We start from the raw sequence: 128139 nt of genomic DNA on the forward strand, positions 1-128139 counted from the left end.
TAAGAAAAACTTAAAACTTTAGCTACAATCTTCAAATAGTAATGATGAAATTGAAAGAAAATTAATAACTTTGTGACATTAGTATTAACCTAAAGTTTTTCTTAATCTTATTCAAGCATTGCCCGTTTAGGACTTAAATAAACCTTTACTAGGTGTCACGGTTAATAATAATGTCACAAAATTATTAATTTTATTTTTTTTATTTCTTATTTTTTTAAAATTAGTTATATGCTCCTTTTTTTCAATTAATATCTTGAAATAATTTTAAATGAAAAATGTTTAATTTCCTAGGAATTAGGAAAAATATTAATCAAAATGATGAAAAAAGTATAGTTAAAATACAACACATCAATTTGGTCAACAAATTACTGCATTCCACATATTTTCTTTAGCTAAAATTACCAAACTAACTTACTGAATTTGAAATGTTTAATAAAATTAGTTATCAAATTGATTAATAAATATAAAATGACATAATATATATATATATATATATATATATATATATATATATATATATATATTATAAAAAAAATACAATTTTAAGTTTTCTAATTACTTTTTAATTCTTATTGTTCTTATTTTTTTCATTAAAAATTAATAAATGATATAAATAAGAAGCTTTGAACTAGTTTGTAAATTAGTTAAAAGCTTATAAGTTAACTTATCTAAAAGTTTATAAGCTATAAGTCAATAACTGTTGAGTAAGATTTCACTAAATATTGAGAATAAAAATAAAACAAATAGTTAAATGAAATTATTTACGTAGTATATACCTAGTAAATAGATTACACCACTCCTCCCTTAAAACTTTTTATATATATATTTTTTAAAATTAATCAGTATAAAATTATATAAAATTAATTTTGTATGTTGCTATTATAATAATAGTTAAGATTAATTAGTATAAAATTAGTTGTGTTTGTTATTATTATCATTTAATATAAAAATTAGTTTTAATTTTATGTGTAAAAATAGTAATTTATTTTAAAAATTATTATTTATTAAAAGTTAGACATTTAAATAATTAAAAAATATTTTTTTTCCAACCGCCTTTATAAAATTTCTAAATCGGTCACTGGTATCTGAATTGTTTTAAAGAGTAAACCTCTTACACTTTCTTTGATTCTCACCATGGATAAAAAAAATTACACCAAAAGTTGGCAGCCTAGTGATTAGCAAAATTCCTTTACCTCCACTTTGACTTGACTAAACTTCATGTGGGTGAAAAATATTTCAACCTTTTTTGCTGCATTCAATACACTTAACTTTGGCTGCACCCAACACTCTCCAAAGGATGATCTCATGTACATCACAAACCTTATTCAAGTAATAATTAAGATAAATCAGTTAACTCTGCCAACCCCTTGAGCTTTTTGTCTATCTACTAGAGTCGTCCTATCCCAAATGCCAATGGAATTGTTGCTAGCCACATGAGTTTTCAACTGCTAAGAACTTGCACATTCCCATGTCCTTGCATTTCAAACAAGACATGGAATTTAATATGTAAGAATTAATAGCAGATGTGTTCAATGAAAAAGTATACTTTTATATAAGAAAAAATAAAATAAATCGTAGCTCTACAATCATACATAAGTACTAACTAAGAAGTATTAACTATTGAGACCACACTTTAATTTTTAGTTATTTTACAAAATCTAGAATGTAGATTCCACTGTTGTACAAACTCTAGAATCTAGATGCTATACAAGGCACGGTCTAAAATTTTTATTTTTTTTAATTCTCTGGTTTAATAAAAAAATATTCTTGCTTAATTTAAAATTCGAGCAAAACATAAATAAAATCTGAAAGAAAATTATTTTTAACAAGAATCTAAAATTTGACTTGACTTATACATTTCACAACTAGTTTGAATAAATTTTATTTAAATGGCTAAAAATAATATTTTTAATGTGTTTTTATTTTTATTTTAAAAAAAACATATTATGTTCAAAAGTATAAAAATATTTCCATTTTATAAAAAATTATATAAACATAAAAGTTTAGCTAAATAAAGTATAAATTAAATTTTTGTAATGAATTATAATTTCAAAAGTATAATTAAGTCTTTTTTCCTCATTTTGGTTGATTTTCTCTTTTAGCTCCTAAAAAAACATTGACTGATTTAGTTTCTCATAATTTTTTTTCACATTTTTAGATTCTGCAATTGATTTGGACGTTGAGTGATTGGCATTCCCGTGACTCATCACATAGATGACTTAGTTTATTAGAATCGACATAGTATTATTTAAAAAAAAAAATTTGGCGATTTGACAATGACCAAAAAGGTAAATTATGAAATTGGACTCTCTTTTTATCATGACTTATATATTTATTCACTCATAAAGTTTGATCCATCTTAGTTCTTATAAAAAATTATTTGTGTTTTTAGTCTCTCACATCAACTTAATAATTAATAAATTATTACTTTTACATGATTTATATTATTATTTGACACTTATTATTTAGTCAGGATTGAAATTGTAGGACTTGCGTGCTCTAAATTTTGAACTCAAATTAAATGTGAGCTTTTTTAACTCAGTTTGATGAAACATATGTCATAATCGAGCTCATGTTGAGCTAGCCTAGTTAGGTTCAATGAGGTTGCCTGTTATTTTTTCTAATTTTGTTATGAATAAAACTAAAATAACTTTTCATATTAAGAATAATTGCATTATTGTTTGTCTTTTCATTCTTTTTCTAAATGTAATAATAAATAACATAATTATATATATATATATATATATTATTTAGGTTTAATTATATTTTTACTCCTAAAATTTAGAGTAAATTTATTTGTCTCCCAAATTGACCAAAAAAAAATTGTTTCTCATATTTAAAAAAATAAGTTTTTATTCCTTAGAGTCTAACAATGTTAACGAAAGTGGTGAAAAGTTGTGACATGATGATATGAATGAACATTCGACAGATATTCACTACTCAGCGCCAAGTCACCACTTATGTAAAATGTCATTTGGTTTTAAGGATTGAAAATATATGTTTTGAAATTTGAGGACTAAAATATTTTTTTTTTCAATTTGAGGGACCAAAAGAAGTTTTACCCTAAATTTTAAAACTAAGAACATAATTAAACCTTTTGTTTATTACACTAAAATAAATTTTGACAATGAAAATAATTATCATAAGATTATCTTGAAAGAAACAATGAGAGGTAGTTAATTAGACTTCTCAAGCATCCTTAAGAGTTGAAATCAATTTGATTTGATTAAGATAGGCTTTTTTTTGTTAGTTGGAGAAAATAAAATAGTAAAAACCTAGAAAGAAAAAAAAAAAGGTTACACGCTAAGGATTGTCAAAGAGGTTGGATTGCTAATCTTTCGATAAGAGATCTCACATATCTTGAGTTATCAAAGCATAATAAATTTTGTGGATTTTTTTATGATTGTTAAATAATAAAATAAATTATGTGAAAATAATAATTAATTAACTATTAAGTTTAATTAACAACTTAAGTCAATAAGAAAGACTAAAGCGATTAACGATTTTTTTTTGAAATCGTGATAATTAAAATGAAGGTCTATTTCATAATTTACCTTCTTGGCTGGCTATGAAACTGACATAACTTTTTTTCTTAAGAAAATATCATGCCATTTAATTATCTTACTAGCCATGTTTTTAAAAATTTTGTCAAAAAAAATAAAATCTTTTTAAACATAGTTGAATAGTTGAATCGCGGTTGAATAGTTGAACCGATTTTATTTCTTATAATATTATATAATATATTAAGCAATCAAATAATTTGAAATTATAAAAAATTAGGATTAAAAAATGATAAGTTAATAAGTTAATATAAATGACTAAATTATGTTTTATAAGATAAAAATTAATAATAGTTCACAAAAAAAATAATATTTAATGTGAAATATTTAAATGCATTTTTATTTATCTTAAAAATATTTTAGATTAATTTTTTTAAAAGAAACCGGTTGAAATTTGCATCAATTTTTATCAATTTTGAGTTAATTCAAATCGTTCCAATGATTCTCACTAGTTATGAAATGTTCCAACACATGATTTCTTCTTGGATTGTTTGAACCGATACGGTTCGATTTGCAAAATAATACTTATTAGATTATAATAATTCATGTGACAAGTCGCATAAATGTGAAGGTAGATGTTAGTTTATTGTTTAATGTTTTAAGTTAAATACAAAAACTAAAATCGTGCATGAAAATTTTATGAAAAGCAAAGATCGGTAAAAAAAAATTTTAGAGATCAAAAGCAATAATAAAAAAATCAGGAATGAAAAATATTTTTTGATAAAAAAATAACTTAATTAATCTTTACCTGTAACTTTTGATTTGATGATAACTAATTAGTAATACATAAATAGAATATTTATACTTAAAAGATAAACGGTCTCTTAATTAAAGTATGAAGTTTAATTTTTGACTTATATATGGCGTTTGAAAATATTTCTTTATCTTAAAATAGATCAATCTAGTGGGAGAAAATTAGTTGGGTATAAAAATTCTGAGATATCTTTTAGTTAAAAAATATTATATAAATTTTATCTTTTTAACATATAAAATAATTTCATATTACTTAAAAAAAACTTACGTGCATAAAATTTAACTAGATAAAGTATAAGGTAACTTCTATATTGAAAAATAATTTCTAAATATTGTAAATAATATTTATACTAACTTGTATCCCAAATTCATAATTAAATAGTATTAATTAAATAATTAGCATTCAACAGGAGACATATTCTTCTTATCTAAGATGTGATACATGTATAATATTAGATTTTTTTTATCTATTTTTCTTTATCATTATGACTTATAATAAATAAATAATATACAAGAGTGAGATAAAAATAAAATATAATAAATTATGACTTATATTGTTGTACAAAGTGGAGTTGTGATGCTATAATAAATTATAGTTCCTAATTTGAATCTATATCTATTAGTTTCACAGTGATTAAGACAATAAACACATTTTTCCGCTTATGGTCACAAGTTTCAACTCCGATAGGACCACCTCATTAGAATTAAACAATTGAAACCCTTTAAGTTTGTTTTCTTACTCATACACCACCTCTGAATTTTTCAGCTTAATAAATAAAAAAGATGGACCAATAATGGAATTCTTTGGCACTTTAGGGTATGCATCCCACCATTTCATGCATGAGTGGCCACCAAATCATCAATTGATCACTCACTCTCTACACTCTGGGCAAAACAAGGCACCAAATTTGCTGATCAGAGAGGCAAATACAAAGAAACTCTTGCTCATTTCACTACTTTATTGAGGACAATTCCTGTTAATTAAATATCAACCCAGTCATTTAGGGCATCTTGGTGGTTAGATTAGGATAGTTATTTTATTCGATTTTGTTGTAATCAATTATTTTATATATTAATAAGATATGATTTCTTATCTCATTGCTTATCCTAAAGAAGTTTTTTTAGGAGCTCACCTAAAGAAGTTATTCTTATATGATATGTGGCTTTACAAACAAATATACATATATAAAATAACAAAGTATATATAATAAAAAAATATTTAAATAATAATTATAAATTAAAATTTTATATAGTTTAAAGAAAAGTAGTTACATAAATTTAAAAAATGTGTAATTTAGTTAAAATTATATATTTTTATAATTTGTAAAAATTAAAATTTAAACTAAAGTCATTTTAATTTAAGAAAATTATATGTAACTTAAATGAAAGAGTAATTTTGTCATTTGATCACATTTTATATTTTATCTTATCATTATATGATTGGTATCATATGTGAGATAAGTGAATAATACAATATTATTATTCCCTTTCTTCTTAAATATATGATTTCTTTTTCAATTTCGTTTGTCTTTTTCTATAAGATTATTTTCAAGTTATTTTTTATATTAATTATTTTTTGACTCAAATATCCTTGATTATTTTATAATAAATTTTATGTATTAAAATATAAATTTTATGTATTAATTAATTAGGTGAGAAATCAATTAAGTGAAAGAGAGAAATCACGAGCCCAAAAATTTTAAGAATAATTTTGGTAAATTAATATAAATTATTAATAAATTTAATATTACTAATTTATATTAATTAATTTTCTTTAAAATGTGAATTAGTCATAACAGTGTTATATATTAAAAGAGAAAGAACAAATTTAGATTGTTATCTGGTGCCTGAATTAAATATCAGTTTTTAGGCTCCATTTGATAAATCACTTATCATAATTGGGTCAGGTTGAGCTAACCTGGTTGGGTTTAGACTACTAGGGTGATTTTTTCTGCATCCATACAAGTTTCTTCTACACCCAACAAGTGTAATGAAAAGATAAAATTGCCTTTAGCTTAAAAATCAAATACATCATCCCTCCCCGGCACCACTCACTCACACCTCGTTTCCTCCTTCGTTGCAACACCATTGACGCTCGTTCCCTTCCCTGTTGCACTGTGACATCTGTTCGTGCATTTTTCCATTCCATTTTCGTATCCCCGCTGTGAGTATCCCCTTTATGTGTTTGTTAGTTTTTGACAATCCGGATGCAAATAGGTCATCATGTTATTGGTCCAAGTATAATTAGGACTCAGATCCCTCAAACAAGTAAGGTTTAAGTTTTGAGTTTTATAATAGAAAAATATGATTAAAAAGAGAAATTCATTAAAATTGACTAGACAAGTTTCTTTGAGGAAATTAGTTACTAATAAAATTAAATAGATATTCCGCGGTCTACATTAATAACATGATTATAAAAAAATATAAAATATAAAACAATTTCACTGTTTCTTAAATAAAATTTTAAAAATAAGAAACAAATAAAGTAAAATAAAATGAATTTTTCATAATTAAAAGTGAATAAAAATATTTTTTTCAAACCAAATAGTTTCTTAAAAAAAAGTGTGATAAGTCTGTACAATTAAAGTGAGTAACACTTCTAATTTCAATAATTAGCACAAGTACTTTTGATAAAATTTATGCGAGAAGTGAGTAGGCTGCATTTTTTGTCTAAGGAAAGCTTACCCACAAAATATTAATTGATGGTAATTTCGCCACTCTAATAATCATTGACAGCCCTATTCGTTGTCCTAACCTAGGCAATCCAGCTATCCCATTAGCATTGGGTGTTTTCAATTAAGAATATCTTTGATGATATTTTCTATAAATATTTATATAAAAAAATTATTATAATTTAGAATTATTTAAATAATTAAAATTATTTTTTACATAAACTAAAATCATTTAAATTTTTCAAAAAGTTGATTTTAAATTATACATAAAATTACTTGTAAAAATAACTATATTTATCTATGGAAAAATTATTTTATTTTATCTCGTCTTTTCTTCAATAAATATTTATAAAAATATCTAAACAGAACCTCAATTAACTTATGCACTTTTGAAAATATTCACGATTCCACACAACGATGCAGTATTTGGGTGGGATTTTACAGTCAAAAGGTCAATTTGGTACAGATAGATATGCCACCATAATGCGTGTTAGCCAACAATTGTTAGCCATGACATGGTAAATGGTAATAATTCTCGTGATGCTTCTTTAATTCCACAGTTCTTTCTTTGTCGATATATTGAACAAATTTTGTAGAGTTTTAACTTGTGTGCTTTGTTTTTCCTTTCTTTTTTTAAGTAGGGATATCTTTTAATATATGCTCTTTAATTGAATATGTGATAAACAGTTTAATCCCAGATTTGCGTGTATATATGAATTGATATAACCTTTTATATGACTTCTAATATTTCAAAAAATATAATTAATTTTAAATTTTATTGTATATATATATTTTATTTTATTTTATCGAAAATTTTACTGTTGATTTTCAAATTAATTCTTATTATTGAACTTTATCAAATAACAACAACAATGAAAAGATATAACCTTTTCTACGAACTCTAATATTTTGAAAGATATAATTGATTTTAGATTTTGCTGCATATATATTTCATTTCATCATAAATACTACCATTGAATACGAAAAGTTATAAACCTTTTATATGAATTCTAATATTTTGAAAGATATAATTAATATTAGGCTTTGTTTGCACATATATTCTCTTCAATCACAAATTTCACCATTAATAGTTTAATTAACGATTATTATTCAACAGTATCAAATAACACCAACAAACATGGGTAGCCCCATAGTGAACAGCGTGGCTGGTGATGACGGTGGTTCAAGACCGGGCGACGGAGGGTGGGAGGCGGGGCGACGGGGGGTTCGCATGGGGAGACGGAGGAGGAGGAGGTGTAGGGGGCAGAGGTCGCAAGGGAGGGCGGTTTGGAGGTCTAGCACAAATTATTCATTTAAATAAAAAAAATTGTTAGCTTAGCAATTAACTATTTAAGTAATTTGCCTATCAGTTCACTGTAACTCATGCCTGGAAATCTCGGTCCCCATAATGTGAAACATTAATATAGTCACATTTTGTCACCGATCAACCATACAATCTAATTAGCACTTTGTTAAATTCTCAGCCCCTTTAATAAAAGGAGCTAAAAGTAGGAAAAAAACCCGTTAATAGTGTACACAAAGATAACTAGAATGACAAGTACAGAATATGATTTTTTTTTTTTAAAAAAAAAGAAGACAAAATTCATTTGTAAAACCATATGATTACATTGCCATTGATATGAACTCCTTCAGAGTTTAATCCATCAAAATCCCACATTCCCATCACAAAACAACTAGTCCTGCTTATTGCGAGCAGCCCTTGCACGATGTCTCAGTTCAGCTCTTTTCCACCTCACAATCAAGTAACATAAGGAGAAGAGTGTATTGATCTGCACATAGAGAAAGATACTTCAAGTCAATATTCGATGTAAAAATAATACTAGCACTGAAAAGGTTATGTGTAAGAAAATACTAACCAAGATTATCATAGAAATGACAAGAAGAGGTCCAGACCAAAGAACTGACATAAATAGTCCACTCGGATCAAAGTAGTTCTGACTAGAGAAACTTTTCCAGTTTTTTCCCAAAAATCTGTTCAGCCTCTCAGCAAGATATACACCAGCCACTGCAGCAAAACAATTTGTAGGTAAGACAAGCTTCAAGAATTGTTTAATAGAGATAAAGCAACAACCAAGCTTTTTCCCACTAGAGAGATTGAATAACAAGCCTTGTTATAACCCACCAAGGGTCCTAAAATATTGCTACTAACTTTCCAGCACATTGACCTTGAATGTATTGAGCTTGAATATTCAATTTAATGGATTAAAAAGGTACTTCATATCACCACCAAATCAGTGGCTAAGACGATCCATCATCAAATTTCTCATTAAAAAAGAAACCTTGACATTAATGAAATGGATAAATTTGCAATCATGTGAGCTCTTCACTAAAGTATATGTGCTTCCAAGGTGCTAATATGACTGGATTTTGACAATTTTAGGTATTGTTTGCGATTATAAATACATGACAAGAAAAACATTTTATAAAGATGAAGCCCAAAGCTAAACAGAATATAGAATAGCATTCCTCTCAATTTCACAAAATTTTTGCTTGGCATTTCACCCCAGGCCAGAAAACCAAGGCAAGGCACTAACTTTATTATCATGAAGGATTGAAAAAATGTAACAAATTCAAAACAGGAATAAAGCTAGCAGCATCAAAAGCAATAGAGCAGTTTTAAATAAGCCTATATAGTCGATTAAAAAATTCATTCAATAAAATAAATATGGAATGCCACATACATGTCAAAAGGAACAAGAACATTTGAAAGTTAGTCTTCTTCCTAGAGATGATAGTTACAAGCAGCAACACAACATGGAATCCTAGTAATGCCATTAGCCAAGGTTCCTGAAACAGAGTGAAAAGAAAAATTAGTAAATCAAAACAGTGTCAATCGTAAGAAAGTTCAGGAAAAGAAAAATGATAAAGACTGAACAGTCTGAGAACAGAAAACACTGAATGTCATGTTTCAAAAACAGTATTTTCTATCCACATCTTATATGCATCGTACACTAAATAGTAGTGTATAGATTGGAAATCTCATGATATTGCTGCCAAGAACAAACATGAATATTCTTCCATTGATCCTTTTCCATTAAATTAACAAGTCATCATATTGTTTATAAGCTTTGATAGCATTATTCAAATTATTCAAACACTACCATCATGTAAAATTAGTAAATTAGACAGTGATACCAGCATGAGAGCATGACAACAACCATAATAAAGCAGAGAAATCACTTTTTGATTTGAAATTCGTGTTCATATGAAAAATCCTTGGATCTTCCTATCATGCTTTCAAAAGACTTCCATCCATCCAGTAGATCTTTCTTTTAATTCAGATTTTGGTAGGAAATAAACAATGAATAAATGAATTGGTTTGATTCAATCTAACGTGCACAGACAAATTGAAAAATAACAAAATTGATGGCACTCTCACATAAAGAATCTAGTGTAACACCAACAATGGATTGCAAATCCAACACATACATAGGTTGATGGGAAGTGTTAATAAATGGTGACTCGCTGCTTGATGGAAGGAACCGTCTAGCTCTGGACTTGGGTAGACCAGAACCTACAAGATAATCCTCCTAGTTGTAAAAGGAAACTCACACCCCAATATTGCAGTGAAGGTCCCTACAACCTCTTAAAATGCAGAATATAATAAACAGATGTAGTAACTAAACCAGCATACACGAGTTTATAAGTGCTTATGATTCAATGCATTATGATAATCATGTTGTCAATCATAAATTAAAAGCCCACAAATCCACAATTCACAGCCCATCAACAAAGAACAGCAACATAGAACTTGAATTGAAAACAAGTCCACAAAGAACAGAGATAAAGATAATCAAAATTGGAGGGCTACCTTCCAGTCAATGGCATAGAAAAAACCAATAAAGTTATCGTAAGCAGGGCGGAAGCCAGCACGAAGATCCGAAGAGAGCTTCTGAACAAGATCAGCCATAAGGTCCATGTGCTCCTCCATAGCAGATTTCAGCTCCTCCATTGTAACAGAGAAACCCCACAGAAATTTTCGTGTAACAAAATGTACTAGATTCAACTACCTGCGGGCAATGTTATGAAAACCGACCCAGTCAAGGCACTGAGTCAATGGGTCAGTGGTCGAACCAAAGGATCAATAGTTGAACCGATTGACCCATTATATATTAAAAAAAATTATACAGCTAACATAATTTGAAATAACAAATAAAGTTCATAACAACACAAGTCCATAACTACTAACTTAACTTCTAAATTCCAAACATTAACAATCAAAGAAATGGAAGAATTAACAACATACTAACTGCAAACATGAACAATCAAAATTACAACTTTCATTGAGAGAAAAATAAAATAAAATGGATCCAGCTAATTACGAAATTCAAGAAGAAGCATTTCAATTATGAGTACTATAGAGGATAAGCCGAAGCCAATTCGTAAGAAAACAAGATATAAGTCAGTAACAAAAATCCTCCCCTTAAATTAAAATACAGAGAAGAACAAAGCATAACATCTGCTTGTGGTCAAATTCAAGCAGGAAAAAAGATCAGTACCAAATTGTGTGTTGTTACCGGCGAGATTCAGGTCTAGGGCTCGCGCTTCTGTTGTGAATTGAATTAACGAACAAGGATGAAAGGAAATGTGAAGAACCCAGAAAGAAGTGAAACGCGCAAGGTCTCAGTTAAGTGCGAGTAAAACACTAAAAATGTACCCTTTGGGGCCCCTACGACGTCGTTTTTTATTCAGTATCTAAAATAAAATAAATTCATATATTTATATTCTATGTGAACCTGAACAAATTTAGCCAAAACATAACAATGAGAATAAAGTAAAAATAAAATTAAAAAATATCGCATAAAAATTAATTGTTCGCATTATAGATATAGTTTGTAAGAAATACATTAGAATATATAGTCTTACTATTTGAATTATTTTCATTTTAAAATATATTTCATAAACTATTTTTGATGAATATTTTTTCGATAATATTTTAATGAATATTTTAGTATGTATATTTTTATATATATTTATATCTTACATAAATTTCGTCATAATTAATTTTTATTTAATAATATGGATGCATATGAAAGTTCACAATTCACATGTTCAATAGGTGTAATTATATTATTAAATTTATAAAATATAATAAATACATTGTATTTCACAAATATTATATTTATTAATTATACTATGTTTATTCGATGTTATATTTAAAAATATAATAAATCTGTAATATATATATATATATATATATATATATATATATATATATATATATATATATAATTTCATATGAAAAGTCATGTATTTTAAAATATATATTATATTTTATAAATTATATGATAGTATTCAATAAATACAACAAATAAAATTATTTACTAATTATGTACATACATTAAATACTTTTATATCATAAATTAAAATTTTCTTCATAAAAACAATCTTATTTATATACCTATTATTTTTGTTTTTATTATTAGAAGTAAGGTATCTTTTACTAATTATATAAATAGTACATCAATAACATTATATATATATATATATATATATATATATATATATATATATATAAATATTTTCATATCATAAATTAAAAATCTCATTCATAAAAATAATTAGAAGTCATAAAATAATATATATATATATATATATATATATATATATATATACATAAATATTATATATTTTTTCTATTAAAAGTAAGGTATTTCAAGAACTAGACGTCATAAAAGTTAAGACTAACGGTAGGAAATCAAATTTTTATTAACATGAATTCAACTATCTACTAATTATACTAGATCGTGTTAATATGCCTATTATCTTTCTCATATAATTGTATTTTGTTTTACAGTAAGTTGAAAAAAGGCAGAGTTAAATAAAATCAACATTTTATCTCAATTTAATAGGGATACGTCAGTGTAACATGTGAAAGCCACTATGACTTCTTTTAAGAGTCAAATCAACAAAAACGTTATTATTATGTAACACCAATTAGCTTGTAAATTTAAATGAACGATGAACTGTTGTTCAAGTTTTTTTTTTTAAACAAGTTTCGATCACAAAACTAACTTGGCTATAAAAAAATTATTTATATAATAATTTGTAACAATATTTTTGTGTGTTTATTTCTCTATTACACCTTATTTATTACATTTTATAATAATAGAGATATAAACACAAAAATCAATGTTATCCAAACTGTTATAATACAAATTTTGTTAAAAAAAACTGTTATATAAATAATTGTACATACTATATATATTACATCTCATAAAAAAACTTGAACAAACGTTTTTTCAGTTTCCTACATTTTCAATGTGTGTACCACTTCCACATATTCCATTGCAAAAGAATTGGCTTGCAACGAAAATCTTTTGCTTTGATCCGAAATTTGAGTCAATCATTCTCCCACCTTCAAAACCAGCTGATAAACGTATATAACCAAATCAACATTATTAAATACTCAAGAAAAATTACAAGAGAAAAACTGTAAAAATGTGTATTTAAACAAAAATGGAGTTTTATTTTCATACATGGTTAATGTAGAGATTTTTACACTATCAACTAATAAAAAATCATCTTAATTATAAATTTTAAAGTAATTAATAAAAAAACAACCATGTTACTATATTTGTCCATATAATCTAAATGAGCAAAACTATTCATGAATTATTTGAGCTTAATTTGTTAAATGTTGGATCAAATTTTTTTATTTAATTAAATAAGCAAATTCAAATTTAATATTAACCTCGATTATTTAAAATAAATTAAACTCAAGCTCTCTAAGCTTGATGATAATAGCTAACGTCTAGTGGATAGCTCAGTTATATATATGAATCAAGTTTTAGTCATTTTTTTCACATACTAAACTTAAATTTGTAGTGCTCCATCATCTCATTTTAATTAAATATATGAAAATAATTATTGCATGAAAAGAGTGGGAGATTCACGATGACGGTTTAACAGTATTGCAACTCATCAAATGTATCGCTTTCATAATAATTTACTCTTATGTTCTGTTTAAACTTTAAGACTTGAGTGAAAGAAATTATCCAAAAATTTTGTCACACTCACACATGAAAATACCTCTTTATAAATGCATCAAACAGTTTCAACCAAAGCCCGTTGCAACCTCCCTTTGTTCTTCTTCCTTTCTTCGTTGGCTCGTTCAAAGGACGTACTGCATGGTGTTAACAGAGACAGACAACGATGTCCATTAATGATAGCAACATAAATTGACTCCTCCATCAAATGATATTTATAATGTGCAAGAAAATTATTTATACACTACGCAGAAGAAAATATTACATAATTACAATATATTTTAAAATATGAAAATAATTTTTAATCTATAAGTAATCATAGTATTAATTGAATAAATGGATCAATAATAACAAAAGTCATTTACGTAAAAATCCCTCCCCAAATGGTGCTTCCATTTTTTATTGCACATAACTTTCCTTGTGCATGCATCAAAACCTGTATTACGATTTCAAGAAAGTCAAATATTCAATTAGTAAACTCCAAATATTGACTCTTATTGTATGAGTATTTCAAAATCCTATAAATATAAAATATTAAAAAAATGATTTTTTATCTTCATTTAATAATAATTTTAATTTATCTATTTATATAACCTATTTTATCTTAACCAAAAAAATAAGATAACCTATTATTATATTATAAATATTATATTACAAAAGAATATCTAAATTCCAAATCCGAAATTTCACCACTATTTCAACCTTTACAAAGTAAGGAAAGTTCTTGAAAAAATCAGAAAAAAATATCTTCTAGTTCCAGTTCTGTAAATTAAAGAATATTACCTGCAACTTTGTGGTACGCTCCAAGTAAGATTTGATTGTTTCTTCTCAATTTCAGGCAATGCCATATACTTCTTCCAATCCTCAAGCAAAATTTTAAGATCATTGACTTTGTTGTCTATGCCAACACAACAATTGGCATGCATTGTTGAGACCTTGTTGAGGTCCTTGCTAGGCTCACAAAACCCTCCAAAATAGCTAGTGCTAAGGAACCTAATCTTCAGCTTCATTTGGGAAATTAAAGGGTTCAATTTAATCTTGTTGAACACAGCCTGCTCACCAAACCCTGGGTACTCTTTGCTAGAGTTGAACCAGAACTTGTTAAGCCAAATAGTTCTGTTATTCGATTTAATATATTTAAACCCTCCATTTGGATAGTTGTTTATGTCAGAGGAATTGCCATTGAAAGCATCACAAGCTATTTGGAAATCTGCATCTTCGTAAAATTGTTTGAAGGGATCTCTAAGCCACATTATATCAGTATCCTACAAAGGAAAACAAAACAAAAAAAACCCTTTAACTCGTTGTATTGTGTGGTTGAGTGTGTGCATTGTAAAGATCTTAAAAAGTTTTTTTTTTTTTTGTTTGCAAAACAAATACATGTATAATTTTACATGTATACCGTGAACACAAAGTTATATCCCATCTCAAGGACAGAAGTAAGGAATTCAGTTCTTCTCCACATCATGCGTAGGTATGTTGGGGACATGAAAAATACTTCACCGGTGAAATTGGAACCTTTAGTTTCAACTTGGTAACAATGCTTGTGCATAGCAAGGCAATAAGCATTTGTCTTTTGGTCCCAAGTTATTACCACCAAGTGATTCAAAAGCCATTGTGTCTCATTCCCTAGGCGAAAACTCTCAAGAAAGAGGTCAAATATGGAACCTGGCTTTGCCCATGCATCGTTTAAAGTTGTGATTATCACTGTCTTATTATCCTTCATAGACGCGGTTCTAAGAACACTCTCTAGCTTTGATTCATAACCAGCCTGAGATGCATAAAGCCAAGACTACATCAAACACTTGGTAACCCAATTAAGTTCACATTTCACAGAACAAATTTTCATAAGACAAGTGAAAAGATAAGCTCAACAACTAGTCTAACATGCTTGCCAAAAAGATAAAATAATCCAATCCCTTCATTATTGATCATGGCATTCACAAAAGAATAATATCTCCAAAGGGAAACTGCATCCCTTTATTCCTTTCCCACTTATGCATCAATAATATCAGAAATTAAAGGGAAGTAAAATTTTGATTTAGCCAATTAAATAACATAATTAACTAAGGTACATTTTCCACTATAAGAAAAACCTAAGATACATTTATTCTCACATAAATGCTAATAATTCAAAAAGCTTAAATGCAATGGAGAATCAAACATATACTTATAATCGATCAAGTAGACAAATTTGTTGTCGCTATCTTAAATCACGAAACCAGAAGGTCAATGTCAAAGGTTGAAGTTTGTGAATGTTTGTTAATTAATAAATGATTTTCTTCAATGTGTTATTCCGAATTGATTAGCAGTCCCACGTGAGATGAATTTCTTTCTTGAGTATCTTGAAAGCTTATATAAGAAAACTCAAGTAAGGCTTTAAGATCTATCCCATTTATCTTATATAGCTTCATCGTTTTCCTAGAGAAAAATTCAAAGAAAAAAATATAGTTTTTCCTATGAGGTCTTTTTAGTGTTTGTTATCAGATTGTTAATATATATATATATATATATATATATATATATATATATATATATATATATATATATATATATATATATATTCTCATTGTATTTTAAAGAGAGGTCTTGTAATCTCTTTCAGTTAGTGAAAATCTCTTTTATTCTTATAATAATATGCGGTTTTCCTCTCTTTGAGGGTTTTCCATGTTGATACTCAAATACCCAATAATGGTATTAGAGCCCACTTGGTCAATATAGTCAATATTTTGGTGTATAGTATTGTTTCAGTATACAGTGCTATCCACGGTGTGGATATTGTTCACGATAACTCTGCACATGTACAGACTAACTTTTCTTTTTTGGTGGCGTCCAGATTAACTTGTTCTAATATTATATGTACAGTTGAAAAATTATTTGGTGGTAAAGGAAGGTGGAAGCTAAGGCATAGTATTAAGAATGGCAAAGGATAGGGAATTAGCAATGGCAACGAGTATAATACTATACTATTTGCTCTAATACTTGCTCTGGGCTCGTTTCAGTTACACGGGTATTTATATTATCCTATCCATTGTGAGTATTTTCTTGTGGGTACTCAGAAAATTTAGGTAGAATTGTTATCACTAAAAATAATATATATGATAAAAATAAACAATTTCATTCTTGACTTTTCAACTAACTCACCACGAGAGTTTGCTTATGACTTCCTTAGGACTGTAATAGGACTTGCTTAACTGTCTTTTCAACTAACTACGGACTACGAGAGTTTACTTAATTCGTAGAATCTTTTAAAACTATCTTAATTATCTGATTGTGACCTGCTTTCCAAAACCAAAACAAGATAACTCAAAGGCTTGATCATAAAGATTTGACTTTTTAAACAAGTTTTCCACTAAAAAATTTCCTTTGAAAGGGGATGAGAATTCACAATTCTCATGAAGGAATTTTGTTCTTATAAATAAGACAAAAGGTATTTTATTGAAAATTATAAAAATGTCATTTCATTTTTTATTTGGTTGCTTACTTTAAAAAAAAAAAAAACTATTCTTTCAAAAGAAAGATTGTTTTTTATGCGTTCCAGTTTTCTATAAACCGAAATCATATTAAATATATAAAAATATATCTTTTTATCCATTTTTATTTTAAAGATTTTTTGAAAAATAAACTAGGTTAAATTCATAAAAACAATATAATGTTTTATAACAATTAAAAAAAGTGTATCATTAAATGACAAAGATTAAGCACACGTTAAAATTCGATAATCTATTATCAATATTTAAGAAAAATAAACTTGCTTTGCGCAACGAGTATAATCCTATAGTATTTGGAATTAGACTAGAATCTTTTAAGAAAGATTGTAGGTTCAAATACTATGGATGAAATAAAAAACGTGACTAAAATAAGAAATATCATAATATACCAAGGTGACTTAAAAAATACCGATAACAAGTGAAAAGAAAAAACAAAAAGAATGAAACAGCGAGCGATCCACTCACCAAACAAATATTATAAATCAATTACGTGCGAGAAGATTAAGTATATATAGCTAAAGAGACTAATTAATATTCACAATCAATATATGAAATTATGAATCATGTTAAACGAGACTTACATTTAGTATCCGTTTAACTGTCTCTTAAACAAAATTACCTAAATAAATATATAGGAAAAAAAATAGCATAACAACGTAACTGCATAAGCATTAAAAAAGCATGGTTCTTTAGTTCAAGTATATGGCATGGAGAATAATCCAAATTGACCCACAAAACCAAAAAGCTTGATCAACCCAAACCAGTAGGCAAGCTTTAACAGCAAGAGCATAACAAAAAACATCAAAACACAAAATTAAAAAATTCAACTTTTTAGTTAGTTTGCAAGAAAAATAAGCATCAAATTAAGGCCAAAACTCCAAAATTCATTCCTTTCATTCTCCTCTATCTACACCACCAATAATTCCAATTGCAAAAGGCAACTTGGCACACACTCACGAATGAATATATATATATATATATATATATATATATATATATATATATATATATATATATATATATATATATATATATATATATATATAGAGAGAGAGAGAGAGAGAGAGAGAGAGAGAGAGAGACTCACCTTTATTGACTGAGCACTGAAGTAATGTGAGAAGGTATGAAATTCAATGGAAGAGGCAGAGTTAGAGAGAAACATCCACAACACAGCAAGCCCTGCAATGGACATGGTTACTTGCATCACCCTTCTCACCAAAAGCTGGTGGTTACCGAAACTCCATGCCTTGATGCCACCGTCGCCGCTGCCACCGGAATTCTCCACCGTATAGGTGTTCTTCTTCATTGTTTCAAGAGCTCAATTGGGGATGCAAAAAATGGTCTCTCTTTGACTATTCTTAAAGAACGTTGCTTCTACTTTGTTTTCTTCTTCAACAAAACAGCAACTATAGTAGTACTACTTTTTAAGATACGTTATTGTTTGACTACATTCACAATAACCAACTCTTCATCATTTATTACTTTTTATATATCTTTCAAGTATATATTATAAATCAACCTTTTTATGAAGGTAAACTAATACAATTTATATTATTTCACACATACCATTAATTGTTGTGTCTTGCATAATAATAAAAGAAATCTTCGACATATATAAAACTTTCTTTGTGATTAATGAGCTACTCGTTTTATATTAAATAAGTCGGTTATTTACGACAACAAAAAAATAAGTCGGTTGTTTGTTTAATCTTCTATACAATAAAAGAAGGAAATTTGAACACACTTATTTTTTCCATCCAAGTTAGAAACACTTTATAGACATTTTTTTTAGTTATTCTAATTTTTTTAACAGCATAGTTCAATTTTATTAGAGTGTAATTGAGAGTGTGTTTATAACATTACTCTTGTATGAATTTAACGTAAGATGTGAATCTCAATTAAGATTGCCTTAAAAAAACGAATACTCGAGTTTGGTTTAAATGCAAGGACATCCTGGACGTGAGAATTTGCCTGTTCTTGGTGAAGTTGAATACTTGATTTTTTTCCGCCAAAAAAAAAGGGCAACAATAACATTGTTTGCATTGGGATGACTCTAGTAGAAAATTTAATGCTTGTAGAAAACAAGAACATCTCAATTAAAAAAAGTGTCCCCATAAGACATGTTTTAAATGGATGTAGAAAATTTAAGGATGAGATAAAAAGAAAATTTTACTATGAGATCATGTAATTTGTGAAAGTTTATAATAAATTATTTTTTTATTTGTACTGAAAAAAATTTCTAAATCCGTCATTGCTCTCAAAGTGTCTAATATCATAAAGGGTCTTTGGTTAAAGAATTGAAAAATAAAATATTTTAGTCAAAATCATATAAAAATGTATTTTTTTTATTCCAATATAAAAATATTTTTTTAAAAAAATTCTTAAATAATGACACTGATCATAAAAAATCTCTCAAAGTTTACCTTGTTTAAATCCTCATAAAAGCAGTTATATCCAACCACAAATAGTTATTAGCTAACCACTCTTAATTAACACAAGATACTAAATCATACGGTTAGGCAGGAAAAAGTTATTACTTTGTCTTGCATTTATACTTACGAACAATTCACGCAAAAAAAATTCCGGTCAACTTTTAACATCTCACATATGATGTATGATTTACTCCCTTCATTCTTATTTATAAGAATCAAAGTTAAAATTATGTTTATTTATTTTTATAAAATTTAATCTATAATATTTCTTGTATTGATTATTTTTATATTAGAAATACTTATAATTTAAAGAAGAAAAAATATATTAACAAACAATAAAAAAGAAAGAACTATTAATTACAAGAATGGTTTTAAAAAATATATAAATTTAAGATAAATTTATTGCTATGAATTAAATTAAATATTTTTCTTAATCTTATGAATTAGGCAATTCTATGTTATATATAGTAATGGATAAAATATTTTTTTTAATAATTGATCTTATAATAATAAATAAATATAAAATGTAAAACACACCGTATATATGTTAATCCTGGATAGGCAATCACAACTTAATAATCAACAAGTGATTGGTCAAAATGTCATTTGCAACCCTTAAGTATATGTTCAGGAATTAAATCTTGAGTGTCAAAATGTCAAATTTGAATGACATTTTTTTCATTACTAACAAAAGGAAATGCTCATAAAAAAACATATTAAAAAAAGTTAAAAACAAAATTAAAAATGACTCTAGTAGAGAAAAAGCTCAAGGGTCTGGCAGAGCTGAATGATCGATTTCTCTTTAAATTACATGAATGCCTTTTTATGAGTTTTGTGATGGACATGAGATCATCCTTTGGAGAGGGTTTCGTGCAACCAAAGTTCAGTGGATTATTGCAGAAGAAAAAGAGATAAAATTAATATATTTTTTCCCACGTGAAGTTTATTCAAGCAAGAAGCACGTCAAAGAATTTTGCCAATCACTAGGCCGCGATTGCATACTTTTGATGTGCAACCTATATATAAGTATAACCTATTTACTATATATTAAAATCACTGGCATGGGAGTAGGTCATGCACTCTTTTAAAAAATATAAAGCATGTGCTCTTTAATACAATTATACACGTCACTGTGATGCACTTTTGTTAGCAATGTCAACCAAAACTCTAAAGAAATAATTCTCTCACACACAAACAATAATGAGATTAAACAAATGTGTAAAATGATTTTTCTTTTCTTATTAATCAATAATAAGATTACATCTGTTTGCTGATAAAAAAAAGGATTACATATGTTTAATTATATAATAATAAACCATAAACCTAAGATACAGTATTAACAAATCATCATTGTATCAGATCGAAAGGGCACCCTGCACTCCCAACCCATGTCGTCATCGTAACCTTCATTCTGTTGTGCTCTACTTCACTATATGCTTTAGTATCTGCGTGCCCATAACATATGAGTCATGCATACTAAATGTTTTTTTTTTAATTTCTCGACAAAAAGAATCTCCTAGAGGTTCCCTTGCTTAAATCTTGATAAAAGTTGTTAGCCATTAACTTATCATGGTCTTATCTACTTGTAACTATTAGCAAACCACTCTTAACACAAGCTAAATAATAAGGTTTTGACAACGGCTTATTTGAATTTCAAGTACTATAAGGTTATGTGATAGCTGTGTTAGTCACTACCAAAACATTATATTTTCCTTAAACTTATATAAGGAATAAATTAGGTCATACTTCTTGAAGACAGAAATCACTTATAATCTTATTAAGAAAATAAAAAAGGATATATGTATTGAAAGCAAAATAGAAAGTAATAAAGGAAATTCAGATTAATAAAAACATCGAGGTTTAATGATAAATTTTATCACTCAACTTTTATTATTTTATAAATTTTATCATTTAAATTTTATTTTTACAAATTTTATCACCTAAGTTTTTAATTTTTATGTATTTTATCATCATGACGAATTTTTTTACCAAATTAGGTAATTTTGTAAAACTATGTATCAAACTAAGTAGTTTTGAAAACTATTTAATAAAAATAGATAATTTTAACTTTTGATATTGATTGTAGTTATATCCAATATAAAAAAATGACTTTTTATATTAGTTATACTCACAATTGATGTACAAAAATATCAAAAAGTGACTTTTTATATTATTATGTTATGAAGGTGATGATAAAATATACAAAAATAAAAAAATTGGATAATAAAATTTACAAAATGTTAAAAGTTAAATGATAAAATTCCTAGAAAAAAACTTAAGTGATAAATTCTACAAATTTATGAATGTTGATGGTAAAATTCACAAAAATAAAACTTGAATAACAAAATCTGTAAAATAAGAAAAATTTAATGGTAAAATTTACAATTAAGCAAAACACCAATCCAATTCATATGGTAATCTTTGATATAAATCTTTGATATTATGTTAGATTAAAAAAAAAAGCATAGAACTTGCATGCATATGTGTCCATACGAATTTAGATGACCATCTAACATACAATTAATAAAACAGAATCACAATCGTAATCCCTAAGCAATGTTATCAACCGATTACCTATCTCAAATAGATTCATATTAACCAACTCTAATCTAATTTCACTTCAATCATAAAAAAACAACCCACAACCATGAAAAATGAATTCACAAATGAAGAAGAGAGGAAATATGCATACAAAATTTAAAATTTAGGTCAAACCTTAATCACATTGATTAAAGCCTTTAGCCCTCCATGGACATCGACATTGAAGAAGGATTAAAGAAGAACACTTACAGGGAGAGGAAACTTGAAGAATGAATAGAGAAATTTATATTCTCAAAGGGTGTGTCTAGCTATCTCCATTACATGACTCCTTATTTATATATACGTGTAATGGATCGGAGAGCAAATCCTAATAAAATATCTTAATGAAATCCTAGTAAACTTTTAAACAAATCTTAATAAAATCCTAAGATAAAATAAGGTAAAATCTTAAAATCCTAATGAGATAAAGTAGCTTCAAATCCCGAGTTCTGAGAACTTGAACAAACTTTTCTCCGTCCCCTGCATTTCAATGTGTGTGTCGCTTCTATTCTACATATTTCTTTTATGTTGCAAAGAATTAGTTTGGCAACGTAATTTTTTTGTCATCTGAAATTTGAGTGAATCATACTCCAACCTTCAAAATCAATTGAAAAACGCTATCAAATCAACATAAAATATACCCCTTTAGCAAAATTTAAAAAACATGATAAAAACATATAATGTAAATTAACAGATGAAGCTATCACGTCTTTTCATAGTAAAATCAAATACAAATTTAGACAATACAAAAAAAAAAAAAAAGCAAAGAAGACTATGCTACCTATAACAAACAATTCAACAAGAACGTAAAAACTAAGACTGTTTTGAGAAAACAATATAATTTTTTTTTGGAAGGAAAATATATATATATATATATATATATATATAGGATCTGTACAAGGAGTACAGACATGAGCAAAACAAACCTTCCAGGTGCTATAACTATGAAGCACTATCTTACACAGTAAAAACGTATATGGTATGTGCTAATTTATTAAATGTCATCTTTTTAATTTGTTACCTAAAGAGTATTGTTTATTTGTACTAGCAATTATTGTTTATACCATTTTCTGTATGCAATTTTACAAAACAAGAGATAAAGTAAAAATAAAGTGATACTTTAATAATTATTAGTAAAATTAAAAATAAAATAAAACACAACATTTTCTAATAATAAAAAAAATGCTTATGTTCAATGCTTTTCAAAAGAATCATATAATTGCAGGCAATTTAACATACCTCTTTATACATGCATCAAACAGTTACAACCAAATTAAAGCCCGTCAACCTCCCTTTAATTATTCTGATTCCTTTGTTTGGCACGTTCAAAGGAAGTCCAGAATGATGTCAACAATGTGGAACATTATAAAAACAGATATAAAGAATAATTCATGACATTATATATACTTTTGTACGAGAATTGCCACTTATAGATTCATAGATCAAATTCAAATTCATGATCCATATATAAAAGTCAACTCAGAAGAAAATATTACTTAATCATAATATATTTTAAAATATTTATATAATTTTGGCTCTATAAAATTGTTGAATTTATTGAATAAATGAAACAATAATTATTGTAAAGTCATTTACATTACCTGCAAAGTTGTGGTACACTCCAAGAAGGATGTGACTGTTTTTTCTCATTTTCAGACAATGCCATGTACTTCTTCCAATCCTCAAGCAAAATTTTAAGATAATTGAATTTGTTTTCTATACCAACACAACAATTGGCATGCATTGTTGAGACCTTGTTGAAGTCCTACGCACGCTCACAAAACCCTCCAAAATAACTATTAGTGCTAAGAAACCTAATATTCAGCTTCATATTGGAAATTAATGGATGCATTTTGATGTTGTTGAACACATCCTGCTCATTCCACCCCGGGTAGGCTTTGCCAGAGTTGAACCAGAACTTATAGAACCAAATAGTTCGGTTATTTGATTGCACATATTTAAACCCTCCATTTGGAAAGTAGTTTAAGTCTGAAGAATTACCATTGAAAGAATCACTATCTATTTGGAAATCTGCATCTTTGTAAAATTGTTTGAAGCTTAAATTTGAGTCTAAGCCACATTATATCAGTATCCTGCAAAGGAAAAAAAAAAAAACAAAAAACCCCTTAAATTTGAGTTTTCAACTTTTAATCCAAAGCCTTGTTTGGGTAAAAAAAATTAAAAGCAACAAGGTATATAAAATCATTTAACTTGTACAATAAACTGATTTTAACTTGTGTAAGTTAATTTTTTAACTTATAAGAGAAACTTATGTAATTTTTTTTTCTTTATTTTTTTTCTATAAATACTAATCGAGACTTAAACATAATTTTGATTATCCTATTTTATTAAATTCGTAATTTTGCTTTCCTATATATTTCAGAACAGACAATTTGGTTCTTATTTTAAAAATTTTACAATTTTATTCTCATCCTCAAATTAATCAAACATGATCTCATGTTGTCTTGTGTGGTTGAGTGCATGTCTATATTTGAAATATTCACAGTATCTCAATCAAGATTGCTTTTAAAAAAAGAAGATGAGTTACGAAGAAAAAAAATCTAAGTCTTAATTTGTTTGATGCAATTAAGGACGACATCCTGGACGTGGGAATTTGCAAGTTGTTTGGGAAGTTAAAAACTTGTTAGATGTAAGCTTGGTTTGGATTAAAAGCATATGGTTTGAGTCTCATCTATTTACTTATTAAATCTTTTTAAGAGTCTGACTTATATAAAAATCTGACTTACTTTACAAGTTTGTTTTAAGTAGTTAGTTTGTAATAATTTAGCATTAAGATAAAAGTAAAAATATGTATTTGAGATTTTATAAAAATCAAATTTAATTTATTCATATAATATAAACATATTTTTAAGGTTTAACATAATATTTATGATCTTATTTAAAAATATATTTTGAAATAAAACATTTAAATATGACATGAATTTATTTTTAAATAAACTTAATTATAAATTCTAACTTGACTTGTAGATTAATATTTAAAAAGACAAATAGATATAATATTTTAATAAATTATAAAAAATTTAATATAATAATAATAACAAGAATAATTATTTATAAAAAAATTAAATATATTAATCTATTAGGCTTAAAAGATTTTTTGAATGACTTATAGTCTGATTTGATATGTTTAACTAAATAGGTTTTTTTAAAATTCTTAATCTGACTTATTTTTGGAAAAGGTTTGGCCTAGATCTAATATAGGCTAGATCATAAACCCATATTAAGCAATCGGATCTATTTTCACTTCTACTGTAAAGGAGTTGATAGAGCTAAATGAAATTATCTTAAATTGCATTAATATTGCGAGTTCGTGAGGCTTGTGAATTGTGATGGACATAAAATCGTCTTTTGGATGGTGTTGGGTGCAACCAAAGTTAAGTATAGTGAATAAGCAAAAAAGTTGAAATATTAGCAAACCACTCTTAACACAAGCTAGCTAAATCATAGGGTGTGTAGACAATGGCTCATTTGACTTCCAAGTAATAATGCATGTAAAAGATTAGGCAGAAGAAGTTATTATCTCGTACGTCTTGCAATATTTATACTCTTATGTATGAAAAATTCCACGCAATAAAATTTTCTAGTCAACTTTTAATATTTAATATGATTTATTTTTTAACAGTACATTTAATAAGTGTAAAACACGCCGTATGTCAATCCTGTATCGTCAATCACATATTAATATTATAAAAAAAAAATAGAATAGCATTATAAACAGATTGTAATAATATTAAAACTGCTTAAAATAAGAAGCTCTAATAAAAAATTATGTTTCATACAGATTTATAAGTATATTCGAAAGTTAATAGTGGCATAACGTTCTATAAAAATGAAAAACGAAAAGTTATAATATATTAAAAAGTTACTATATTAATAGTTTTGAAAAATACTAATAAAATGACAAAGGCACATATCTAAAAAAAAAGTACTAGCAACATATAAATGTATACAGGTTTGTTTAATTAAATTATATTTTTTTGGTGAAAAAGGAAACATAAAAAAATTATCAGTAATGGATAACTATTTTTTATATAGAAGTTATTGAAAAAAAATACTATAACAACCAATAATTATATAAAAAAAAACAGGTAATATATTTTGAAAGTATTGCACTTGTCATTTCATTAATTGTTGTTATAAGTATATGAGAGTTACAATGAATTTGGGAGAAAAAAAACACTTCATATGATTGGTTCTAATATGAATCAGAGGATTTTTTTTTTCATAAGCTTTTCATACGTTATTTTTATAAGTTACTAGTTACCTTAGAAAAAAACTTTATGGAAATGAATTAGTAGGCTATAATGGACTAGTATATAATACTACTATGATTTATGGTGGTCATCTATATAATAACCGTTAGATTTATCATTGGGATATTGAAAGGTGTATAGATGAATCCCAATCCACGTATGAAGCATAATTGCATGAAAACAGACTCAAAAGCAACTATTTTTTGCTTCTGTGATGCGTGCTGATGGGAATGATGATGAGAATCCAAAAACATGCTATTATTCGGAACCTTTTGTACCAGTTATTAATAATTAAAATTAATTTTTACAGCATATAAGTATTTTACGTATTTGTCCCTTTCATTGAACAAGAATGCCATTGATATGTTTTTATCGATTAGGGTCCCGGTTGTGGTGTGGTCACAACTCACAAGGCCAAACTCAGTGGCTTCATTGTGCATGCACACACATTGTGAATCCCCCATTGTTAGATTGAACGAAACCAAGTCCACATTGTTATATTTACCTCATCTCAAAGGAACAAATGAGAATTCAAACCTATGATTTATCGAATGTAAGATTCTGTCTTGTTTCACTCCATCAATCCCTTGAGATTATGTTCATTTCCATTTAGTGGTACTCGACTTTTTTCTTTGATGGATCGTTGTAATTTTATTATTTATTTCCTTTGGATAAATTATTCTCATTTCTTGAATTTCATTTTTCTTACACAAATAGTTTTTCTTTTTTAAATTTACATAGCTTATCAAGGGAATTTGAGAACACAAACAAAGAAAATTTCAGTTTCTTTCATTATATAATTTGACATGTTTATGGAAAATTTATATAAACTGTAAATTAAAAAAAAATGGGAAGATTAAAATAAATACATAAGAAATTAATGACACAGCCCTTCAGTATAGTTTTGACTAAAAGAAGTAAAAAATCGAACTTTGACTAAAACAGCCATTGAAATTCACTATTGCAAGTTTTGTGTCAGAATCCCTACAACCTTGAACAAACTTTTCTCTGTTTCCTGCATTTTAATGTGTGTACCGTTTCTATTCTACAAATTTCTTAATTTTCTTTTGCAAACTAATCGGTTTGGCAACGCAAATCTTTTTCTGTGATCCAAAATTTGAGTCAATCATTCTCCAACCTTCAAAACCAATTGAAAAACGCAACAAATCAGCATAAAGACTCCTTACGCAAAATTTGAAAAAATGATAAAACGTCTAATGTACAACTAATTATACTATAAATTAAAAGACAAGAATCAGTCTCCTCACTTATCCTCTGTTAAATTAATAGGTAGGTTTTTAAACTATTTGAAAAATTTTAACTAGATAGGTTTTTAAATTAAAAAAAAAAGTGTAATTGATTTCTTGTTATTTCTTCTTTTTTTTTTTTACAAATATTGGTGAGCTACGTACACATGATTGGTTCCTATTTGTTTGTAATCAGAAAGATACTAACAAAAAGAAAACCTAAATTAACAAACGAAGCTGTCACAACTTTTCATAGTAAAAGCAAATTAAAATTTAAACCATAAAAAAAAAAAAGCAAAGAAGACTATGCTACTTATAACAAACTACAAATCAACATGTTGATTTGTTTGTAATCAGAAATATCTAATTTAAAAATATTTTTTATAAATATATTTTTAGGCAAGAACATAAAATCAAGAGATTGTTTTGATAAAAAATATTTTTTGTTTTTACTAATTTATGAAAATTCCATATTTTTTTTATTTCTTGCCTAAAAATTATTGTTTGTATGTACAAGAAATTATTGTTTATACCATTTTCTGTATAAAATTTTATAAAACAAGAAATAAAGTCAAAGAAAAGTGATACTTTAATTTAATAAAGTAAAAAAATAAAGTGATACTCTAATAATAAAAAAAATATAATGTTTATGTTTAATGCTTTTCAAAAGAATCATAAAACTGCAGACAACTTTACATACCTGTTGTTATATGCATCAAACAGTAGCAACCAAATTAAAGCCCGTCACAACCTCCATTTAAGTAATTTGCTTCTTTTTTTTTTTTTTGCCTCGTTTAAAGGACGTCCTGCATGATGTCAACCACTACTAGAAAATAAGGTTTTAACATCGGTTATTTAAGACTTTCAACATCGGTTATTAATTGATGTTGAAAGTACCGATGTGGAAAGTAGTATCATTAACATCGATTTTTCAAAACCGATGTTAACTAATAAATACAACATCGGTTATTTAAATAAGCGATGTTATATGATACGAATTATGAAAAAAAAAATTATAAATCTATAAATTAACATCGGTTTTTTAAAAAACTGATGTTGTAAGTGACATTTAACATCGGTTTTTTAAAAAACTGATGTTGTAAGTGATATTTAACATCGGTTATTTAAAAAACTGATGTTGTAAGTGACATTTAACATCGGTTTTTTAAAAACTAATGTTGTAAGTGATATTTAACATCGGTTATTTAAATAGGCGATGTTATATGATATGAATTATGAAGAAAAAAAAGTTATAAATCTATAAATCAACATCGATTTTTAAAAAACTGATGTTGTTAGTGACATGTAACATCGGTTTTTAAAATAACCGATGTTAAATGTGATATTTGACATCGGTTTTTAAAAAACTGATGTTGTAGGTGACATTTCACATCGGTTTTTAAAAAAACTGATGTGAAATGTTACTTACAACATCAGTTTTTTTAAAAACCGATGTTAAAAAATGTTGAGGTAAGTGACATTTAACATCAGTTTTTAAAAAAACTGATGTTGTAAGTAACATTTCACATCAGTTTTTTTAAAGACCGATGTTGTTTTAGAAATTTATTTTTAACATGATGTCTGTTTTTTCAATAAATCCCAAAAATAACTTGCAAATTTTAAAATCAGACCACACAACATATAATTTTCATTCTGTTTTGAAACAGTTTTTACCAGAAAATTCAATAAGAAATTTACTAATTACTATGAATTTAAAACATATTTAATGTTGAGACATGAAAGCAAGAATCAAATAAATAACTGAATGAACACCTACATAAGACAATTTTGTGTATGATAAAAAAAAAGAGTAAGATTAAGTATAACAAGCGCTCAGAAGATATGAAAACAATTTATTCTAAATTATATCAAAAAAAATGTCTTACTTCTTTCTCTTTTCGGATATATATATATATATATATATATATATATATATATATATATATATATATATATATACACACACGCACACACACAACTTCTATTACCTCTCAGAAGATCACAGAACTGAAGTAACAACAATCCATAATGAAAAATACAATGGACTAAAATCGCACAATCCATAATGAAAAATACAATGGACTAAAATATTGGAGAAATCTCTTTATTGATACACTACGAGTAGATACAAATGAATTCAACATCCCATCTAATTCATCAAAATCTCAAGGCTTTAAGTTTTCAGGAGTCTCCCACTTATATTAATGAAGACTTCTTACTTATATTTGCTAAGCTTTTGCTTTTCCTATTTTAGGAGCAAAGTTATTAGTTAGATAGCATTTTTCACTATGAATACCTATGTTACCATTTTCGTTTTTCTTATTACAAGCAAGGTGAAACGAAGATCAAAATCAAACCATATTGAAAGAAACAAAGAGAAATGAAACACTTTAATTAAGTGGGGGCACAAGAGGCTTAGCTAAGAAAGAAAGATTGAGATGGGGATGTTAGTACGTAGTGGGCACGTGTAGGCCCTTAACCATGTGAGGTGCTACAATCATCTTATCATGTTGGTCGCATTTAGGTGAGTCTGGCCGTGTCATGTACCTCTACTTAGTGTTGTTGCTATACATATTTCCTTTCTAGAGTGAGACCATTGTATTGCTATATTTCCTTTCTAGAGTGAGACCATTGTATTGCTACATTACCCTCCGTACTTACTCTTGCTAATTCTTCCTTTCCAGACAAGATCTTTGCATTATCCCTTTTTACGGTAATGGTCCATCACCCTCTGATCAATGCCATCCTTATTGACTCAAAAACAAATTGAAATATTATAACACTTATACACCACCCACCTCGAGCAAATTTAGGTGGGATCTAACAAAACTTACCTATTCTTTTTTGTTTTAGTTATATTATGGAAAAACCTAATAAAATTTGTAACTTTTTTTAAAATTTTGAGCGAGAACAAAATTTGCATACAATAGTTTAGACATTTTTTCTATACTTTTATTAGTATTAGAGAAGATATTTCCGTAGTATCGATTAAAGAAAAGATGATAAAAATTCAATTGAGTAACTTTGTACACATACAAAGAATGCCTATGGAAACATCATTGAGAAAAACAAATGGTATATTTTTTAGTCATGAAGAAAAGGAAAGAGATTAAAAAATACATTAATTGGAAAATTGTTTCGAAAAATCTCATACTAAATACTAATATTTTTTAGAGTTGGTCTTTAACCAAGTTTTTTTTTTTTACATCTTGTTTTTAACTAAGTTGAATAGTATTGTATGATTCCTATAACAGACATCACACGTTGAAATAAGACTTTTGTTATCGTTTTAGTAGTATATATATCATCCTTGCATTGCATAATAAAGTTAAATTAAAAATAATTACTAATAACTTTTTTATGAGATACAGGGTAACTAGGAGAGATTAAAATCCAGGAGGTAAAACAACAACTGGTTTGTCAGCTAACAGGTGTAGACTTATAAAATTAGAATCACTTACAAAATCTGGGACTGAATCTGAGAAGATAGACTGAACTTTGTCAAGTTATCAGCAGCTAGGTTGGCTTTTCTTCTAACACGAGAATGAGATGTCTATTTTCTTCACGAGAGGATAAGCTGAATGCAAAGAGGGACAAGTGTGGAAAATCAAAATGACAAGAACTTGAGAATCTGATTCAGCAATAATATTTCAAAATCAAATAAATAATAATACAATATATGTTATAAGAGGTAATAGAAGTAACAACAGAGCATGAAATAAAAGCAAAAATAAATCTGCTATGTTCTTTCGTGAAAAAAAAAAAAAACCATGAAAGCAGAAAGGAAGCTATGAAGTCTGAACGCATAAACAGAAACGCACCTCGAACAGACGCCGGAAACTTTGTTGAAGGATGTGGAGGGAACGTCGGTCGAGGAGGGCGAGTCTCCCCGTGAGTGGCGACGGTGATGGCTGAGCGGCGATTGGGAAGGGAACTGAGTAGAGTGAGCAAGAGACAGAAAACGTGTGAGGCGTGAGCGAGAGAGTGAGAGATTAGTTTAATATTTCAATGAAAAGTAAAAGCGTCAATTAATAATAATAAAATGAATGGTAAAACGAAAATCATATTATGAAACCGAAGATTTTATAAAAATTTTAAGAATTATTCAATATTTATACAATAAATTAAATAACAATCTATATAACTACAAAAAATATAACAATTTATACAACACTCTTTTTTTCTTTTTTATCTCTTTCCATTATATACTTATCTCATTTTACATTTTTCTTTCTTCCGTTCCTGTCTCTCTTTCTTTTGTATAAATTATTTTATATATTTGTTGTAATAATTCAATTTCCCGTGGTGGAACGAGATATCAATTTCCCCTACTGCTAATCTTGGCTGGAGTCTCAACGGAGGGTTTTCTCAGATGGCAAAAAATAGCCTGCAGCCAAAATTATTAGGTTGTTAAAAAAGAAGAAAGAAGGAAGTCCGTAGAAAAAAAATCAATAATCTTATTCACCAAGAAAAAATGAGGATGAAATATGAATTTAGGTATAAAGCATTTACTTTTAATTGGATTAATTATGTTTTTAATTCCTAAATTTTTTAAGAATTTTATTTTTAGTTCTTAAATAAATTTCTGTAACAGAGACTAAAAAGTAAAAAAGTTAAAAAAAAACTATTTAAAGATAAAGGTGAAATTTATAAATAGAAAACATAATTAACCCACTTTTAATTAATCACTATCACTGCCATCTTACATTTATTCTCAAATGTACTAATTGAACCAACCTGAATTAGAAGTGAGTGAGTGCGGAAATCAAATGTGTCTGTGTCCTTCGAAGTTCCAAGTAATATTAATATAAAATAATTTAATATAATTATTTATTTAATTAATATAAAAAAAAAGATTAGGAGAAGCGTGAAGGCAGGTAGAAGAAGAGAGGTATTTTTTTAATTAATATAAAATAATTTAATATAATTATTTATTTATTTTTGCTTCCTTTTACGTTCATTCAAACAAGTAATATTAATATTTCCACTTATTTTTCTTTTTTTCTATTTGCCTAAACAACACTTTTTTCGACTATATTTATCTTTACTTTTTATTTGTTTTCTTTCATTCCTTTTAATTTTTTTCTCTTTATTAATCTAAAAAATTGGTAAACCACATTTGCACAGTAAAATCTATGTTGTAAAAATTAAATTAGAATGTTCTTAATTTTCCTTTTCTTAAAAAAAATTGTCCTCACCAAAGTCATGAAATCCCTTGCAACCTCATTTTTTTTTGTTTAATTCCAATTTGAAGTCGTGAGTTTATCCATGATTTATTTCTTTCTTTTTCGCATTTTTCTTACCTTTTATTAGTAAATAAATATTTTATCCTTAATATTAAAATAATCATATTAAATAAATTAAATAAATTTTTATTTTAATAATACTTTTTTCAAAAAAGAAAGAAATCCCTACATATTCTACGACCTCTATTTCAAACATATTAAAAAAAAAAAAACTAAAAAGTCACCGGCCCAACGACTTCTAAAAAAATCAAATTTCATAATAAAGTCAAAGAAATTTGGACCAACAATGTTTTTTTTCATCTACAAGATCCAAATCCAAAATCTTACTTTAACTCACTACTATTTGGACCAACAATTTATCGATATACAACTTAATATTTGATTTATTTTTCTATAATCAAAGTTTTTAAATAAAAATTAAAAAAAAATCAGGAATACATGGATACTTATGTTTTTTTTTATATATCTAATCAATATCTCTTATTTATCTCTTCATATCTCAAATCTCATTACCTATAACATTTATACTTTTTTTTTTACTTTTCTTTCTCTCTCACTAGGTATTGTTAGCATATTAGGTATATATTTAAATAATTAAAAAAAAAGTTTATATTAACATCGGTTTTTGGAAAACCGATGTTAACGTATGATACGTTAACATCGGTTTTTTAAAAACCGATGTTAACGTATATGCATTAACATCGGTTTTTTAAAAACCGATGTTAACATCATTAGTTAACATCGGTTTTTTAAAAACCGATGTTAACGTGTATGCATTAACATCGGTTTTCTAAAAAACCGATGTTAACATATTATACGTTAACATCGGTTTTTGAAAAACCGATGTTAACATCATTAGTTAACATCGGTTTTCCAAAAACCGATGTTAACGTGTATGCATTAACATTGGTTTTTTGGAAAACCGATGTTAAGAAGGATACTTTATTTACAAATATGCCACTACGTTTAACTTAACATCGATTTTGTATAAAACCGATGTTAATAAGCCGATGTTAAAACTACTTTTTATAGTAGTGAACAAAAAAAAAAAGTTAGAACAAGTATTTTTTTTATAACTTAATTAAATGCTCTACTAATTAAAATATTAATTAAAAAATTACTATTATTGTATCACGTGAATGAGTTAATGATCAAAGTTTTTGAATTAACGGTCAACTCTCCAAAAATAACTTAAAATAAGAAGAATAAATATTTTTATTTTTATATTTATAAGTGTGATTTGTATGTAACTTCATCTTATCCCAACATTCTTATATAAATTTTGATTACGATTCTTATCAGTCTTAATTTTCATTGACTACAATATCTTGAAGAATCGCATTCTAGAAAACAAATCCGCTATCTATAAAGTTTAACTTCTATGCAATGTTTATATATAATTGTTAACAGGCATGATTGCATGAATTATAAAATAATTATTGTAAAGCCATTTAAATTACCTGCAAAGTTGTGGTACGCTCCAAGAAGGATGTGACTGTTTTTTCTCATTTTCAGACAATGCCATGTACTTGTTCCAATCCTCAAGCAAAAGTTTAATATCGTTGACTTTGTTTTCTAAACCAACACAACAATTGGCATGCATTGTTGAGACCTTGTTGAAGTCTTCTGCACGCTCACAAAACCCTCCAAAATAACTAGTGCTAAGGAGCCTCATCTTTAGCTTCATTCTAGAAACTAAGGGGTGCATTAATTTTGATATTGTTGAGCACAGACTTCTCATGCAACCCCGGGTAAACATTCCTAGACTTGAACCAGAACTTATAGAACCAAATAGTTCGCTTATTTGATTTCACATACTTAAACCCTCCATTTGGAAAGTTGTTTAAGTCAGAGGAATTGCCATTGAAAACATCACAAGCTATTTGGAAATCTGTATCCTTGTAAAATATTTTGAAGGGATCTCTAAGCCACATGTTATCAGTATCCTACAAAGAAAAACAACTTTTAATCCAAAGCCTTCTTTGGATAAACATGTATAGTCAGGAGGAGAAGGAAATAAAAAGAAAAGAAAAATTAAACAAGGGAAGATAATTTAACTTGTTCAATAAATTGATTTTAACTTATGCGTGAACTAATTTTAACTTATAGAAGAAATATATTTCTATTTTCTCCTTCTATTAATGGAAAAGATTATCCAAACATGAGCTCTTTGTACTTGTCTTGTGTGTATGGGTTTAAATATTGTGGTTACCGTCGTGTTTCGGTGAGATTGCGAACAATTGCGCATGCGGGAAAATACAGTAATAATTACGATTGTGTTCATTTGTCTTTTGGTCCTAAGTTATTGTACTACTAAAAATATTCTATTTTACGACACACATTCTATGTCGGTCTTATATAACCTGACGTAGTAGTACACAAGGTGATATTTACGTAAATATATAAGTTTTTTATGTGATGCATTTCGTATACAATGACGTTTCATTTGCCACCAAGTGATTTAAAGCTCTCAAGAAAGAGGTCAAACATGGAACCTGGTTCTGCCCATGCTTCATTTAAAATTGTGATTATCACTGTCTTATCCTTCATAGATGTGTTTCTAAGAACACTCTCTAGCTTTGGATCATAATCAGCTTGATGCATAGAGCCAAGACTACATTTGGTAACCCAATCTCAAATTTCATTTAAGAATTTACGAGGCATAATTTTTTTTCTTAATTAAAGAATATTATGTAGTAACTATGAAAAGAAGATTTGAATTCAATATTTGACTATAGTTTCCGCTTAGAAAACAAATAGCCTAAATCAAATAGCATGATTATGGAGAATCAAGATTAGAATCCCGTTGAAAGAGACACATGTATGTTTATCTAAATAAGTCTCGAACAAAATTATGCAAAAAAGAAAATAGCATAACAACGTAAACTCCACCATAAGCATTAAAAAAGCATTATGGTTCTTTAATTTGCAAGTATGGCATGGAGAATGATCCAAATTGGCCCACAAGCAAAATGTTTGATCAACTGAAACAGAAGGCAATTAAGCCTGAACAGCAAGATCATAAAAAAGCATCAAAACCCAAAATTCAAAAAATTCAACTTTTTTTATTGTTTTGCATGAAAAATAAGCATCAAAGGCCAAAACCCCAAAATTCACTTCTTTCGTTCTCCTCTATTTTCACCACCAAGAATTCCAATTGCAAAAGGCAACTTGGCACACACTCACACAAACAAACAAATATATATATATATATATATATATATATATATATATATATATATATATATATATATATAAACAGAGAGTGACTCAGCATTGAAGTAATATGAGGAGGTGGGGAATTCAAAGGAAGAGATAGAGTTATAGAGAAACAACCACAACACAGCAAGCCCGGCAAGAAACATGGTTACTTGCATAACACTTCTCACCCAAAAGTGGCTACCAGAACTCCATGCCTTAATGCCGTCGCCAGCGGCGCCCCGCCGGAGGTATCCTTCATTGTTTTGATCGAAGAGCTGAATTGGAGTGGCAGAAATAGTACTACGTATTATAAGTGTGCGACGAAAAAGAGATATTTGTAAGGGAGGAATGAGAGTGATCACGTTGCAAAAGGAAATATATTAATTACTAATATTTTTGTTTTCTTTTATGAACTAATATTAATTAGAGTGTAAAAGTTTTACATTACTATCAATTAAACTAGAATCATTTTCCGTATAAACTTTCATGAAGAATGTAAGAGTTTACTAGCTAGGCATATATTCTCCATCTCACTGTAATTATTTCAAAAGGTAATAATTTGTACTCCAGTGAGATTACAGTGATATAAATAAAATAAATAATCGAATGTCTAGGGTTGGTGGATATAGTACTAGCTGTTAATTAGGATAATTTTGTAAGTTGCAAAAGATAATGAATCAAATGAAAAAAAAAACTAAATACAGGGCCGGACAAAGGATTAGAGATTGTGTGCTTAACATTTCTCTTATATTTTTTTTTATTATTACCCTTCTCTTATATGAATTTGACTATTAATCATAATTATTTATATACGAATGTAGAGTGGAGATTTTTTTTCTTATTATTCATAAAATATACCTTTTTTCATTAAATACTACCTTTTTTATTATTTCTTTTCTTATATAATAAGCTTAACTATTGACGGGGTTTTGTTTGGTAGAAGAGATTAGTTCTCTAAGACATTGCAAACTACGGTTGGAATTTCTGTTAAGAGATATGTTAATATTAAATGTCCATCAATATAATACTGTAAAAATTCTTAAAGGGTTTTCTAGACTATTAATGATAGGAAACAATAGGATCTTGAAATCTATGGTTCTCACAAACAATCAATAAACAACCATAGATAATGGTGTATACCTTTCTCCATAGGAAGACTTGTACCCTTCTTCATAGGAATTCTTTTCGGTGCACTTTGATTTCCTTGAAAGAGAAGAGAAATAAGATTTCACTTCTTTAGACCTTTCTTTTCTGTCTCTCTCCGTTCGTGATGGCTATGAGTGAGAGATAACACTTTTCTGGTCAGGAAGGGAACCTTATTTCACGTTAGTGGGTATTAAGCCCCTTTTATAACCACTACTCCCATCAAGTAGCAGATAATTCTAGAATCTTCTCCTATTAAATCCAATTACAATTTAGTCTTTAATCGTTAATTATTTACTTATTAGTCCCTACATAAGTCACATGCCTCTCACATGAGACATTAATTCTTACATTCTTCCACTTGGCTCATGTGACATTAATAAACATTATGGACTAAATAAATAAATAGATTAACTAACATAATGCGCATTAAAAATTGACTAAATTGTTCTATACATTGGGTACATCATAATTTCATGATTAAGAATAGGAACCAATTCGAGTCATGACAGTTGTACATCATCTAATCGACATAGTCCCTTTCATGTACTACAAATTAATCTTCTCCTTAATATGACCATTAGTTAGGAGTACATAATTGGTCCAACATAATGTCTTCATTCAAGACAAAACCTGTTAACATTACTCTAACACAAACATGCATGCAAACATAGAGAACAGGTAATCAGAAACATATCATAATTGAGCTCAGAGTGTCAGCAAAATTACATAAGGTAAATTACACTTAATGATCATCAATAACAATAATGCTCATACTTTCAACATGTTCTATAATGTCTTAGATAATAATCCCTTATTCAAAGGGTCAACTATCATAAGGTTTGTGCTAATATGTTCTATTGACACTCTTTGTTTCTAAACTTCTTCCTTCACAACAAAGTACCTCAATTTCATATGCTTAGCACCCTTAGAGTATTTTTCGTTCTTACAAAAAATATTACTACAGAGTTATCACAATACATTTTCAGCGGCCTAGCAATACTGTCGACAATTCCAAGCCCTGAAATAAAGTTCCGCGGCCAATTAGCCTGAATTGTAGCTTCAAAACATACTACAAATTCAGCTCTCAGATGCAACAACAACTGATGCATACAAAATTGCTTTCATTTGTTTTCGTTCCATATCATTTCTAGGACATTGTGCGAGACTAACTCTGTCTTATTTCTAAATTAGAATAGGCGATGTTAAACACCTTTCCATCTTGAATCTCTCTAGCACTTTATCGATATATATACTTTCTTAGATAAGCCTAACAATCCTTGTGATCTATTATGGAATATTTCTATCCCTATCACATAGCTTACCTCACCCATATCTTTTACTTCAAAGTTTCTAGAGAGAAATTTCTTAGTCCCATGAAGAAGACTAAGATCGTTAGCTGCAAGCAAGATATCATCAATATACAAAATTAGAAACTTCAGATACATACATCGATAAACAATATTTTCCTTACATCTAAAGGAAATAATGGTATCATTAAACCTCAAATACCATTGGCGGGAAGCTTGCTTTAAGGCTGTATATTGATTTCTTTAGTATGCACACCATGTGTTCATTTCCTTTAACTGAGAACCCCATTGGTTGGTCCATACAAACATTCTCCTCTAAATCTCCATTCAGAAAGTTGGTTTTCACATCTATTTGATGTAGCTCCAAGTCATAATGGACTAATGTCATGATAATCCTGAAAGAATCCTTTCGTGAGACCAGTAAAATGTCTCTTTATAATCAATGTCATTTTTCTAAGTAAATTCCTTAGCAACAAGTCCAGCCTTGTAACGTTCAAGGTTGCCATGAGAGTCACTTTTAGTCTTGAAGACCCACTTACAACCAACTCTCTTACAACCCTTTGGTAATTCTACAAGGTCCTAAACACCATTATGTTCCATGAAATTTATCTCTTCTTTCATGGCATTTAACCACTTCTCAGAATTATCACAACTTATAGCTTGTGAAAACGAAACTGGATCATTATCATTAATGCTTAAGTTTGTTTTTGTTTCATGTAAGTATACCACATAGTTATTCGAAATAGCTGATCTTTTTTCTCTTTGAGACCTCCTTAATGCTACTTCTTGTGGTTCTTCTACAATGGATTCATTATGTATCATGGGCTCATCATTGTGTTGTACTTCTTCATTATTGTTTGTAGCAATAACTGAAGTAGTAATCACCTTACTGCTAGAGACAAAAGCTAAAGGGACTTGCACTCTAACTTCTTTAATTTCCACTTCTCGTGAAACTGTACTCCCACTGATTTCACCATTTTCAATTAACCTTGAATTTCCAATTTTGACAATTCGCATACTATGATTAGGACAATAAAACATATACCCCTTTGATTTTTTTGGATAACCAATGAAATATCCACTAATTGTTCTTGCATCCAATTTTCTTTCTTGCAGATTGTAAATTCTTATTTCTGCCTGGCAACCCCAAACATGCAGGTGCCTTATACTAGGTGTCCTATTTGTCCACAGTTCAAAAGATGTCTTTGGAACTGCCTTACTAGGAACCCTATTCAACAAATACATGGCAGTTTTCAAGGCATACATCTACAAAGATACGGGTAAAGTCTAATTGATTAACATACTCCTAATCATATCCATTAAAGTTCTATTACGCCTTTCTGATACACCATTTTGTTGTGGTGTACCGGACATTATGTATTGTGCACAAATGCCACGTTTCTGAAGAAGCTTAGCAAATAGACCTAGGTGTTGTCCAGTTTCATCATATCTTCCGTAATACTCACCACCTCTATCATATCTAATAATTTTCACATTTATGTCTAATTGTCTTTTTTACTTCATTGTAGTAAATTTCTAACGCATCCATTGCCTAAGAAATCTCGGGCAGTAAGTAGACATAACCGTAACGTGAATAATCATCAATAATGGTGATAAAATATCCTTCATTTCTGAAAGAACTAACATCAAAAGGTCTACAAATATCAGTATGCACAATTTCAAGAAGCTGAGTGCTTCTTGTAGCTCTTTTCTTTGTATGTTTTGCTTATTTTTCTCTTAATACAACCCACAAATATTTAAATCCATAAAATCTAGATAAGGAAGAATTTCATTCTTTATTAATCTTTCCATCCTTTCTCTAGAAATGTGACCTAAATGTTTATGCCACAAGAAAGCAGATCGTTCATTCACTAAACTACGTTTAGTGCCAACATTATGATGCAGAGTTAAAACAGTTTCAGCATACAAACTGTCTATTTCCAATTTATATAAACCATCACAAGAATACCAGTACCAATGAGATGATTATACTTAAATAAATTGAAACATCCATTACCAAAATTAAAAGAGTATACAGTAACATCAAGTTTAGATAATGAAACTAAATTCCTAGATAAACTAGGTACATAAGGAGTTTCCAATAAATCTAAACAATGTGTCAAGTTTTAAACAATAAGTCTCAACTGTTTCCACTGGAGCTTTCACTTCATTCCCCATGAAAAACGAACTTCTCATCTGGACTTATGGTTTGGATGGTAAGGAATCTCTGCATAATGTTAGAAACATAAGTCATACATCCAGAATTAATCCATCATGTATCATGGAAAACTTCAGTTAAGTTTGATTCAAAACATACATGAGCATTAAGCTCACTTTTCTTTTCGAACCAAGACTAGCACCTTAGGTAATCCTTCTGGAAATGTTCGGATTTCCTACAAAATTGACAATTATTTCCCTTTGATACCTTCCTTTGGATTTGCAAAGAGTCGTCATTGTTCTTTAATGACCCTTTGCCTTTATCATGCTTCTTCATAAATTTCTTTTCAAGCTCCTTGATTTCCTTGGTGGCTTACATAATGAACCGAGTGACTTTCTTGATTCTTAAGCCTCATTTCTTCCTAAACTAACATACTGTGCAATTCATACACATTCCATTTATCTTTCATGGTATTATAGTTCATTTAGAACGGGCCAAACTCAGACGGTAGTGAGTTTAGAATAAACTGAACAAGAAAGTTTTCATTCACAGTCATTATATTCCCAAGGTCTTAAGTCTTGCTACAATGTTTGTCATCTCAATGACATGTTCGTACATAGTACGTGAACCATCAAACTTCATGATGGCCAATGTACTCATTAATGTCCCAACAACAGACTTATCAGCTGTTTGAGAATACTCTCCCACTAGTCTCATAAACTTTTTAGCACTTTCAATTTTAGGGAGAGTTGTCTTAATACTATCTGCAACAGTCATTCTCATCAACATTAGGCTGAGTCTGTTAGATCTTTCCCAAGTTTTATAATAAATTTTCTCTTCATTGCTACTAACATCAATAATAGTAACAAACTTCTCTTCCAACATAGTAAGATCATGATCCAAAACACTATGGTGAAATTGGACTTGCTCATTTCTGTCAGAGAAGTTAAGCCCATTAAAATTGGTATAGATGATGCATAAGAATCCAATGAATTCAAAACATGTATTACATAATAAAATTCACATAAGTGTTTTGAGACATAAAATACATGTCATACATATGATTCATTCAGATAACAGATAATGTATATTGATTTTCTCCTTTGGGTGATACACCAACATACAACATACAAACATAATGATGCTAATAAAATTTTAACATTATTTGGCAATTAAATATGCACCAATTAGTAGTATCTATTTCCTTTGGGTATATAAATAAAACTAATGATACACACAAATCGCCTACAATTATATTCATTAATTATAAGAACAACTAATCAACCTTTGGGCGATCCATAAATGCCTTATAACAATGAATTTCAATTACCCATAAACCAATAATCATATAATTTAGCATCCATTATTCTATGAGTAATTGGAATAATCATTAAGTTGGAATTAAATAACCTTACAAATTTGGCCACTTTGGTGACTAACAAATTTAACATACATTTAATTCCAACAAAATATTATTGAAATAATCATTAATTTAGAATTAAATAACCTTACAAATTTGGCCACTTTGGTGACTAACAAATTCAACGTACATTTAATTCCAACCAAATATATATGGCCTGTACATACTTATTGCTATTAACAATTCATAGTCATTCTATTAATTTCGTTCCAGGTCATAAAATAATATTTGTATTTATTTATGTTTTTGCATTCAAACACGTTCAAGCAAATATGTAGCATATACATATATTTACTGCTACCAATAATTTTAAAGCATTCACGTTAATTTAATTATAAGATATAAACTTCAATCCTTCAATTACGTTTAATAATAATTTCCAGAAGAAGAAAAAACACAAGTGGGACTGGAAATAGCAAAATGGGTTGCAAATAGCAATATCCAAAATTTCTAGTTCCCCTACAAGGAAAGTACGTGTAGCAGCGGCTTTTCAATTGGAATTGAAAGAAAGGTACATCAGCCACACAACTTTACAAAATCAATTCACAGCATAGCGCGTCATTCTTTCTCCATAATTTAATATATAAATAACGTTAATGGAAAGACAACTTTCTCCATTAGAAATAAAATTGGCAGCATAAGCTTTCTCTTTGAAGTTTTGTATAATATTTCTTTCATACAAAATTTCATACTTTGTAGCGGAAAAACATAATTAATGTCAAAAACACACTATCCAAACATGTACTTTAATTGAAAATACATGTAATAGAAATTAAAATTCCTAAATTTCGTAATTAGGTTTGATGCATAATTTGAAGAAATTAAATTATCCCTAAATTTCATAATTAGGCTTCATGCATAATTGGGAGAAATTAAATCATTCTTGGAGAATCATAAATTTCATAACACATGCTCTGATACCACATGTAAAAATTCTTAAGGGGTTTCCTGGACTACTATCAATGATAGGAAACAACAGGATCTTGAAACCTATGGTTCTCACAAACAATCAATAAACAACAATAGATAATGGTGTGTACCTTTCTCCATAGGAAGACTTGTACCTTTCTCCATAGAAATTCTTTCCGGTGCACTTTGATTTCCTTGAAAGATGAGAGAAATAAGATTTCACTTCCTTAGGCCTTTCTTTTCTATCTCTCTCCGTTCATGATGGCTACTATGAGTGAGAGAGAACACTTTTCTGGTCAGGAATGGGACCTTATTTCACGTTAGTGGGTATTAAGCCCCTTTTATAATCATTATTCCCATCAAGTAGTAGTTAGTTCTAGAAACTTCTCTTATTAAACCCAATTACAATTTAACCCTTAATCATTAATTATTTACTTATTAGTCCCTACATAAATCACATACCTCTCACATGAGACATTAATTCTTACAAATACTTCAATCAAGATTACCTTAAAAAAAGAATACTGGTGAAAAAAAATCTATATCTCTGAGTCTTGGTTTAAATGCAAGGATGTTGTGGATGTGGGAATTAATTAGCAAGTTCTTAGCGAAGATGAAAATTCGTTTGATCAGCAACAATATATGGCGTTGGCATTGGGACAACTCAGTAGAGGAAAAGCTAGCTCTCAAGGGGTTGGCATAGCTAAATGATCGATTTATCTTTAATTACATGAATGAGAATAACTGTGATATTACTATTAGTCTTAATTACATGATGAGGTTTGTGATGGACATGAGATCATCCTTGGAGAGCGTTGAACGCAACCAATGTTAAGTGTATTATTATCAGGAGTGTAACTTAGATAGTTAAAGATATATCAAGTTATTATAAATTCGTTATACGTGATTTTGATTTGAGCGGATTAAAATATAAAAAAAGTTGAGTGTATTTTTTTTTTACAGCAACAAGATTACTCATTAAAAAAAAAGTTAAGAGTATTATTAAATGCAGCAAAAAAAGTTGAAATTAATATTTTTACTTACATGAAGTTTAGTCGAGCATAAGAGGAGGTAAAGGAGCTTTGTCATTCACTAGGCTGCAATTGCATAATTTTGGAGTTTTTGTGTAACCTATTTACTAGTATATACTAAAATCATTTTCTCATTATATATTAGCAAACTACTCTTAACACAAGCTAATTAAATTCTGTTAAAAAAAAATTTAAAAACACAAGCTAATTACATAGTGCATAAATCGATCATAGAGTGTGGACAATAGCTCATTTAACTTAAGTAATAAATGCGAAACTTTAGGCAGTAGAATTATTATCTCGTCTTGCATTTATAATTATGAACAACTCGTACGCAACATATTTTTCTGGCCAACTTAATATCTAATAGCACCTATAATACATAATGTTTACACTTTATACATCTAATAATTTTATAATATTTAAGTATTTAAATAAAAATTCACTTCAATATTAAGATTGTTAAAATAAATATTTAAATTAATTATGTGGGTCCTATGATAATTAAAAATATGTTATTTATGATATAATATTATTAAGAAAATGGGTTTATATAAGTGAGAAAAAAGGTTAAACAATTTATATAAACATTTCATTCCAGATGTTTTTATATGAACTTTGATCTATTTTTAACAGATAATTTTATAATAAATTAAAGGTTAAATTACTCATTTAGTTTCTATAATTTCACAATTCGTATTTTTTAGTTTCTATAATTTGGAAGTGATTTTTTTAGTTCATATACTTTACATTTTAATTCTCTTTTAATCCTTATAGTTTAAAATTGATATTTTTAGTCCTTATAGCTTGTATTTTAATTTTTTTTTAGTTTCTATAATTTGAAAATGATCTTTTTAGTTCCTATAATTTGTATTTTAATTATATTTTAGTCCTTATTACAAAAATATATATATATAAAAATAATTAGTTACAAATTAGTTATAAATTATTAATTATTTTTTATTATAAAATTATCTTGTGATAAATTAATTACGAATTACTTACTAATATTATTGTAGTTAATTGTAATTGTCAATATTATTCATATTTTGATGGTAAGGACTAACAAGAAATTAAAATATAAAATATAGGGACTAAAAAAATCACTTTCAAAACTATAGGGATTAAAAGAAAATTAAAATATAAATTATAAGGACTAAAAAAATTACTTTCAAAAAGAAAATTAAAATGTAAACGATAAGGACTAAAAAAATTACTTTAAAATTATAAAAACTAAAAAATACATGAAATTATAAGGATAAAAAATAATTAAGCCTAAATTAAATAAATGTAAACGGGCTCCGTGTGAATCCTGTATTCTCAAGAACAAGTTCATATTATAAAACCAAAATTAAAATAGCGTTATAAAAAGATTGTAGTAATATTAAAACAGCTTAAAATAAGAAATACTAGCTAATAAGTTAGCATTATATATATAAAAAATCTATAATGGGCCGTGGCTTCGTTGATGACTTGATGTGCATCTGGATACTCACCCTTTCTATATTAAGTAGTGGGTTACCCGTAGATAGGCACATGTCGTTCCGCTTTACTTGGCCTTTTTTTTAAATACTAAAATTGTACTTAGATTAAAAAAGTAAAATATGTCAAAAAAATATAAAAGATTATAAGAAAAAATATAAAAAAAATCATTTGTATTTTTTTAAAATTACTTTTTGGTGAATAAAAAAAGTTTGATCCTATCCATTACTAAAAAAAATAGATATCTTCATTTTTACTTTTTAATTTATCCTGTCGTTCTTTTTCTCTTTTCAATTTCCAAAATTCTCATTTTATTATTTTTTTTAAACAACAATATAGGATAATTGGAGTCAAATAATTATACCAACAATTTATTTATTAAAAAATAAATAAAAATAACTTATAAATTTTCATAATTTTATTCTCTCCTACTATAATTTAATAAATGAATAATATGTGCACAAATTATATTTTTATTTAGTCATAAAATTATCATATATGATAAATTTATTAATTTTTATAATAATTATTTTATAAATTATACTAAAAAATTTGTATGATCAATTAATAATACAAAAACTTTTACTGAAATCAGACTTTTAAATTAACTTTTATATAAAAAAATTTATACTACTAAGATTGTTATATCTATTATTATATTTTGTCTTTGGGTTTTGATAAGGATGTCATTAGGTACTAGATCTAGTGCTATTTGAAGGTCTCAGCAATATATACTTTTTTATATATTTATATACTCTTTTAAAATGAATGAAAATGACTTATAAACTTTAATAATTTTATCCTCTAATTTAATAAATGAATAATATGTGCACAAATCATATTGTTATTTAATCACAAAATTATCATATATGATAAATTTATTATTTTTTAAAATAATTATTTTATACGTTATATTGAAATTTTTTTATGATTGATTAACTTTCATATAAAATTTCTTATGCTACTAAAACTTTTGTATCTATTATTATATTTAAGGAGGTCATTATTTGATATTAGAAGGTCCGATGATATTAGAAGGTTTGAGCAAATTATACTCTTTTATATATTTATATAGTCTTTTAAATTGGTGTGTTTGCTAGCCTACACTTTTATATATTTACTATATAGATTAAATTATAACAAATATTTATTTTTATAATAATTATTTTATAAGTTAAATTGAAAAAAAAAATTATGATTGATTAACTTTCATATAAATTTTTTTATACTACTAAGACTGATGTATTTATATTTGAGGAGGTCATATCGTGGTGTTAGAAGGTCATGTAATATTAATTAGAAGGTCTCAGCAAATTATACTTTTCTATATATTTATGTTTTTTAATGTTTTTGCTAGTCTACTTTTTTATATATTTATTATATAGATTAAATTATAGAAAATATTTTTAATGATGAGAAATCACTTCAAATAAATTGTAATACCATTAACACAAAGAATTAAAAAAACTAAAAATAACTTTTAAAATTTTTGAAGGACTAATAAAAACAAATTATTTTTTGAAGGATATAAGTTAAATTGAAAATAAAATTATGATTGATTAAATTTCATATAAAATATCTTATACTACAAAAACTCATGTATTTATATCTAAGGAGATTATCCCGTGATATTAGAAGGTTCCGCAGTAGTATTAGAAAGTCTCAACAAACTATATTCTTTTATATATTTATATACTCTCTTGAACTGGTATTTTTGCTAGCCTATTCTTTTATATATTCAATATATATATATATATATATATATATAAAATATTTTTAATAATGAGAAATCACTTTCAAATAAATTGTGATATCATTAACACAAAGAATTTATATAAAATTATTTTTAATGATGAGAAATCATTTCAAATAAATTGTGATACCATTAACACAAAGAATAAGATAAACTAAAAATAACTTATAAAAAATTTGTAGGACTAATAAAAATAAATTATTTTTTGAAGGAATAAAAAAATAATTATCAAATTTTAAAAAATTGCTTACTACTAAACTTTATAGGAAAAGAAAATATTTATACTAAAGCAAACAAACTATGCATTAAGGGTGTGTTCCTTTATTGAAAAAAGAGTATAAATGAAAGAAAAATTAGCAATAAAATAACATGGGACTTATGCACTCTAAAAATTAAATATTGTTTATTAAATACTATATGTTTTAAAAAAATATGATATTGTTTATATTTTAAAAAATAAATTATATGTTAAAATGAAGTTAAATTATATAAAATTGATCAAATTTTTTGTCACTACAATATGAATTTTTTGTTTTACTCTGGGAAGCAGAAAGAACATGCTATGCCAGTATGTCTCGTTCTTCGTTTTAACTTTCATTCTAATCTTCTCACTGTTTTCACGTCTTCTTTTGGGTGTCGACACAGTGTAACTGAAAAGACAAAAAAAAAAAAAAAAAAAAAAACCAAAAAAATAGCATGTGTCAACAAAAGAAAGTCTATTTTGGTCACTATTCTTTTAGTAGTATCTATAGATGTATTATGTCGCTCTATTTCATTGTGAATCTGTCATTGTTGGATTGAAAAAAATTAGGTCCACATTTTCTTAACTTCAATCTCGTTTCATTTAGTTCTCTTCGATGCTTATTTCCATTTTTATGAGAATGTAAATCCGTGAAAGGATTTTGTGAATTACGTTCTGATTATTTTTTTATTTTAAAAAATCACATGAATGTGAAATCAACAAATCTTTTTTTCTTTTTTGTTCTTCTAATTTTCTTTGTTCTTCCGGATGTTTTGTACTAGTGAAGTACTACATGTGAATGAAACATCTTACGCCTATAAATAAAGAGCATGTTTAGATACCAGTTAAAAATTCATTCAACGGAAAAAAAAAAAAAAAAACGTTTTCTTAAGCATAAATATAGAAGTAACATGAGTGTTGCTTTTGAAAAAACGAGTTTGTTATGAGAACGGAGTCATCTATTAAGTAGAAGTAACAAAGTGTTTGTGCCTTACGACACTAGCACAAACTCGTGTTATTAGTATTGGTTGATTAGATTTCAAAATGAAATGTTATTTTTAAACAATTCATTCAATAATTTGTACAATAATTTTTTGTGTGTGTCTATTTCTCGTGTATAGCATTTATTAATAACATAATGATGAAAAGAGATAGACACAAAAAATTGATTAATATTGTGTGAATTGATGAATGAATTATTGTACATATTGATATAACACACCTCATGTTAAAAATAGTCAGCATTTGGTTGTGGACGAGTTCTCTCTTGATGGAAAAATGTAATCTTATTATTTATTTACTTTGGATAAATTATTCTCATTTCTTGAATTTGATTTTTCTTACACCGATATTTTTTTCATTTTTAAATTTACAGAGCTTAACAAGGGAATCTGAGGGGGGGGATAAAGAAATTTTCAGTTTTTCAAGATAGAATTTTACAGCTCAAGGAAAATTCATATAAACTGTCAATTATAAAAATGCAAAGATTAAAGTAAATACGTAAGAAATGGCAGCATTATAGTTTTGGCCATCATCACAAGAAGTAAGGAATCGAACTTTGACTAAAGAAGCCATTGAAAAAATTCACAGTTACAATGTGTCAGAATTGTTACTCCTTGAACAAACTTTTCTCTGTTTCCTGCATTTTAATGTGTACCGTTTCTGTTCTACACATTTCTTTTCTGATGCAAAAGAATTGATTTGGCAACCTAAATCTTTTGCTGTGATCCGAAATTTGAGGCAATCATTCTCCAACCTTCAAAACCAATTGAAAAATGTAACCAAATCAGCATAAAGACTCCTTAAGCAAAATTTGAAAAAATGATAAAACGTATAACATACTACTTATACTATAAATTGAATGACAAGCATCAATTTCCTCACTTATCCACTGTATAATAAAGGTTAAAGCATAAAGCAAGTTTTTAAACTATTTGAAAAAATTTAACTAGGTCCTTAAACTAAAAAGAATTAAGTCCATGGGGTTCTAAGGTTGGCCGGTGAAAGAAGAATGAAAGAGCAAGAAATGGTAGTATTTTCTTACTAACAAAAATTAATAACATTTATAAAAAAAAAAGTCTCTAAAATTAGTTTATGATAACTTGAAACCCCAAAAAAATAACAATTTGTGACGATTTTACTAACTTCCTGAATCTAATTACAAAATCTAATTACAAAAGTTCTAGAAGATTGAGGATTTAATTACAAATATATTTACATAAAGAGCCTAACTATAAATTCTCAAATAGTACGTTCAAGGACCTTCTGATGTATTAAACATTTATCCTAAGCAGTAGAAACTAAAATACTAGTTAAATAAAAATTATCACCTGTTTAATAGGAGATAAATGTTGGAAGATTTACAACGTGAATATGGTTTATCAGAAGTGGAACCCAACAAATGATCGCTTTCAGAATAATTTACTCTTATGTTTTGCTTAAAGCTTGAGTAAAGATGAAAAGAAATTATCCAAAAAATTTGTCACACATGACTCACATAGATATTCCTATTTGCGTGTACTAAGATACAAACAAAAAGAAAAATTAATTAACAGATGAAGCTATCACATATTTTCGGAGTAAAAGCAAATACAATTATAGATTATACAAACAAAAAAAGCGTAGACTATGCCACTTGCAACAAACACGTGCATCAACAAGAACGTAAAATTAAGAGTGTTTCGAGAAAACAATATGATTTTTCCTTTACTAATTTATAAAAATGCCATATTTTTTATTTCTTCCCTAAAGATTTGTACAAGCAATTAAAAGACTGCTTTGAAAGTACTGTTTATATCATTTTCTGTATATAACAAGAAATAAACTGATACTTTAATGATTATCATAAAAAAAGTTAAACACAACATTATCTAATAATAAAAAATGTTTATGTTCAATACTTTTTGAAAAGAATCATATAATTGCAGAAAATTATACCTACCTCTTTATACATGCATCAAACAGTTACAACCAATGCCCGTCGCAATCTCCCTTTATTCTTCTGCTTCTTTTGTTTGGCACGTTCAAAGGACGTCCTGCATGATATCAGGGCCGTGTTTAGAAATTTCAGGGCCTAAGACAATTTAAAGATATTTAATCTAATATTAAACATTAATTTTTGGAGCTGCAAAATTATTTATTAATGTTTTATATAATTAAGTAATAATTCTAATATTTTATTCTCATTAAATAGTTAAAGTCCATTCAATATTTTACAACATTGTTAATCTCAAATAAAATTTAAGCAATTTCATATTTTCTCAAAAATAGAACCATAGTTTGATTATTTTTCTTCTTTTCTTAATTGTCCATTTTACTTATTAGTTGTAGTCACACATTATTATTATCTCTTAAATGCTTAACACATATATTTTTGAGATTTTAAAATAGTATTATACTAACAGCTTAAATTTAAGCCTACGACATGCTAATGGACCTAATTAAGGTGCTAAAAGGGGCCTTGTTATTAAATAATAAACACTTAATTTTTAAGGGGTGCCTAAGCCACTTGCCTAAGTTACCTTACTGCTAACACGGCCCTGCATGATGTTAATAATGTGGAATATTATACAAAACAGTGACAGAAAATGATGTCCATTAATGATAGTAACATAAATTGAAGCCTCCATTAATTGATATTTTGTGGCATAAAAAATTATATATTAGATTTTCATTAAAATTTCCATCAGATGCATTGACATGTTGTTCTTTTGATTTGTACATGTGATTTATTTATATGTAACTTCATCTTATACAACTACTTCCGTAGTCAAATTTGTTATGATTTTTTAAGACTTAATTTTAATTTCTTTGACTACAACATCTGAGTGGAGTTAAAAAACAAAACAAAAAAAAACAAAGCTCATATAGAATTACACATTATCTAAATCTAAATTTATAATTATTTTGAAATATAACTGTTAATTTCAATGCAATGTTAGTGTAAAAAAATTTCATGGACTAGTTTCTCTCAAACGTATGCATAACAACTCATCCCATTATACAAAAGATAATGGGTCAAATTCAAATTCATGATCCATATAAAACTCACAGAAGAAAATATTAAAGAATTATAATATATTTTAAAATATTAAAATTATTTTGCTCTATAAAATCAATGTACTATTTATTAAATAAATGAAACAATAATTAACAAAAGTCATTTACATTACCTGCAACTTACGCTCCAAGAAGGATGCGACTGATTTTTCTTACTTTCAGGCAATGCCACATACTTCTTCCAATCCTCAAGCAAAATTTTGAGATCATTGACTTTGTTTTCTAAACCAACACAACAATTGGCATGCATTGTTGAGACCTTGTTGAAGTCCTCTGCATGCTGGCAAAACCCTCCAAAATAACTAGTGCTAAGGAACCTAACCTTCAGCTTCATGTTGGAAACGAAGGAGTCCTTTTTTATCTTGTTGAGCACATCCTGGTCATGCAACTTTGGGTAGGCATTCCTAGAGTTGAACCAGAACTTGTAGAACAAAATAGTTCGTTTATTCGATTTCACATAATTAAACCCTCCATTTGGATGGTTGTTTAAGTCATAGGAATTGCCATTGAAAAAATCACAAGCTATTTGGAAATCTGTGTCTTTGTAAAATTGTTTGAAAGGATCTCTAAGCCACATTATATCAGTATCCTGCAAAGGGAAACAAAAATATAAAATATTGAATGAGTTTGATTTTTATTTCAAAAGTTAACAAAATTATCACACATGACAATTTTTTGATTGGTTGACAATGTAAAAACTCTTTACTATGTCAATGCATATATTATTCAACTTTGAATCTAAATTCTTGTAGTCTTTGTTTGTGGTTGTGTGTGTGAAATTTGAATACTTTAAGAAGCTACTTTGCAAACAAAAATGTATATATATACCGTGAACACAAAGTTGTACCCCATATCAAGGACTGTACCAAGGAATTCAATTCTTCTCCACATCATGTGTAGGTAGTCTGCTGTCATGAAAAATGCTTCACCGGTGAAATTGTCACCTTTAGTCTCAACTTGGTAACAATGCTTGTGCAAAGCAAGGCAACGAGCATGTGCCTTTTGGTCCCAAGTTATTACCACCAAGTGATTCAAAAACTTTTTTGTCTGGTTCCCTAGGCGAAAACTCTCAAGAAAGAGGTCAAATATGGAACCTGGCTCTGCCCATGCATCATTTAGAGTTGTGATTATCACTGTCTTATCCTTCATACATGCGTTTCTAAGGACACTCGCTAGCTTTGGATCATATCCAACCTGATGCATAAAAGCAAAGACTTACATCAAACACTTGGTAACCCAAGTTCACATTTCACAGAAGAATTTTATCAAACACATGATAGGGATGATGAGTCAAGAAGATAAAACAATCGAATCCCTTCCTACTTTCTAGAATACAGAGGCATCAAAGTTCAACAAGTCACATAATCTAAAATTTATGTAATAATCCACAATGGTTAGGAAAACATCCTAAAACAAAAAGTGGGCAAAAATGTGCATGCAAGACATCAAATAGGAATTGAATATACCATATGTGCTAATGGGGACATAAGCAAATCTAAGTAACAAAATGCTCCCCTCCATTTGCACATATAACCACAAAACTAGTGGCATATATGACTAATTTGGGTGAAAGTTGTACACAAATTCTACATTGCCAGTGACCTCCAACCTCTCACTATTATGCAAGTATCCAACTATAGAATAGTAGCCGACAGTGTGAAATTATAACAATACCATTATTTATCATGGCATTCACAAAAGAATAATATCTAAAAAGGGAATTGCATCCCTTTATTCCCTTCCCACTTACTAGTATGTATCAATAATGAATAATCAAACAATTGGCTTGTAGCCACTATGGATCACAATGCCCCTTTTACCTAAAAATGCAATTAAGATTTTGCCTACTATGGTCAATTTAATCCTTAGCTGTTTAGTAAGTTTCACTTTCACATACATAAATGAGAAAATTGGGCATGATCAACACTTTTTTCTGCTTAAAATTTTTATTTCCATCAAATCAATTAATTGGTAATCTTTATAATCTTAATTAATCAATAATAACAGTAGTCAACCATGAGCCCACATTGGGACAACCACGTGTCTGATGGCCACTATCTGGGCACATGGTTCACCAATATTGTCACAACGTGCAATATTACGACCTTGGAAAAATAAATAAAATTAACAATAATAATAATAATAAAGTATAAACATTAATTAACTAAAATATAGTTAAGTCTTAAATGCAACAATATTATTTGTGGAGTCAGACGTAACGGATTAAGTATTGAAGTCTGATGTGGCTAGCTTAAATCACGAAACAGAAGGTCAATTTCAATAGTTGAAGTATATCAATGGTTTTTCATTAATTATTGAGTCTGTTCAATGTGTCATTTCGCATTTATTGACCATAAAATAAAAAGAAGTTTGCTTCTTTTTTTTTTGTTGAATCGAAAAAGAAGTTTTCTAATTGAAATATTATTGCTAGTTTGGATTTTTTTCTTTAAAAAAAATGTTTTAAAACTTTACGTTACTCTAAAACCCACCTTGGTTATTTTTTTCTTTCAAAAGATATTTCTTAAAATATTTCAGTTTCTTTTAAAACTGATTTTCTTCAGTCAAACAAAAATATGAAACTGATTTTCTAGTAGAAGACATAAACAATTTGACTATAGCTGTTATTTTTCTGAGATCATAGTAACGCCCTAGAGTTCAAATATACTATTTTTTCTATGAACTGATTTTTTTAATAAAAGAATATTTCTTTTAAATACTTAAAATCAATTCTAAGAGTTTACGGTAACAAAACTGTTGAATCATGGAATACAGTGAGCACTAATATATTTTCTTTTATACTACTTCCATCTCATATTAAATATCCGTTTGAGTATTTCAGTCTGTCGTAATACTAAAAGAGTTTAATTTTTATGTAAGTTAAAAAATTATATTATCAATAAATTAGATAATCATTTAATATATGACTTTTAAGCTATTATTAAAAAAATTATCATACATGAACAAAAATTATTTTTTTATTAAGAAGGAGACTGAAATTTTATAATTGAATGACAAGACTTACAATCTCACTATGTTAAAAATGATAATTTTTTACCAATAATATCTCCATTTTTTGTTATCTCACCAAAAATACATAATTGAATCTACATATATATTTTGAGTCTTTTAATAATAATAATTTTGTCAAAAATCATTTTTCCTTTAATTAATCATTTTTAAAGTGTATATTACAATAAGAAAATAATACTATAATTCGACACTGTGACTATCTTAAGCGCTTAACAAAAAAAGAAAGTGTCAAAATGGTGTAAAACTACTAGTTTGAGTGCATTAATTATTGCGCATCCTATAATCTGTCAGACAGCAGAACCAAAATTCCCATTGGTATATCTGAATTTCAAGAGATATTTTCTAGAGAGAAAGAGAAAAAGGGGACAGTTCGCACAAATTTATTAATCAATTAATTTCATCAATGTTCAAACGCCCAAGTTTAGTCCTTTAAAACTATGTAAAATACCAACAAACACCCCTCCCAAGTATAAGTTGAAATAATTTTAAGTAACCTTTATATTAGATTAACAAAATTGTGAGTTTTATTACTAATAACTTACTTTCATAATTAAAGCATCAAACAGAAAATTACAGGCATAGGAGAGAGAAAAGACGAGTTTTTTTCAATAAATAAAAAATTGCACAAATAATACAAGTTAAAAATTATTTATCTAAGTCATATAAATTAATCATTGTTCATGAGAAATTGATTCTCCCAAAACTAATTCCTCACCTTCACTTTCTTTCTTTATTTATTTTTATACGTTGAGAAGTCGGTTCTTAAAGAATCTTGATTTCAAAATGGGTTAAGAATCGATTTCTGAATGAGTCAAATTATTTATTTTCAATTTTATATTTATTTTTAAAAGAAAATATTTCTTTTTTCTTTTTTTAAGAATTTTTTATTTCCTTTTAATTTTTAATTTTATGATTTATATATTTAAAAAAATAGTTGTAGGAATTAGTTAATTCTTTTAAAATTGTTATGGAGGTGAATTTTTTGTATTGTTTGTTCATGATGTTTTATTGATCGAATAACAATGTAATCTCATAAATATAAATTGTGGGCTAAATATAAATTTTATTAACAACAAATTAATTTTAATTTTTTTATATAAAGATTAAAATATTTTAAAAAAATGAAAATGACAAGTAAATGGATATTTAGTTTAGAAAAAAAATATTTTAATCATACAATAGTTTTGTTTTATTTTTCATTTTATTTTCATTTAAAAATTATAGATGTAGTGTTATTTACATCATTGAAGAAAAAAAATATAAAAAAGCATAAATAAATATCATAATCTTTCATGTGTTAACATGATTAAAGTAGAGAATCTTAAAAAAAAGAAACAATAAAATTCTAATGATGAAATGAAAGTTAAAAAAACATAAGTATATATAATTAATAAAATGAAAATACAAAGAATTTTCGCTCTCGATAAAATGAATAAAAAATATGCAAAAAATTAACTACAACATCTGCCAAATAATATTTTTAAATGATAAATATATACAATTAATAAAACAATTTTTTAAAACAAATAAAACAAACTAATATAAAAACGTATAAAAAATGAACTTAAGAAATTAATTCTTAGAAAACCTATTTTTTAAATGAGTTTAAAAATGAAATTTTGTTCCTGAATAAAAACAAAATAAAAGTAGTTAAGAAATCAGTTCTTAGAAAATCGGTTTCTCAATAATATATATTTAATTTTTTTTAAATATATAAATCATAAAAATGAAAATTAAAAGGAGATAAACAAAACATTCTTAAAAAAGATAAGTTAAATAGTTTAAAAACAAAATAAATAAATCTAAAATTAAAAAATATATATTTGATCTATTGAGAAATCAATTCCTAAAATAAGTGAAGGTGAGAAATCAATTTGAGGTTTAGGGATGGTAAATAATTTTTAACTTATATTATTTGTGTAATTTCACCATAAAGAGTATAAATAATTTTTAACTTATATTATTTGTGTAATTTTAGCATAAATAGTGATTTATGTCAAAAGAGTGGTTTATATCATTGTGGTAAATAATTTTTAACTTATATTATTTGCACAATTTTTTAATTTTTTATGAAATAAAAAACTCGAGAAAAGACTCATTCACAAATTACAAATTCAAAAGATGACAAACTTTTTTAATTAGTAAGAAACTTTAGGCATGATGAGGTCCACTGAATGAGATGCATGTCCAATCAGCAACGGTAAAATATTTAGAAGAAGCCCCCACACGCCACTACCCATTTTTTGGTCCCCTTTTCCTTTATCAGTTACAAATCCATGAACCTTCTTCTTACGTATCTTTCTTTCTAAGAATCTCAGAATTTGCAAATAATAATATATACAAGTTAGTCTAAAAAATGGTTGAGTTGTGATTTTAACTTTCACACCATGATCTAAGCCAAGTTAACAAAAAGGGTTATCTTTTCACTTGATCAATTATGCCACTATTAGATAGCAATTTTAGGAAAAGAAACAAAAAGAATGAAATAGTGAGCTCCACTCAGAGAACAAATGGCATAACACAACCTAACTGCATAAGCATTCCAAAAGCATAATTCTTTAGTTCATGTTTGGCATGGAGAATAACTCAAATTGACCCACAAAACAAAAAAGTATGATCAACCCAATCACAAGGCAAGCTTGAACAGCTAGAGCATAAAATAATTAAAAAAGTATCCAAATCCAATATTAAGAAATTCAACTTTTTTTTATTGGTTTGCAAGAAAAATAAGCATCCAAAATCCAAAACACCCCCAAAATTCACTCCTTTCATTCTCCTCCATTCACCACCACTAATTCCAATTGCAAAACACACAACTTGGCACAAACATAGAGAGAGAAGCAGAGAGAGAGAGAGAGAGAGAGAGAGAGAGAGAAAGAAACTCACTTTTGCTGACTCATCAATATAGTAATGTGAGAAGCCAGGGAATCCAAAGGGAGAGGCAGTGTTATAGAGAAACATCCACAACACAGCAAACCCAACAAGGAACATGGTGAGTTGCATAGCCCTTCTGGCCCAAAGGTGGCTGCCACCGGAGCTCCACGGCTTGATGCCATCGCCGGCAGCGGTACCGGCGGTGGTGTCTTTCATTGGTTGAATAGCTCAATTGGGGTGGCAAAATTGGTCTCTTTGACTTCTTGAGAAGAAGACTATATCTATTCTATATATATATATATGCACAAACTATGATGTGTCTTTGAATATCTTTGGTTTCTTCACCAACAAAACAGCACCATGTATATATATGTGTGTGTGTTTGGAAGTATTTACGAAAAATTAAGGATTTTCCAAAGTTGTGTTTGTTTTTCGACACTTTTTGTAGTCACATGATTTTACGAGGTGGGAGGTGATCGTGTGTGGGACGAGAAACAAAGGGGTTTGAAAAGAAACAGTTTCGAATGCATTATTAACTGTGCACTGTGAATGTGATGAAGGGTGCGACAAGAGAGAGACATTGGAGAAGGAGGAGTGCTAGTGTGAGACTGGTCAGTGATCAAGTTGCAAAAGAAACTTACTAAATAATATATTTGTTTTTATGAGTTATAGAAATTTATTAAAAAATCATATAAATATAATTATACGAGTGAAATTTATTAAATAAAAAGCGAAAGTCACACATATGCTAGAATGTTGACTAACATATTTTTGTCTTAATAAAATTGGAATCGAATGTTTTAAGTAAGATTTTTAATTCAAATCTTATTAAAAAAATATATGATTAAAAGATAAGACTGATGCTAAAATATTTCAACAAAGATTTCAAACAATAATATGATAAAAAAAATATTACAATTAGAGGTGCCGAAGAATATAATAGAGGTAGAAATGAAGGCATATTATCCCAATTGCAGAAGTAAGTGCAAGAGCGGCCTAAGAATAAAGTAATTACACTTCAAATTTTAGATTCATCAATAAAAAAAATATTTATTATTACATTAGTTTTTATAAAATAAAAATTCATATATGTTAACAAAATAATCACATATATATTGATAAAAAAAACTCAACATAGAACTCTCCTATTTAAAGTAAAAGAAAAATTAAAATTTATTTTAAGCCCTTATTTATTATTGGGTCAACCTGAGTAAGATGTTTTTGAAACTCAAGATAACTAGTTTTATTAAATAATTATAATTTAATAAGTTAATTTTTTAATTATCAATTAATTTTTTAACTTTTAAATTTAAAGTTAATTTTTTAACTTTTAATTAATTTTATCGAACATAACATAATATTATTTTTATGATTTTGTTAAAGATGATTATTAAAATATGAATAAATGAAAGGAGTTTTTATTAAATTACGGTGAAAATGTATTGATAATATAAATATTATGGACAGATTTGATCACAGCTTGAGGTTAGATATTTGTGGTTCTTAATAAATTTCACTTTGTTGTTAAAAAAATAAATGTTATACTTTTAATAATTTTTAATTTTTTCAATATCATTCTAAAGATCACAAAACCATTGTTTCTATATTATTCTGAAAAAAATTGAAATAATTATTAACCCATATATTTGATCTTGTTATGATCCATGTATGACATAACCAAACTGTTGACTTGTATCTCTGTTTAACCTTCTTTTAATAAATTCACTTATTTTGTCGATTAAAAAAATTATTAACCCATATATTATAAATCATCGTCCTCATTTTTTTATGTAAAGATATTTTTTATTACTGGTATTTCAGTTTTCCATTATTTATTTTATATAACTAAAATTTATAATAAATAAACATATCTAAATATATAAATCATATTATAATTAAAATTTGTAATTATTAATATTTTTGTACTTATAAATTATATTTTAAATTTATGATAAATAATTTATATTGTGATATATTATGTTTTTAATTATTGATCATTTATTTTAAAAGTATCAAAATTTAAGTTAGAACTAAAAATATTAAAAAAAAATAGACTGAAAAAAGATAAAATGTTAATATAAATATTTCAGGTGATATTAAAAGTATAACATAATATATCAAATCCATAATAAAAATATGTTTGAACTTTGAAGATAAAATATATATTTAAAATTTGTTTTGATATTCAGTTAGAACTTGTTAAAGAGTTTAATTGCTTGATATTAGAAGCATAGGAAGTATATCATTAAGAGTGTATTTTTCAAGATAAAATATATATTTAAAATTGATTTTTGATATTCAATTATTCGATTGATATTAGAAGTAAAAAAAATAAAAATACACCAAATGTATGTTAGGAAAGTGAAATCCATCCCTTCTTCATGAAAGAGAGTAGAGTATTCAAGTGAGTGAGAATGAATGTGAAAGAGAGTGAAGAGGTTAGAACAATAAGAGCACCTATAGACTTATACGTTTATATAAATAATAACTAATATGTATTTCAAGTTACTTTAAAAGAATTGTTTCTAATCCGTACTCTTCATTTTTATTTTCATCTAATAGATAAAGTTTACTTATTCATTAAAATTTAAAATCATTAAATTAAAAGAAAATGAATAGCAGACTAGATAGTAACTCTTTTAACTTCTTCCCTTTATATTCTTTTTTAATTTAATAGTTCTAAAAAGTAACTCATTTATGATCATTAGATTAAAAAAATTAAGAGTGAAGATGAAAAGAATTATTTTAGAGGGTTTGTTTGGATAAGTTTATCCAAAAAAATACATTTAGGGGAAAATAAGAAGAATAAAAAGAAAATGAGTTTTTCTATAAGCATTTAATGTACAAGCTAATCTATAAAGTTTTTTTCGTCTTTTAGATAGGTTATATCATAAATCATATATATATATATATATATATATATATATATATATATATAATTTTATATTAGTCCAAAATTATTTAATATGATGATCAAAATTAATCAAAATTAATGTAACATATATTTTTAAAAATATATTAAAATATAAATTATTGGCTTACATTATTATTATTCTTTAAATTTAACAAAATTTAACATAAACACTTAAGATAATATAAAATAATTTGTCGATTAGATTGACAAAATTCAACATGAACGATTAAAATTTAATGTAATATGACTACTTAAAAAGTTGTGTGAGTTTTTTAAAAAAAATTATGTGACTTTTTAACATTAAATCTTAATCATCCATATATAATTATACGATGATCTAAATTTAATCATTTCACTCTCATATAAAAATATTTTCTCCTATATAAGATATTTTCTCTATATAAATTAAATCTTATTTATTAACTTAAATATGAATACATTATTAGGGAAAAAATTTAAAAGGAGAATATTTTAATTTTTTTATGTCCTTGGTCTTTCCTTACAAATTCTTAAAACAAAGAGGAGTAATAAAACAAAAAAACAAAAAAGATGATCCGGCCCCCCGGTAAAGGTCAATAATTCATGTTTCTTTTTTAACACAATATTAATCCATTGAAGGCACCTTGTTAAGGTGGAATATTCCGCAGTTACCATTTATTTTTTTGTGCTCAATATTAAATATTAAATAAGATACGTACAACTATTGACATAAGTAATATAAGTTTGTGTCTTTTAAATAAATGATTGAAAATTTGAATGTTAATTAATTCTTAAATATGAAATAAATGATGTTAAAAAAAGATATCTAACTTATTTATCCTGATGATAGAATGATTAATTATCACTTCCAATAACTATGACTTGGTATGAATAACATGCCGAGAAATGTACATAAAATGGAAAAGTATTATGTTGACTAGTGATTGGGTAGTTTTATTTTAGTTTCTTCTGTGTCTGGTCAGGTGCTATCTAAAGGTGTCACATTCGGGGTGGTCCTTTTCTAGGAAGAAACTTTAGCCGTCTGCATGACTCTTCTGTTACACAATTCTTTTGTCCAAACCTCAGTGCTCCAATTTGAATTTACTACAACAGTTGAGTCTAAAGACTAAAATCTTTGTGGCTTGGAGGAAATTTTATTATCAATAGTATAAGGTGAGAAATCAATAGTGCTGATATCCTTATTATTATTTTTGATTTACCACTATTTATTTTTTATAAATGAAAACAGATATTATTTATTTAAGTTTATTTCTTTTATATATTGTATGAAACACTACAAAATTATTAAAAATAAAGTATTCCTTTGACTATGATAGAATAATTTGAATGATGAAATGCTTTTAATAACATGTTAGATAAAATAAACTTGGGGAAAACCTTTACTATTACTCTTAAATTTCTAATCCCTGATTACTTGCCTAGTGTCAATTTATTATACAGTGTCTAGGAAAATAATATTTTTTTATTTAATTCACAATAAACAATTTTTCTATGCACAAATGTATCTCATTATTATACACATTTATTTAAATTTTTTGAAATAATAATATAATTATTTTAAAATGAAACTCAAACTACACTGTCTACTAACTAAAAATTCTTGATATAACATCACCTTTTTTTCTTTTGCTAAAATAAGATATCTTTGTAGTGGAAACTAATAAGACTAGTCATTTCCAAAAGTTGAAATTGAAGAACAACTCTTTTTTTCACTAGTGTTGTTCCATTTACATAATTATAAATGAAACCTTTATTATTATTACATGCTTTTTTTAATGAACCCAAAATACTAACTGTATGATATTTTGTTTTGTTTTTTAACTGAAGATAGATTAATTGTTTTTTTATTAGTAGATAGATTAATTAGTTTATATGTATATAGACCAGCCCAAAGGCATGTGATCGTAACAACATAATGTGTCATATGGTATATATGGTTGGAAAAAAAAATGTGGCTTGTAATGTGAATTAAAAATCTTATTGCTAGATATATTATGATACACTATATCAAACAAAATGACACTATGAAAGAAACGCATACATAATAAACACAGAAGGACAATGTATAAATTTTGGCCTCACACGGCAAATACTGGCCAATATGAAGCCTCTTCTTGGTGGTTCTTGGAAGGAGACAGGCAGCCAACACTTTTTTTTTTCCATCCAACTTCTTTAATTGAAGTAATTAGTTCACTTCATAAAATAAAATAAACAATTTTAATTATTAATAATATTATATAATTATCAATAATAATTAATGATTTTCTCAATCATCAATAACTGAGAAAATTATTTATAATGAAATAAGTAGAAGAAGAAAAGAGATAGAGAGAGATAGATGGAGAAAAAAATGAAGTGAAAGAATGGCATATAAATATAAAAATATTGATATTTGCAGTGTATATAAGCGTTTCAATTTACACAAGCTTTTTTTTTGTGTGCGTGTGTGTGTGTGAATACAATTTGCATAAGCTGTTTCTTTTTCTTATTATATTTTATTTATAATTTTCAGGGTATCCAGTAAAAGCGGACTTGAATCAAATATGTAGACAACTTGTTCCAGACGAATTTATTTTTTTTTTACTATTAGGGATGCGTTTGATTAAGAGGATAAAAAAAAGATAATTTTTTGAATTAAATTAATATATAAAACATGTGAGTCTCGCGTAAAAGTATAAAATTTCTCTCTATTATTATTTTAATCTTCCAACAAACACAACTTTAATTATCCTTATTCTTCCTCTGTCTTTGATTATGTGTGTTTTTTTCTTTTCATTATTATTTTTGGTACTTTTATGGAATAAAATATTATGAATATGGATATTTAGGCTTTTTTTTTTACTTTTTTTTCTATCAGATTACTTATCAGATTTTCCTCCTTCCATTTTTCACAGCAAAATTGAGATATAAAAAAGAAAAATAATTATATATCAATATTATAAATTTATTTTAAATAATCATCCAACTATATATCATAAATTTATTGATTTTTAAAATAATATCTTAAAGTAATTTGAGTGATGTGTGATTAAATGATAATATAAAATTAATTTATATTCTCCAAATATATAAATTAAACTCATATAGAAAACCAAATATATATTAGGGAGTGGGTATTACATACATTTTAGAATTTATCCCTTGTATATTACTAGATACAATTTTTTCAGACATTTTATTGTATAAAAAGTCATGTTATAAAATTAAACATTAATCAAAGGCTTATAGTAATATTATTTTATAAACAAACTAATTAACAGACTTTGACATCGTTTGATTCAACTATTGCATCAACCTTACCATGTATATATTCCTTTGTAGTTGTGATCAGTATATTCTTATAGACAAACCAAGTAGAATTAGTCTAGTATTAGAGGGTCCAAATAGTTTAATTAAGGTTTTAGATTTAAACTATACTATTATTATTGTACACATAACAATATATTCTTACAGATATTATGACTCGTTTCTCCGTTATTGTCGAAATTTTGAATTTTTTTTTTTCAAAGAATATATTTTACTAGTAGTCATGCGTAATGGCAACGGACGATTTTTTTCAATAGCGTGAACTTAACATAGTTTTTTAAAAAAAATAAACACACAATTAAAAATCAAAATTTAGTCAACATGTGTAAAAAAACATAAAATTCAGCACAAATTGAATTAAAAAAATACCAATATGCCTAATCACAGTTCAAATCCCTTTATTTATATCCCAAACGTATCTTCTACTTGAATCTGCATTGGTTTTGACGAGAAAGTTTCCAAATAAAATATAATCAATTAGCATAAATTATAATTTTCATAGAGCTAGTCAGAGACCGCGAAATCCACACTAGGAAAGTTTAATAAAAAAAAAAGTTTGAAGGAATATAAGTTTAATAATTATAAAATGTGAAAAAGTTAATTTATCTATTTTCCACATCACATGTCTTGGATGTGAAATTATCTTTAAGAACCAAATTTATAAATGTTGAGTGATTGTGATTGAAAACGTAGTTAGCAATTAATCTCCAGAACGGCTAAACGCACTCAATTTGCCCATTTGACTTTCAAGTAAACAGTCTTTCTTCCGTTTCAAAATAATAGTGGTACTAAATTGTAAGAAAAATAATAAATACATAAAAAAATAATTTTATATATATCACCATTAATTTATTTATATATTTTAGTATTTATCACTAATATTATTAAAAAAATATAAATAAAAAATTAATTAATATTATATTAAAAAATTAAAATGATAATTGAGACAGTTATTTTATATACGACAAATCGATAATTATAATGTGACATAGCAAGTAGTAGCAATTAAGGTCAGGCAAAAAGAGTTATTATTACGTCTTGCATTAATATCTATGAACAATTCACGCAATAAATTTTGCTGGTCAACTTTTAACATCTATAAAAAAAAGTAGTAGTACTCAATATACTATAATAAAAACAATGTTAAAATAGTAAGTATTATAAAATACAGCGTATAATAAATACTCCTATAAAAAGTAAAACACGCCGTATATCAATCCAATATAGTACAGTAATAATTTAACATTAAAATATTTATAAAAAAAAAAAAACAATACTTTCTCCGTCCTATTATAACTAACGTATAAAAAAATATTTTAAAATAATTTTTATTTTATTTTTTATGTAACATTATTATTTTTATTTATATCTCTTATAATATCAATAATAAATAATAAAATATATAAATAAATTAATGGTGATATAAAATTAATAATTTTTATTTATTTATTATTTTTTATTGATTTATATAAAATAACCTAAAAATGACAATTATTTTATTACGGAAGTAGTAACAAAATAAACCTTATCTAACAAATTCAATATTTTGAAGTATAAGCCAGAATAATAAAATAAATATTATAAATAATATAATCATTAAAATAAATAGTGTAATATAAAAAATATTCCAATAATAATAATAAAATAAAATAAATTTATCCTGTATCGTTATCAATAAAAAGGCAAAAATAAGAAATTCTATTTTATTTACACATAAAAACAAAGGGAAAAAATAATAAAATCTTACCTTATGAACAGAAGAAGATGAAAAAATATGCATATTATCTTATATGAAAATATAAAAAAGAAAATCTAATCAATATTATATTTTCTTTTTTTAGAAGAGTAAATATTATATTTTCAAGACAAGGGAATAAATAAAAAATAAATAAAACTAAAAGCTGACATTTTAAAAGCTGATATTTTAAAAAATTATCAAATATTTTTTTTAACTAATTAAAAAAATAAAAAATTAACTAAAATATTTTGTCAAATATAATATATAATCTACCGAACATAATCATAGTCAACCATACTTAGTTACAAGCTTATTTTTTGGCAGGTTAAAACAAGAGAAACCAAAATGGGTTAGTAAAATTGCTAACTGATAAGTAATGGAAAAGCTATTCTATTTCTACTCTTAATTCTACAACTAAAAGAAGTAAAAATAACATATTGATAGAGGGATATAATATATTTATAACAATTTTTTTCTAGAACCTATCTAGATAATATATTTATTGATTACTATTAAAAGAGAAATTAATACTAAGGATGAGCTTAAAAGTGCATATCACTATTAATATTCTATTCAGCAACAATAAATACTTTGTAACATTTGTAACAGTAACTTTGTCCCAACCCATTTAAAAAAATCGATTAAACAGGTTGGCCCAATTGACCCAATTGACCAAGATCCATGGTTCCGAAAACAAATGTCATATTTTTTTATTGGTAAATATTAGTTATTAGTATTATTAATTTTTGTTAGTAGAATAAATAAATATCATATTTTATTACATTTTTTTTTCATTCAAATAAACCTACACACTGCACGAGTATGACATCTCGTTATTCCCATAATATAACAGTATCTATTTAAAATAATCATGAATTTTTTATATCTGCAGTATAATTTGCAAATTTTGGACGAGAGAAAAGACGAGACATACTGAAACATGATGAAATAATTCATATAAAATAGAATTTGTAAAGTTTTGAATTCACGTGCCACTAATTCCAACGTGCAACATTGAAATGGCACTTTTTATTTGTCACTGAAATCGTTCACAGGTACAACAAGATTGAAATACAAATTTTTTAAAAAAAGGTATACAAATGAGTTAAAATAAAAATCACGTCGTCAACATTTGATTGTAATTCCATCATTGCTCCCTTGTGAACAGACGATCCAAATTCTTCAACAAGTAATGAATGGCGCACAAAAAAGAAATTATGGAGACCAACCAACGTAATCCAAATAAACCACCACCACCACCACTTTGTTCAGAAGTAGCTGTTCTCGCACTCACACCTTCACCACTGCAATGCAAATGGAAAGCTCTTAAGGGTCTTAGACAAATTTCTTTCTCATTCAGATCAATCAATATAATTACTCAGTTGTTACCATTAACAAATAATACATACATTACCGGTGTAAAGGTATTTTATAATATTATTCAATCACAAATAATCATGTATGATAAGTTTAATGAGTTTTAAAATAATTACTTTAAAAGTCATATCAAAAATGATTTTTGATTGATTGATATTGTAAAAAGTTTTACATTGATAATACATGCTAATAAACTCGATATTCAATCATGATTCTTATTTTTTTTTCTTTGATTTATATGCAAAGCTAGAGTAAAAATAAAATATTCATTTGGTGTTCAATTTTTAGTTTGACACACGAGGTAGTTACATGCATTAAATGACTTACCTTGTGGTTGGATGATCTTTAATTTTTGGTGTTGCTGCTGCTGTTAATAGGGTTAGTGGAGCTCCAACTATCCCATGTTCAGAAACTTTTTTAGGCCTTGCTTTTGCTGCTGGTCTTCTGGATGGAGCTGGAGCAGAAGGCTTTGGCATTTGTGTTGGATCTTGGGGTCTCTCACTAGGAATAGGTACCTGTTTTGCCTGCAATACAATAAAAGGTTTCCAAAGTTGTTTTTTTTATTGAATTTGAACTACAAGTACAACCAATCAAAAGCTCAAGGATGTGCTAAAATAATAATAATAATAAAGTTTGTTGTAAAAAGTTATGTTCATATTATCTTGAACTCTTGATTGGCTGTATTTGTACCTATAGAAATTAGAAAGTATGTAGTGTTGCTCTTGAATTTGTGACAAAGGAAGGAATACCATTCACCAAACTTACCAAGTTCCTGAATTGAAGGTTATAGAACATATGGTTGTATCTCTCCTTTGCCAACTTTTGCTCCTTGTTCAATCTTTTCCAAAAGCCATAAATTGATCCCATATTCAAGACTTTTTTTGCATATATCTTCCATGTATAGCTGCAAGGGAAACCCAAGAATCATATTAAGAAATTCAACCATGAATGCAGTTAAAAGTAGCAACACTTGTTAGTTATTAAGAATTACCATTCATTGATACGCTGAAGACCGGCTTTTGACATTCTGTTCCAATGCTCAGAATCAATCTTGCACTTTTCAAAGAAGTCAGCAATCTTGTCACTTGATTCATCTCCATTGTAAGGATCAATATGAAAGCCTGAGACCTCATCAACTATAATTTCAGCTGGTCCTCCTTGATTTGTTGCAAAAGTAGGTAGTCCACAGTTCATAGCCTCAATGACTGTGAGACCAAAGGCCTCATACAATGCTGGTTGCACAAAAGCTCCCTTTGAATCTGAAATGCACCGGTACAGCTCACTGTTGCGGTAGCGATCGGTTTGAGCTGCAATCCATCTGAATTGTCCCTTGAGATTGTACTCCTTCATCAAGAAATGCATCTTCTTGATCTCCTCAGTTTCTTCTCTGTCTTTGGATTTGGCTGGATTGAAGAATCCTCCAACAACCACAAGGTTCACCAAGCTCCTCAGCCTCTTGTTTCTTGCATACCACTCAACTAGGCCACTAAGGTTCTTCACTTTGTCAAGCCTAGCCATGGAGAAGATGATTGGTTTCTTCATGTCTTCCAAAAATCCTCTGAGTCCAAAACACATTATAGTTTGAATTAGGCCATCGCAATGAAATGACACACTTTCATTACTAAAAAACAAATTGATGATTGAGCAAAGTGCAATGAAACTCACATGTGCTCTTCATTGTCATCCTTACTAAAAAGTAGTTCTTCAATGGCAGGATGAAATGCGATCAATCGCTGCTCTTTCTCTGTGGAAGGGAAGTAGACAGATTGATCAGCTCCAGGTGCAGCAATGTTGAACTTTGGATCAAACACGTTGATACCAGAGACTGCGCGACAAAGTCCAGGCATGGTGAATGCAGTGTGTGTTTCATACTGTCCCGGCTTTTGCTTGCTGATGATACAAAAGAGTGAAATGTTACCCTCATGTTTATCTTGACCATAGGATGCTTACTTGGCATGTAAGAATATCAATATGTCACTCACAATAAAAAATTAAAAAAAGGCATACCTTCCAGCAATCTCTTGGTATGTACTAGTTATGATGAAATCAGCTGCATTCATTGAGATTATGTCAGCTGTGAACTGACATGAGAAGTGGTACTTTTCATCAAACGCCATCCATTTGGCGTCGGAGTCCTCATATTTGGTCTTCTCCAAAGCATGAGCAATGGTTGCCTTCATTTGTTATGGGTAGAAGTTTTAGTTCAAAGTGCTGATGGGAAAAGAATGTGCATAGATAAGCTAGGAGATTAAAATGAACCTGAGTCACTCCAAGTTTAGAAGCCATTAAGGATGACACCAAGTTTCCATCAGTGTAATTTCCAATTATGAGGTCAGGCTTGTCTTCCATGAGCTCAAGAATCTTGGCAGTAGCATCCTGTTGATGATTAAAGAAATATATGAATAAAAAGAGACACATAAGCACGCGTTTTATGTTCTGTTATTCTTTTATTCTTCTCACTCTTCTCTTATATGGAAAATGGGAGATATGATTGAGAACATGCCTGTGAAAATCTTTCTAAATAAGGGTAGATATCAAAACGGGAGACCCATTGGTGAAGCATTCCCTTGTCTGTATAGAAAGGGACCCTGAGAATGTTGGAGTGCTTAGTGTGGGTGACAGGTTCTAGTTCTTGGTTACATGTGGTCCCTTTGGCATCTGGTATGAGACGAGTTACCTGTGCATGGAACATTAGTTCAAAGCCTCTAGAAGAATGATGAAAATAAGATATGTGATGACTAATGGCTTTTACTTTTTGAAGCATAGTTTGTATTTTTTGTATTAGTAGTTAGTACTTAGTAAGTAGCCTACCACAAGAATCTGAGGCTTCACATCGAGGCCTTGTAGCTCAATCTTATGGAGTAGCTCCTCCTCTAAGGCCCTTACTTGATCAAGAATATATACCACCTGTTAGAACAAAAGAAGAAATAAACAGCCTCAGCCTCAGCCTCATTGAAGTTAATTAAAGAGTAGTGTTACACAACCAGAAGAAGAAAAATAGTAATACTTTTGACAATGTTCAGCTATATTCAAGAGTGATGGTTAGACAAAATAGCATGGAGAGGACTACTCATACATCCAAATGTCAATGAGCTTAGCATGCCAATTCATTTATTCAAAAATTTCAGGAACAAAGTTTTTTGAGTATCTAACTTTTTCTTATATCCAATCATTGAAGAGGAGGAATTCCCACCTGGCCTCCAGTGTCTGGCAATCCAAGGACATCTGCTTGGCCAAAGTATCCATGAATGGAGAGGATAACTATGTTGAACATATTTGGAAGCCTGCTGAAAAGTGATTCCAATTTCACTGGATCTGCAGATTCTAGTACCTCGGAGAGCAATTTCATTGTCTCTTTAACTCTTCCTGCAGTGTTGCCCCAACCTTTATCAAATCCCCATTCCTTGAACCTGCAGACAGTAATAGGAGATTTTCAATTATGAAAATAGTTTTTTCGCTTGCTCATATGGTTCCTCAGGCAAACTGAAGAAAAAAAGTAAGAAACAATCAGAAGTAGATAACTATATTATTTAAGATCCTAGCTTAAGAAAGATAAAATTATAATAATGCTAATTCATGATTATCTTTAAAATAAACCAGCCTATGGATACAATAGGAATCTTCAAATGAAATTCATTAGTACTTTAAAGACATCATCAGATTAGACTTTCTTAACCTTTTTTTTTCCAATCTTTTCATGTGTATTTACTCACTGTTATCAAAATGGAGGATAAAGTAAAAGAGTTAGATGTTGACCTGTCCTCAAATTTCTGGTATGGTGTGTCTTTGTGGAGTGCAGATACATATGCTTCAGCCACTTTCAGTGCTTGCTGAAGCTTTGGCATGGTGTTCAAGGTGTCTTTGATCATAAGATTCTGCACATTGATAAAAGAAATATGCAGTCACTGATGTTAAACACTGCTTTTCCAGTATTACAAAGTCATTTTTTTATTGCTTTTTCATGTGTATACATTTCAATCATTTGATACTATCATCCAGGCTTTTTATTTACCTCTCCTTGATAGTTAAGGCTCAATAAGTAATCCAGCAAAGGATTTATGTTTTGGGAGCTCTCACTCAACCTTGAGGTCAAGATCTTGGTTGTAAAGTTTAGTCCATTCCCAATAGAAGAAGAAAGAACCATGCGAGGGGTGGAGAAATCAATAGCCCCAAAGTCTAGCTCCAAAGCATTTTCATCATTTGCCCTGCACATTCAAGTCTGTTCAGCATTTGCACTAACCATTGGCACAAACAAAACACAACATGGCTAGCCAAAGGGTAATAATGTAAATGAGCGGAGATATAAGACTGGTTGGATGGTTAAGAAGGAAGGAAAGGAGATAAAGGTGGCAGGTTGGATCCCTCCTGATAACAAAAAATCTAACAATCTAACAATTAACATTTGCCGAAAAAAAAAATAATAATGTGAATGAGCTTCAGAGAGAACCACTTACCATTTCTCATCAAATATCATTTCCTTGTACTTCAAGTATTCTACAGCCTCAATACCTTCTACTTGCAAATCATCTGCATTCACTTTAATATATTCCCAGAAGCCAGGATTAGGCCTCACTGCAAAAGCAATATATGGGGGAACAACAGCTGCTTCCTGAACACAATTCCAATTTGATCCATAAGTCATATTATTCTCTTGAAGCCCGTGTTTGAGTCTCTCTATAGAGACAAACTCTTAGCTATGAAATGAACAAAAACTGTACCTGAGTGCAACTGAAGATGTAACCCAACATGCCATCTAAAAGCTTTTTCCTCTCAACTTTATCTTCAACTGTTTTCTCCGCATCATCCATTACATGCTGCTGTTTCATTAACCTTTTCCCACTTGCAACAAACCTGTTTTACATTTTTCCACCCATATAAAAACCTTATGGAAATGAAAGAGCCAAAGTGTGGAATACAAAAAATATGAAACTCATTTGAGTATGACCATGAACTATTGACATAGGTGATAGGACAAAACTAATACAATTTTGTAGGTGCTTTTGATATTGTTCTCCGATCAGAATTGGAGCTTTACCTTAATAATCTATGTTAACTTCTAATCCAACTTTTATTATACAATTAAGTTATCGAGGTGAAATTTTGATTGAAGAACAATACTAACATAGACATATATATAGTACCTGGCAAAGCATCTCTTCATATGGAACCGGCTTTGCTTCAAGGCTTCTGGCATGCTATCTGTGATTGAATCTGATCTCTTCAAGGCAGAGTTTGAGGCAGTAGAAGCCATTTGAGGGCCAGTGACTATAAGATAATAGTAATAATTTGTGTTGAATTAAGAAAGGGTAGTTTTGAGCATGTTGTTTTGGAGGGTGTGGAGAGAGTATTTATATATATTGGATTTATTTGAATAATCAGAAAGAATGAATGTTGGTTATCATTTGTCTGAAAGTAAGAGTGGAAGCAAGAAAAGAATATGTGAAATGTTAAGGATGGAGGAGAAAGCAATATATTGTGTCGTTTGATTTAAAAGTGGAGGCAAAGAATGTTTAAGGAACATGAAGTTGTTCTATGAGGTAATATCATTGTTCTTTTCTTTATTCCAACTCAAATTGCACACGTTGTTATTGAGCGCTTTTCTGAATTCTGACTAATATATTACTACTATTATTTATATAATGCATATTATTATCGTATAAAATCAATTGCGTATACGTGTGTACACACTACACAGGGAGTTAGAAAACACTACTTAATTTAAATAAAATTTTACACTATCGTCTAGTTATATATTATTATAAGGAAAAAGTTTATTGACATTTATAACAATTTTTATATTAAAAATATTTTTTTATTTATTGACATTGACATAATAAAAATCCTTACACTGCTCCTCAAAAAAAAAAATCTTTTACACTACGGTAGATAAAAATTAAACACAAAATTACTATGCGTAATAAAAATATGTTTAAGCGTTAACAGTAATGATATACTAATAATATACATGTGACTACCGCAGCTGGATAATTTAATATTGTTTTAATTTTTTTCAGTCAATTGTATGAAGATACTACTAACTACGAGAATACTAGTAAATTGGCAGCTTTAAAGACCAATATATAATTCTAATTATCATCTTATTTAAAAGGTTCAACTATTCGCTTGGTCTTTATTGTTATTAAAAGTTACTAAACTAAATTGTTTCCTAATTAGATTGGATTCCTAAACTATGAATGGATCTATTTGAAGGATACCTTAGAGTATTGAAACTGACAGAAAATAATTTACAAAATAAGAGATAAATATAGTCATTTCTTAGATATTTAATAATTAATTAATCATTATATATAAATTGAACAGTGTCTGATGGCATGGCATGTCTTAGCACAAGACTTGAAGCTAGGGGCTATCCCCTTACTGCACTTTTGTTCTCTCTTCTCCACCATTTTCACTTTGATCATGTGATCTCTCATACAATGAGTACGGTCAAGTTGGACAACCGTTAAAGATCTCATATTTAAAGTTGTACAAAACTTTTTATTTAGTCTATATATGAATTAAATTTCTATATAATAATATAATTTAATAATGTCAACATGAGTCGTCCGAAGAATTGTTTTTATTAAGTTGGATTATAAAATCTAAAGATAGATAAGTTATGAACATAAAAAAAAATATGCTCTCACGTCCAGTCAAGCAATGAAGTAATCTTGAAGTAGTAGCGGTGTGGGTGAGTGTGTTAGGTAGTGAGAGACGTAACAATGTATAAGAAAGGATCATAAGGAGAGGTGAGATCTACTCTCTTTTTTTTATGAGAAGGTGAGGTCTACTCATATGAGAAAGGCCTCAAGCTTTTGATAGGACAAAACAGGTCACCAATTAGAAAAGTTACCATGTATTGCACCAAAAAAAAAAAATCAAACAAACAAACAGGAAAGATAAAATTGATCATGTGATTAGGGGTGGGCAAGGATTAGATTTTTAAGAATCTAATCCATATTTATTTAAATGGATTGGATCTTAAATCTACATTCATATTTTTTTTAAATAGTTTGGATTTAAGATCCAATCCATTTCAATAGATATGGATTTAATCATATCCACTTAAATGTTATAAGGATTTTTTATTTTTTTTTTATAAATTTTAGTAATTAAACGCTAAAAAGTAAAAACGTAACACTTGTTCATTTAAGAGTTTTTTTTAACCAACCTTGATCAAGATTATTTTTTATTGATCTCAGTTAGGGTATTTTCGGCCTACCTCAACTAAGGCAATTTGAGCTAACATTAGCCCAAACATTTTTAAATCAATGTCAACTAGAACTATTTTTTGACTAACGTCAATCAGTGATTTTTTGGTCGACGTCAATCAAGGAAGTTTTTGGTTGATCTTAGGTAAAGTTATTTTTTTGTTGAAGTCAGTTAGGGTTTTTACTCAATGTCGGTTGATAATATCTTTTGGCCGACATCGATTAGGGGTTTTCAATCAACGTTGACCGTGACTGGTTTTTGGTAAACGTTGGTTAGGATTTTTCTAACCAACATCAGTAAGGTTTTTTTTGGTCGATGACAATCGTTGATATTTTTTGGCCAAAATTAGTCGAGCCTATATTTTGGTCAATGTTGACTAGGTTTCTTTTTTTACGCTGGTTGAAACTATTTTTTGTTGGCGTCAGCTAGGGTTTGTTGGCCAACATCGACCATGACTATTTCTTTTGGTCGGCGCTAGCTAGGGATATTTTTTGTTGACATCAACTAGGATTTTTTCGATCAACGTCAATTAGAGGAATATTTTGGTCGACGTTAGCTAGGTTTTTTTACTAATGTCGATCAATGATGTTTTCGGTCGATGTCGACCAAAAAAATCCTAACCAACATCTTCAAAAAATGTCTTCTCTAATATCGACCAAAAAATCTCTAGTCGATGTCAGTCAAAAAACCTACCTGATGTCGACAAAAAAATAATCTCGATAGAGATCAGCAAAAAAAAACCCTAGCTGGTGTTTACCAAAAAATAACATCGACTGATGTTGGGTAGAAAAACTTTGGACGACATCGGCCAAAAAATAGTTTCGACCAATGTTGGTCAAAAAAACCCTTACTGACATTAACAAAAAAATAATCTCAACCGATGACGGCTTAAGAACATCATCAATTAACGTTGTCCAAAATAACTCTAAACGAGATTAACTAAAAAATAGCTCCTACCAAAGTTAGTCAAAAAAATCTAGCCATCATCGTCCCAAAAATTGATTGGATTTAAAAATCCAAACAAATATCCAATACATATCCAATTAATTGAATTGGATTTAAAATCCAAAAAATTAGATTTGGATATAAAATCAAACCATTTAAATAGATTTAAAGTGAATTATATTGGATTAGATATAAATTGATTTTATATATTTGGATTTTTTTTCACAGCCCTACATGTGGTGTAAAATTTATGCAAATGCATGCAATATACAATTGAAGACACAAATTATGTTTTTAACATAGCACAAAATAAATAACGAGGTGAAGACCCAAAATTGATTAACCGTACGTACGTGTATATAGCAAGGCCCCTTAGTAGGAGTTCCACTTGCCTTTTCGTTCAGTTATTGGAGGAGAATGAAAGGAGAGTCATGGAGATGGATGTGACAAGAAGAAAAGCAGAAGCAATGAAACCCCGAATTAAAATCTTGTAGTTTGTAAACTTAAAATCATCTGAACCTCTAGTATGGTTGTTGATGAACTTCTTTAATTTCACACAATGCAAAACCAGCTACAATGAACGTCCATGGCCAGAAGTAGACTAGTGTGTTGCATGCATGCAATTTCATTCATCCATCTAAGTAGAGACCTAACATCTTAAACAATTGCTTAATTTAAAAATAATATATTTAAAATTTAAGCAAATCTTAAGATAATATCTTTTACTAAATAATATCTTAAAGATTAAAATTAAAAAAAAAAATTGTTTCTCAACAATCATTTCCTCATTTAAAATTATATAATTTCATCTTCAATTTTTATAATCTTTTATGGATGATCGCGAGAATCATGCTTCTATTTTACAAAATTTGGTGATATGTTTTTCAATTTATTCTCCATGAGTATTAAATGGTCTCAACTAGCACCGTTATCACCATTGCAACACACCGTCAACCTAAGATTCTCATGTCAAATATTAAAAAAATGCTTAAATATATTTTTAATCTTTATAATTTAGTATTTTTTTATTTGTTTTTCATCATTGCAAATTTATTTTTGTTTCAAGTCCTTACAAATTTGTTTATTTTTTTTAGTCTTTAAGACATTTTAGATAATTTTTTAATTGTTCAAAACGTTATCAAAAGTGTCTTAGGAACTAAAAACAAAAATAAATATGATTTTGCAACAACTAAAAAAAATTTACAAGAATGAAAAATAAAAAAAAATTACAGTGACTAAAAATGTATGTAAGCAAAAAAAATGCTTCATAATTACAATGTATGCATTTAGAAAATTAATTGTAATTATATGCAAAAAAATATATATATAATGATATAAGATGATACTCGTTTAAATGTGAGTAATATGCAAACACTTGCCTGTTCACATAATCGAGAGAGAAAAAGAAACTGCCTGTTTAACTACGTAATTCAGGTTCGTATTTTATTTTCCAAAAAAATACTGGTTATGCACATTTAAGGTCTGCTGCTATTGCTAACTACCTATTTTCTACCTTTAACTATCCCTACCTGGATTATATTCGAATTGAGTCATGTAAGTGATTTCCCCGAAATAATTACCAATTACCATCACATCATTTGGCGTTCTAGAAAAAGCTGAAACACAAGGACTCGCCTATTCAGAGGATAATTTCTTATCAAAATGTCGACACTTTTTTCATGCACAGGTTTTCTCTAGTCTTGTGTTGATTTGTATTTTTGACAAAGTTTATGTTGATTTCCAAAAAGTCATAGGTATCAATTAAAAATATACATGATCGAAAATTCTTTCGCTTATTATAATACTGATTGACAAAATCATTTTATTTTTTCGATAAAAAAAAAACTTATATTAGATTTTAAATTCTATATATTATCTTAAACCTTCTTAAGTACCACCACTAAGCAGCAAATTTTATATATCTCATCAAAAACTCGACTCACCCAAATTTAACTTCTCGAAGGCAACAACAAAGTAAGAAACTTTCGACAATAAACATAGTTTGCATCAAATATCAGACCCTCATAGCAAAGATAAAACACTCCACACTGGACAACCTTATTCAACACACCACACACCTTAAATAGTTTCAAAAAACTCAATACTAATGACACAGACCACACCACTGGAGATAGTTTGAAAGCAGCAAGGGAAAAAGCACTCCTCCACAAAACAAGGTTGCTAAAAGTAATCTTTGGCATGCATATCATATCTTCTTAACAATAAAACATAACTCTCTTAACGTTCTCTTTGAGTGCAGGCAATGGTCTCACAGCAGCATTAGCACCAGGTGCCCGGGTGCTACGCCCTACACCACCACCACCGCCGCCACCCATCCCACGGCCTGCAACAGCACCACTTGTCATAGAGCCACTATCCGAAGTCTCGGGTTCCATGTAAAACCTTGCACGGAATGCAGCAAGGTGAGCATAGTATGCAGGAGGCACTGCAATTGTTGAACACCACAAATTAGTTAATGACCACATTAAGAAAAGCACAAATATAATATGAAGATCCACCAAAAAACAAACTATGACAAAAAAACTCACCAATTGAAACAGATCGGGTGCACCGAGCATATCTACAAATAACAAGGAACATTCAGTCATAAAATTATATATATATGATCAGAAATTGGAATAGTGAAAGATGAAAGGCAAATGCAAATTACTTACGTGTAGCAAAGATTATTGGTGAGTGTTTGCAAGGCATCAGCAGTAAAATTGTTTTCATCCCACAACACATGGTAGTGAGCAGGACGGCTTGTACCCTGCAGCATCAAAAAAAGCATGAGAACATACCCAACATCAAACTATATCATCAAAATAACACGAGAATTATATTTAGTGAGCAAGAGAGTAAAAAAGTTCACCTGTATTCCAGCATGGCTGCAGAGATAAAAGTCAAATTCGGTGGGATGGCAGATTTTGGAGTCAACAACAGTACCTGCAATATTTTCATTTCCAGGAGTATATTTAGCACCACAGCAGAGAACTTGTTATTATGAAAGTATACACGAAATAGTTAAATTAGAGTAAATACCAGGCAATATGTTGCCACTCCTGTCAAAAGAACTCTTATCGTGATGGTTGCTGGCAAAGAGCCTTGTGTGGTGACGCTTTTGAACCACCACAAAAGTCACAGGAGGCTGATAGTTGGGTTCCAGGGATGCACATGCCTGGTTGTGGAACAAAGCAAAGGAAATTTAGTTACCAAACAAAATATTCTCATAACCAAGAAAACAACCATTTCTCACCTTTCGAATAGCATCAAGCTCAAACAGTAGAACCTGATAAAATTGACCCTCACTAACACCATCCCTGCACATGATATTTAAAAACCATTATCACATAAAACAGATAATAAAATACAACAGATTAATCATCGTATAGTAATCACAACAAAGGCTTTATGAGCATGAAATATCATACATAGAGTAATCACAGCAAAGGCTTGATCAAGAGCATGAAATTACCTATAAAATATGATGCGTTGTGGCTTTTGTCCTGTAGCTCTCCTAAAAGATATAAGAAGTTCCCTGCCAAAAAAATAAAATGAAATAAGAAAATAATCAAGAAAACTAAGATTCATGATATTATCTAACTAAAAAATGTCAAGCAACCCCAATGTCCCAATGTGCATTAACCAGCTCACATATGAGAAAAAGGGAAGGAGAGTACTTGATCATTCCACCAGTCACTGTTCCTCTGACTGGATCTTGCCATTGTTTGAAAAGATCCTGGATGAGTTCCTGCCTATGAGCTTGGGCACAAACTAAACCAGCATACTTTGTAATTTCAGGATAGTCTTGCGAAGCCACAACCTACAGTTTAAACACACATGACTTAATTAAAGTCAATTGCAAAAAACATCTTCTAGTTTGGACCATTAAAAATAATTAAAAAAAAACTTACTGCTGCAATTGATGGACTTGAATCCTCTCCAGGATGTGGATGAGTCACATCAGCTCCAAAAATAATTGTAGGTCTGTCACTGACCAAGGGAATGCGTCGTGAGAGCGCATCAACCAGTACAGTGTTTCTCCCTCCAACTTTGACATTAATTTTCAAAGCAACATTTGCAAGGTACTGCTTGCTCATTTTGAAGACATGCTTAGTTAAGCAACATTGTGAAACAAGTCCTAGATCTGTCTCACAAATACGTTTGAGGTCACCTACACAAAACAAAATTAATGTTTTTCATTAATTTAATCAGTATGAAAGGTAAACAAATTACGAAGCAGTGAATGAAAAATTACCATATAGTGATCCATTATTATCCGGCAAGATAACAATGAGTAAATCAAGCTCTTTTCCTTGCAGTTTATTCTTGGCATCGTGATACCGAGTTTTAAGAACCTTTTCCACTTGATCAGGGCGAGCACTGACTGGGGGAACTACTGGCTCAGGTGTAAATGCCTGATCACATCAACAAAAAAAATTAACTAAATCAATAATCAAGGGAACTGAATGCAGGAACAAGTTGTGTAAAGGGAATATCTACATACCATTCCAGATATATAACACATCTGAGCAAGTTCATAGCAAAAACCGCGGGCAACACTATCTTGAACATTCCTCGAAAAGTTTATGCAGAACCAGTTGTTAACTGTTCCCCCATTAACCATTTTCTGAAAGAAATATAATTCAAATTAATGCATTAACACGGTTAATATATTATAAAAATTATAGAAGTATACAATGAACAGTAGTATGTATTTATTTTGTATAGCTACCAGAATGCAACAAACATGAAAATACCTTATTCATCATATTCCATTGCCCAACTTGAGGAAGACAATCCTTTTCTCTGCCCGTATCGTGATATTTGAGCTGAAGAGAAGATAACATGTCAATTGTAAGCCAATAAAAAATAATGCAGAAGTTTAAAAATCAATAAAATGATAGACAAAAAAATACCCATGGAGCAGGAAGGATGCGAGCTTCAACTTGAGCAAGCTTCTCACTGATCTTGATCCCAAATTCTTTGGCATAAGGATCTTCATGGTATGCATTGTGGTGTACTGTCTGAACAGTGCAAATGCATGATGCACATTATCCCAAGACAAAATAATTAATGCATATACAGAAATGGCACCATAAATAAACACATAAAGCAGGGATTGTCCAACCAAACAAAATCACAAAAACATCAAATCTACCAAAGAGGAAAAATATTACATAAATTCATAAAAAAAATGCCTAGACGGCATTATTCTGACCTGCATGATATCACGCTCCCTCTCAACAGGACGCTGGCATGTAACTTTCAGCAAAGCGGTGATTTGCCTCTCATTAAGCCTTTTTGAGTACCTTTGACCTTCCACTATCTTGCAAACCTACATAACCAGACAAGATATTAGCTAAACCAGGTATGTCCCACAAAAAAAATTAGCCAAATGATTATTGTAACATGAGATTTTTACCTCCATTGGCAAATAGTTAGGTCTCTGTGTATTGCCAACTTGCAGACAAGGCCACTGAGTATGTTGAATGACAAACCCATATGTCTCATAGAAGTACTCCACAACAGATTTCATGGTTCCCCTTTCATCTACTGGGAATCTAAAGATGAGAACCAAAAGAAAGTCAGCAGAAGAACTCATGTATTGCATTAAAACAAAAATTGCTACCAGTACTCACGTCAATTCTCTGGTTGCCTGTGAAGTCAGACCAGAGATACGATATTTCCTTCTCATGTTTCCACGATGTGTTACTTCAACTTTGATACCTCGAAGAGCTTTCTTGATCTGTTATTCAAGAAAAATAGAGGATTTCTTAATTAGGATCAAATCCTCCTATATTTTGTTTATAAGCAATGCTGAAAAATGATGTGGCAAAGCAAGTACACTTCACATTTAGTTACAATCGCTTATGCATGCACACAGTGATACATCATGTTACACTAACTAAACAACAAAATCTGACCTTAACACGATCAGCATCAGATAATGGCCGGGCAGATACATCTCTGTTCAGCAGTTGATTTACGAAGTCAATTACCGGCAATGGCTCAATAAATGCAGTGGAAGACATATCTGCACATCCATAAGTCAACATTTAGATTGAAAATCAAATTGACAGAACAAACTGGTTAAGAAAAACAAATCAAAAATCTAGGAAGAAAAGAAATAGGTGCACAGGCTAAAACTATGTTACTACAAACCAATGTTCAGGGATAGCCCCATCTGTGTAGGCCGAATACTCTGGTAGAAACCACGCCAGCTTTCCAATCCCTCACCTAAAGGCTGTCTTCTACCCAAATCAGGTGAATAAAATGATCTTCCTACAGGACAATACCTACAACATCAATCATCCAGTTAGCAAAGACTGTCACAAAAAGAGTGAAAAAATTTACTAAACAGAAATAAATCATAGAGAACCAAATTGTACTATAGAGAGAAAAAAAACAAACTGTAAAAGGAACCTTGTAGTAGGGAGTTCACGCAGAACAATGTCAAGGACCTGCAAAGCCTCTTGAGGAGCATCAGTTTGCCTTCCCTGTAAAAAGAGTCCTAAATGGTGAAGATCTGCCCGTGCAGCCAATTTTATCACAACCTTGAATTCCCTGTCCCTCCTGAATTGAATATAACAAAAAATTATAAAATGAAACAATGATGAAATCAAAAACTAAGAAGCAATCAGCAATAAACACTGAAGTAAACCTCTGGCCTCCAGCTCCTTCATCATCATCAGCAAGAACAATTCTGAACTCCTTTGACATAAAAGGAAGTGGTCCAGCAGTATAGAGGCTCTTGCGCCCATCGTAAGCAGGAAGTCTCTTACCCAAGTGAGATTCCCGATACAGCCTCACCAACTGCTCCATAACAGCACGGTTCACTCCTCTTGATGTCACTTCAGGAGTAATTGTTACCTAAACAACCACAAGCAGCAAATAAGTAATTTGTTAAACAGAATAATAACAATTTTTCCACCGATCCTTATCAAAGTTGGAACTTACATCATATTGATGCAGATCTTTGTTGGGCAACTCGGCAAAGAAATGATTAGCCTTGACAACACATTTGGTGCCATAGCTACCCTTTCCTGGTCGAAGAGGGAACCTCATTGATGATTTACTTGCAGGAGGCGGAGAAGGAGCAGCTTCAGAATGAAGCACCATCTGCGCCATTGACTGTTCCAAATCAACAGGTTCCGGCGGCGGCAGTGATGAACTGGCCTCAGATAATGCAGGCTGAGAACTCACCCCAGTTTGATAGAATTGAACTGAGGTTGCTTGGTGCAGCTCGGGTGCCGGTGGCCTGGATGGGCCACCATATGAAGGACCTACGCCACGGCCACTGCCCATACCACCACCACTTCGGCCACCGCCATACCCTCCACGGCCTCCTTGCTGAGAAGGCCCTCCCCTTCCCCTACCTTGATATTCAGGAGGGGCACCATATTGCTGTTGGGGCATCCCACGACTGCGGCCCCCACCATAGCCTCCTCGTCCTCCTTGGGGACCCCAACCTCTGCCTCCTTGGGGTCCAGCCCCTCCTGGGGCAGCAGCAGCAGCCTGTTGTTGGGGTGGTGCACTCCTTTCAGCAGGGCGTTGAGCCTCAGAGCTTTCACCCCCACTGGGTAGTTCAGTTCTTCTCTTTCTGACCATGATCTGCACAAATGGAACACATTTGTGATTAATAATTAAATAATCCATGATCAAAAGGCAAGCTCTATGAACAGCATTGACAATGCAAATAGACAACAAGAAAAAGAAACAAATGGCAACACCAAATCATGTCATCAAGAAGAAAAAATTAAAATGGCAACACATTTCAACAAGAAGCAAAAAGAATCACCTGGCAAGACCAAAATTGTATCATAAATACTCTAGCACGCACTAATTAAACGACATACAGCACTTAACAAGGGATCAAAAGCGATTTACACACAATAACCAAGGGGTCAACACAAATTGCAGCTGCAACAACCACAATTTCACTCAATATCAAGGATCACATAAAAAACGCAGGCAACGGCATTTTATACCCTTAATAACAACAACAAACCAATTAAAATTACAACATAATATGAAAGCATACTCGAAATCATTTACCAGAAATAAAACCCACTGACTAATAAACAGAACATCATAAGAGTTCAAAAACCCTAACAAAACAGCGCATAGGTAAAAAAACCTTCAAACATTGAACAAAGAATATAAAACAAACAAGCAAAGCACACAGTGATTATATTCACCCCATCATAAACACACGACACATGGTTATTCTCTTCTCGTATAGGGTTAAGAAAATCAAACTAAAAATAATTAAAAATTAAAAATTAATTTCGTAGAAAACACAAAAAATCTAAACCAACACTGAAAACCCAGACATTGCAACAAAATCCAAAGCCCAACATGAAAAATTACCAAAACCCCCAAAAAACCAAACCCCAAACGAGGAAAAAAAATCCCCAAGAGGAAAAAAAACTATGCGATCTGAAACCCAAGCCAAACCTAGACACAAAAAACACCAAGAGAAAACAAAGCATAAATCGTAAAAACCTAAACCAAAAACAGATCAGACCCAAACCCACCCACAGCAGCACCCACCCACACTCTCCACAGACACTAGATCTAGGCAAGTGAAACCCGAAAATGAAAATTTCTGAAGAGCACCCACTAAACGAAACGAGAAAATAAACAGACCCATCAAACAAAACACTGAGAAAACAGGAAAAAAAATCATGGCTATCATCAAAACCCTTAAAAAAGCAGAGCAAAGCAGATGAAAACAGAGCATGAACATCGGTTTATACCTCAGGGAGAAAGTGAAAAGTAGAGAAGCTACTGCAAACGGTGAGCGATGGACAGGGCGAAGCTGGGCAGTGGAGTGAAGAAGGGAATAAAAAAGAGGAGTGTGTATATGTGTGCAAGAGAGAGAAAAGAAGAGTGGGTTTTCTCCCAAAGAGAGAGAAAGAGAGAAAGAGAGAAATGAGATGCTTGCAAGAAGAGAGAGGGGAAAACACATGAAAGCTTGGAATTGGACATCTTATAAAGATGGGGTAGGTCTTTGAAAATGACCACTCCGTCCCTACACGTTCCCTTCTCTCATACGTTTCAGCATCTCCTTCTCCTCCAAGACTCTACTATTGGTTTTCTTGAAAGAAAAAAAAATTCTTTATTTTCTTCCCTTCATCTTTTATTTTATTTTATTTTTTCTCACATCTTTTCTTCAATATTTTGTTTCTTATTTTTTAAAAATATATATGTTGATATATATTAATTCTATTTTATTTTATACAAATTTAAATTTGATGAGAAAAATATTTTTTTTGTATTATCTCAAAGGATCATATTTTTTTTTACAATGATAACAACAAACATAGGATAATTATAGTCCAACAAATTACACAGGACATGTTTAATGACACACAAACAATCATATATCAAATTTGATAATTTAATATCATATTAATAGTCTTTCTGCTTTTCTTTTCACATAATCACTTTAATAGTCTTATATGATTCAAACTTAAATATAATGAATCCTATTTTAGATTTAATAATAGCTTATTCAATTCCAACAAACTAGAATGAATTATATTTTAAAATTGAGAAGAAAAAATTTAATACCACCTCAATAATCTTATTCAAACCAGACTGAAATAATGTGAATAAAATTTTAAGAAAAATATTTTTCAATGTTTTTCCTTTATTTGTTGGGATTTTTATATTGTTGAGATATTTTCATTTCAATATAAATTAAAATTGGAAATAAAATCCTTACTACCACGACAAAGTGAACAAGGTAAATGAAAATCTTTACACTCTTATTCATTTCAAACATGAACAGGTGAATTAAATTTCAAAATATATTTATTTTTTAAAATATTTTTCCTTAATTTGTTTAACTTTTATGATATTAAAATATTTAAGTTTTAATATAAATTAAAATTCAATAAGAAAAATATTTTTAATTTAATTATTTATAAAATATTTTATGAACAATAATAAATATAATAAGGAGTTTTTAAATGTATGGTTGACTTTCAATTTTTCATTATAATTGAGGACATTAACTAAAAGAGGAATTGTAATATTATATATGTGTGTATTTATGAATTTAGGTGCATTAAATTTAATATAAAATTAAAATTTTACATTTTTAAATATATTTTAATTATTAATGTATATTTTAATATACATGTACTGTTAGGAATTGGTTTTATAATAAATAATAAAATTTTAGTATATATCCTCTATATCCATGTATATAAATTATAATAGTTATCTAAGAAGATAATATTTTTAACAACTATTTCTTGATAAGAGTGTTTTTAGGATTTTTCATTTAATCCCTTAAAAAAGGAGTTTTTATTTAACAACAATAGCATTTAAAAAAATAATTTTTTATAACCTCTAATCTATTTAAATTTATATTCATCTTTATTTCTAAAATGAATGTGAATATATTTTTAAAAAATATCCATGATTAAAAATATACTTATAACATGATATAAATTGTTTATCATAAATTTAAAATATGTAATTAATAATTAATCAGACATAATTGTTTGTGGTTGAATAATCGCATAAAAAAATTTATATTACTAATGTATAACTTTTTTTTCTAAATCAAAATATCAATTATATCTTTCAATAATGAACTTTTTTTATTTAAATTTAGTTATTTTTGCAACAAAGAAGTATAGATTTGTTTGCTTTTCAACATTACCAATGATGAAATAGATAAGACCTAAAAAGTTGTATAGTCTAAATTACATTTATATATATAGTAAAAAAATTAGAAATTGCTTATTAGTACGAAAACTTTTTCGTGATATCTGCACGACCGTTATTTTTATGAAGGGTTTAGTACATACTTTTAAATTTTTTAATTAGTATTTATTTAAAAAAAAAAAGAGTGATCCACATAATCATTTATTCAAATTTGTGCAAATATAATTCGCAGGAAATAGCATTGCTGAAAAAAAAAAACATTTATATATGATTTGGGGCGTCATTCCTCCCTCATAATTTTATTCTACCACAAAAAAGTATTAATATAAATAATTAATGTTTAATACCTATTAAATAATTTTATAAATATTGTTTGAAAAAATATTTAATGCAGCATTTAATAAATTAATATGTTATTAAATATAATAATATTAGTATATATTATATTTATTAAAAATAATATATTTATAAAAGTGTAATAAATGTAATACCTACATAAAATATATTTTTAAATATAACATTTAATGAATAAAACATATAAATATTACTATATTAAATAACATACACATATCATACTTAAAAAGAAATAAATTATTTTAAAATAATTATTTTTATTTATTTATTTATTAATTTTGTAAGGATTGCACACAATATCAAGAATTTATAACACTTACATATTTAGTTTAATTAACTGAATTAGACCCCTTAATTATAAATAAATTAATTTATATTATGTCTAAGTAAGACCGTTTACATATCTTAACTGTATATTTATTTTAATTATATTTGTTTTGGAATCAAAAAATTTTATTTTTATAATCAGTAAAAAATGATGTTGGTGTATGTATATTAAAAAGTAGACGGAAAATAAAATATTGAATGAAATAGTCATATACAACCTGTTAGAAAGACTATATAAAAATAAAATAACAAAACTATAAAAAAAAAATATTAAGAATTAAAAAACATATGAGTCAACTACAAAATATATTCTGTAAAAAAGTATATATTTTATACATTGACAATGTATATTTATCCTCAAATTAAAAGAAAATATTAAAATATTATTGAATTTTAAGTATCTAAGGGCGCTAAGTATTTAAAAATAAATTTTATCATCCATAATAATTCTATTTGAGTTTAAGATATTTGTAATTTATTATAGAAAAATATATATTTTTTAATTTATGATATTGTTGGAGAGTTAAACTAAGATTATTTGTAATAAAATTTAAATTAAAAATTAATTTTAATATATTTATTATATTTTTATTAAATATTTTAAGAGTGAGGATTTTTTTTTTAGAAAGTGACAAGTGTCATCCCAAAACCTTCATTTAGAGTTTCTAAATTGATTGAAAAAAAAATCAAGTAATTTAGTGTGCACAAAAATAAAATAAAAAACTTAATAACTTGTAACTTATAAACTACCCGAAGCAACTTATGAATATAAGTCAAAAACTACTAAAATAAGTATATTGTTTATATCTAAATTCTTTAGGCTAGTTTGCATATTAAACAAGTTTACTCTCTTCAAATCAACTTATAAGTTATTGGAATGATTTACTAAAAACATTGTGCACATCATAAATATTTTCATTATTTATGAATACAAAAACAATATTTTAGCTGATAAAAAAAATACGCACTTAAAAAATTTATGATATGCCCATAATAGTCCGAGATAGATGTATAATTAGGGGTAGGTAAATGGACCCAGGTCTATGGACTGGCCCGCGGGGCCCGCAGTCCGCCCGAGTACGGACCAATTTTTTTAAACAATCCATGATTATGTCATATTTTTTTGCCCATCCTGCTTAACCCGCGGACTATGCGGGTTTGGCCCGAGAGGTCCGCGGGTTGCCCATAGCCCACATTAAGTTTGATTTATGTGACATTGACCCAATTATATTAGGTTTAATTTTCTCTTTTTCACTTTAAACTTTTCTTTTAAAACAACAGATAAAAAAATATATTAGATAAGATAAAGATTTAAAGATAAAAAAGGATAAGATAAGATAATTAAAAGATTAAGATAAAAAAATATAAGTGATAACATGCTAAAAATCTTCCTTTTTTATATTTTCTTGATCTTTTTTCTCTTTTAATCTATCATTTTCATATCTGCAAGCCATAAATAATAAAAATATTAATTCTTATCATTTAAGCCAAAAATAATTGTTAAATAAATGTTTTTAAAGATATTTCAATATATTTTTATTATAAAAAATAGCTCACATCAAAGATGGAGATGTTTAAATTTCATATTTTAGATTTATTGTTTGGATTTTCTTTTGTTAAGACATTATTTATTTTACTGATGTAATTGACTAGTTATTGAGATTTTATTTACATTTGTATTGAACTTAATTTCATTATATTGTATTTTTATTAAAATTGAAATTCTTTTAAAATTAGGTCCGCGGACCGGCCCGTTTGACCCGCGGGGTCCGCGGGGTGGGGGCGGACCAATTTATTTGGTCCGTGTAAGAAGCGGGGCGAACTGACCCGGTCCGCTGCCAATGCGGACTTATGCGGGTGTGCCTTACGCGGAGCGGGCCGACCCGCTTACTCACCCCTATGTATAATTATGGATAGAAAAAAAGGACAAAAATATTCTCTCTACATAAAAATGTCATATTAGACTCTTTTTTTTCTTACTCTGAAATTTGGGGAAAAATGTAAATTATATTAAACCCAAAATGATACAATAATAAACGGGGCATACCCCGCAGTTAAAGAAAATCAAAAGTCTCTCTAATACAATAAGACCTATATCAAGATGCTAAAACAAATGCAACAGGTGCGCTTGTCTATACATAAGAAACTTAATCTTGCTAATAACCTCTATTACAGAAAATTGATAATCTTAAAAAATCAGTTTATTCCTAGACAGCCAAATGCAGTAGACTGTAATTGCTATAGCCAGACAACGTAATTTTCCTTGAACACTTGATGTGGATCTTCCCCTAATTAAAGAGTCAGTAATGCGCTGTAAAGAAGTGAAACGCCTGCGGAAAGGAGCCAAATCAGGAATGTGAGCCCAAACTTGGAGAGATTTCCTGCAAGAAAAGAACAAATGAGCATTTGACTCAGGCTCATTTGAACATAAAGGGCAGAGGGAACCCTTGTTCAAAAAAGCAACTTTGTCAAGAGTAAGCAGCCGATTCCTTTTAGCAAGCCACAAAATGAAAGACATCTTAGGGGGGATTGCTGGGTTCCATATAACAGAACACCAACTAACAGTAGGCTTGACACCTCTAATGTATTCATAGACTTTGCCAACAAGCAATTGTTCATTGGTGCTCCAAGATTGAATCCTCTTTTTGGCCTCTTTCGTACTTAACTCTTTAGAGATAATAAAGTCCCTTATTTGAATGATTTTCTTTATCAAGACCGAATCTGATGAAGAAGTATTGTAATTCCACACATCGCTCCCTCTGAAATAGTAATGGTGAATCCACCGAACCCATAGAGAATCTTTCTTACAATGAAAGTCCCACAGGATACGGGAAAGAAGCGCAAGGTTCCAGTCCTTGAGATTAAAAAGGCCTAAACCCCATTCTTTTTTCGGAGAACAAACTACTGACCAAGCAACCAAAGGCTTTTTTTTGCCAATATCCGCTTTGCCCCACAGAAAATTACGGCACGAAGCGTTTATCCGGTCCATAACAGATTGCGGCAAAGGAAAAATCCCCATCCAGAAATTCACAATTCCTTGAATAACCGCTCTGATCAACTCTAACTTACCTGCATAAGATAAAGACTTTTTGCTCCATCCCTGAATCAGGCCAGAAATCTTGGAAAGCCAGGGAGCATAATGACATACATTTAATCTAGATGATAAAAGGGGAACACCCAAGTATCTGAAAGGGAAGTTACCCAAGCTAAATCCAGTAAACTGCTGAATATGAGAAAGCTCATGAGGCCTAATACCGGCTGAGTATATGGCAGATTTATCAGAGCTGATGGAAAGCCCTGAAACCCTACAGAAGTGCTGAAGCTTGGCAAACATAGTTGACACAGAAGAGATATCTCCTCTAGATATAAGCATAATATCATATGCAAAAGCCAAATGAGATAGCTGAATACTTGCACAGTTGGGATAAAATTTAAAATTGGCATCATCCTTGAGGCTGCTCATATCTCTGAAAAAGTACTCCAAACAGAGCACAAACAGATAAGGGGAGAGAGGATCCCCTTGTCTAAGACCCCGTTGCCCTTTGAAGTGACCATAAATGGATCCATTGACTGTCACACTAAAGGAAGTGGAAAAAACACATTCCATGATCCAAGTAAAGAATTGGGCTGGGAAGCCAATAGACTTAAGCATTCAATCCAAGAATTCCCAGAAAATGGAATCATACTCTGAAATTTTATATTAGACTTAAATGTAAAAAAGTTTGTTTTAGTTTTTTTATTCGTATTAAAACTAAGTAACTAACTTTGTTTGGTTCATATAATTCACCTCATTCAACAAAAAATAGCCTTGTTTGTTGCTACAGAACATAAAACATTGAACTATGTTGATCAGAATTCAATTCTTAAATAGAAAAAGGAAAACATTGTCGAGATAAATTAAACTTAGTTTGATAATTCTTATATAAAAAAATATTTTGGCTGTTGATTGTTAAGTAACAAATTTTAGAAGAAAAAGAAAAAATGAACAATTTTTAATTTATTTTCAAAAAATTCTCTAATTTAATAGTTTTTTAGATTGAAATAAATAAAATGATAAATAAAACAAATTTAGTGACTTAATTTTTAATTTATTTTGCTAACATTACACAACTTTCTTAATTTAAAACTACCAAGTTGTCACCCCTTTTCTCTCAAACATTCCTTAGCATACCCAACAAAACTTTTAACTCTTTAAATTAGAGGTGGTCTTCTCACAAGTAACTTCATTTTCTTAAGATTACTTGATCGGATATTATAAAATATGTGTAGCTTCTTTAAAACAATGAGATTCACTTTGAAAATTAAATAAGTCATAATTAGTGATTAAAAATTCAAATTGTGAAAACATGCATGTAAATACATGCCATGAGAAAATTTCAAACGTTGTTTTATTTTGACAAAAATATCTTTCTCAATATTTAAGGCACGACCAAAATAATAAAGGATGATTAAGTTATTACAATCTTATTTTAATTTATACATGTATTTGGCGATTATTAATGTTTTAATTAATCTATAACTATTAATAAACATGATCATTTCTTTTGGTATATACATCTCTTATTTTTAAGTTATCTTTTAATATATATAACTGTTTTTTGTTTCCTTCCTGAGAAATTGATATAATTTTTTCCTAAAAAAACTTCTACCACTACTTTTTTAACTATTATTTTTCTATAAAAAAAGATATAGACAAGATTTGTCTCTTTTTATTAATTATAATTATACCTTTTGAAAAAAAATATAACCTCTCTCACTTGAGAGTAACTTAATAGTTCAACAATTTTTACTTTGTCCAAGTTGAACCTTTTTTTTGGTCTTGACATTAGTGGGGGTGTGATGTGAGGAAGTGTGGGTAATGGATGAATGTGACGCTGACAACTAACGGTTACAAAATCCAAATGGTGGGGTGTGTCTTTCACAGTTTGACCCAATTGACCAAACTTTGGCCCTTTAAGAAAGAGAGAGAAATAAAAAAAGAAGAAGAAATGTTACTATTAAACTATTAAAATACTTTTGTTTGTTTCTGATTTATCAGATTTACGTACTAATGAAAACATGTTAAAAAATGTGGCATCAACATTTTGTAGTATTAATTAAATATACATAAAAATAATAATTGAATAAATAAATACAAAAAGCATTTAATAATTCTTTAGTGCATATCATATATATTATTTATACAAGATAATTTTATTTTATTCAAATAAAATCATTATGAAAATATGAACCATAAATCTCTTTTTTTTATGTGTATACTCAAAACTTTCGATTAAGAGAAAAATCGTGTAAGAAAATTAAAAAATTGACTTAGTAATAAAAAAAAGATTGCGAGTTTGAATTTTTACTTCTAAAAAATTGATAATTAATATTTGTCAATAAAAGAAAAACTAATCCACATTTTACATGCTTAAATTAAAGCAATAATGATAGTTTTATATAAACAACATTATTATTAGAGTTAGATTGAATTATCATAAAAACTAAATTTATCAATCCGAATAGTATAATTATAATTCAGACTTGAAATCAATGCTTAAGTGGAAATAACTGCACATCAATTGATCACACAAGTTGGATAGTAAATAAACATTTAATAGTAACTGTTCTTTTAAAGCGAACATTTAATAGTAACTTTATTACTATATAAAAGTTGCAATATAATTATTTAACTAGCCATATTTAAAAAAGCTTTGAGAAATTATGGCTGAGGCTAAGACATGAGGTGGGCCCAAGGTTCAAATGGAGGCATTTATTTATTTATTTTTAATTTATCATTTGGGTAAATGTCAAATTAATATGGGATAAGTCATTATAGATGTTGTAACTTTTGAATTGAAAGTATTTTTTTTTTAATTTATGACTTTAAGATCGTAGGAGTTTTTTTTTTAGTACTTTAAAGTCGTAAAGTCTATTTGTTAAATTTTTTATTAAATTCATAAATGAATTTACAACTTCAATTTTTTTATTCCTTTTCAAAAAATTGTAAATCATTTTTTAATTTAATTATTTAATAAATAAATGTATTTTTACTTTTTTTAGTTTTATTTAATATTTTCTACATATTTTTTATATAGTTTTATTTAATATATTTTCTATATTATTTTATTTAATATTTTCTTAATTGCTGGTATATTATTTTATTTTATATATTTAATCTTTTCTATATTTTTTGCCAAGATTTTATTTAATATTTTTTATATTTTTTTACTAATGTTAAATAAAAAATATAAATAAAGTCATATCAAAACAATATATAAGATATTAAATATAAAAAATATATTAAATAAAATAATATACCAAAAATTAAGAAAATATTAAATAGAACCATATAAAAAATATATTAAATAAAAAATATAAAAAAAACTAGAAAATATTAAATAAAAAACCATATAAAAATATATAGAAAATCTCAAATAAAACTTAAAAAACATTTATTTATTAAATAATTAAATTAAAAATGTATTTAAAATTTTCTTAAAAAGAATAAAAAATTTGAAATTGTAAATTCAATGAATTTATAACTCCAATAAAAAAAGATTAAAAAATAGATTTTACAACTTTAAAATCATAAAAAAAATTCTTACAACTTTAAAATTATAAATTAAAATCACAAAATATTTTACCATTTTAATTAAAAACATTATAATTTTCAATTTATAAATCATAACAGTTATTCCCGTTAGGTATTAATTTGAAAGTGATAAATTAAAAAAAAATAGAAATACCCGCATCCATATGATACTTTGGGCGCATGAGGTGTGGTAAAAAATGCCAAGGTGGGTGGGTCCCATGAGGAGGGTAGAAGTGACTGGATGAACGCCTTTGCCATTGCCAGCCTTTCAGTTCTTCCTCGAAAGCCACACCCAACTCATTCACCTCACTATCCCTTCCTTCACTAAATTCAAATTCACTTGTTATGTTATTATTTTAGTTTAATTATTCATAAAAAAAATTTAGTCAAATTTTATTTATTTTTTATTTAAATTTTAAATTAGTTAAAATATCTTTTTGAATAAATCAAACAGTTAAATACAAAAAAAAAATATTTTTTTCTTAAGATGATATCTCTCATATCTTATATATTATCTCATGTATAGTAAAATTAATTCCTTTTTCATATCTTATATGACGAATTTAAATATGTTTTTTCATTGAAATAAATTTTAACACGTATAACTTAAATCAATTATTCGTTAATGATTTTATAATGTCTATTTGTTAAATAATAAAAATTCATTCTTTTGACTTCTTTTACTGTTTTAATTAATTAATTCCTTTCACCGTTAAGACATGTTTCACTCTAGAATCCATAATCTAAAAAAATTCAAAAATCGGTAATGGAAATTAATTTAAAGATATAAATAGATTATATTTAATAAATTTAAAATTAATTTTATCAAAGTTAGTCATATTACATATTACTTGTTTAGTGGTTTGAAATGTCGATTATATATACATAATGTAAAAAAATAATATTTTTAATATAAAAAAATCAACACAATTCATAATATAATAATATTGGGTAAATAGTTATTTTGATCGTTAAATGTATAAATTAATAATAATCTAATCTTTGAAAAAAAATTAATTTAATCTATGTAAACGTAAAAAATACAATAAATATATTTTATCATTAATTTTGTGACATTAAATTTTAATATTTAAGAACTTATTTCACATTAAATTATATTTAGACCAACATATATTAAGTTATAAATTTTCAACACTAATTTATCATTAAATTAAACATAACAAAAGGTATAATTGTGGTATTTTTTATACATTTATCTTCTCAATTAAAATTTTCATAATTTACTAAAATATCACATTTTACCTATTATTTAAGAGTCAAAATAATCATTTACCCTAACGGCATCTTCAACTAAGATTGTATTGAAAAATAAAAAAGTAATACGCCCCATGATCCCTCTCACCTACGCCAGAGTTCCAACCACGATCCACCTCTCTCCATCTCATTCCCCTTTCTTTTATGGCTAAGAAACGCCACCATCACTTAATTTTCTTTTTTCACTCTTTACTTTATATATAAAGGTTATTTTGTTATTTTTGTTTTTCTCCATTAAATTTTAGCATGCTAAATGTCACACGGCCTCATGGGTCCATTTGGTCCCAAAACAAGCAAAGAAAAACCAGAAAAGTTTAAATGCATATAAAGTCTGTTTTAAGAGGAGTCTGGTATTATAGCTTGAAGAAGCTAACGTAATACTTAAATGGAAGAACATTAATTCTTGATTATTTTTGTCGAGCTCTTTCACTTAATTGCACTCAATTTCTAGATAAAAAAACTTTTTACATCAATTATTTAATATTTTTTATGACGATTTTTAATTGTTTTTAAAAATTATTATCATCGAAAGTGTTGACTTTTCATGATAGTTTTTAAACTGTCTTAAAAACTTGATTTTTATATTGATTTGTGTATAAATCGTATTAGAATATTTTTTGTTTTAAAAATATAAAAATTGAGCATTTTAAAATAATTTTTACAAAAATCATTTTAGAAAATATATTTTCTAACACGATTTTTTAGAGAATTATCTTAGAAGATATATTTTTTAAGACAATTTTTTTGAAAATCGTACTAAAATATATACATTTTAAAATAATTTTTTAAAATCAATGTTGTTTTATTTATTTTCTTTTTTAAATGTGTATTTTAATGTTTATTTACAACGTAATGATCATTTTCTTTTTCTCATGAAAGGTTGAGCCTGGAAATGAATGTAAAATTGGATGTGTGTCAAAAATACCATGTCCAATTGTAGAATTTTATTCAAAAGTAAATAAAATAATCATTATATATCATGATAAAAAAACTAAATTTTGTCTTGACTAGTCAGACAAACGCATTAGATACTTAAGGTCCTACTTAGTTTAAAAGAAAAATGTTTTCTATTTCTATTTTAATTTTCACGATAAATATAACAAAAAAGTTACCATGCTTCAATTTTATTATTCATTTTCAAAAATTTCTTAAAAAAATATTTTAAATCAAGAAAAACTAAACAATATATCAGATCAAGTTGACAACTACAAATTTCAACAGGAAATAAACAAATAATTCCATTTTCGCAATTATTACTAAATTAGGGTGCAATTAACATATCCTACGTCTAATATTTCATATTATTACCTTTTCCTGCTAAAACATAAATGTTCTTGAAAAGCATATAAGTGTAAAAAAGAATACCATACAAATTCTCATACAATCCATAAAGTGAACATTTGACTCTATTTGAATCATAAAGTACAACCTTTTCATTAACAATATATGAGAACTACAACTATGTCAAGAGAACTAAAGAAAATGAAATAATAATAAGTGTATGAAAAGCATAGGCACTTGCCTTAGCAAGGACCTTCTTTAAGCACAATGAAACAAATTCTTTCAATGGACAAGAAAAATGACCATCTAGCTGAAGAAAAAAAGATCAAATGTTAACCATGTTTTGTTGGAAAAAATAACATCTCTGTTTGAAAAATCTCAATTTACATAAAATGGTTCTAAACTTGAAAGATTGACTTGTTTGATATTGAAGAATTCAACATGTGGAGGATTCTCTCGAGGTATAATGAAAAGCACTCTCATTGAGTAAAGATTAGCAAGTGGAGACTCCCTTTTTGCCATCTCAATTGCAGTGATTCTAGAGAGCAGATATTTGCCTGCAAAAATAGAATATTCCAGTGATGATTCTAAGAAAAATAATGACTAACAAACTAAAAATAAAGGTGGAAAAACAAAACCAAGGAGAAACATAACAAAAGAGAGTTAGACTAAATATAGTACAACCTTCTCATTATATCCATCAGTATTGTAAATAACCTTAGGTGTCATCTAGAATGGTGTTCCTACAAATGTCTATTATGATAAAAAAAAATGTTAGCATATCCAGTTACAGATGAAGAGTAGTAGAGTACTAATTTAGAACTCCAAGTGATTTTCAATTGCACAAAGTATTAAATGTGGTAAGGGCCACAACAAAAAATTACAACCTATACAAGAGAAAAACATAAATTCAAAATTCAGTCTACCCAACTCAAATTACATCAGGAGTAGACACAAAATATTTTGCACCGTGTTTCCTTCACTTTGGGAGTCTAATTGGAAAAAAGAACAATTTTGTTCTCTTGAAAGGAGGTTAAGAACTTTCGATTGAGATGACCAATCATAAAATAACAAACATAACATTTACTCTAAATGTAATGAAAAAGATACTATACCAATAATAACCCATCCAATTTCAAATAACTTAAATGAAATATGTTTACCTTTGTCCTTGATATAGTCCTTGTCAATTAAGCAGAAACACCAAAATCTACAACCTAGTGACATGCCACATGTATGCAAGTCCACATCTAAAATTATTATGTGCATCATTTTTCTATCTTCTTCTTCTTCTTCCATTCAAAGAATAACTCAGGAATCATAGGAGTTGTAGTTTCTTCTTTTCTATTGCATCCAAAAAGTATTTACAGACTAAACATAGTACACAAATAACACACAATAGTCATGTGGAGCAATATCAACCAAATGACAAATACAATTTGAAAAATAATGTGATACCATCAGACATCCAAAATAAGTCCTAAAACAAAGCAAAACCATAGTGAACCACGAAAAATGAAACCAAATATCAAGTAAATCAATATAACAGTTATGATTACAAGTTTCCAACAAATCTAATAAAACTTACAATGTTAGTTGGTTTATTTTGATTATACTCGATTTTCTTCAACTCCACCACTTTCTCCAAGGTCTCCTGATCCTAATCCTTTTTTGTTTCTGAAGGTTAGATAAAAAAAATCCATCAAAACCAAAACTTGCAAGAACTTTCAAATCTTCTCCCCTTTCCTCTAAACATTCAAATCATGCAAGAACTTGCATTTGAAGCCCTTGGCACACTGCCCCCACTTTAAAAAACTCACATAATATGGACTTGGGATCAACACTTGCACAGATTGCTTGAGGTACTAAACATACTTCTAAACATTTTTGTTCTTGTTCTTGTTCTTGAGATCGAAGGTTTTGTCCTCTACAATCTTCTGCTTCTTCGTTAAATCAACTTTCAATTGCAGCTGCTTCGTTGGCATTTTTTATCGGCATAAAAAATTAAACAATGATGTGTATATAATTTATTGATTGGTTTGATGAAATTGGGGAATAATCAAATTAGGGTATAATGTTTTCAAGGCAAAGAAAATGTTTGGTTGGGTTAGGTTAGGGTTCGAAGTTTGGAGTGTAGAGGTTAAGGGCAGTGTAGATTCCAGAACTTACGAAGAGCTTCTTTAAATACGTCGTAGGCGATTTGACGTTGGGATCACCGTTGCCGCCGTCAGCCTCCCTCTCGACCATGTGCATGAACACCAACAGTTGCGCGGGTGTCTTGTGGTGCATGTAGTACGTCGACACGACCACGATAGAGGCTCTAACGAGTGGTGCCACAGCCAAATGCATCGCGTGTGCGTATCCATGTATGATTAATCGCTCTCTATCTGTCCTAGTTTCTCTCTTGGATCCATATTCTTCTAATAACTTATCCCTGTTGGTTCGACGGAGGTTGAGGATTAATTTATGATTGAGGTTCTTGGATTACTTTTGTTGTTTGTTGGGATTGAGTTGGGTATAACTGGAAAGAGGAGTCAGGGTTGAAGAAGAGGGAAAGACAAATTGGAGAAGAGGAGTTGGGAGAAAACATTTTTTTCTTATTGATTTCAAAAATAGTTTTTATAAAACCGTTGTAGAACACTTAGTTTCTAGGATGGTTTTTATAAACCGTCATTAAAAACATTCAATTATTTACAAAAATGTCATTGTGTTTTGGACGATAACGGTTTTGGAAAAATCATCTTAGATCCCATGCCATTAAAAATTATTTTTGTAATAGTGTAAGTTGTTAGAAAATTAACTTTTGTTGCTATTATACTATTTCGTATTCAAAATCTTAAAAAAAAAATAGTATTCATTTTATTTCAAGCTTAATTATATTTTTTATTCATATTTTTTTTAAAATTTTACTCTTACCAAATTAATTTAACACATTTTATTTCAACTCTAAAAACAAACAAAATTTATCTTTTGTTGTTAAGTTGACAGGACATGTTGACATTATATAAAAATTGAAAGTAAAATTTATCGAAAAGTAAAAAATTAGAGATCAAATTTACTAAACAGTACAAAAATTAAAGATAAAATTCATGGAAGAATAAAAAATTGGGGGAGATAAAAAGTGTAATTAATTTGGAATCTACGTCGGCTTAACAATAAAAGATAAAATTTACAAGTTTTTTTTAGAAAATTGGAGATAAATGCATCAAATTTTTTTGTTTGAGATAAAATTTGTCAAAAAAATAAAAAAGTTAGGGACAAAAAGTCAATTAAGCTTTAATTTGATTTGTTATAGAATATTTTGGAAAGCAAAAAAGGTTTAGTGTAAAGTAGAATATTTCTAAACTAATATAATTTTTGAATTGAAAAGGTTAAAAATAATATAAAAAAATCATGGAAACCGGGACCAAGCTTTAGGAGGCAGAGGGTTCACGAGAATGAGAAAACGAGTAAAGGAGAGTTATATAGTTTTTTTTTTATGAATAATTGCGATAAATTTTGATCGTCTATCTAAAAGTTTTATAGTATCTGCAATTATTAAGTCGTTGGTGATGGAAAAAATATAGTTTAAAAGAGAAATCCAGCTAATATTGAATCATTAGATTTTTCAAGAGATTAATCATAATAAATTAGTTGGATATTTTAAACCAATGTCATAGTGAAATAAATGTTTTTTTTACAACTAATTGAAAATAAATATACGCATTAATTTTGTATCTTTGTGAACTACCAACGATATATAAGCACTACAAGAGATAGTCGTTAATAAAGACTTAATTTATTAGAGAAATGACTAATACATAACATGCATCAATTTTTCTTTTTCGTTTGATAAAGTAGCCAATCAATCTTGTATTTGCATACTTGGACAAATGTTAGTTTCAATACAACAATATTTTTTTTTGGCTTTTTATCTTTAAGATATATCCTTCTTTTTTTTACTTCCTAACAAATTTTTATTGTGTATTGAGTCCCTAATAAAATAATATTTTTATTTTTTGTCCTTTATATTTTATTTTAGTTTCTGATAAATTAAAAAAAATTATATTTATTTCCTAATAAATTAACAAATTTTACTTTTAGTTTGTATTAATAACACATGAGAAATATTTATCAAGGAGAAAACACAAAATTTAATTATTTATTAGGGACTAAAAATAAATGTCAAAAAACTAAAACTAAAATTATTATTTTATTAGAAACTCATCACTAAATAAAAAATTATTATAGAACAAATGTAAAATTAAATATTTATTAAGAATTAAAAACATATTTAAATTTATTTTTTTATCTCGTGTGTTTAGTATCATAAAAATATTGGAGACCTAGGCGAATTCTAGCATGCGAAAGTGAAACTTCTTTTGCACGTACGAAAATAAATATTAACCGTTTGATACTCTTTAATTTTCATCGCATGACTCAAATTTTTTAACATTTTTGCTTTTCTTTTTTCTCTTTTTATGCCTATTTTTCCTTAATTACCCATTTCTTCTACTTTCCCCTTCTTTGTTCTTTCCCTCCAGCACCCCAGATCCGTCATCATCCTCATCAAGGTCGACTCCCCAGTCGACCATACCATCGTCGCCCTCTTCGACCACCTCGACCCCGACGACTACATCATCGACAACGACAACGAGTGGTACAAGAACATCGAGCGCCGCATGAACCAACGAGGGCTCCCTCCCTCTCACGAGCCAATACACTCCTCGCGACTTCGTTCTCTCCCTCCAGCGGCCCAAATCCGTCATCATCTCGTCAAGACCGGCTCCCCAGTTGACCACACCATCGCGACCCTCTCCGACCACCTCGACCCCGGCTACTGCATCATCGACGGCGACAATGAGTGGTACGAGAACACCGAGCGCTGCATGAACCTCGTCGCCGACAAAGGCCTCCTCTACCTCGGCATTGGCACCTCTGGTGGTGAAAACGGCGCATGCCACGACCCCTCCCTCATGCCCGGTGGGTCCCACCATGCCTACTCCAATGTCCAGGACATCCTCCACAAAATTGCCGCTCAGGTCGAGGACGACCCCTGCGTCACCTACATCGACGAGGGAGGCTCTGGAAACTGGGCTGCCATGGTTGGTTTTAGAGGTTGCTACAATTTTTCCGATGGAAGAGAAGGGACAGGGATAAGGTTAAATTTGGAAACACAAAAGATAACAAAAAAAATAATAAATCAAAATGAGAAATAATCTCAATCATTGATTAAAAAACTAATAAATCTAACGACTTAAAAATCCTTTTGTACGTGCGAAAGAAGTTTCACTTTCGCACGTTAGTCTTCGTCGGAGACCTAACAATGCGAGTATCGGTTTCACTATGGTTGATTTCCTTTATCTTTCTGACATAGGTAAAGGTATGGATGAATCAATTTTAGGAAAGGGAAATGATTCACTAGCATTGTTGTTCTCGTTAGTTACAAGTTACAAATGGATTAAAGAAGCATTGGTTTTTTTTTCCTCAACAAATTAGAAATTCATTGATTAAGGTATCAGGGGTGTTTAAAGAAGCATTGTGTTAGCTTGTGGGAGTGTATAGGATCCATGCTATCTTATTAACACAAGTCAACTAGATCTAAAGTTAGTTTTAATGATTTTGAGTCTTAAAAACTAGACCTAACATACTCTAAAATCTGGTTAAAATTATATTTCATATCATATATCTTAGTGTAATGATGTTTTATGTTTTTTCAAAAATTTGATTCTCACATATAAAAAAATATTCTTTTAAGATTTTACAATTAGGAGTTAAGCGTAAATCATACTTATAATATATTGCACAACATAATTTTAAATTGATATGCTTTATTTTGAGATATAAAATATAAAATATTTTTGTTTTAATTTCATACTTTTTTTAGATATAAAATTATATTAAATAGTTAGAGAAAAGTCTTGATCACACACAATAATAGTATCTGATTCAAACAGAAATATAATATTTTATACATTGTTAACTAGTCTATCAAATAAATTTTATAACAAAATTTCAAACTTGATAGGGCCTAACCTACATCCTAACTTATATTATGAACACTCCTCTTAACTTGTACGAGAGCTTTGAAAAATTTGGTGACTAAGAGCATTTTTAATGCAAGATCTTGAGCAAGGATCTTGTACTCAAGATATGGTCTTGCAAAGATCTTGCAATAAAGATGATGTTGAGATCTCCAGGGTAGAAAATGAGTTTTTGTAGAAGAATCCTAAAGATCTCTGCACTGTTAAAAAAAATTAAAAGTTGCAGACAAATTTACAACAAAAGCAACAACCAACCGCGGGAACAACAAAAAAACACCCATGGAAGAAGAAAACGAAAAATGTTAGAAGAAGGAGAAAAACAAAAAAGATGAATGGAAAAAAAAAATACCTTTATCGGAGGAAGGTTGTGCGAGGGGGAGGGGAAAGGTTGTGGACTGGTGGTGCCGGATGAAGAAGAAGGTAACGTGAGGGGGGAGGGGGAGATGGAAGGTCACGCTAGGGGGAGATGGAGGGGGAGGCGAAGGGTTGCGGGTGCTGGAAGGGGGAAGGAAGGTTGCTGGTGTCGGAAGGGAGGGGGAAGGCCACCGGTGCCGGGAGGGAAGGGGGAGAAGGGAGGTCTTGTGAGGGGGAGAAGGAAGGGGAAAAGTGAGAAAAAATGAAGAGTCTAGGAGGGAGGAAGAGGAAAAAGATGAAAATGAGTGGGGAGATGAAGAGACAGTAAAGAGGGAGGAGGAAAAACCGAAGAGAAAAAAAAAAGAAAAGGAAATGGAGTGTGTGGGTGAGCGTTATTGTGTACACAATAACGATCGAATATCTTGCGAAGAAAACGCGAACAACACAGTGCAACGGTCGGAAAAAATAGTGTAACGGCCAGAAAAAAATTGAACGCTCGGAAAGGGATTTGCACAGTATAAATTGGGTTCAAACGGTAACAATTTGTACACCCAATTGACATTCTATTTTTTCATTTGTGAATCTCTAGTATCCAAATTCAAGCTCGGTTAATTTTATTTTCCAAATTCAATCATAGTTATTTTTTTTCTAGATTCAAGGTAATTTTTTTTTCAAATTCAATCTCAATTATTTTTATTTTAAACACAAGCTTAGTTTTTTTTTTCTTTTCATATTCAATCTTAGTTAAAAAAAATTCATATTCATTCTCAATTTTTTTCTCGTTCAATTAATTTTTTTCCAAATGGATCCAAATCAATTTCATTGGCAAAGTTATATAAATTTTTTACAAAATTACAACATGTCTCATGCAACCCAAAATTCATAAAATCATCATATTTCCCCCCCTCCTTTCTTACCACATCCACCACCAAATTATTTTATGTCAAATACTCAAACCCCTTGTATCGTTAATTCTCAGAGTTCGCAAACATTTCCTATAATCCAAGCAAATAGTCATACGAAGGTTTCAAATGATGATGTTGATTCACAATTTTCATAATTTTTCTACCCAAATTGGGCTAGACGAGATCGTCGTTAACGAAATATGAAGGTCTTCGACAAAAAAGAAGCCTAGAGTAGCCTTTGCAATGGAAGAAGATACACACATCATTAGTTCATGGCTCGACAGCTTAACCGATCAAATTGTTGGTGTTGGTCAAAGAAAATAAGCGTTTTGGTTGAGAGTCACGGAAAATTACAACAAATTTAGCGGTGAACTCTGTGAAAGAGTAGTTAATCAATTGAAATCACGATGACAAAAAATTAATCCAGGCGTCCAAAAATTCAAGGGTCATTACAAGCAAGCAGTATCATTGAAGAAAAGTGGTTGCACGAAAAATGATGTCATGCTTAATGCATATACCATTTGGAAGTAAAATGAAGGAACCGATTTTGGTTTGGAACATGCTTGGAGACTCTTGAAAGATCAATCAAAATGGTTAGAGCAGTTTACTAAAAATTTCTCTAAAAGGATGAAGATTTCGACATCTGGGGCATATTCTTCATCATCTAATCCCGAAACACCAGTCGAAGCTGATACACCATCTCCAATTATTCGTCCAATGGGGCAAAAGGCAGCCAAAAGGAAGAGCAAGGAGAAAAGAGTAGGAACATCTACCAATCCTGTTGATTTGACTGGTATGAAGGAAGCAATGAGAGAAAGAAATGTTGTCAATGTCAAACTAGTAGCCTTAAGGGAGAAAAAATTGGAAAATGAGTATTACGACATTCTAATGAAGGACACTTCTACAATGTCTGAGACTCAACTCAAAGACCATGAAGCCTTTTGTAAAATAATTCAGAGTAAGTTAGGAATCTAGTTATAATTTGTTAGGTAGTTTTAATTTGTTATAATTGTCTTTTAATTTGTATTTTAGGAATCATGTTTGATTTTTTTTTTAATCGTATTGTAATTTGTTCAATTTTTTAAAATTTCTGAAACCAGCCGTTATGGAACTAGCCGTTATAAAATTATCCGTTATGGAACTAGCCGTTGTACAATTTGGTATTTAATTGTTCAATTATCATTTATTGTTGTACGTCTCCTTCAAACAATACTCTTCTTTCATTTATTTGCGCAATCAATCATTCATACAATGGGTCGAAATAATGACTTCGACCAAGCTTGGAAACAAATTGTTTATGAAACACTTGATGACGATAGTGATGAACAAATCATGAGTTACTTACGTGGGATGCAACAACAAAGAGACAACAACAGTCAACAAAGAAGGCCTAAAAGAGTCATTAATCGCAGTCGTGAAGATGAACATCTATGATTGATGAATGACTACTTCTCAGAAAAATTGATATACATCGAGACTCAATTTCGACATAGGTTATGAATGCGGCGACAATTGTTCATTCAAATTGTCAACGCTCTTAGTAATCAGGATGAGTATTTCCAAATGAGATCTGATGTTGTTGGTAGAATAGGTCTCTCGCCATTACAGAAGTGCATTGCAACTATTCGTATACTTGCATACAGATCACTTGCTGATTGTGTTGATGAGTACGTTAGAATTGGCGAATGCACTGCAACTCAATGCTTACAAAAATTTGTAAGGGATGTCAATGAGATATTTGGACAAGAGTAGTTGAGAAGACCCACAACAATGACATCAATCGCCTACTACATATTGGAGATGCACGAGGGTTTTCAGGTATGTTAGGTTCTATTGATTGCATGCATTGGGAGTGGAAAAGTTATACAGTTGCATGGCAAGGACAATATTGTAGAGGTGATCATTGCAAACCCACAATAATATTTGAAGTCGTCGCTTCACAAGACCTGTGGATTTGGCATGCATTTTTTGGAGTTGCAGGTTCAAATAATGACATTAATATGTTAAACCAATCACCCATGTTTGATGACATTTTGCAAGGTCGAGCTTCTCCAGTACAATTTACAATTAATGAAACTCCATATAATATGGGGTACTATCTTTCAGATGGTATTCATCCAGATTGACCCACATTTGTGAAGACCATACCAATGCCACAAGGTCCTAAAAGAAAATTATTTGCAAAATGTCAAGAAGTAACAAGAAAGGATGTGGAACGAGCATTTGGTGTGCTCAAATCTCAATTCACAATTATATGTGACCCATTGCATGCCTGGAACATAGATACAATGAATGATATAATGTTGGCATGCATTATATTGCATAATATGATTGTTGAAGATGAACGAGATACGTTCAATGATAGTGTCGATGCTGATTATGATCATGTAGAAAATGATATTTCAAATGTTGAAGTATCTCGTGGTACTCTTCTTGACTTTGCTACATACTTGCAAAGAAGACGCGTTATGCATACAAGAGAAATTCATCAACAACTTCAAGTCGATTTGGTGTAACATATTTGGGAATGCTACGGTCACAACAATAATGAAATTTAATTTTTCTTAAACATTAATGTTTTTTATTTTTTTTATTATCTAATTTATGCATTTTTCATTTCTTTAACGTTTAGTCATAAATAAAAATTAAATTTATGTTGTTTTTTTTCTATTTTTTAATATTTATTAATTTTTTCTTCAATGTTTCATTAAAATTAATTACTTAATTATTTATATTTAATTTAACAATTAATTAAATAAAATATTTAAAAGTGGAATCCATTTGAGACCTAAAAAATTTGTCTAAGATCCTAAAATGAGATCTATTACTAAAAAAAAGTGAGACAGATATTAAGAGATGACACTAGAGAACTCACCAAAAATGATCTACCATAGGAACTTCAAAGGTTAACCTCATGCTACTCCATAATCCATATGGGTATTGAATTTAATTATTTTATGGTTATTTATGTTAGACTATAAATAACCTCTTCATAGCTAGCTAGCTAGAACATTTTTTTTTTATTAAGTTTAACTTCATTTTTTTCTTTGGAAGTGAGTTTGCATTCAAAATTTTCCTTTCAACGTTCCAAGGAAACTAATTATGAATATTTAGATTCTTGACAAGTTATCAAAGAGATCCATCTCAATTGTACACTTTAAGCTTAACATCTAAACATCCTTCAATTTACACCACAATATGAAATGTAATCAACATAGGCACAGCAACTAAATTATTAAGAAAAATAGAAGTGCAGGCTAAAGAGATGTCCAATAAAAGCTAAATAATAAATAAAATACATTAAGAATATCTTAACACACGAGTTGTTATAAATCTTGTAGTGCATATCTTTGAATTTTACCGATGAAAAAATTTATTGACAAATTCAAAATTTTTAAATTTAATTTAGATATCATGAATAATTGAAGGCCAGTCATGTCTTTTTATATAATAAATTTTATTTCTTTTATTTTTCTTTTCAAATAAAAAATATATATATAACTTTTTTTATCCCCAAATAAATAAAATATAATTATTTTTTTACCTCAGAAATAATTTTTTAACTTAAATTCCTTTTTCATCTCTATAAATGTGTTAGTTTTTGGTTTTAGTGTCTATTAGTTTATTTTTAGTTCGTGACCCATATAATATTCAAACCTCACGATTTTTTAAACTAAAAACTTAAATCTTAAACCTTAAAAACCCAACGATCACGATTTTGGTTTCTCTTCTTGGATCACAAAAACATTTACGTAATTTCATCCAATGTTGCCACATAAGTTTTTTTTTTTTTTTTTTTTGTAATGATTTGGATATTACGGGGAAAAAAGGTTTGCATGAACTAAGCGAAAATTAATATATTTGTAGTGATAAAAATATATTTGTACATTTTTTCTTTTCTTCTTCTTTTTATATTAAGAGTCTAACTCATTTAATTCAACATCAATATTATAAATTCTCCACTCTGTCTTCAATTTCTTCTTTTTTTATATTTTATTTTGTATTATTTTTTGTTCACTTACAAACATTTTATGCCACTGAATGCTATTCTATAATACTTTCTCCAATTGAACAATATTTCCTCCATTGTTTCACAATTCTTGCATTGGTTCAACTACTCTAATAATAATGTAAGTATTTTTTTCACAGTAATAATGTAAGTATTTTTATATTTAATTTAATTTAATCCTAAAACAATGTAATAATTCAAATACGTACTCTGCTAAACAATGTCACTAATTTCCATCCCATCACCAGCCAGTCGAAATACTAACTGGCAAGCTAAATCATCAAGTAAACTAATTGAATATCGAAATATGTATTAAATATAACAATATAAACAGTTATTAGACAGTGATTGATGTTGATTGAAATAATTATTAAGTATCTTAAAAAAAGTCTCGGATTAAGTAGCTTAACCAATCTAATAAACTACTTGAATTTGTTCATTAGTCGAAACAGTTATAATTAATTACAATGTTGTTGTGCCGAATTTTTTTTATACAATGTTGTTGTTTTTTTTACGGCAATTAATTACAATGTTGTTAATAAAATTAAAATAATGAAAAACTATAAAAGTAAGTACATTTATATATCTCCTCAAATTAACTCCAAAGCAATAATTCGGTTAATTTGTAATGTTGATTCTATGTAAAAGGGTCTCATCAAAATGTCAAACCTAATTTTTTTATTACTAGGCCAGAGCTTCACTTAATTCTAAATATAACATTTTTCATTTTTCCTACATATTAATGTAACTCAATTGCTCTACAATGCTTATCAAAATAAATAAATAAATGAATAAAAATATATGCTCGATATACTCTGTAAATAATTCCAAAAGGAACACAGTCAATCAACTTCATTACTAATTATAGCAAAACTTGAATTCTAAGATATCATCATTAGTTGTTTTTGGACAAAAACATAGATCAATCCAGTTTATCCTTGAAGAAATATATCTATATATATACATTTTGAGATCCAATTTCCCCCTTCTTATTATTCTTTATCTCTCTCTGCCTTTTTATTTTTTCTTAATTCCTTCATAATTTCCCAAATATTAGTGGAAAACATGACATTCTGAATTACGCCAATGGGATAAGGCCACTGAGGAGCTTATCAACGAGTCTTTGTCAGCACTAAAAGAAACACAACCGATACTAACATTATTAGTACTCTTTGGATGAAATATTTAAGCTCCTCCTTCAATTCATTGGTTGATCCTCAACTTGATTGATTGGATTGTCCAATCAGTCTCACATTTGCTAGAAGAATTCCCTTATGTGTGTCCAACAGAAATTGTTAGCCAAAACTTCAAGATTATACCACAAAGCACCATAGAGAGAGAAATCAAGCACACAAGATTAAAAAAAAAAGTGTTTAAAATATGTCTAAGTTCCCAAGAGTCAAATTTTGGTGGTGCATAAGTAAAACACACCAATACTTAAGTCAATGTTTGCATGATATTAAGGTGAAAACTAAATATAAATACCTTAAGCTTTATTTGTCCTATTTATATGTTCTCGACTCGGTTATCTTGATGTTCTAATGTGAGGCGACGTGAGAAATGGCTATATCTAAGCAAGTTCGGTAAAAATCTAACTGATTTTAAGTTATGATTTAGTGTTTCGTAGTTGTAATGAGGTTTATTCTCAGCTGGAAGGTTCTCTCAATATATGCTTTTGAAACTTAGTTATTGACTTTCAGTTATTGAGTCAGCACATTGACTTAATTTGTCAGCTTGGCTCAGATTTTTTTTAAAAAAATCGAAAACACTACTGTAATAATTAATATAAAGACTTAAATATATTTTTTAATCTTTAAATTTGAATTATTTTTTGTCCTCTGTATTTAATTTTGTTTTTTTGTCCCTTAATTTCAAAAAATAATCTTTTAGTTTCTTCTACTAATTTTTTTACCGTTTGAATGTATAATGTGGTAGTTTTATATCACAAGAGAGACCAAAAAATGTTTTTTTTTTTATAAAAAAAAGAATTGAGATACTAAAATAGGCAAATTTAAATTTGGGAAAAAATATCAACCTAAATTTAAGAGATAGAAACATGCATAACCGTTAATAAGATTATACTTTTGGAGGAACTACTATTAGGAGATATTTGTTGAGTTTTTTCAATATGCATCTCTTGGGGGCCAGAGTGAATGTTTAATACTTGCACAGGTATCAATTTCACAAAATTGTAAGAACATCTCGTTAACTTGAAAAAGAAAAAAAGGAGTTGTTAGTGCTAGAATCAATACAAGGTTTAGATTATCTTAAAGTGCCAATACTCTTCACTCTGTAATTTTTGGCAACCAATTACAAAAGTGTTCCTCTCCAATCCTTTTATTTGGAGATGCTACGCAGGGAATAAATTCTCTTCTCTGAACTACTTGTCTCCATCTTCCTTTCTAGGCCCACTTTTCTAAATTGACAAAATTCCACATGAATATACCCTTTGTCCCATTTGGCACTATGATAGGGAAAAACATATGTTGATGAATAATTAGATATATAAGTTACAACAACCCTAAGGAGGAATCTAGAATGGGAGAATCAAATTGATAAGCTAGCTAGATTGTTGCCTTATTCTAAATTCGTTCACATTTGGCGATTTATGTTTTCTTTGGTATAACTCTGCGAATTTACCTCCCAAGTGAACGAACAAGAATATTTGGCAAGTGACGAGTGAGCAGTACTTGAGCACCAAAATAGTATTTGGGAACTATTTTTCTTTGTGCCATATACGCATTCTATATATATACTTGGTGATCATATTATTTTGTTTGTTGCAAATTATTGATTAATTGTTTTCAAAAATAATTTTAGACAAAATTATTCATGCAACTATCATCCACAATTAATTTACGAATCATTACTCACACAGTTGAGTATAATAATTATGCACAAGCAACGTCATTTTATTGTCCCATACTAAAATAATCAACCTCAAATTTCATGACATGCATGAAAACGTATATTCAAGTCTATAATAACACAAGAAATTGTGTAGAATATGATTTTTTTTATCTTCTTCAATAATAGCTCAAATTAAAAAATTATGTGTGTGTGAAGGGGACAAAAATAAAGGCTCTCTCTACCAACTGTAAGTAGCTGTTCTATTACTCCTATATGTCACGAACCTACCTCTGGTCACCACTTCTAGCTGCTGCGGTGACAATTAAAACGCGAATGGTTTCTTTTTCAATTATTTAATTACTCCAATTCATTTTATATCCTATTTTATAATATTTTTACGCCACCCTGTGTGTCTATGTATGCATAATGAATTGAAATAAATGTTCTCAGTTTATTAGGACAAATGTAAAATGTTATAAGTTTGTTTTGAGACCTAAGTGCAACCCAATTCAATTCACATCACATGATAAAAAGATCAAAGAAGCCTCTCTCTCTCTCTCTCTCTCTCTCTCTCTCTCATTGTTGGTGGTCAACGTCCTTGTCATCCCACTTAATTAAGCATATTAATTTAACAGGAAGCAACAGTGAATGAGAAGGAATGGAGGAAAATTATCCCATTTGTGAGAGTACTATAGTTGAGTTGTAAGCACCAATGGCTGTGAATGAAGATGGCACCCACGTACACACACGCACTCTTTGTGTTGGTATTTAATGGTGCTAATTCTAAAAGCTGCTCTGCTAACATTTCAATAACTGATATTAGGGGCCAAATCATGTAACCGAGTGATGTGTGTATTTATATATATTATTATTATTTAGGTGATAGGACTTATTTATTATGAAAATAGGGAAAATAAATATAGATGACATTAAAAGATAAATCTATACAAATATTTTATAATTATGTACATATATATTTTATAAGAAACAATCATGCTTAAGCGTTAACATTATTTCTTCAAGTATTTAATATAATTTTATATTTGAGACTTAAATTTGAGAGAACCTATTAAGTTAAAATAATTCTATATCCTTTCACATACACACTTTGTAGTATTTTAATAGTTTTATATAATTATATGATTTAAATTTATAATTAATTTTTATATTTTAAAGTTCTCGTATTTTAAAAATAGAATCGTTCTCTAATTTGGATGTCAATCCGTGTGAGACACAAGTTTATTTTAAAACTATAATAAAATAATTATAAACAAATCGTTGAGAGTTTATAACGGTATATTTATATTCTAATTTAGATTTTAATGCTTTAGATGCTTTTATCCCAAAGTTTAAAATAATGAAAATAAAAGAGTATAGTTGCTGACCTTTTCTTTAATTCGTAGTTAATTAGTGATACTTTTTAACAAATTTTTAAATGATTGATAGTTTTTTTGGTAGATAAAATTTAAGAGAAGAGAATGTCACTTCAGTTTAAGACAGGAAAGTTTTGAGGCTTAAAAATATTTATAAATATAATTATGTTTATCTCATTCCAAGAATTAACTATATAACCTATCATATGTGAGATTCTATTTTTTCTCACTCCATCAACTCCTTGGGTTGATAGTTTTTTACTTTATTAGAATGTTTTTTTCTTATTATAATGTCAAATATTAATCAACATATATTATATTTATGACCTTAATATATGATAATTTTTTTTAATAAATGTAGCTTAATTAACAAGACATGTTTTATGGAAAACAACTTACGTTTGATTGACATAAAATATATCCTTGACGAGGAGTGAGGAGTTTTAAATTTAACTAATTTTCGAACCGATAATTAATCGTATAACTAACCTAATAAACCCAAGCTTATGGGATTGTTCGGGGTTTTACTAAGAAGCCGAAAGTTCTAATTATGAAGATTAAAAAAAAACTGTCTTCAATTTGAGTCTTTACTAAAAAAAAATTAAAAACTTCATAGAACAATTAATGATTGAATTTGGAAATAATACAAATTAAACCTCACAATTTTCATGTTCATACTAAACTAAAAAGAGACACTTAGAATTTTTAATATCATGTAATATCCTTTGGATCTTTATAATGTGAAACATCGTATTGAATGGTAAACCACTTTCCTCCTAAAATGCTATTGAAACTATAGTGAGATATAATAGTAACACTTAATCAACAAACTTTAGCATAAATCACCTGAAAATACAAGACTTTTTTCTCTATCCTTACGGGTTGGAACACTCTTTACTACAATTTGAAAGTAGTTTCTCAGAAGAAATAAAAAAAAACTTATTTAGATGCACTATTTTTTTTATCCAACCATGCCCTTATATTTCCCCCATCATTTACTTCCCTAATAAACCATGAAATATTAATTCATCGATCAATAAACACATAAACATACTCGTGTCCATTTTAATTACATTCATATTTGAATATTCCTATCTGTTAAACACATTTTATACTCAATTATTTTCAAAGGGAGACAAAAGAACTTGAACGATATAATACCATGTAATGTCGGATATATTATATATCATGTAATCACCACCCCTGCCACAAAACAAGGCCTAATCACTCGTTGATATATCAAGGTCAACAATATTTGATGAATGACCAATGGTTTCCAATCACAAAAACACAAGTGTACTATGTGTTGGTTGGAATTTTTGGAGGGTATATTATATGTGAGACTTAGAAATACACCCACGAGCATCTGTCTTGGAGGATTGGAAAAAGAAGAAATGTCCTTTTTTTTGGAAAGATTAGTGGATACCTAATGCTGGCATAATTATAGCTAGAACTTGTCAATAATGATGTGCTGCAGGGACTTAATTAATATAAACTCCATGGAGCTGATTTTTGCCATAAGCTTCTTCATAATTATTTGTGAAATTAAAATCATTTTTTTGAAAAACTAAATGATTTTTGCTTAAAAAACTTACCCAAACAGGGTTTTTATCCTTTTAGTTTTGCTAGGGGACTTTTTCCAATTTGTATTCCCTCGTGGCTTTTGAGTTTGTTTCAATCCTGTCTAAAAAAAAGTTTTACTTTAGGTTAGAATATTTCTTATAAAAACTTGTGCAGTTATGCCATCCTCTTTTCTTTTTTTAGTTAGTTAGGCATAATTTGTTTCTATTTTGATATTAGAGTATTTGGTTTTGATATTAAATCACTTGCAAATGTACTTTAGCTGCTCAGCCTTGAACAAGAAGAGTTCTTTTAAGATGTCCCATATATGTTAATTAGGAACAGCTTCTTGTAATTCTATTTCTTTAAGCTAACTTTTAACAATTGTAACATCATACTATTTATGAATCCGTGTGGGTTTAATTCTCTTTGATACGCTTAAACCTTCTTTGGTGGACGGGTTTTCTTAATTAAGATATCCTAACATACATTGGCTAATTAAAAAAAAATAATTGTGACAGAATAAAATTGTACGTTTGCGGGTTTAGACTTGTACAACAATCTTCTAATGGTAGTCTCGGCTTAGCACTTTGCCTGGTATTATTGGGATTTGGGAGTGCTTACCATTCTACCACCTTTATTAAAAAAAAAACTCAATTTATTTACAGTACTAATTTTTTTTTTTTATCAGCATTGACATTATTAATGGCTAATCATTATCATTTTATAGCTCTACGGTTGTAATTTGTATCCTACCCTGAAACAAATGTGCAGTGGTTGGCTTCTCAAGCAACCAAAATTGCAAGTGCGGTGCCAATATATTGGTTCTTTAGTGGATTACGACCCTGGATTATACCCATATCATTGATATAATGCTTCATCCCCATTGGGGTGCGAAAAGATTAGCCATGCTTAATGGCCTCTTGTCCATATCATATTTTCTTCTCTCTCTTTTTTAACACATCAAATTAAAGGTTCTCTTCTAAAGTTCTAATCAATAAAATATATTATAGGAAAAATACAAATTTCTCACCATTATATATGTTTTTTTTTATAAAATATTCAGGTCAATACTGATCAATGGCCAAAATTCCAGGTAAAATACCACACCAACGTTATCCATTAAGCATTTTGAATTTTTTTCAATACACTTATTTCAATATCATCTTAGATTCTTAGAATATAAATTTAAATTTAACTCAATATAAAAATTAATTCAAAGGATAAGAATTAATTCTCATTTATATATTATAACTTTATTTTTAACCGAGGTAAAGTTGAATTTTTTTGGGTTTCATGATATTTGTAATCCTATTATTTTATTGTCCAAATGCCACTTGATAAGCCAATAAGGTCATGTCACGTTATCAATTGTCTGTACCTATTTAATAGTATGCATATCTTTGCCATTTAAAGTCCAGTGTCCCCTTCTGAGCAAGGGGTACCCTCTTTTTTTATTTATTTCTTTTCTCATGACTGATTTTAAACACATGAAAGGACAGTGGTGAATTGAACCATCAGATTCAGATCCCTCAAATCTTTGTAAGGAGTTTGAAGGAAACAGTAGCAATGGCACAAGAAAGCAAAGACCAATCCACCCAAACTGGACTTATTAGGAACCTCAAATTGCCTTCTGGCAAGTCTATTTACCCATTGGGCAGACAGTGCCTGAAAACTATGTATCATTTGAGAAAAAATTGATCCAAGGCGTTGTTGTAAAAGATGCGGGTCACTCGTTACGAGCACATTCTAATGTAAATTCAACATATAAAAACAAAATAAACATTAAAGCAAGAATCCTCCCGATTCATTGTCAAAATTACTTTCTATGTATGCTAATATACTTTCACTGGTAGTAGTATCCCCATCTTATCAAACCCCACATTTGTTTATTTGATTATTTTATATTAGATAGTGACTCAAAAACAGTGTGCGCAAAAATAATAATGCACCACTTGTTCCAAGCGTCCAATTAGAACAAACTTAAAGAGTTTATTATTGTGGAACCACATTATTAAATAAATTTCAGCTATCATTGATTCGATCGCTTACAATTTCCCCCCCCCCCTAGAGTTTAGTGGTCCCTCTTTTCTGTGTTTAGGAAGTGCCATACGGAAAATCCAAAATCAAATGCATTTTCGGGTGTAGGTCGTTCGAACTTTGTTCTTGCGGATAGATAATGGTCTTATATATGGAATATGATTGCAGTTTTGTTGTGATCTTTGATGTTATAGGAAATTGTAAATAAATGCAACGGGTGGTTATTCGACATTGAAATCCTTGGCTTGGTAGCAGAAATCGTGACTTAAGACTATTTTTTAAAACCTTATACTTATTATGGCATAAGAAATACAATGGATGGCAACATTTGCTTCCTCTCACCAAGAGAAATACTGAAAAACCAAATAAAAATGTATAGACAGTATAGCTAGAAGCTGAATTTTTTAAATCTTTTTTCCCGTTTTCTTGTGATTTTCTTTACAATTTAAAGATCAACATCACAGCCTGACAGGGCCTTGGCATTACTGAAACAGCCATCTCTAGGGAATGCAACTGAACTTGCTTTTCAATTCCATATCCAAACATAAATTTGCATAGATTGGTTCAGTCTGAGCTGTATTTTTTTTCTGACCTGTGCAATATTAATGCATGAGCATGAATATTTAGAGTGTGGTTACTCTGAATATTTATAGTGCAAAGTGAAATTTCAATTACATATTTAGCGTGAGAGTCAAAATATATAGACAAGTGTATATATCAACACTTATTAAATTTCTTTTCTTACCTATGATATATATATATATATTAATGATTTAATTGGTTGAATTGGATGTATGAATATTATAAATCTCTTAATATTATATTTAGTTTTTATAGATAAAAAAGAATATACACTTTTCTTTTTTATTATATCATATCACTTATGACGTATATACAAAGTGATGAATAGAGTTTGGTGCAAGTCCACCAAAATTCACCCTTCCAATTATTGATTTCATTACAGTATTATCACAAGTACATCGTACAAATATTTCTCAGGCCAGCTTTAGCGGAGTTCCTTCCAAAGTTGCTACTAAAGAAAGTAAATTTCACGTGTAGTTATTTACAATCAATAATGTATATGAAAAAAACATAAACCCCAAGTTTGCTTTGTGCTCTTTTTACATTTTTCCCATACCAGCATTAAAGTAGGCCCTATGGAAAAATATGCAAAAGATTAGTCAGAGAGACATTTTTTGGTCTTTGATTGAAAATCTCACTGATAAAGCTGACATTAGATCTATGCTTTTTTTTTTTTCCAGAAAGAAATTTGCTCTGTGGTTGAGAACAGTGATTATGTAAAACATTCTCTAAAATAGGGACCTAAATTGCTTGCAGTTAAATTTCTAGCAATTGACCCTGCAGTTATGTATCCAAAGGCTGAACTTTTCTTCTCCTTATAATATATTTTATAAGGGATGGAAAATTAAATTAAGGGTAGATTAGAGATTCAACTTCCCTTCTTTCTTTGAATGTAATTAATCCACTTTCCACGGTGACTCTAAGATTTGAACCCTTAACAGGAAAAATTATGGTTTATTTTTATTGTAACCACCACTTTTGGATAGTCATAAAAAAAGATGTAGTTACTGCATATTCTCTTGTACCTTATTAAAATATTGGAAGTGAAAAATAAAACTATGTTGGAGACATCTCCCTTAGTAAGAATGCCACCATTATAGGGAAATGTAAATGATAATTAATTATATCATGAACAAAGTCAAGGCAACGAAAAAAAAAAATAGGGGAATCCAAATAGAGTGCAATGCTCCACATTTGGTCAAATTAAGATGAAAGGAAACCTATTCAGATGATTAAAATATGTGCTTGGATTCCCTTATTTTATGGTTGAATGTTTTTCAACAACTTTCTTATTATTTTTTTTTTTATAAATATGTTTGTGACTATTTGTCTACCCCTCACCCCTAACATGGACTCATAAGATGAATTTAGTGCAGATCATACTACATCTTCATAAAGGGGGCCTTATATTGCCCAAGGATCACTCTAGAATATTTGTGGATCAGTCAAATCTCCACTTGTCCTCTTAGTTAGGAACAAGAATCAAAATAAGTCAGATGTCAGAGTCCTTCTTCATAATCAAACAGCAAGGAAAGGCTGAGGTGGAAGGAGGTAGTCAGTTGGCTGCTTGCTGATCATGCCCCCCACTTATAGACACAATATACTTTAACTAAGTTCTCAAATGCAAAATAAAATAAAATAATAATGAACACATTTAGCCACTGTACATATCTACAGGAGCAAGGTACAATATTATAGTTTTATTTTTATTTTAAATTTTATACTAAATCATTTGTATTTTTTAGAAGAAACAATCTTATTAAATTATGTAGGATTATTATGAGTGATGAAATTCCTTCTATTGGAATTATATATTCAGGTCGTGAACTTTAAATATTCAACTAAAACAATTTCTTACCAATTGGTTCATACAATCCAGAGTTGAGTTTGATTTTATGAATGTTACGGTTGACAAAGTAAGAGTTGAACAATTAAGATTTAAGAATGTAAGATAGTGTACAAGGAAGCAAGAAAGTTGCAATGACTTTATAGCATGTGCTGAGGGAAAAAAAAACATGTATATTAGATAATAAAATATTTTATGAAATCGTTGTTATAAATAAGTACCAAAACCAAATGCCTAATGGGTCTGCTTCAACCAAACAATTCACCAGGAAGCATACAACCAAAGAAAATGTTGACTAGCACAAGGCACATTCAGATTAGACAAGGAGAATAACCTATTATACAATTTAATCATTGCTGATGCCATTTAGGCACTAGAACCCTATGCTAATTATATTGGTGCATAAAATAAATTTAGGCTGTCACATATAGCTTATATATACGCTGATCAAAGGGGTTATTTTCTGATTAAATGTACAACTGGACAAAAGTTCTCAACTAAGTACAAAGAAAACAGAGGAAAAAATATTAAATTGGTCAATCACAGAAGAAACTGTGCCGGAACGAGTTAAAGACATGATTAGTCCATATTCGGAGGGTATCTTATGCCTATCACATTTTTTGATTGCGTGCAACTTTTGGAAACCATAAAGTTGTTCACTTACATGGTTGTCAATATTTTGGAAGGTTTCTATTCCAATGCTTACCAATATAAAATAAGTGAAACATATGCATTTTTTTCACTGAAATTAATAAAATAGGAAGAATAAACTAATAGGATAAGTAAAATATAAAATTACTAACTAAGAAAAAATATGATAAGATTTGGGGCTTATTTTTTGAAAGAAAATCTTTACTCCCAAAAGGCCAAAAAAAAAATTCTATTAATTAATTAGTGATTTCCTCTAATTTTTTCGGCCTGAGAAAATATATATCTTTTGGTATTATATGAGAGAATATTAATAATTAACAATATCGCTTGGGCCTGAAGTAAGGACGTTAGAGGGCCTTATCCTTGAGTTGTCCTTGTCTAGTTGTCTATCATGAATTCATGATACTAATGATAAAGTGATCAATTGTCTTAATTTGTATTCTTCCACTCAAATACTGTAAGAATACTGTTACCACATGTGTTGCTCTCAAAGAAAAATAATAATAGAAAAAGTAATAAAAATGGAATTTTTTTTGTTTTCACAATTATTATTTAGACTAGGTTGGTAAAACTAAATTTTATAAACCATCTCCATGTTTATTTTCATTACGATTAAATCTTATTAAGGAATAAGGATATTGATAGAACCGACATAACTATCTCGTTTAATTGCAAGAAATTAAAAGATATAAGCACAAAAAATAAGTGAAGAAACGTTGTGTAAAAAAAAAAAAAGAAGAGTAAAGAAACGTTTGTAAGTTATATTTACAAACCTCACATTTTTAGTAAAAGGATTTTCACGGGCTCGCGTCTACTTGCTTGTAAATTAGCAATGTGTGATATAATATCTATCTTATATATTAATAAAATATAACACTAATAACAGTGATTACAATTAGACAATATCTTGTCAAGTATTGGTTTCGTAGTGACTAAATTAAATATATAGATCAGATAAATTATAAATATATTACTAAGTAAGATTAAAATTGAGTATGTAATAAACTAGATTTGACACACAATCTTATAGTCTACTTGACTGGGAGGGATGTAATTGAGCTATCTTTTAAGCCAAATCATTCTACTCTAATAATATTTTGGATCTAGTAAAGTTTAAATCATGGCAGTTGAATAAGGCTCACCATTTGTGCATGTGTTTAATAATTATTGAAACATCAGGTTCTGCATTTATAATCTTGTTTACTATCTAGTGTGGTAATTTTATGGTTTTAATTTGGTGGTCTTTGGGTTTGGTGCATAGACTATCAAGTGTGACTTACACGGTGTGGTAAGAATGACTAGTAGTTCGAATTTTTTTAAATATACAATAGAGGTTTAATCTTTTATTATGTAATAGAAGATTACTTGTAGTTGTAGGTAGGTGAGTTCTTCTTCTTCTTCTTTTTTTTTTTATAAAAAATAAACAACCTACCCTGCCTTATTTATTTTAAGGGGTTAGCAATGCAAGAGAGTGAGTTAATCATACAGAAAATTACTAGGTAGTCTTAAACTATCTTTTTTCTATACTCTCAATCAATTTTTATAAAATATATATTTAATTTTTTTAACTTTTAAGAAAAGAATTAATGATACTTAGTTAGGTTAGGTATCATACAGAGATTGATTGAAACTTTATATCAAAGTGGTGTTCTAGGACTAGGACCACCTATTAATTTTTCCTTTGATACCTTTATAAGAACTACAATATTTTTTTTTACGAAGCCTAGTTTCGAAAGTAAAAACCACTCCAACATGTGCCCAATGATCATCTAAAACACCCACGCATTCAGCCCACGACGCACTGCAGCAAAGGCCCAACATCAAGGCAGTTTCAATTTGCAACTTAGGGGTCTTTTCGGGGAGTTGCTAGGTGCACCCAGCAATTATGTGATAAGACAAAACTACCCTTGTTTAAAAAATGCGATTTTGAACTGTGGAAGAACCTTCTTACGGGAATTCCTGCGGAAGAACTTCTTCTGTCAAATGGCACGGAAGAAGGTTCTTCCGCGAGATCCCACGGAAGAAGGTTCTTTCGCTGTTGTTATTTTCAACTGCAGAAGAACCTTCTTCTGTGAGTTAATTTGCTTTTTTGGTTTTTAAATTTTTGGATTATTTTGTATTTTGTATTTTACTATTACAAAATGTAATGCATATTTAATTCAGGTTATTATTACAAAACAAAAAATATTTATTTAATATATATTAAATTTTGTAATAGTAAAAAAATTTGTGATAGTAAATAATTTTTATTTTTAAAAAAATATACGAATTAAATATTTTTTTATTTAATTTGGGTTATCATTACAAAATTTAATGTATATTTAATTTGGATTACTATTACAAAATTTAATGCATTAAATATTTTTGTAAACGTAACCCGAATTAATGTATTAAATATATTTTATTTAATTCGGGTTACTATTACAAAATTTAATGCATTAAATATTTTTGTAATAGTAACCCGAATTAAATATGCATTAAATATTTTTTATTTAATTCAAGTTACTATTACAAAATTTAATGCATATTTAATTCGGATTACTGTTATAAAATAAAAAATATTTATTTAATATATATTAAATTTTGTAATAGTAAAAAATTTGTGATAGTAAATATTTTTTATTTTAAAAAAAATATATACAAATTAAATAATTCGTATGATTTATATCAAATTTAATTATCATAAAATTTATTATTTAAATTTACATGCGCATTAAATATGCATTAGAAATTGTAGTGATATGTATAGTAACATTATTTATTTTATAACATAATTGGCTCATTATCCCAGTTGGTTATGGCGTTGTGCTAATAACTAATTTGTATATTTTTTAAAAATAAAAAATATTAACTATCACAATTTTTTTACTATTATAAATTTAATATATATTAAATAAATATTTTTAATTTTGTAATAATAACTCGAATTAAATATGCACTAAATTTTGTAATAGTAATCCGAATTAAATAAAAAATATTTAATGCATATTTAATTCTGGTTACTATTACAAAAATATTTCATGCATTAAATTTTATAATAGTAACCCAAATTAAATAAAAAATATTTAATGCATTAAGTTTTGTAATAGTAACTCAGATTAAATAAAACATATCTAATCTGTATATTTTTTTAAAAATAAAAAATATTTACTATCACAAATTTTTTACTATTACAAAATTTAATATATATTAAATAAATATTTTTTATTTTGTAATAATAACCCAAATTAAATATGTACTAAATTTTACAATAGTAACTCGAATTAAATAAAAAATATTTAATGCATATTTAATTATGGTTACTATTACAAAAATATTTAATGCATTAAATTTTATAATAGTAATCCGAATTAAATAAAAAATATTTAATGCATTAAATTTTGTAATAGTAATCCAAATTAAGTATACATTAAATTTTGTAATAGTAGCATAGATTAAATAAAAAATATTTAATCCGTATATTCTTTTAAAAATAAAAAATATTTACTTTCGCAAATTTTTTTACTATTACAAAATTTAATATATATTAAATAAATATTTTTTATTTTGTAATAATAACCCGAATTAAATATGCACTAAATTTTTTAATAGTAAAATACAAAATACAAAATAACATAGGCAAATACAAAATAATCAAAAAATTTAAAAACCAAAAAAATAAATTAACTCACGGGAGAAGGTTCTTTCGTGGCTTCCTGCGGATGAAGTTCTTCCGCTGGCACGGAAGAAGGTTCTTCCGCAGTTAATGCTACAACCGTGGAAGAACCTTTTTCCGTGTGATCTCATGGAAGAAGTTGTTCCGTAAGAACTCACGGAAGAAAGTTTTTCCGTAGTTGTAATTTATAACTACGGAAGAACCTTCTTCTGTGACTTCCTGCGAAAGTTCTTCCATGAGATGACACGGAAGAAAGTTCTTCCACAATTGTAACATTAACGGCAGAGGTTCTTCCGTGGAAACGTTAAGGGATATTTTGGGAATTCTACAAAATTGCTGGGTGCCCCTAGCAATTCCCTTCTTTTTGCGGTCATTGAAAAGTGCCAAAAATCAATATTTTTTCAAAAATATAACACTTGTTTGATTGCAACCCTTTTTAATAATTTGTTTTTAAAAATATCACTTTTAAAAGTTTTCCATGCATTTGTTTTAATTTTTCAAAATAATTAGAAATTGAAAATAATATAAAATTTGATTAAAATCAAAAACCATTTTGAATAGTTTTTTTTTAAATGATTTTATGATTGTATACAAACATAAATTACTTTCTATTTTTTAAAATGTATAAAAAAATAATTATTAGACTATTATAAATCAAAATCATTTTTTTCAATATTATAAACAAATGAACTCATTAGCTACATGTACATGTATAGATTGATTAGGTGCCTACTATTAGTATGTTTGGATTACTGCTAATCCCTTCTAAAATTACTTTTAGATTTAAAAGATATATAATATGTTTCGAAAACCGTTCGTTGGTGCTAAACATGGGTTGTTGGAAGTAACAAAGGTTAGCTTTTTTTTTCAAACACGTAATTTTAGAGGTTGTTCATTGGCTTTCCGAACATGCACATATTCTTCTCCAAGACTCCAAGTATGCATATGCATAATTTATATCTTCTCTTATATGGCAAAATATTATGTTAGGTTTGAAGCATACGCGCGTATACCTTGCATTGGCTCATTTTAATTTTGTTCTAAAATTCAAATTTCATTTTTAAAAAAGGATATATAATGAGGACCAAATCCTATTCACTAAATCACAAAAGGAATTGATGATTAATATTCTCAAAAGTTTAAATTGTTAGGTAGGAATGAATTTCTTAGTTATTACATGTCCAATAGAAAGTAAGACATGCACTATTAAATTAAAGGAGAAAGAAAAGAGAAAAGAAAGATGTGCCCTAAAAACCACTAGTTAAAGCCTAAAATGGTGTATGCTGTGAAACTTGAGCATGTCACATGAATGGGATGGGTCCAACATCCACGTGAGTGGTATCTGAGTTTTTCTCTTAAATATATAGCTCTCATTGAAATTTCTGTAAGCAAATTATTTTATCTTGCTTAATTTTTTTTTTGGATGATTTTTATCTTGCTTAATTAAAGAGCATTCATAAGTAGTTTACTATTGCTGATGAGATGGCTTATGGAACAGTTGGCAAATAGCCAAAAGTACCACAGAAGCAAAGGAAATTCAATATTTTGACCTTGCTATTGATAAGTTAAATTTTAAATTCATTTTTAACTGCTGATTTGGACCGGAAAGGAGCAATGAAGTCTAATAAAATATTTTTGCTATAGGTAGTTGTTGAATGTTGATCTCCACTCCCGTGCACAATACATAATTGAAATGTGCTTTAAACAAGAGTGATCTAACTTCATTCGAAGGAAAATCATGTTTTTAGAATGCTAGTTGAATTAAGCAAAGTAATAAACGATGGTTTCATCATGACAATTGAGTGAAATAACTTATTTTCTGGACTTCGGAGTCGTGGTGTTGAGATAAGCAACATGTCACTCTTCTGATAATTAAAAATATTTCCATATATGCATCAAATTAAATATAATTTGGAATTTAACTTTTGAATATCTAATTGTATTAAATATTTTTTTTTTATCACTCATGCTAATTGACATCATTTGATTTGAACTATAGAAAGATTTTACATTAGAAATTAGTCTAAATATAATTTTGTGCATAATTATTATAAAATTATCTTACGTTTGAATTTATATTTAGATAAAAAGTCAAAAACCTACCCATGGACAATGTATCTTGATTAAATTCATAGCAAACATGCATTATTGTATTTAAGTGTCAAATTAGTTTGCAAAAAAAAGGAGATGCTATATGAGGTCAAGTATGCAGAAAACTAGAAGAGGGGGTGGAGGAAATTAAATCATTTGAAAACAAAACAGGTTAAGGTTATTGGGATAAAAGGGAATAATTTTGGAATCTTGAATATCGTTCCTTGATTATTGAAAACTTAGGGGAATCCCATTCTAATAATTTGATAAATCAAATAATTGTTAAACTACTTTTTCTTTGACCTTGTTCTTGAAGTTTAGAGCAAGTTCTCATTTGACATGACAACAAGCAATAATAACTAAAGTTTTGGATTTATATAGACCAACTAAACAAGTCTAAAGAATGAGTACATTCTTCTTTTGTAACATATGCCAAATCTGAAAAAGTGTAGATGTAATAAGAAAGATATATATAATGGGCTATAGCTAGAGATCTTGATCAAAGACAACATTAAAGCAATGAGAAAACACAAAAGAAGGGTTAGAATCACCCAAATAGAAAAGGGGACACTAGGAGTGACAAAAGTAAACTCCCAGAAGATATATGGGGATTATTGCTGAGTAATAATTACGTAGAAAGTTAGGTTATAAAGCAAAAGCTCACTGATTCAAGGTGAAAATTTAAAATAAAAAACGCAGATGAAGGGAAAAAAAAGAGAAAAGAAAAGAAAAGAGGGAAGCAAAAGAAAAGTTACCGAAACAACTGAATGGATGAATAGTTCTGCCGCTTGACTTTATCTTCTACATTTTCCCTTTTACCATCAAATCTCATTTCAAAGAGTTTTTGTGGCCAGACTTTGTTATATTTCAAACCGGTTAAATTATCAGCGTATAAATTAATAATCCATCACTGTAGTATACAACCTTGTTATTCATTTTAGTGTTTGAAAGCATATTACATTTTAATTCCTAGATGAAAAAACTATAAATAATTAATCTTGACCACTTTTCAAACTTATAATGGGGTTAAATTTTGTGGAATTGCCATTTATGTAAGGAGTAATTATTTTTACATATTGAAACCAAATGAAATGTAGATTCATTCATATAAAAACTAAAATGAAATAAATTAAATTAAATATAAGGACTAAAATGATCGATTTTAAAAGTTGAGAGACTAAATATCTTATTTTAAAATAAATGACCGAAATTGTGGATTAGAAAAAATAAATTATCAAAGTTTCATTTTATTTTTCTTTTTATTATTCGGTTAATTCTTATTAATTTAAGGTTTAATCAATTTTTTATCGTTAAAAAATTCTAAATTTTACTTGTTATTTTAATATTTTTAAATGATTCTTTTGGGGTCTTTGTTTCTTAGAGTAGTTGGATTTTTTGGAATGTTATTCCTAAGAATATTAGATGAGAATGATATTGGTAGGTATTTTAATAAAAATGTGTTTGATTAACTATTATGAATCTTTCTTTATATTCTTTGGAATTTTTAAAATATATGTTTGCTTCACATTATTTTGTCTTAGGAATATATGTTATATTACTAAATATCCTTTTTATATTAAAGAAATTATTATATTTTAAATGCTAAAATGTAATTTGTTCTTCTATTTTTTAAAATTTGTGATTTTAATCTTTTTATTTTTTAATTGAGATATTTGTTCATCTAATTTTAAATAATTTATGATTTTAGTCTCTTATCTTTTAATTTGAGACATCTAATCCTTTTTTTTTAAATAGAATTGATAGGTAAGTAGATAAGTAGTGAGATAATGAGTAAATATTAATAGCAAGGATATAATAATATTTTTACACAATAAATTAGATTCACACCACATAGGAATTCACATTCCACCCTCCTTCCATGAGAATCAAATTAATACAAAAACAAAATAAGCATGACAATCTCATTTTTCTGAATATAAAACATGTATGAGAATCTTTTTTAATTATCTTCTAGCAAATATGGAAAAATATATTCTCATCTTCATATTCCCAAGAATCCAACAAAATTTTGTGAAACAAATACTGATTTATAATTTTTTTTCAAATTACTTCTTTCAAATTTTTGTTTATCATTTAGTTCGTTTAATTATAAAATTTTATTTTTATTCCTTTTAAATAATACGAGTTCCACATTTGATATATCTTTCTAAATATTACAAGTTTTTCATTTGATCCTCCCATTTAAAAAAGATAAATGAACAAAATTATGACATTAATTAGAGAAATCAAATAAGAAAAAAAATAGAAAAATGAATTAAAAAGGAAACTTGATAAAAAAATATGAAGATTTTAAAAAAGCTGAAAACTCAATCAAGCCTCAATATAATGATATTTAGACTTTATTTTTTGATTATTAGTATAAATTGATTGTCATAGAAGAAAACTGAAGACAATAACGTGGTTATCTGAAATAGACAGGCAATCAAAGCATATCATTTTAACAAAATAAAAATCAAAGGTTAAAATAAATAACAGCTCTTGAAAATTTAGTTAAATTAAAAATACACAGGCTATACAAAAACTCACAGTTTAATAATATGCGGTTGATTTAGAAATTAGAGAAAAAAAATAAGGAAATACAGTAATTCCCCTTTTTATGTGTATGTTACACGAAAAAGGAAAACATTTGCGAATCACATTGTGGTCCTAAAAACATGTCCTTTGCTAAACATGGAAATTTATATCCTCAAATTCTACTTCCGATGAGTTGGTGTGGATCACTTAATGTTTGGAATCTCTGCCAAATTTGATAAATGATCCCACGTGAATAAAGACTAAAGTGTGTTGTACAGTTTACCATAAGAGGGGACCTTTCTCATTATTATTAAATATATTATGGGGAGGAATTTTTTGTTTTTTAAACTCTTTACAATAGGGTTTGAAGTTGTGACTTGTGTTGTGACCTCCAGCAAAACAATAAAAAACAAAGGGAAAAATTATTTAATGCTAGATTTATTGTTATAAAAAAGGGAAAAAGATTTAATGCTAGATTTATTGCTACATATAATCTCTATTATTTTCTTTTTCACTTATAATAAGTGTCTAAGGTGTTAAAGAATTAGATAAAGACAATTGATAAGTAATAATTAATATTATCTCAATTTGTAACTAAACAGATGAATAAAAACAGTTTTGTTTGAAAACTGTGCAGATAAAAGAAATACACTTAACTCTATAATAAATCCGTTGACTTCTATTACAGGTCATAGCCGAACCTAAGTTCATCAAGAGTATTCTTGAATAATAGGCAAAAAAAATGTTATATATCAGGCTTGAATGAAGTAGTAAATTACTAATGTGAAATTCAATTCTTTTTTCTCAGTAAAAACAGAACAAAGCATAATTAGCGTGACTAATAACAATTGATAGAAAGTGATAGTTAGGCTAAAAAAGATTCATCTAATTAATAAAAATTAAATTTAGTTATATTCTATAAATGTAATTAAATTTTATTGTTAATGTAAAGATCTTGTGAGTAACAATATACAAATACTTTATAAGCATTTAATGAACTTCTAGGACTCTAGTAAAACCTCGAAACTTAACTCAATTTACCTAAATTTTCTTTTAAAAATAAAAGTCATATATATGTCATTTTTATCAGATATACTAATTACTATATATATTTAATCTCATCTTTGGATTAGATTATAGGCATACGTGACCCCCTGATTGTAATCGTCTAACAAACTTTTCGGCCTAAACTTGAGTTTATAAATAAGTCTCAGATATGAAACAATATAATTATAATTCTCTAACTCACCCAAACATTGATTTGAGGGTCGGAATATTCATAGGTACTCTAATGCTATTGTGTCACCACGACGCCACCTCCGTCGTGCTCCACCAATTAGCTCAAACTCCGATCTCTAGATCTGAACCATATCTTTGCTTTCGAATAGTATTTGGTCCAATTCCACTCGACACAAGTTATAAATAATAGGAGTGTGTTTATTTCATGCATAATTTTCTTAATCCTAAAAATATTTTTTCCTGAGGATATAACACGAGAATGGGGTATTATTACAAAATGTGTTTAATTAACTATTAAAATTGATTTTAATTATTTTTATATTCCCATAATAATTAAAACATATGTTTGTTTGAGTTATTTTTTTTAGGAATATATCTTATAATTACTAAAATATTCATACTATAAAAACTCTCATTACACCACGTCTCCTTCCTATGTGTTTGACAATTACAATAATTAATAGAGGAACATTATAAGGATAAGAAAAATTATTATAAAATATAGGAATAAAATTAAACATGTATCATGAAGAGCAATAAAAGACTAGTGTGACAGTGATT

General features: G+C 28.4%; 5 protein-coding genes, 1 long non-coding RNA gene and 2 pseudogenes across 11 annotated transcripts; 1 reads left to right on the forward strand and 7 right to left on the reverse strand.

Annotated features, from left to right (window-relative positions):
* Nucleotides 1-8431: 8431 nt before the first annotated feature.
* LOC114366949 (transmembrane protein 18-like) lies at nucleotides 8432-11657 on the reverse strand. Of its 2 annotated transcripts, none has more exons than XM_028323996.1 (5): nucleotides 11506-11657; nucleotides 10818-11016; nucleotides 9688-9793; nucleotides 8863-9011; nucleotides 8432-8775 (listed from the first exon to the last, which is right to left on the reverse strand). In XM_028323996.1, exons 2-5 carry the CDS (start codon nucleotides 10956-10958, stop codon nucleotides 8680-8682), a joined length of 492 nt encoding a protein of 163 aa, XP_028179797.1. In that variant the 5' UTR covers nucleotides 10959-11016; nucleotides 11506-11657; the 3' UTR covers nucleotides 8432-8679. The 2 variants fall into 2 exon arrangements, with proteins under 2 accessions (XP_028179797.1, XP_028179798.1); XM_028323997.1 differs by having other exon boundaries at nucleotides 10818-11054; nucleotides 11506-11640.
* A 1431-nt stretch (nucleotides 11658-13088) lies between these two features.
* LOC114367640 (uncharacterized protein At4g15970-like) lies at nucleotides 13089-18938 on the reverse strand. Its single transcript, XM_028324822.1, has 5 exons — nucleotides 18574-18938; nucleotides 15398-15766; nucleotides 14779-15260; nucleotides 14039-14132; nucleotides 13089-13376 (listed from the first exon to the last, which is right to left on the reverse strand). The coding sequence occupies exons 1-4, from the start codon at nucleotides 18790-18792 to the stop codon at nucleotides 14054-14056; spliced, it is 1149 nt and encodes a 382-aa protein (XP_028180623.1). The 5' UTR covers nucleotides 18793-18938; the 3' UTR covers nucleotides 13089-13376; nucleotides 14039-14053.
* Nucleotides 18939-27626: 8688 nt separating this feature from the next.
* On the reverse strand, nucleotides 27627-32032 carry LOC114367467. Of its 4 annotated transcripts, none has more exons than XR_003657215.1 (4): nucleotides 31841-32032; nucleotides 31481-31596; nucleotides 28720-28825; nucleotides 27627-27910 (listed from the first exon to the last, which is right to left on the reverse strand). It is a non-coding gene; the product is annotated as an uncharacterized LOC114367467 (long non-coding RNA). The 4 variants fall into 4 exon arrangements; XR_003657214.1 differs by having other exon boundaries at nucleotides 28720-28842; XR_003657217.1 differs by lacking the exons at nucleotides 27627-27910; nucleotides 28720-28825 and adding an exon at nucleotides 29756-29792 and having other exon boundaries at nucleotides 31841-32030.
* A 2689-nt stretch (nucleotides 32033-34721) lies between these two features.
* Nucleotides 34722-35963, reverse strand: LOC114368454 (annotated as a pseudogene).
* Nucleotides 35964-49311: 13348 nt separating this feature from the next.
* Nucleotides 49312-58491, reverse strand: LOC114367043 (uncharacterized protein At4g15970-like). Of its 2 annotated transcripts, none has more exons than XM_028324127.1 (5): nucleotides 57889-58491; nucleotides 52801-53166; nucleotides 52086-52561; nucleotides 50855-50948; nucleotides 49312-49669 (listed from the first exon to the last, which is right to left on the reverse strand). In XM_028324127.1, exons 1-4 carry the CDS (start codon nucleotides 58090-58092, stop codon nucleotides 50870-50872), a joined length of 1125 nt encoding a protein of 374 aa, XP_028179928.1. In that variant the 5' UTR covers nucleotides 58093-58491; the 3' UTR covers nucleotides 49312-49669; nucleotides 50855-50869. The 2 variants fall into 2 exon arrangements, with proteins under 2 accessions (XP_028179928.1, XP_028179929.1); XM_028324128.1 differs by lacking the exon at nucleotides 57889-58491 and adding an exon at nucleotides 53439-53626.
* An 8274-nt stretch (nucleotides 58492-66765) lies between these two features.
* LOC114425696 (sucrose synthase 7-like) lies at nucleotides 66766-72543 on the reverse strand. The gene is made up of 15 exons (XM_028392644.1): nucleotides 72353-72543; nucleotides 71930-72062; nucleotides 71666-71820; nucleotides 71224-71416; nucleotides 70968-71086; nucleotides 70405-70621; nucleotides 70023-70118; nucleotides 69715-69888; nucleotides 69471-69587; nucleotides 69219-69385; nucleotides 68877-69101; nucleotides 68203-68769; nucleotides 67977-68115; nucleotides 67539-67735; nucleotides 66766-67138 (listed from the first exon to the last, which is right to left on the reverse strand). The coding sequence occupies exons 1-15, from the start codon at nucleotides 72460-72462 to the stop codon at nucleotides 66982-66984; spliced, it is 2766 nt and encodes a 921-aa protein (XP_028248445.1). The 5' UTR covers nucleotides 72463-72543; the 3' UTR covers nucleotides 66766-66981.
* A 4717-nt stretch (nucleotides 72544-77260) lies between these two features.
* On the reverse strand, nucleotides 77261-84337 carry LOC114368709 (protein argonaute 1-like). Its single transcript, XM_028325943.1, has 22 exons — nucleotides 84131-84337; nucleotides 82329-82982; nucleotides 82033-82241; nucleotides 81795-81944; nucleotides 81534-81667; nucleotides 81296-81405; nucleotides 81011-81117; nucleotides 80794-80932; nucleotides 80590-80706; nucleotides 80288-80395; nucleotides 80129-80200; nucleotides 79876-79998; nucleotides 79627-79786; nucleotides 79283-79542; nucleotides 79049-79191; nucleotides 78844-78906; nucleotides 78625-78688; nucleotides 78411-78546; nucleotides 78241-78314; nucleotides 78044-78138; nucleotides 77918-77949; nucleotides 77261-77814 (listed from the first exon to the last, which is right to left on the reverse strand). Exons 2-22 carry the CDS (start codon nucleotides 82977-82979, stop codon nucleotides 77585-77587), a joined length of 3177 nt encoding a protein of 1058 aa, XP_028181744.1. The 5' UTR covers nucleotides 82980-82982; nucleotides 84131-84337; the 3' UTR covers nucleotides 77261-77584.
* A 20061-nt stretch (nucleotides 84338-104398) lies between these two features.
* LOC114368455 lies at nucleotides 104399-105705 on the forward strand (annotated as a pseudogene).
* Nucleotides 105706-128139: the final 22434 nt, after the last annotated feature.

The sequence above is a fragment of the Glycine soja genome, chromosome 9 (assembly GCF_004193775.1).
Source record: "Glycine soja cultivar W05 chromosome 9, ASM419377v2, whole genome shotgun sequence".
Lineage (NCBI taxonomy): Eukaryota > Viridiplantae > Streptophyta > Magnoliopsida > Fabales > Fabaceae > Glycine > Glycine soja.

Excerpts from the sequence above, each read along its gene's own strand:
- LOC114368709 (XM_028325943.1), bottom strand. The coding sequence starts at position 82,979 with ATGGTCAGAAAGAGAAGAACTGAACTACCCAGTGGGGGTGAAAGCTCT. Across the intron at positions 81,406-81,533 it reads GGGGCTATCCCTGAACATTG|ATATGTCTTCCACTGCATTT; the intron begins GTTTGTAGTAAC and ends ATGGATGTGCAG. Across the intron at positions 80,201-80,287 it reads GCATCCTTCCTGCTCCATGG|CTCAAATATCACGATACGGG; the intron begins GTATTTTTTTGT and ends TCTTCTCTTCAG.
- LOC114367043 (XM_028324127.1), bottom strand. The coding sequence starts at position 58,092 with ATGAAAGACACCACCGCCGGTACCGCTGCCGGCGATGGCATCAAGCCG. Across the intron at positions 53,167-57,888 it reads ATATTGATGAGTCAGCAAAA|GTTGGATATGATCCAAAGCT; the intron begins GTGAGTTTCTTT and ends TTTATGCATCAG. Across the intron at positions 52,562-52,800 it reads GGTACAACTTTGTGTTCACG|GATACTGATATAATGTGGCT; the intron begins GTATATATATAC and ends TTCCCTTTGCAG.
- LOC114366949 (XM_028323996.1), bottom strand. The coding sequence starts at position 10,958 with ATGGAGGAGCTGAAATCTGCTATGGAGGAGCACATGGACCTTATGGCT. Across the intron at positions 9,794-10,817 it reads TCTATGCCATTGACTGGAAG|GAACCTTGGCTAATGGCATT; the intron begins GTAGCCCTCCAA and ends ACTCTGTTTCAG. Across the intron at positions 8,776-8,862 it reads TCATTTCTATGATAATCTTG|ATCAATACACTCTTCTCCTT; the intron begins GTTAGTATTTTC and ends CTCTATGTGCAG.
- LOC114425696 (XM_028392644.1), bottom strand. The coding sequence starts at position 72,462 with ATGGCTTCTACTGCCTCAAACTCTGCCTTGAAGAGATCAGATTCAATC. Across the intron at positions 70,119-70,404 it reads TGCCAGACACTGGAGGCCAG|GTGGTATATATTCTTGATCA; the intron begins GTGGGAATTCCT and ends TTGTTCTAACAG. Across the intron at positions 68,116-68,202 it reads CTTCAGCGTATCAATGAATG|CTATACATGGAAGATATATG; the intron begins GTAATTCTTAAT and ends TTTCCCTTGCAG.
- LOC114367640 (XM_028324822.1), bottom strand. The coding sequence starts at position 18,792 with ATGAAGAAGAACACCTATACGGTGGAGAATTCCGGTGGCAGCGGCGAC. Across the intron at positions 15,767-18,573 it reads TCAGTGCTCAGTCAATAAAG|GCTGGTTATGAATCAAAGCT; the intron begins GTGAGTCTCTCT and ends TATGCATCTCAG. Across the intron at positions 14,133-14,778 it reads AGCGTACCACAAAGTTGCAG|TACGTCCTTTGAACGAGCCA; the intron begins GTAATATTCTTT and ends AACACCATGCAG.